At 43.7% G+C, this 142,718-nt stretch overlaps 4 protein-coding genes across 5 annotated transcripts; 2 read left to right on the top strand and 2 right to left on the bottom strand.

Annotated features, from left to right (window-relative positions):
- Positions 1–27,626: 27,626 nt before the first annotated feature.
- On the top strand, positions 27,627–31,967 carry LOC111152947 (haptoglobin). The gene is made up of 5 exons (XM_022511694.1): positions 27,627–27,690; positions 28,823–28,905; positions 29,209–29,310; positions 30,015–30,089; positions 31,055–31,967. Exons 1-5 carry the CDS (start codon positions 27,686–27,688, stop codon positions 31,831–31,833), a joined length of 1,044 nt encoding a protein of 347 aa, XP_022367402.1. The 5' UTR covers positions 27,627–27,685; the 3' UTR covers positions 31,834–31,967.
- Positions 31,968–33,974: 2,007 nt separating this feature from the next.
- Positions 33,975–42,545, bottom strand: LOC111152914 (thioredoxin like 4B). Its single transcript, XM_022511652.1, has 4 exons — positions 42,213–42,545; positions 38,967–39,134; positions 37,512–37,663; positions 33,975–35,562 (listed from the first exon to the last, which is right to left on the bottom strand). The coding sequence occupies exons 2-4, from the start codon at positions 39,096–39,098 to the stop codon at positions 35,397–35,399; spliced, it is 450 nt and encodes a 149-aa protein (XP_022367360.1). The 5' UTR covers positions 39,099–39,134; positions 42,213–42,545; the 3' UTR covers positions 33,975–35,396.
- Positions 42,546–42,678: 133 nt separating this feature from the next.
- On the top strand, positions 42,679–60,768 carry LOC111152842 (DEAH-box helicase 38). Of its 2 annotated transcripts, none has more exons than XM_022511515.1 (27): positions 42,679–42,866; positions 44,895–45,234; positions 45,581–45,768; positions 46,479–46,583; positions 47,115–47,262; positions 47,419–47,537; positions 47,699–47,775; positions 48,218–48,373; positions 48,876–49,037; positions 49,227–49,334; positions 49,705–49,817; positions 51,309–51,446; positions 51,843–52,029; positions 52,165–52,350; positions 52,710–52,850; positions 53,033–53,143; positions 53,233–53,349; positions 53,531–53,638; positions 54,037–54,149; positions 54,858–55,066; positions 55,156–55,310; positions 55,740–55,895; positions 55,995–56,129; positions 56,323–56,448; positions 56,966–57,061; positions 58,740–58,861; positions 60,290–60,768. In XM_022511515.1, exons 2-27 carry the CDS (start codon positions 44,912–44,914, stop codon positions 60,372–60,374), a joined length of 3,684 nt encoding a protein of 1,227 aa, XP_022367223.1. In that variant the 5' UTR covers positions 42,679–42,866; positions 44,895–44,911; the 3' UTR covers positions 60,375–60,768. The 2 variants fall into 2 exon arrangements, with proteins under 2 accessions (XP_022367223.1, XP_022367224.1); XM_022511516.1 differs by having other exon boundaries at positions 42,680–42,866; positions 46,482–46,583.
- A 3,950-nt stretch (positions 60,769–64,718) lies between these two features.
- Positions 64,719–110,137, bottom strand: LOC111152843 (polyamine modulated factor 1 binding protein 1). Its single transcript, XM_022511517.1, has 22 exons — positions 110,051–110,137; positions 109,200–109,271; positions 103,713–103,868; positions 94,719–94,961; positions 91,429–91,650; positions 85,047–85,217; positions 83,955–84,065; positions 80,398–80,524; positions 80,139–80,296; positions 78,454–78,694; positions 76,395–76,584; positions 76,079–76,232; positions 74,869–75,036; positions 74,462–74,599; positions 70,408–70,572; positions 69,693–69,860; positions 69,199–69,366; positions 68,259–68,362; positions 67,633–67,707; positions 65,189–65,427; positions 64,942–64,960; positions 64,719–64,746 (listed from the first exon to the last, which is right to left on the bottom strand). Exons 2-22 carry the CDS (start codon positions 109,248–109,250, stop codon positions 64,719–64,721), a joined length of 3,096 nt encoding a protein of 1,031 aa, XP_022367225.1. The 5' UTR covers positions 109,251–109,271; positions 110,051–110,137.
- Between the last annotated feature and the right edge of the window lie 32,581 nt (positions 110,138–142,718).

Here is a 142,718-nt window from a genome sequence, read left to right as displayed (position 1 = left end):
TCTCCCTCTCCCTCTGCCTCTCCCCCTGCTTGTGCTCTGTCTCTTTCTCTCTCAAGTAAATAAAATCTTAAAAAAAATCAAGATCTACATGGGGGCAGTGCTTGTCACTGGGAGCGGGGGTTGCTGCTCCCAGGCCCTCTCAGTGGACAGTTAGGGAATACACACGTGTGTCAGCATGTACACACTCACACACACACACAGACACACACACACACAGATTTTTATATATTGAAAACCATGAGTTCAGACTGATGCCTTCAATTCCAATCCCAAATCACAACGTTCATTCTAGCTTCTTCCCTCCCTATACTTGTGACTCCCGTCTGACAATGGAAACGCTGGCTCTCTTAATACTCTGTTTTCTTAGTTGGCCCATCCTCTCATGTATATCTTATTCCCGGTTTCTACGCTCTGCAGAGTGTGGGCATCCTTTTCCCTGCTTGGGGCCAGGCACCCTCTCCCACCACCGCCCCCCGCCCCGCCCTGGCCCTCCTAACGCCCTGCGGCTCTGACACCTGCTCCAGGCTGCTCCCACAGCAGACATCCTCCATACACTACTGAAGCTCTGATCCCTGTGTTGGCCTGTCGACTCTGTGTTCACTTTCCTGGTTGGCAGGGACCCTGAGGCTCCTCACCGCGTGGCCCCTCCACTGCCTTTGTGGCGTGCCCCCTCATTCTGCGTGGGCTCCCACGCTCTGTGCCGCCTGCTTGTCTTTTGCCCCATGGCGGGCACCTGCCTTGCTCTGTGCCACCTGATGGCTCTATGACTAGCTGCTTGGGAAAGGGAAGGGATCAGGAAGAGCTACCCTTTGGAAGGTTCTCGGTTGGAGACAGACATTCTGTCTCTTAGCACAGTTGCACAGGTGGCTGTTTCTCCCTTGAGTAAGGAGTTGGCTTGCGCTCAGGGGCCATGTGAGAGAAGGAGTACGGATTCTTCTTGATTCTCAGAATGTTGCTCAGAGCCCAGAGAAGCCCACTGTGCTAGGAGACATAGACTGACGATGCCCAGGTAGCCCTTCGGGGCCCGGGATCATTGAGCGGAATGGTGCTCCGAGTTTCTAATACCATTTGCTAATACATTGTTCACTCTTATATTTTATGTTTTGTGCATACTTGGCCTGGTCAACTTCACATTAGTTAAATATAAGCAGTTAGTAAGTTAAAGCTTATTCTGTCATGGAATTTTTCAGTGTTCTTTAAGATCTACCATGCATTTTCCAACAGAACTCTGGTTTTCCACAGGGTAGACACACCAATGATTACTGATGGCGTGTGTAGGCTGTCCTCACTGTTCCCATCACAGACAGTGCTGTAGTGAGTGTCTTGGTTTATGTATCTTTTGTTCTTCTAGTAGAATTTCTGTAAAATAGACTCCCAGAAGTGTTACCGCTTGGGCGAAGGTTAGAGGCACTTACATTGTTGATGGTTAACTGCTAAGTTGCCATTAGGAGAGGTTTGCCAAGTTTTACTTTCCTCTCCAGCTTTGTAAGGGAGGGGACCCTTTCCTCTTATGTTGCCCCACATGTGACTTTCCAACTGTGGGTCGGGAATAAGCTGTTCTTCCTTCTCTACTTTCTCCCTGGGAATAGCTTACATTATGTCTCTTCCTTGTGGACAAAGAAAACAGGAACTGTGGGTTTAGCAAGCCACCTTCGGCTGCAGCGAGACTGACTGCCACATCCGTTGCTGTGTGTGTGTGTGAGAGAGGAGAGAGAGGCTTCCATTAAGTCAGACCACAGGGAAGGAAAACAGAAGGGGAATGGTTTTCTCTGGGTTCTCATTCTTACCTGTTCAGGTCAGCCTCCGGCTGGTGGGGCCTACGAGAGGGCACAATGCTATATCAGAAGGGGCTGGGGTTCCTTCCGGCAGTGGTTTCCCTCAAAGGGGAAGGTCCATCAAGTCACACACACATCCAGTGTTTTTAAAAATAGCCCTTCTCTGCCGACCTTCCAACGGGCTGCTCTGGCTCAGGTTCCTTAGCCAGTACCTTTCGTCCAGTTATCCATGAGGACGGGAGCAGGAAAACATCCCATCAGAAAGGTGTTCTCGAGGTCAAGCAGGAGACTTGAGACCCATAGTTGAGATGATTTGCTCGTCTTCATCTCAGGGCCAGAGGTGTGACTCGGATAGCTCAGGAGGTTGCTGGTGGCATTCAATCAGTGCCCCTTGGCAGGAAGAGCGAGTGTGCAGGACATTGGGGGCCCTTCAGCTCTGCTCTCAGGTGTAGGCGGGAGGGCACAGGCCCCATCTTGAAGAGACTGTACTCTTTTGTTCCAGCTGGCTGGCTACCCAGGAGGGCCAGCCAGCATCTCATTGACTCAGAGAAGGCAGAAATCTGCCTGTTTAAAATCTGAGCTGATGCTGTACCAGTCCATGAAAACTGGGTTGTGGACCAGATATGAATGAAGGTCTCTGATTCAGGTGTCTGGCCCATTCCATCCTGTGGCAGTAATTAGGAGCTCCCATGAACCAGGAGCACCTGCTGGGGGACAGTTGCGGGGCTGGGAATAATACCAAGGGGAGGACCACCCCAGGGAGTGCTGTTCACTCCATGACTTACTGTGGTTGGGGGAAGAGCACAGACTTCAGAGCTTGACCTCAGGAGACTCACTATTCCTGCTGATGCCCCATCTTTTCACCTGGAAAAACAATGGTTTGGAGGATTAAATGATATCCTTACGCAGCTTTTACAAAGATGTGTACTGTGTCTCTGGCATGTTAGGTACTTATTTGCTGTGGGCAGTCATATTAATGTTGTGTGCCTCAGTTTCCCAAATGTAAAAGGAAAAGAAGGACATTGTCTATCTTAAAGGGCTGAACAAAGTGAAGTAGTGCTTATCACTTCCTACCTACCTCATGAAGATTATTTTAAATATTTCTCATCATCACAAAAGTCCTGCAAATGGGTATTATTATGCTTGTATTTAACAAACAAACACAGGGATTGAGAGATTAAGTAACTTCCCCAAACCAGGCAGCCAGCGATCAGCAGAATTGGGCCTCAGGGCCAAAGTATCTCCTTCTGATGCAGGTAAAGGACCTCATAGGACCTCAGAAAAGCATTACTAGTCCTCTTTCCCTTTGTTTTGCCTTCAAAAAAGTTCATCTTCTTTTGGGGCTCCTGGTTGGCTCGGTTGGTGGAGCATATGACTCTTGATCTCAGGGTTGTGAGTTCAAGCCCCATGTTGGGCATGGAGCCTACTTAAAAAAAAAAAATGTTCATCTTCTTTTAATGGATAGACTTCCCCCTGTGTAGAATTAATTTTTTAAAAGCCGTCAGAGATACTTGTCCTGGGCACTTGATCGGTCTGAAATATGGTGGTAGAATGGAGTTTGGTGATCAAAGCTCAGAACCTAGGAAAGGTGGGGAACCTTCTGTAGACACCTCCGTGCCAGCCAGGGCTGAGCCTGAAACTCCAAAATGGAGCAGCTTGAAACACCACTGATTTCTCATCCCACACAGCGTCTCTGGGTCAGGAATTCAGGAGCAGCTCAGTAGGGTGGATCTGGCTCAGCCTCTCTCATGAGACTGCAGCCAGGACACTGGGGGGGCTTCAGTCAGCGGAGGCTTAGCTGGGGCCGGAGGATCCCCTTCCAGATGGTTCGCTCCTGTGGCTCAGGAGGAGGCGCTGGCTGTTGGCTGGATGAGTCAGTAGATCTCTCCATACGACTGCCCAAGGATCCTCAAACCATGGCATCTGGCTTCCCCAGAGTGAGTCATGCAAGAGAGGAATGCAAGGTGGAAGCTGCAATGCCTTTCATGATACAGTGTTGGAGTCATAAACTGTTACTTAAGCCGCTTCATTCTGGTCATTAGAACAGGGCTGCTGGTTCTAGCAAAACTAACAAACACAAGCAACAGAATGCCCAGTTTAATTTGAATTCCAGATAATCGATGAATAAACTTTTAGTATAAGTATATCCCATGCAATGTTTGGGACATACTTACGCTAAAAATTATTTGTCACTTATGGGAAATCCAAATTTAATTGGGTATCATTTATTTTATCTGGCAACCCTATGTCAGAAGCAGGTCACTTAGTCCAGCCTACACTCAAAGGGAGGGGGAAAATGGTTACATTTTTGAAGGAGGAAAACCAAAGAATTTGTGGAGATACTTCTAAACCACTACAAGCAGAATTTTGAAAAATTTCATTTGGTTATGGTGTCTGTGGATGATTGCATGGGAGTCTCATGGGATGAAGAAGTTCTGGATAATAATCTTGTACATTTGTAAGTTTATAGAAAACTACACACAATATCTCCTTTGGCCCTTGGACAGCCCTGTGAGGCAGGGGAAGCGGTGGTCATGATCTTTATTTTATAGATGAGGAGGCAGAAATGCTCCACAGATGTTATGAGTACAAATGGTGGAGGGAGGACAGATTTTTCTGGTTTCAAGTCTAGTGTCTGTTGTACTCTACCCAGCAGTGACTTCATACACCACTGATGCCTTCACATTATATGATGATGATTTTATGTAGTGGATTCATTTTCTACCTCCTGTCATGTTGTTATCTCAAGTGGGTGATGGCATTTGTGGATGCTTGTTTCTATGCTTTATCCTGGGTAATGGGGGGAGGCCCTTGGAGAAGCTAAGGGCCAAGATATAGTCCTCTCTCTCCACACTCACAGGCTCTGGAATCCACCCTGGCTGACTGTGGGGGGCCAACCCACTAGCAGACCCTCTGAACAGAGTGACTCAAGAGTGTCCAAAGGAACATCATTCCCTTTTGCCAGGAGGCAGCTAATCTCATGCGAGGCTGTGCCAAACCAAATGGGGAGTTGCTCTCACCTAATTTTTATCACAAGGAATTTAGACATAATTTAAACATTGAAAGAATAGTGTAATAAATATCCATACCCCCTACACTTAGGCTCAGTAATTCTTACTATCTTTTCCATGTTTTCTCTATTGATATTTTTACCTATTGATATATTGTATTTTGATGTACCATTTTGAGGGAAGTGGTACATGTGAGGACATTTCATTCCTAAGTACTTCATAGCCTGCAGCTTCTAAAAATAAGGACATGTTCCTATGAAACAGTAATTCTATCATCACAACTAAGGAAATTAGCCATGATTCTCAAATATTTTCTGACATTCAGTCCATATGCCAGTTTTCCCTATTGTCTTCAAAATACCTTCCACAGTCAATCAAAATACCTGCCACAGTAACACAGACACCTATGTGTCTCTTTAGTCTTTTTAAAAATTAGAACAGTAAACCTAACCAAAGAGGCAAAGAATCTATACTCAGAAAACTATAAAGTACTCATGAAAGAAACTGAGGAAGACACAAAGAAATGGAAAAATGTTCCATGCTCATGGATTGGAAGAACAAATATTTTGAAAATGTCTATGCTACCTAAAGCAATCTACACGTTTAATGCAATCCCTATCAAACTACCATCCATTTTTTTCAAAGAAATGGAACAAATAATCCTAAAATTTATATGGAACCAGAAAAGACCTCAAATAGCCAGAGGAATATTGAAAAAAGAAAGCCAAAGTTGGTGGCATCACAATTCCAGACTTCAAGCTCTATTAAAAAGCTATTAAAAAAAAGTCATCATCAAGACAGTATGGTACTGGCACAAAAACAGACACATAAATTAATGGAGCAGAATAGAGAGCCCAGAAATAGACCCTCAACTCTATGGTCAACTAATCTTCGACAAAGCAGGAAAAGAACATCCAATGGAAAAAAGATACTCTTCAACAAATAGTGTTGGGAAAATTGGACAGCCACGTGCAGAAAAATGAAACTAGACCATTTCCTTACACCACATATGAAAATAGACTCAAAATGGATGAAGGACCTCAATGTGAGACAGGAATCCATCCAAATCCTTGAGGAGAACACAGGCAGCAACCTCTTCGACCTCAGCCGCAGCAACTGCTTCCTAGGAACATTGCCAAAGGCAAGGGAAGCAAGGGCAAAAATGAACTATTGGGACTTGATAAAGATCAAAAGCTTTTGCAAAGCAAAGGAAACAGTTAACAAAACCAAAAGGTAACTGACAGAATGGGAGAAGATATTTGCAAAGGACGTATCAGATAAAGGGCTAGTATCCAAAATCTATAAAGAACTTCTCAAACTCAACACCCAAAGAACAAATAATCCAATCAAGAAATGGGCAGAGGATATGAACAGACATTTCTGCAAAGAAGACATCCAGATGGCCAACAGACACATGAAAAAGTGCTCCACATCACTCGGCATCAGGGAAATACAAATAAAAACCTCAATGAGATACCACCTCACACCAGTCAGAATAGCTAAAATTAATGCTGGCAAGGATGTGGAGAAAGGGGAACCCTCCTACACTGTTGGTGGGAATGCAAGCTGGTGCAACTGCTCTGGAAAACAGAATGGAGGTTCCTCAGAAAGTTGAAAATACAGCTACCCTATGACCCAGCAATTGCACTACTGGGTATTTACCCTAAAGATATAAACATGGTGATCCGAAGGGGCATGTGCACTCAAATGTTTTTAGCAGCAATGTCCACAATAGCCAAACTATGGAAAGAACCTAGATGTCCATCAACAGATGAATGGATAAAGAAGATGTGGTATATATACACAATGGAATACTATGCAGCCATCAAAAGACATGAAATCTTGCCATTCGCTATGTCGTGGATAGAACTAGAGGGTATTATGCTTAGCGAAATAAGTCAATCAGAGAAAAGACAATTATCATATGATCTCCCTGATAAGAGGAATTTGAGAGGCAACATGGGGGGATTGGGGGGTAAGGAAGGAAAAAATCAAACAAGATGGGATCAGGAGGGAGACAAGCCATAAGAGACTCTTAATCTCACAAAACAAACTGAGGGTTGCTGGTGGGAGGGGAATAGGGAGAGGGTGGTGAGGTTATGGACATGGGGGAGGGTATGTGCTATGGTGAGTGCTGTGAAGTATGTAAACCTGGTGATTCGCAGACCTGTACCCCTGGGGCTAATAATATATATGCTAATAAAAAATAAAAAATTATTTTTAAAATCTAGAACTATAACCTCTGAGGATATCAGGTCAGTTGGCTTGTAAACAGGTCTACATTCTACATTTATTCCCAAAATAAAGGTTATATTTTAGCTTTTGAGCTGCATTGCATCTGGGTGTGGATATGTGATCACATCCTACTGAAAGAGATATAAATGGAAGTATTATGTATAACTTCTGGGAAGTATTCTGTTGCCTGGAACATGGGTATGATAACTGGAGCTCTGGCAGCCACCTTACAACGGAAAATCAGGGTCATTACAGAGGCAAAACTGGAAAGAGCTTCTTTGAATTTCCAATACCAGCTTTGTAAGTTTACTTGCCCACTTCTTTTGAGAAAATAAAACCTTGTGTGCTTAAGTCTCTGTTATTGGGGTTTTCTTTCATAGGTTGCCAAATTTAATCCCAGCTAAGGCCGGATGAAAGCCTACTGTAATGTTGTATTTGCCTGTGAGATATGTTATCTGCTTTCTACTTGGCTAAGACATATTTCAAGATTTCTCTTTCCTGGGGCGCCTGGGTGGCTCAGCCCTTAAGCATCTGCCTTTGGCTCAGATCATGATCCCAGGGTCCTGGGATTGAGCCCTGCATGGAGCTCCTTGCTCATTGGGAAGCCTGCATCTCTCTCTCCCACTCTCCCTACTTGTGTTCCCTCTCTCCCTGTGTCTCTGTCAAATAAACAAATAAAATCTTTAAAAAAAAAAAAATCTCCTTCCTGCAGATGTCGGTTGCTGGTGCCAGACCATCATGTTACCTAACCTCTAGTGTTGACTGAATTTTGGCAGCAAAATGTTTTTAAGAGCCTTGTGGTTATAAATGTGAGAAGTGAAGTCAGTGTGGCTTCCGTGTAGGAGAATGGCAGGGGACACGTGCGTGTGCGGGAGCAGAGCAGGGAAGACCTGGAACCGGCGCGCCGCAGGCTTGTGAAACACAAACCCGAGCAGCGACTCAGGGCCAAGGCTCCAAAGGGCAGGGCCTTTAGGAGAGGAGATGCGGTAAGCATGCCAACTCTGCATTCCTGCCAGCCCAGGAGAGGCTTCCTGGGGCTCAAACACTCCATTTGGGAAGTGTCCCATGGGAAACACAAGGAGTCACAGCATGTGGAGGCCGTCTGGTCGCGCCACTTGATTCCCATTACTCGCTAGGGCTGACTGGGTGGGTCCAGGAACAAAGCTGTGCCTGGACGGTCCGAAAGTTTCCCGGCAGTGGCAAGAACTCCCCCAGCCCCTCCCCAGGCATGGGGAAGACTCTTAACCTTGGTGTTGCCATTTCGGTCTTGGTTATTTGAGAAATCGGCCAGCATTTTGAGCTTTGACCACTCTGTTGGGTGTTGAATTTACAGTCCTCTAATGAATGCAGTCACATCTTCCTACCTTAACAAAGCAAAAAGTGTGGATCCCAAGTCTGGGGACCCAAATGCAATCATTTTGGTTAGGGCAGAATTTCAACTATATTTGAGACTCTGGTAGAACCAATGAAAGAACGAGTGCATGAGAGACAGACAGACAGAGAAAGACAGAGATGGAGAGACAGAGAGAGAAGAAGTCTGACCCACATTCATTTGCTCTATCACTTTCTCATTCTCCCAACAATCATTTCCCGAGATTCTGCTTCCTGCCCGGGGCTGTGCTGCATGATGGGGATGAAGACCACTGAGTTTTCTTACCATCTCGCCTGGTCTCAGAAGAGACAAATGCGAACACAACCGACAAGAATCCAGTGGTGATGAGGGAGCAGGAGGCTGACTGAGGACAAAGCAAAAGCTGGCACCTTGCACCCCTCTCCATCCGCTCCCCTCAGTAATATGTGTAGCATTCCTCAGGCACCCCTGACCGCCATAAACGAGAAACAAATAGTGAACTTGCAGAGATCACAATCCTGCAAGATAGGAATCCTCCAACTATCTTGCTGTTAATAGCTTGCTAAAAGACAACATTGATCAAGCCGGGAGACCTCTCGTGTCCCGGCACCTTGTAGGCTCTCTTCAGCATATGAAAGCTCCGTTGAAACCTCCCTTTCCCTCACCTTCCCCTAGCCGCAGGGTACATAACCTGCCATCCCTCACAATCCCGGGCAGCAGCCTTCCTGCCCATGGGTCCTGTCCCCGTGCTTTAATAAACCACCATTTTGCACCAAAGATGTCTCAAGAATTCTTTCTTGGTCATCGGCTCCGGACCTCAGCCCACCGAACCTCACCTAGGTTCTAGAACTTCATCAGTGAGACACACTCTGCAGCAGTGGAAGGAGCCCAGTGCCTCCCTAGAGGAGAGGAGTAACCTGGGGGCAGAGCCTCAGGCAGCTAGGACTAATTTCAGACAATTTCCTGGGGCCATAATTATACCAATCCCTAATTTCTTTTTTATTTTTTATTATTTTTATTATTTTTAAAAGATTTTATTTATTCATTTGACAGACAGAGATCACAAGTAGGCAGAGAGGCAAGCAGAGAGAGAGGAAGGGAAGCAGGCTCCCTGCTGAGCAGAGAGCCCGACACGGGGCTCGATCCCAGGACCCTGGGATCATGACCTGAGCAGAAAGCAGAGGCCCTAACCCACTGAGCCACCCAGGTGCCCCCCAATCCCTAATTTCTTGCCGAGTTTTAACACCACTCCTTCTGGAGAGATCTGTCATGGGACCAGGAGGGATGGCTCAACTCTTCCCGGAATCTGGCTGGCACTCTGGGGACATAGTTCCCAAATGCTTCGCTAGGCAGTTTCCGTGGTGTGTTTGCTAATGCATTTTGCAGCCATGACCCACGTGGTCTTTGGCTGCTTCCTGGAGGTGATGCCCCCAGGGCCTGGCAGGGTGGGGTGGGGGTACCAGAGCGGGGGAGGGCGTGGGCTGGTGACTGCTCTGCTCAGAAGAAGCCCCCACTTTGCTGCCACAGGCTTCCCCTGCTTTGACTATCAATACTTCAGGGTCTTCCCTAAAAAACAGATGTGGAGGGGCGCCTGGGTGGCTCAGTGGGTTAATGCCTCTGCCTTCGGCTCAGGTCATGATCCCAGGGTCCTGGAATGGAGCCCCACATCGGGCTCTCTGCTCAGTGGGGAGCCTACTTCCCACTCCCCCACCCCGCAACCTGCTCCTGCCTCTCTGCCTACTTGTGATCTCTGTCTGTCAAATAGATGGATGAAGTCTTTAAAAAAAAAAAAACCCCAAAACAAAAAAAAAATCCCAAAACAACAACAACAAAAAACAGATGTGGAGCCTGTGAACCCCCTTTGGAGTTGAGTCTCCTTCGCCCTGTTTGCACGGGCCCGCGAGTTCCTCTCTATGCGGGCTCCACTCTCTTTGCTTCAGGCTTCTGATCTCCTTGGCTTTCCAAGATGCAGTCAGTCTAGACTTACTGGAGGCGCTAACGCAGTGCCAGTCCTCAGCTCTCGGTTCAGCTTGCGGCTCTGTGTTGAAATCCTGTCCACAGTCCGCACTTACTGGGGCTTGCTGGTTCGGTCCTTGCCCCAGTTCCAGTCTGCTGTCCCCATAAATGGGTGTGCTGACTTAGTCCGTGCTGGCAATTTCTGGAGGTGCATACAAGGGGATTATTATGATTATAATAATGTTAAAAAAAGAAAAACAAGCCCCAAATGGAGTCACCCCCCCATCCCCCACAACAGCAAACCAAAGCTTAACTACAGTTTCAACCTTTTCCAGGAATGTGACCTTTTAACAGTCAGTCTGAAATTTCCTGATCAGCACTGGCGAGATCATCTGCGTGATGAAAACCCTGCCTGCTCCCTTCCCCCCTTAAAGAAGATGTCCTGGCCAGAAACAATCCCTCCCTCCCTCCCTTCCTTCTTAGTCTTTCCTTGTTTCTTTGTGCTAATAACTTCCTTGCTCCCCTTTCTCCTATAAAAACCCTTGTTTTGTACAACTCCTCAGAGCATGGTTTTCTACTTGCTAGATGGGATGCTGCCTGATTCATGAATCACATAATAAAGCTAATTTGATCCTCAAATTTACTTGGATGAACTGTGTTCTTGGACAATATCCTCACACCTTTGACCTCTGACCAATTTCATACTGGCAGATTATATTTGAAGTTTCGACAGACTCTGTGGGTTTACCAGCTCTGCTTGGCTTACTGATAGGAAGCTGGTTTGAGGATAATATTTGATTTAAAATCTTGGAACTTAGCAGTTCCTCATTTATAGGAGTCAGGATAGATGCTTTTTTTGGGGGGGAGGAGGGGGTTGATGCTCCTTTTGAGAACCTTTTTAAAAAGCTCAGAACGTCAGTATGCATGCCTGTCAGTGATGCAATTTTCAGAGGAGAATTGGTGACACAAAGGAAGCAATGCCCGTGTTCCAGGCACAGTGGGATCTCATCATTCCTGGGCCCTGGTGGCTGAGGGGAAGTGAGATAACCGAGATAAACGAGAAAGAGGAGGGATAGTGGGAACATGTTTGTTTAATTTTCTTATCGAGACAAACTGAAATTTTGAACATGTGCTGTTCCGAATTCAGCACTCACTAAGGTCATGCACACTCCCGGGAGAATTTGGTGGTTCTCATTCCATGGCTGCTCATGGCACTTGTGTTCACAGGATTCCATCAATTCTGAAATGTTGATTATTTTGCCACTTTTAACATCTCTGAAATTGACATGCATCTTAAATTGATGGCATCTTAAGCATTTTGTCCCAGTTTAATTGGCAGGGTTTCCTCCGGCTTATAATTCATAGCATATTAAATTTGATGAAATGTGGCCGTGGTTCCCGGTGTGGGGCGGTCGAGGGCAATGGTCAAGAATTCTTGAGATGTTTTATGGCACAAAAGCTGCTTTTATGATAGAACAGGGACAGGACCAGTGGGCAGAAAGAGCTGCACTTGGTGATTGTGAGGAGTGACTGATGATGTATTTAAAGTTTGTGGAGGAAGGGTGGGTAGAGATAACGTAAATTTCTAAGGAATTTCTGTACAGGGCAGGGAGGAGGGTGTCCACAGAGCTTTGGAAGTCTGGCTTTTGTCAAGATAATGTCGCTTTTAGTCTGTAGTGATGAAGGCAGCATGAGATCCTTGAACAATGTCAGGCTCCGCACATCTCACGTGTTTATCAGTGGGTTGCAAGTTGTAAAGAGATTTAATTTTACCTACACTTCTCTTGTCTTTGTTCTCCTCACCAGTTTCTCCACTTTGGCTATCTTTAAAAAAAAAAAAAAATCCTAATGACTGGCACACACCGGCATGCATTTTTACATAATAGGGATGGGGTTTGACCTGGGCATCGGGATTTTTCAGAAACTCCCAAGAGATTTTAAAGTACTGCAAGGTTTGAGAACTGTTAAAGTACAGTATATCTGCCTTATTCAAGCCTTTTCCCAACTCCTAGGTCTCATGGACAGCATCCTCACAGATTCTACTTATAGTATATGGTGCACTCCTCTGTCTCAATTCATGATGTCCTTCCAACTCCATCCACTAATCATTATTTTCTTACTAGAATGTCAGCTCCAGGAGGGCAGGAATTTTGTTTGATTTGCTCTCTTACATCCTCAGCACCTAAAACACCTAGACACATTGTAGATGTTTGATAAAGATTTAACGAATGAATGAATAGTTCTTCTTTTATATTCAGTGCCCTGATAAACTCATTTCTCACACAATTTCCAGTAAATGTGGTATTATATTTAGATGACTTCCCATTTGGTCATGCTTCCAGTGGTCATCTTTTAGGCCTCGATTTCACATAAAATTCATTTTAAAACTTGAGCTCAGTGTTTTATCTTCCCACCCAAACCCTAGCATCCCAGTCCCAACCAGTCCATATGTATCCATCAGTTTCTTCCCTGAGTCTCAAGTTTAACATCTTGAGTCATTTTCTTTTCTTCTTCTTTTTTTAAAAAATATTTTATTTATTTCTTTGACAGGCAGAGATCACAAGTAGGCAGAGAGGCAGGTGGGGGTGGGTGGGTAGGGGGAAGCAGACTCCCCGCTGAGCGGAGAGCCTGATGCGGGGCTTGATCCCAGGACCCTGAGATCATGACCTGAGCAGAAGGCAGAGGCTTAACCCACTGAGCCACCCAGGCATCCCCTGAGTCATTTTCAAGCCTTGTCTTCCCCATACTTAATTACTGAGTTTTGCAATTTGCTTCTCTGAAAATTCTCTTGAATTTGTCCCTTTGTTTAAATTTCCACAACACTGAATTTGTCTTCTTAGCTTCTATTTATTCACATTTCAAATGGCCTCGCATCTACCTGCCAGCAACTGTTTTAATTAAATGCTTATGAGGATTATAATATACAGGTGTAAAATATATGACAAAAATAACATAAAGGATGGGAGAAGATAAAGAGAATTAAATTGTTGTAAAGTTCTTATATTGTTTGGGAAGTGGCAAAGGCACTAACTTAAAGTAGATTATAATTAAAGGATGCATATCTTGATATCTTTGGGATAACCATGAGAAAAATAATACAAGAATATATAACAAAATAATAGGGAGAAAAAAATGTAAAAACTGAGTAATACAAAAAAGGCAGGAAACAAGAAACAAAAGATTATGGGTTAAATATAAAACAAATAGTACAATGGTAGACTTGAAACCAGCTCTATTAGGAATTACATTAAATATAAATAAACTAATAAACATTCCAATTAAAAGGCAAGGATCATCAGAATTGATAAAAAAAATCAGTATGGAAAGGAACATTCATAAGACAGATGTCAAGGAGCCTGCTGTCTATGTTTCTTCTAGAAGTTTTACTGTTTCAGGTCTTACACATTCAAGTGTTTAATCCATTTTGAGTTAATTGGTGTATATGGTGTAAGAAAATGGTCCAGTTTCATTCTTTTGCATTTAGCTTGCAGTTTCCCCAATGCCATTTATTGAAGAGACTGTCTTCAGACAAGACAGTATATTCTTGCCTCCTTTGTTGTATATTTTCTAACTGTATATGCATGGGTTTATTTATGGGCTATCTAATTTGTTTCATTTTATCTATGTATCTGTTTTTATGACAGTACTATACTGTTTTGATTACTACAGCTTTGTAGTACAGTTTGAAATTAGGGACCATGATACTTCCAGCTTTGTTCTTCTTAAGATTATTTTGTCTTTTAGGGGTCTTTTGAGGTTCCATACAAATTTTAGAATTATTTGTTGTAGTTCTGTGAAAAATGCCATTGGAATTTTGAGATGTATTGCATTCAATCTGTAGATCATTTGGGTACTATGGACATTTTAACAATATTAATTCTTCCAGTCCATGAATATGGAATATCTTTCCATTTATTTGTGTCTTCTTCAATTTCTTTCAACAATGTCTTTAAAAAAAAGATTTTATTTAGTTGAAAGAGAGAGAGAGAGCATAAGCACAAAGGGAGAGGGAGAAGCAGACCCCCGCTGAGCAGGGAGACTGATGTGGGGCTTGATCCGAGGATGCTGCAATCATGACATGAGGAGAAGACAGATGCCTAACCAACTGAGTCACCCAGGCACCCCCATCAATGTCTTTTTATAAAAAAGGTTTCCCTTCCTTCCCTACTTCCCTTTCTTTTTTGACTATAGGTGATGCACAATGTTACATTAGTTTCAGGTGTACAATATAGTGATTTGACAGGTTTATACATTATGCTATGTTCATCACAATTGTAGCTACCATCTGTCATCACACATCACAATTGTAATATCATTGACTATACTCCTTTATGCTGTGCTTTTTATATCTGTGACTTATTCATTCTATAACTGGAAGCCTATATCTCCCACTCCCCTTCACCCATTTTCCCATTCCCCCATACCTCCCCTCTGGCAACCATTAGTTTTTTCTCTGTGTTTATAGGTCTGATTCTGCCTTTTTTTTGGTTTATTCCTTTTTTCTTAGAGCCACATGACTGAAATCATATGATATTTGTCTTTCTCACTCTGACTTATTTCACTTAGCATAATACCCTCTAGATCTTTCCATGTTGTCTCAAATAGCATGATCTCATCCTTTTTATGGTTGCATAATATTCCCTTGCATATAAATACACCACATCTTCCTTATCCATTTGTCTATCAATGGACACTTAGGTTGCTTTCATATCTTGGCTATTGTAAACGATGCTGTATGGGGTGCATATATCTTTTCAAACTCATGTTTTTGTGTTTTAGGGGTAAGTACCCAATAGTAGAATTATTAGATCAAATGTTATTTCTATTTTTAATACCTCCATACTCTTTTCCATAGAGGCTATATCAGTTTACATTCCCATCAATACTGTATAAGTGCTCCTTTTTTCCCACATCTTCATCATCACTTGTTATTTCTTATAATTTTGATTTTAGCCATTCTGACAGGTATAACATGTCTCCTTTCATTTCTTATTTTATTTATTTCAGCCATCTTTTTTTTTCTTGGTCTTGGTCTTCTAGTTAAAGGTTTGTTGATTTTCTTTTTGAAGAACCAGCTCTTAGTTTCATTGATCTTTTCTTTTTAGTCTTTTTGGTCTCTATTTCATTTCTTTCTGTGCTGGTTTATTATTTTCTTCCTTCTACTAACTTTGGGCTTCATTAATTTTTTTAGTCACTTTGGGTGTAAAGTTAAATTGTTTATTTGATATTTCTTTTATTTCTTGATGTAGACCTGTATTGGTGTGAGCTTCCCTCTTAGAACTGCTTTGCTGCTCCTCATAGATCAGCCAAAAAGATGATCTATCAAGGAGAATGTTCTGTGTGCACTTGAGAAGAACGTGTATTCTGCTGCTCTTTTTTTCTTTTAAAGTGATCTCTATGTCCAGTGTGGGGCTAAAATTCATGGCCCCAAGATCAAGACTCACATGCTCTACTGACTGAGGACCCCAGGAACCTTTATTCTGCTGCTTTTGGATGGAATATTCTGTATATATCTTTACATTATTTAAGGCTGAAGTTTCCTTATTGTTTTCTGTCTGGGTGATCAATCCATTGACATAAGTGGGGTGTTAAAATCCCTTCTGTTACTGCACTGCTGTCAGTTTCTCCCTTTAGGTCTGTTAATGTTGGCTTTACATATTTTGGTGCTCCTATATTGGGTGCATATGAGTTTATATGTGTTATATTTTCTTATAGGATTGTCCCCTTCATCATTATGTAGTGCCCCTCTTTGTTTTCCATTAGTCTTTGTTTTAAATTCTATTTTGTCTGATAACAAGTATAGCTGCATCAGCTTTCCTTTTGTTGTCATTGTATGGGATATTTTTTCCATCCCTTCACTTTCAATTTTTGCATGTCTTTACTTCTGAAGTGAGTCTCTTTTATGTAGTATATAGATATGTCTTTTTTAAAAATCCTTTCATACACTTCATATCTTTTGATTGGAGCATTTAGTTCATTTACATTTAAAGTAATTATGGATAGATATGTATTTATTGCCATTTTGTTAATTGTTTTCTAGCTGTTTTGTAGTTCCTCCCTTCTCTTGTAGTTTGATGATCTTCTTTTAGTGTTGTGTTTAGATTCCTTCTCATTTTCTTTTGTGTATTTACTTTGTGGATACTGTGAGGTTCACATATCTTATCCTATGTTTATAACAGTCTATTTTAAGTTAATAGCAACTTAAATTTGAACACATCCCAAAGCTCTACATTTCTACTCCCCCTGATGTTTTATGTTTTTCATATCACTTTTTATCTTTTAATTTTATGTATCCCTTAACTAATTATTGTTTTAGTTAATTTTACTATTTTTGTCTTTCAACTTTCTTAATAGCTTTACAGGTTATTAATCCAACCCTTACTACATAGTTACTTTTTCCAGTGAGATTTTTACTTTCACGTGTTTTTTTCTTACTAGTTAGCGCCATTTCTTTTCAGCTTAAATACATCCCTTTAATATTTTGTGAAAGGCTGGTTTAGTGGTAACAAACTCCTTCAGCTCTTGTTTGTCTGGAAAACTTCTCTCTCATTCAAATATGAATGATAATCTTGCTGGATAGAGTATTCGTTGGAAGCTTTTTCCTTTCAGCACTTTGAATATGTCATGCCACTCCCTTTTGGCTTGAAAAATTTCTGCTGAGAAATCTGCTGATAGCTTTATGGGGTTTCCCTTGTATATAACAATTTGTTTTTCTCTTGCTGTTTTTAAGAGTTTCTTTTTAACTGTTTTTTTTTAAGATTTTATTTATTTATTTGACACAGAGAGAGAGGTCACAAGTAGGCAGAGAGGCAGGCAGAGAGAGATGAGGAAGCAGGCTCCCCGCCGAGCAGAGAACCCGATGCAGGGCTCGATCCCAAGACTCTGAGATCATGACCCAAGCCAAAGGCAGAGGACCAACCCACTGGGCTACCCAGGCACCCCTAATTTTAACTTTTAACTTTTTAATTACAATGTATCTTTGTGTAGTTCTCTTTGGGGTCATCATTTTTGGAACTCTGTGGACTCCTGGACCTAGACTGTTTCCCTCTCTAAGTTAGGGAAGTTTTCAGCTACTATATCTTCAAAGAAGTTTTCTGACACTTTCTCTCATTCCTCTCCTTCTGGGACCCCTATAATGCAAATGGTATTTTGCTTGATGTTGCCCCATTGGTCACTTAACTTACCTTTGTTTTTTAAATTATATTTTCTTTTTGCTACTCTGTCTGGGTGAGTTTCATGCTTTATCTTCCAGGTTGCTAATTCATTCTTTTGCTTTATCCAGTCTGCTGTTAAACCCCTCTAATGTATTTTTCATTCAGTTTTGTATTCTTCAGCTCTGTGACTTCTACATGGTACTCTTATGTTTTCTTTTTCTTTTCTTTTCTTCCTCTCCTTCTTCTTCCTTTTCTTCTTCTTTGGTACTTCCAAAGTTTTCATTTTCCACCTGAGCTTGGTGAGTTTCTTTATGATCATTACTTTGAATTCCTCATCAGGTAGATTACTTATCTGTATACCATTAAGGTCTTTTTCCAAGGTTTCATCTTATTCTTTCATTTGGAACATATTTCTCTTCTTCCTCATTTTGCTTGATTCTTTGTATTTGTGTGTATGTATTAGGCAAAACATCTACCTCTTTGTCTTGAAGGAGTGGCCTTGTTTAGGTGATTATCCTTCTCATTCAACCTTGCCCTAAATCTTGGTTTTCTCATGAATCTTTGTCTAAACTGCCTGATTTATTCTTCATATGACCCCATTATAGAGGGTGTGCCAAGACTTGTCAGAGACCCAAGAGGAGGAATTTCACTTAGTACCTAGTTTCAGGTTGATTGGCAGCCAGATCCTAAGGAAGCAGTTTTTAAATCATTCATATATACACAGACCAGTGGGGTTGCAATTGTAATCTCTGCTGCCTTCCAGACCGGGAGATCTGGAGGTGTCCTCTGGGTGACAATTGCAAAAAATCAGGGCTCCAGATGAGCGTATTAGCTTTCTGGAAGTCTTGTTGAACTGTAGCAAGGCCAAGGGAGTACAGAAGGATGGTTTCTCCCTGCTTACATTCCCTGGGAGTGCTTCTTTAGCCGCTAGATTCATGGGAAACCTGATGCAGGTCCCTCAAGCTGAAGTTCTAGGTTGAGGAAATAGGCTTCTTCACAAGAAGACTGGGATTATGTTCCAGTCTGCCATCTGAGCAGTGCTCTGGGGGTTGTGGCCTGCCAAGAGCTGTTTTTCTGATTGTTACAGTCCCATTGAGCTCTGGAACACAAGTCCTCTTGGCCACCAGAGCCAGGCAATCAGGGGTGTCCCTGTATGGGCTGAATGTGCCTGTTGGTTTTGGCAAGGCTGCTGGAGAGTGTTGGGGCTGGGGCACACTAGTAGCTTCAGAGAGGCAGCACTAAAATATCTTGACTTTGCTCACCCATGAGCTTTAGCAATGCAGTAGGATAGTGCCTTGTCTTTGCACAGATCCTGGCTTTAGACTGAAAGCAGGAGATGCCATGACCTCTTGCACTTGCCAGCTTAAGCCAGGGGCAGCAGAGTGTCACAACCACCTGTTGGAAGACTTTAGCTATGCAGTGGGAGGTGCTGCCTCTGAGCTCATCTGCCTGTGCTAGTAGGCCACGCGGAGAGAGTGCAAACAATGGTGTCCTCCCCGACCTCCATCTCCAGAGAGCATTTCAACTGTCCCCTGCCCCTGCAGGCAATGTCCCCAGATCAGCAAATAAATTTCCCTCACGTATGGTGTAGGTGCTTTTCAAACTGCTGTTTTTTGCTGGGTCTTTGCTGTTTTTTTCTGTGTGAGAGAGACTTCCAAGAGGGGAATCTCAATTTTCTAAAGCACTTTGGGACCTCCAGATGTCAGCCCCATGGGTTTTCCCAGTCCTACATTCTAGGTCTTGTATTTCTAGAGCAGATATCAGAGGCTGGAGTGTATGATATAGAGCATCAACCTCTTGCTCCTCTGAGAGAATTATCTGCCTGGTGCAGTCCCTCCCTATTGTGTTTGTGGGCTAGGGGTGGGCTTTTTTGGTGAGACTGTGTCTCTGCCTCTCTTACCCATCTTGATGTGGTCCTTTAATCTTTTGTTTTGGAGAGTTCACTTAGTTTTCAAAGGGAAATTATCCATATGTAGCTGTAGATTTGGTATGTCTGTGGGAGGATGTGAGTTCAGGATCTTCCTGTGTCACCACCTTGGATCCTCCCAATTCTGCCCCCTCCAATTTAAAGTCCTTCAATAAGAGAACCACAGGCCTATATGGCATCATTGGAAAATTCCTCCCGACAATTGAGAAAAATAATATCAATCTTGGGGCTCCTGGGTGGTTCGGTGGGTTAAAGCCTCTACCTTCTACTCAGGTCATGATCTCAGGGTCCTGGGATCGAGCCCCGCATCGGGCTCTCTGCTCAAGCGGGGAGCCTACTTCCTCCTCTCTCTCTCTCTCTGCCTGCCTCTCTGCCTACTTGTGATCTCTGTCTGTCAAATAAATAAATAAATAAATCTTTATTTACACAAACACTTTCATGTAATAGAAACATAGGGAACACTCCCCATCTTGCATTAAGAGATTAACATCAACTTAATATTAAATCCTGATAAGGATATTACAAAAAAGGAAAATTATAGACCAATATTTCTTATGAAGTCAGATGGAAAAATCCTTAAAAATAATCAACCAATCAAACCCAGCAATATTTGAAAATTATACTACATCATGAGAAATTGAAGTTTATTCCAGAAGCGCAAGGTTGGTTTAGCATTCAAAAATGGAGCAATGCAATTCATTACATTAACAAAATAGATAATCTTAATGAATAAAGAAAAACATTTGACACCTCTTTATGTTTAAAAAAAAAAAAAAACTCCATGAACTAGGAATAGAAAGGAACTTCCTTACAGGCACCTGCGTGGCTCAGTTGGTTAGGTCTGCCTTTGGGGTCTGGTCATGATCTCAGGGTGGTCCTGGGATTGAGCCCCACATCGGGCTCCCTGCTCAGCAGGGAGCCGGCTTCTCCCTCTCCCCTCCTCTCTCTCCTCATGGTCTCTCTCTCAAATAAATAAAATCTTTTTTTTTTTTCAAAAGGGAACTTCCTTAATCTGATAAAGAATATCTACAAAAACAAACAAAAAAACAACAAACAAAACAAAAAAGCACTTAAGAGTGAAATTTTGAATGTCTTTTCCCTCCCTGAGTTTTGGAGTTGACAAGAATGCCTGTTCCCCATTTCTATTTAACACTGTAACAAAAATCCTAGTTAGTGCAATAAGGTAAGAAAAAGAAGTAAAAGGTATAAACATTAGAAAAGATGAGGTATAAGAGCCATTATTTGCAGATGACATGACTATGTACCTAAAAAATTTAGATTAATGAAATTATTAGATTTAATTAGTGCATCTACCAAGTTGCTAGATATAATTTCAATATACAAAAATCAAGTGTACTTTTCTATGTTCATTATAAACAATTAGGAAATTAGATGAAAATATCATTTATAATAGCCATATGAATTGAACACTTAGGAGTAAAGCTAATGAAAGAGGTGCAAGACATCGACCCTAAAATGTACAAGGCACTGAAATTAGTGACAACTTAAATAAATGAGGGCATATACCTTGTTAATGGATTGTAATATTCAATATTGTTAAGATGTCAATTCTCCCCAAGTTGACCTAGAGATTTCATGTACTCTCAATCAAAATCCCAGCAGGACTTTCTGTGAAAATTGAAAGCTGATTTCAGAACTTCTAGGAAATGCAAAGGACTTAGAATATAGAATAGTCCATCAAGACAATCTTGAGGAAAAAGAATAAAGTTGCAACACTCATAATACTGGAGAGAAAGATTTACAATAAAGTTCCTTATGAAGACAGAGTTGCATTGACTCAGGACAAGATAAATCGGCTAATGGAAGAGAATAAAGAACACAGAATACAGAAAGAGACCAGCACATATGGTCGCCTAATTTCTAACAAAGGTGCCACTGTAATTTAGGGGCAAAGGATGATGCTTTACATGGAAAAAGATGAACTTGAACTTTCATCTCGCATCATATACAAACATTACTTCCACATGGATTATAGAGCTAAATGAGAAAGGTAAAACAAACTTCTCGAATAAAATTTGGGAGAATTTTCAGGCAAAGAATTCTTAATCAGGACACAAAAAATTACTAACCATAAATTTAAAAACTAAATAAGCTAGGACTTATTAAAAATAAGAACTTCTATACTTCTGTTCATTTAAAATGCATGATTTTTATTTTTATTTTTATTTTTTTTAGAGAGAGTGCCTGAGTCGGCACAAGCAGGGAGCAAAGGGAATCCAAAGCAGGTTCCATGCCCATCTTGGAGCCCAATGCAGAGCTCAATCTTTCAACCCCAATACTGACCCAAAATCAAGAGTTGGATGCTTAATCGACTGAGCCATCCAGATGCCCCTGAAATATTCTGTATCTTGATCTGAGTGTGGATTATGCAGTTATTATACATACATATTCATTGAGCTGAACACTTAAGAGTTGATGTTTATAGGAAATGATGCTGGATCAACTGTCTACCCATACGGAATAAAATTAGCCTGGTTTTGGGGCGCCTGGGTGGCTCAGTGGGTTAAAGCCTCTGCCTTCGGCTCGGGTCGTATCCCGGGGTCCTAGGATCGAGCCCCACATCGGGCTCTCTGCTCAGCAGGGAGCCTGCTTCCCTCTCTCTCTCTGCCTGCCTCTCTGCCTACTTGTGATCTCTGTCTGTCAAATAAATAAAATCTTAAAAAAAAATTAGCCTGGTTTCCTACCTCTCTTTCCTGAATTTATGGAAGATATTTATAACAAATTAGAATCATCCTAAAGTTCCAACAATGAGGGAATATTTAAAGTATATAAGAGGGACGCCTAGATGGCTCAGTTGGTTAAACTCAAGACTTGATTTCAGCTTAGGTTATGATCTCAGGGTTGTGAGATCAAGCCCCGCATAGTGCTCTGTGCTGGGCATGGAGACAGCTTAAGATTCTCTCCCTCCCTCTCCCTCTGTCCCCTGTCCCCATGCTCGCTCTCTCTCTCTCTCTTAAAAAATAAATAAATAAGAAATAAAGTATATATGACATATCCTTAAGTTAGGAATATGATGTGGCATTAAAAGTGTTTGCTACAGCATGGAAAACACCTATTACACTGGGTAAAAAAGGCAGACCACAAAAAATCTGTATAAAGAATTATCAAAACTATGTAGCAATATGTACAGTCTGGAAGGAAGTGACACCAAAGTGTTGGTAGTGGTTATTTGTCTTGGGGTGACAAAATAATGGGAAGAATTTTTCTTATTTGCACTTTTCTGTAGCAAGCAAAATTTCAAGACTTCAATAATGGCAAAATAAACTTTTAACAACTATCCTTCCAAAATCAAAAGTCTGCTCTTCACGTTTCTTTGTCAACTGCTGTCCTGCTTTATTAATCCTTCAAGCTTTTCTGCTTTCTGCTCTCATCACAAAATGTGTTCACTACTTCCTGCACCCGGCTACACTGTGGCTTCTCAGCTGCCACCTCCTCATCTTGTCCCACCCAAACTCCCGATTAAGACAGAAGGCCTTTGGTCTGGATACTCTCGGTTGTCCAGTTATTAAAGAATGCCCAAGGAAGAGAGGCTGTGAACTCTCCCAGGTTGCCCAACAAAAGAGACATCTGTAATAGAGTTTAGGTTTTGTTCACAGGCAAATGCAAATTTTCATGCACCTCGTGGGTAAGCATTTGTTCTCCAGTGGTGGTGAGAAATGTTTTCTTTCTAGAAGGGGCCCTTACAGCCCCAAGGGAAAATCTCTCCCTCCACTTCATAGGATCACAGAGCTGCAGTCATGTCACAGCAGATATGCAGGGATGGGAGAAGTTATGGCCACTTACAATGAAGATTCTCAGACTCTGCTCAGACTCATTGGAGCACATCTCTGGAAGGAGGGGCCTGGGCTTTGCCTCTTGATGTCTGTCAGGTGATTCCCCCACCCCCTTCATTTTTTTAAACATCATTTGGTACATAGATATGTATTTTAATAAAGTACAATTATAAAATGTACATATATGAACCTATCACCCAGCCCAAAGCTGGATCATTAACATAATTTATCTGTATGATTCTCTCTTATGCCTTCCTCTTGCCTCCCTATGAGAAGTAACACTACATTTTGTGTTTTCCATTCTACTAAAATATTTAAAAAATACAGTTTTTGTCTCCTTGGCATCTATGCTTGCTTTTTTTTTTTTTTTTTAAGATTTTGGCCTCAAGAGAAAGAACTTTATTTTTTTCATGAATTTTTTTATTGAGATAAAGTATATACAATTTTTCTCTTTTTACCAATTCTAAAGTATACAATTCAATGGCATTGATTACATTTATAATGTTGTGTAACCAACACCACTATTTCCAAAACTTTTTCATCACTGCAAACAGAAACTCTGTACCCATTAAGCAATAATACCCTATTCTCCCCTCCCCCAATCCTTGGTAACCTCTCATCTGCTTTGTGTCTGTAAATTTGCCTCTCTTAGATATTTCACATAAGTGGAATCATACAATTTTTGTCTTTTCGTGTCTGGTCTCTTTCAGTGAGCATATTTTCCAAGTTTGTTCATGTTGTAGCATGTGTCAAAAATTACACTTTATCAGGGTGCCTGGGTGGCTCTGTGGGTTAAAGCCTCTGCCTTTGACTCAGGTCATGATCCCAGGGTCCTGGGATCGAGCCCCACATCGGGCTCTCTGCTCAGCGGGGAGCCTGCTTCCCTCTCTCTCTCTGCCTGCCTCTCTGCCTGCTTGTGATCTCCGTCTGTCAAAAACAACAACAACAACAACAACAAAAAAACCCACTACACTTTATCGGGACGCCTGGGTGGCTCAGCGGGTTAAAGCCTTTGCCTTTGGCTCAGGTCATGATCCCAGGTTCCTGGGATCGAGTCCCGCGTGGGGCTCCTTGCTCAGCCGGGACCCTGCTTCTCTCTCTGCCTCTGCCTGCTTGTGCTTTCTCTCTCTCTCTCTGACAAATAAATACATAAAATCTTAAAAAAGTTACACTTTATCTATTCATCTATTGAAGGGCATTTGGATTGCTTCTACCTTTGGGCTATTGTGAGTAATGCTGCAATGAGCATTGGTGTACAAGTAGCTGTTAGAGTCCCTATTTTCAATTAGTTTGGGTATATACCTGGAAGTGGAATTGCCGGGTCAATGTTTAGCTTTCTGAGGAACCATGATACTGTCTTCTACAGAGACTACACCATTCTACATTCCTTCCAGCAATTCTCCAAACTCTCGCCAACACCTGTTTTATATACACATTTTATGTAATTTTAATTTTAAAATTTTAAAGCAAACTCTACACCCAACATGGGGCTCAAACCCACAACAATTGAGATCAAGAGCCACACGCTCCACAGAATGAGCCAGCCAGTGCCCCTTATGTGTGTGTGTGTGTGTGTGTGTGTGTGTGTTTAGTTATAGCGTCCTAGCAGGTGTGAGGCGGCATCCAGTGGTTTTGGGCTTGCATTTCCCTCCTGACTTTTCCAGTGACGTTGAACACCTTTTCACGTGCTTACTGGCCATTTGTATATCTTCTTTGAGAAAATGTCTATTCAAATCATTTGCCTGTGTTTTAATTAGATTGTTTATTGTTGTTGTAGGAATTCTTTATATATTCTGGATATTGTTATCAGAGTTATGATTTATAGATATTTTCTCCCATTCACAGATTGTCTTTTCACTTTCTTGATATTGTCTTTTTTTTTTTTTAAAGATTTTATTCATCCACTTGACAGACAGAGATCACAAGTAGGCAGAGAGGCAGAGAGAGAGAGGAGGAAGCAGGCTCCCCGCTGAGCAGAGAGCCTGATGCGGGGCTCGATCCCAGGACCCTGGGATCATGACCTGAGCCGAAGGCAGAGGCTTTAACCCACTGAGCCACCCAGGTGCCCCTTGATATTGTCTTTTGATGCACAGAAATTTTAAATTTTGATGGAGCCCAATTTATCTATTTTGGTTGTTGTTGTTACTTGTGATTTTGGTGTTATACAGAAGAATCCATTTCCAAGTATGTTTGGGTTTGAACTCTAAAGTGGTATCATTTTTTAAAAAGATTTTATTTATTTATTTGACAGAGAGATAGCACAAGTAAGCGGAGCAGCAGGCAGAGGAAGAGAGAGAAGCAGGCTCTCTGCTGAGCAGGGAGCCTGATGCTGGGCTCAATCCCAGGGCCCTGAAATTATGACCTGAGCTGAAGGCAGCCCCTTAACCAACTGAGCCACCCAGGCACCCTGGTATTTTTAAAAAATATTTTATTTACTCATCGGAGAGACAGAGCATGCCAGAGAGCACAAGCCATGGGGAGGACCAGAGGGAGAAGGAAAAGGAGGTTCCCTGCTGAGCAGGGAGCTTGATCCCAGGACCCCGGGATTATGACTTGAGCTGAAGGCAGACACTTAACTGACTGAGCCACCCAGGCGCCCCAAAGTGATATCATTCTTACTACAACCTCCTGAAACTTGCCATTTTCTTTCCAAATTATGATTATCCACATTCTTTCACAGTTCATTCATTCTCTTAGTTGTATAATACAGATGGTCCCTGACTGAGGAGAGTTTAACTCGTGAGTTTTTTTCCTCCTTTTAAAAAAATCTTTTTTACTTTATATTTAATTTATATTTAATTTTTTAATTAAAGTATAGTTGACATACAACATTATATTAGTTTCAAGTATATAACATAATGATTCAACATTTATATACATTATAAAATGCTCATCATGATAAGTGTAGGTACCATCTGTCCAACACAAAGCTACTCCAGTATTATTGTGTATATTCCCTCTGCTGTACATACATCCTACGACTTATTAATTTTATAACTGGAAGTTTGTACCTCTTAATCCCATCACCTATTTCACCCATCTCCTCGCCCCTGACTTCTGATTTTTTGACTTTATGATGGTGTGAAAGCAATACACATTCAGTGGAAACTGTGCTCTGAATTTTGATCTTTTTCCAGGCTAGTGACATGCGGGATGACATTCTCTTGTGATGATGGCAGCTACAGGTGGCCACAGCTCCCAGTCAGTGACATGATCATGATGGTAAAAAAAATCAATGCACTCAACCACCATTCTTTACCCACATAACCATTTTATTTTTAATTTTGAGTACAGTATTCAATAAATTACATGAGACACTCAGCACTTCATTATAAAATAGACTTCGTATGAGATGATTTTGCCCAACTGTAGGCTAATGTAATTGTTCTGGGCACATTTACGGTAGGCCAGGGTAAGCTATGACGTTTGGCAGGAGAAGCGTATTAAATGAATTTTTGACTTACAATATTTTCATCTTCAGCTGGTTTATCAGGACGCAGCCACATTATAAGCTGAGGAAGATCTGTATTCCATTATACAAATACACCATGTTATTTGGCCATTCCCCTATTAAAAAAATTTTTTTTGAGTGTAGTTGACACACAATGTTACATTAGTTTCAGGTGCACAACACAGCGATTCAACATCTCTACATGCCACGCTGTGCTCACGGCGAGTGTAGCTACCATCTGTCCCCATACGATGCTCGTACAGTATCCCTGACTTCATTCCTTATGCCGTGCCTTTTATTTCCATGACTTATTGTCTCTTACCAGAAATTGTATCTCCTTCTCCTCTTCACCCATTTTGCCCTCCCCCCTCAGATAAGTAAATAAATCTTATAAAAAATAATTACAGGATTATAATAACAGGAGAAACACTGCCATGTAGCATGGTTTGTGCCAGCCTACACTAGAGCTTTAATCATTTTCTGTGATTTCTTGCAGAGAGCTATCAGAGAAGGCACAATAAATACATTTTACTGATTTCAGCGTTGGAGAAATTTTATGCAATAGGGAGATGTCAACACTGGTGGGGGAAATGATTGTGAAAAGGAAATGTTTTCTTTAGAGCCCTGTCTCAGCCAGGTTGCAGGAGTGTCTATAATGGGTTTAAAATAACTCACAGAAGGGCTTTGTTTCTCAGCACTGAAAATGCTCCAAAACAAAGAGACACAGATTGACGCTTCCTCCCCGCAGTCCTGCACACAGTGGCTGATTTTGGGAAACCCTTTGGCAGCCACATGGGGTCAGAGTGTGGCCAGGCTTCTTTGGGGTTTGTTAAAAAACTGGGGAAACTCAAGTGTGAAGCAAGAGCTCCACTCTGAACCGGGATGTTGTTTGTGGCTCTGTTAACAAGGTCAAAGTTGTGTAGACACAGGAATTACAACATCGAGAAGGGGTGGAGTGAGATACTGGGGGCATAAAAGCATCGGCAGGGGCCCCCACAGCACTGCTCTGCCAGAGGCAGGACAAACCGAGGATGAGGTGAGTCCGCAGCTCTGCCACTCCCCCCACTTTCTCTAGCTGACTGCTTCCTTCTCTGTGTACAGCCTTTACCTCCAGGACAGTCCAGGTATAGGAGAAACCAAAGGGGAGATGCAAAACAGACCCAAAGAAATAGGGCAGATGCGTTAAATTAGAGCAACTTAAGAGGCTTCGTGTGTTCAATCTTCTGCTTTTCTGCATCCGTGAGAACGCGACTTACTCTAATGGATAGCTCTTTCCTCGAGGTTACAAAGTTTTCACCTTTGCAGGGGATGCCTGCCAGCAGTTCCCATCGTAGGCTTTCTGGCAATTTAAATATATTTATTAGCAGATTTTCTCATTTTTTAAAAATGTATAGGACCAAAGGTAACACATTTAAATGACCCAATGAAGGCACTGAGATTTTATCAAAATAACAGAAGAATTTTTTTTTCGAAATGTTGAAGACACACGACTACAAACTTCACATAGCCAAGCGTTCTCCATAGAGCTGGCTTCGGTCAGCAAGATGGGGAACTGGTGAGTGCGGCCCGGGGCACTGGGGCCCACAGTCCGGCTCTCAGGAAGCCAGTTATCTGCCGGGAACCCTTTTTGGCATTTTGAGGTTTCCTGAAGGGAAATTATCATTAGTAGGAAAACCATGCAAGTGTTTTAAATTTTGTATATTTAAAACATCTTGGAAATGGAAAATTTTTAAAAGTAAAGAGAATAGCATAAGAAAACCATTTTCCATCTTCCGGTTATCCATATTTTATTAGCAGCACCCTGTGGCCCAGGACCTCAGGGGTGCAGTGAGGGAGGCTTCTTTTTGCGGGGGAGTTCACGTGTTACTGGCAATTCAACGTTTCCTAAATGCCGCCAGAAACCGAGGCCCACAGATCTCCATGCCTTCCTACCTTGGCGGTCCCTCTCGGAAGCCCATGCAGGATTCCCGGCGGGGTAGAGCACGCTGGAACCCGGGCATACTGTGCAGCTGCCCGAGTGTGTGTGGATGGGGGTGGCGGCCGCTTCTTGGTGCCAGCACTTCCGTACAGCTGCTTCTCCGGCAGCCCAGCGGGAGGGGTGTGGGTATCCGGGGGTGCGGGTGTGAGGCTGGGAGACCAGGTGCTCACTCCTTGTCTTCTCTCGGCAGAGCCCTGGGAGCGGTCATTGCCCTCCTGCTCTGCGGGCAGCTTTGCGCAGCGGACACTGGCAGTGAGGCCACAGACCACGCAGGTAGGTGTTTGGGTTCGGGTGGGAGCCTCACGTCTCAGCACTGCCGTGCCTCCTTGCGACCCTGTCGGATCTGCACCCTCTCTTCGGGAAGAGCCAGTTCCTCCGTCTCGTCCTGATGTCTGGTGTTTCAGTCCAGTGGAGAACTCTGGGGAGCCGGGATAGAGGGGGGAAGGCCTTCCCTTTGGCTTCCATTTGAGCTGGAGGGTGGCTGATGTGCACAGCAGCCTTTCTCAACGGACTTCTCGGTCCCTGGGATTGGTTTCCGAGTCTCGCCCTCCTCCTCCAATGACTTTCTCTTTGCAGAGGTCAGTGTCCCAAAGCCCCCGGAGATTGAAAATGGCTACGTGGAGCACTTGGTTCGCTACCAGTGTAAGCCCCTCTACAGACTGCGCACTGAAGGAGACGGTAAGACTTGGACAAGTGTCCTCGCACCCTCCTCTGCCCCGGCCTTTCTGTGATGAGCAGGGCCAGGGGCAGTGGGCCAGAACGCTGACATGTTCTCCTTGGAACCAGAAGAGGTAGATCCTAATAAGGGTTTTGTCACCAGTAACTGTGGCCTCTTGGGAAAATGAACTCAGCCTCGAGTTTGCCCCTTTGTGAAGGGGAGGCGATTCCATGTAGCCTGCCCACCCCAGAGGGACATCTACATCTCCCAAAGGAGATGTGGTCAAAGAAACAAGGGTGGCACCAGTGAAGATGGCAGGTGGCCCTGACCTAGCACTGTGCTCTGCGTGCAAAGTGCTTCACATGTATTTACTCATGGAGTTTTCATGACATCTGCCCCCACCCAGGAAGCCAGTTACTATTCTCATTGTGCTGATGAGGCACAGTGAGGTTGAGTAACTTGCTCAAGATCAGGTGGCCTGGAAGAGGGAGAGGTCAGGATCTGAACCCACTGCTGGTCTGTATGGCATCGCTGCCGCCACACATCTGTCTTGCAGAGCGTCACCGGGCCCCCAGCCCCTGGCTTCTAGCACAGCGCTCCTTCCTTCCTCCTCTTCCCTCCCCTTCCTTCTCCTCTTTTTCTAATTCTCTTTAAACACCTTCCCTCCTCATGCTCAGTCTAGACTCAATTTCTCTTTTGATTCATTTCTTTCCTTTTGTTTCAGGAGTGTACGCCTTGAACAGTGAGAAGCATTGGACAAACAAGGTCACTGGAGAGAAGCTGCCTGAATGCGAAGCAGGTAGGAAGCCAGGAGCCCTGGGAAGCTGACCGAGGGTGGGTGTTGAGAGTCTCCTGCACGGGCAGGCATCTTGATTGAAAGGTCCCAAAGGTGCATCCTTCCTGACTGGTTTCCTTCAAGCACATGAGAGCCAAGATGCGGGACCGGGGAGAACCACAAGTGGTCAGGCTGATAAGCGAACTTTTAGGTGAGGACACTCCCCAGCAAAGTTCACTAAGGATCTTGCTCATTTGGACCTTCAGGATATTGGCTGAATCCACTGTCTACCCTGGCCTCTAGGGTCAGGAGGCCCTCTATGTTCACATGGGCTGTTCAGGTTGCCCAGAGTCAAGTGTAAATCAGGAAGAACGAGTTGTGGGAGGACCAACACAAGCCAAATCCACAGAAGGGGTTAGGACTTTTGTTTCCTGTTATTAGGAAGAGATGTTGCTCTTTCCATGTCCCTCCTGGGACCAGAGGATTCTGCCTGCCCTCTTCTGCTACTACTAACTACACTAAGTTCTAGTGGAGAACTACTAACCTGTCTTGTATTAGCTGCAATATCGAAAATCTGAGCTCCAGCCAGTGCTGTAACACATCACTCTTTATGCAGAGGATGAATCATTATAGCTTCTCATCCTTACAACGAATTTCAGGGAGTTGCGGACGTGTCTTTTTGTGATAAATGATTTAAATATACATACAGTTCATCAGCCAGCATTTGAAAATCTCAGCATTCCTTTTTTCTTTTTTTTTTTTTTGTGAGTTAGAAAAACACTTAGTGTCTCAGTGATGTACACAAGAACCACTTTAAACTGTTAACTGTGGAAATGAGAGCAGCAGGTGGTAAAGGCAAGGCATGTTGATATTTCTGTGTAGAAATCAACACGACAGTTTTGACAGCAGCACCTGGCCCCGCCGTCCCCCTCTCTCCCACACCGGGAGACTCACACTCCCGCTCCTGACTTTCTTGCTCTCCCTGACAGTATGCGGGAAGCCCAAGAACCCGGTGGACCAGGTGCAGCGCATCATGGGCGGATCCGTGGATGCCAAAGGCAGCTTTCCCTGGCAGGCCAAGATGGTCTCGCACCATAATCTAACCTCCGGGGCCACGCTGATCAACGAGCAATGGCTGCTGACCACAGCTAAAAATCTCTTCCTGGGCCATACGGATGATGCGAAAGAAAAAGACATCGCCCCTACTTTAACACTCTATGTGGGGAAAAACCAGCTTGTGGAGGTTGAAAAGGTGGTTCTCCACCCTGACTACTCCAAGGTAGATATCGGGCTCATCAAACTCAAGCAGAAGGTGCCCATTGATGACAGGGTAATGCCCATCTGTCTGCCTTCCAAAGATTATGCACAAGTCGGGCGTGTGGGCTATGTGTCTGGCTGGGGGCGAAATTCCAACTTTAAGTATACTGAGCTACTCAAGTACGTCATGCTGCCTGTGGCCGATCAAAATAACTGTGTCCAGCACTACGAAGGCAGCACAGTGCCCGAAAAGAAGTCATCCAAGAGCCCCGTGGGGGTGCAGCCCATACTGAATGAGCACACTTTCTGCGCTGGCATGTCCAAGTTTCAGGAAGACACCTGCTATGGGGATGCGGGCAGCGCCTTTGCTGTGCACGACCAGGATGAGGACACCTGGTATGCGGCCGGAATCCTGAGCTTTGATAAGAGCTGTACTGTGGCCGAGTACGGCGTGTACGTGAAGGTGCCCTCCATTCTGGCCTGGGTTCAGGAAACCATCGCTGGCAACTAATGCTGACTGTTGGCAGCCCTTGCCCAAGGGCAAGAACTTACTCTGGAAGAGGGGAAAGTGGAGGGGAGTGGAGGGGAGAAAACACGGTGTGAAACGGTGCGGAGTCAATCAATAAAGAGCTTTCTTTTGAGTCATTTCTGTGGGTTTTTAGCCCAGGCCCTTCCATTAGTTATCGTGCAGCAACAGCTAAGCAGTGCTATATACGGGGGCGTGGCAGAAACCACCCCAAGCCAACCACAAACCCCTAAGGTGGCACAGAACTGTCCTGTGCTGGGGTCACCCTCAGTGACCACATGCCGACCAGACAGCAGGCCTCAGAAAGGTCACGGTTACCCTTGTTTCAGAGACAAGGAAACAGACTTGGAGAAGGCAAGTGATCTGCTTACGGCTACACGGCCGGTAAGCAGGGGGCCGGTGAGCAGGGCGGCTGAGGTCACCCACCTCAAACCCAGGCCCGTCTGAATCCGAACCTCAGCTCTCTGCCCCGCACTCTCTTGCTTCTGGGCAGTGAGCAAGGGGGAGCGTGCGGGCTGAAGAGGAAGACGCTAGCTCACCGTGGGACAAAGACGAGGGACAAAGATGAGGGTTCTGACCCAGGCGGAATCTTACTATATGTGCTCCCCACACAGCGGCACTTCAGAAAACAAAGTAAGATGCGGTAAAGGCAGGAGTGGTTCTGGACTTGCTGGGTCCAGATCGCAGTGCGGCCGTACATCTGCCAAGGGCCTTCAGTCCCTGCTTTCCTTTCTGATCGGCTCGAACCAGATCATCTCTAATGTCCCTACCAACATTCTGGAACTTGGTAAAGAGGTACAGGGATCTTCCTCAGTAGGGTAGGCTTTCCCAGGGTGGAAGAAACCCAGCCTTTACCAGGAGCCAAATGCAAACCACCTGAGTCTTCCCTTTCACGAAGACAGGCTCTTGCTATTAAGGGTCTCCCAGAAGAATGGTTTCAGAACCCTTGTAAGCAGGAAGCTCTTCTAACTTCTTCCACTCTTCCTGGCTATTTAAGCCCTTAGGACACTGACCTTTCATCACGATAACCTCTTGTCACATGAAAATAGGGCCTCTCTTTCTCACTGGTGTAAAATGCCCCGAGGTCCTTGTTCTCACACCAGGGCCCACCCTGCCCTGCAAAGCTGTCCTCACACGCACATCCGGACATCCCTCAGTATTTTTCAACCCCTTAGAGCTAGTGGACCAGTGGAGATCTTACACCTCTATTCCAAAACCTGTGAAAGAGAGAAGAGCCAGAAGCGGAAACACACTGCACACACATGAACAGAATGCCTCTCACAGTTATGCCTTTTCCTTCTGGTACTATCTTTAGCACTAACTTTTCTTGAAAAAAAAAAAAAAAAAAAAATCTTTTTTTTAAAGAATTATTTGGTTGCATTAAGTGGCTTCTGGCCACTGTTCAGGAGGAAGCCTTTGGCATTTTCTCCATTCACTTGTCTTCACTGGCTTCCTCCCCAGCAGTACCTCCTGCCCTCCTGGGCTAGCCCCTGAGTTTCAGGGACTCTGAATTCCGTGCAGCTCTCTGAACATGCTCTGCTGTCTCCAGCATCGGGTCTTCTTGCTCCTGGCGCCCTCTCCTGAAATGCTCCCCCTCTTCCACACAAGCACCTCCTTCCCTCCGGGAGGGGCAAGCCTCGTCTCCTCTGCGAAGCAGGAGTCGTTTGTATTTAGGGAGCATCGGGCACAGGGCAGGGCACTCAGTATGAACTCAATCGGTACTTGCAGAATGGAAAGCAACTAAGGTAGGAACAAGGACACAAATTGGGACTTCAGAGAAACATTCCCTGAACACCTCGGGAGGAGAGGAGACAGGGTAATTTTACATTGCAAATTGTGAGTTCTTTTTTTTTAAAGATTTATTTATTTATTTGACAGACAGAGATCACAAGTAGGCAGAAAGACAGGCAGAGAGAGAGGAAGAAGCAGGCTCCCTGCTGAGCAGAGAGCCCGATGCAGGGCTCGATCCCAGGACCCTGAGATCATGACCTGAGCTGAAGGCAGAGGCTTTAACCCACCGAGCCACCCAGGCGCCCTGCAAATTGTGTGTTTTTGCTGGTATCTGTGCACTTACTCCACGTCAAATACTGTGTGACTTAGGCTCTGAAAGAAAGTCCAACGAACAGTGAGAGGCAATGAAGACGTTTTATTCTTTCACAGGGGTCTGGAGGGAGGTAGGTCTAGTATTTACTCACAGGCTCAAAACCTCAATAGGGACCCAGAGTTTTATTGTTCTCCGCACATTCACTTTTCATGCTGGTCCTCATGGTCCTAGGATGGCTGCTGCAGTCCCACGGATCAGGAAAACCAGCGCAGGGAGAGGGGGAGAACACAGAGGTGGCGGCGGCTCCCTCCTTTCATCAGCGAAGGACACCAAAGCCCCCAGCAGCCTTCCTTCTGTGCCCTGTCATTGGCCACCTCTTCCTGCAGACGAGGCTTGGAAGGGTAGCAGCTGATGAAGGGGGAACGTACTTGCAGCGACAGTGCTGGCCCGCACAGAACCAGGCTTCTGCTGGCCAGGAGGCCCGCAACTGGCTGATCCTGCCTGGTCCCTGGCCCTCCGGCTCTGCACCTCTTCTCTTGTTCTAGAAAGTCAGGATCCAGAGGCTCTATGAGGTTTTGAGAGAAGCAGTGACTTGCCCAAGTGGTTAGGGAAGGTCATGCTGGGGATGCCAGAAGAGCAAGAATTCTTCATCAAGTTATTAAAAGGGGCAAATACCATAAAGATGTTATTTCTTCTAACAACTCTGGCATCTCTTTCCAGTCTTGAGTCCTTGGAGTGAAATTCTCTGCCCCAGAGAGAGGCAGAACTCTGGCTTCTGGGAGAAACCTGCTCCTACTAACTACAGGTAGTTCATTTTTTTGCTTAGCTCAAACTGGGTGCTGGATGGTAAAGGTTCAAGGTCTCATTTCTTGGGCAATTTTGTAACATAAAAACTAGTAAAATGAGCAAACCAGGATCCTATTTTAAAAGTCTAAGCTAGAAGGTTTCCAAAATAAAACAAATTTGCCCACTATCAGCAGAGAATCACTTATCCAAGAGAAACAGGGATAACGGGGACTGGAGATGGGAGAGCACGCAGTCACGCAGTAAATACCTGAGTGGAGTAATGGGCGAGGGGGAGCCTGTGTGTGTACACTTAGGGTACAAAAGAAGTATTTCTCTTCCTGTGCAAACAGATTTTCTGTTTTCCTTGTGTATCCCATAAACGTAATTAAACACTAGTAGGTAATGTTGAAAAGGATTCTATATTATCTTAAGGAATAAAGAGAAGTACAATATAAACTTAAAAAATCACGCTGGGAAAACGGACCACGGTTGTCTTGACCGCTCAGAGGTTTGCAGCGAGTAGACACTTCAGCATCGCTGCTCATCACGGGACCAGCATGGCCTTCTATTTGGGGGCGGGGGATTTTCTGTCTGAGTCAGACCTCTTCTCCGCTGGGATGCTGAGCACCTTTCTGAAGGACTCCAGGAAGACAGCATAGCCGGATTCAGGTACTGCTTCAACATGTGCCTTTGTCTTCAACTTTGAGTAGTGAATGTGCTAAATGTCTTGATAGAGAAGGTCGTATTTGGGAATATTCTTGGGATCAATAGGACTTTGGACAATAAGTTTCCCCCTCATTGCTCCTCGATAAATTACTTCAATCAAATCTATGAAGTCCTGCTTGGTTTTGAAACTTCCCACAAACTTAGTGTGATCTGGAGACCTAGAGAGCACGGGAGAAAAACAAGCTCGCTCAGAACTTCTGGCAATTACTCGTGGCAGACCTTCAGGATAAACAAAATGAATCGTTGCTCTGTTACTTTCTTCTCATCGGGGACACTTAAGACATGAAGCCTGACATTGATTCCTGTTTGCAGTTACGGGGCCCATGTGATACAGGACTAAAACCAGTGCCATCAGCCACTGGGGTGGCATGTGAGCCCTATCACGTGAAGAGCCTCCGCTTCAAAATCTCTTTTAATCACTTCTTAGCTCCTTCTCCAGTAGAACTCCCTGGACGCTGGCCTGGGCATAGTTTGTGGCTGCTGCTGTCAGCTTCACCATGGAAAGCCCATTAACTGGTCATCGTCTTGGAGTTCCCCTCATGGCTACTTTTGAATGGTGAGTATGAAATCTTTATTTATTTATTTATTTATTTTTACTAGTTCAAACTTCAAGTATGTTGTTAATTGTAGAAATTTTTTAGAAAAAAAAAAAAAAATTACTAGTGAGGCCAGAGGCTGCATTTCAGTACATCCTTCCAATGTGTGTGTGTGCGCGCGCGTGTGCACAGATGCATTTCTTTTTCAAAATCATGGCAATTATATCATGCAAACTATCTTGTAATGTGCTTTCCCAACTAACATATAACCTATTTCTTTCAAAGTCATTAAACTTACATCCACAACATTATATGAAACTAATATCCAGTGTCCCTCTGTGGACATTTATGTTCTTTTTTTATTTTTATAAAGATTTTTATTTATTTATTTGACAGACAGAGATCACAAGTAGGCAGAGAGGCAGGCAGAGAGAGAGATGGAGAAGCAGGCTCCCTGGCGAGCAGAGAGCCCGATGTGGGGCTCGATCCCAGCACCCTGGGATCACAACCCGAGCTGAAGGCAGAGGCTTTGATCCACTGAGCCACCCAGGCGCCCCGACATCTACGTTCTTTCTATGTATTTTGTTTTCTAAATAATAGTGGGATGAATATCCACACAGCCAATTTTGCCCACTTTCATGATTATTTTTCCTTCAGAGAAATTCCTGGAAATACAATTGCTGGTTTTTTTATTCTTTTTTTTTGGGAGAAAGTGCATGAGTTGGGGGCAGGGAGGGAAAGGGTCTCAGGCAGACTCTGGGCTCCCCGCCTGACACAGGGCTCGATCCCATGATGCCGAGACCATCAACTGGGCTGAAATCAAGAGTCTGGCCCCAAATTTTACAGACTTTTAAGATGGGAAATAGTGTCATAAATCACCCTTGAAAAAGACTGCACCAAAATAATACTTAACTGTATCCTAGGAGAATAAACAGCTTTAAAATACTTAAAACAAGTAATATTTAACATACGCTCAGAGAGAGAATGGCAAAACAGGAACATAGATCTAGAAAAGCAAACACCTCACCCACAGCAGGAAATGATAACAACCACAGACGGGCTGAAAATACATGCTAAGTATTAGGACACTGACTGGATGCAGTGGAAGGTGTTAAAGATTTCATAGTGCTTATTCTTGACAGAATTGGTTGAAGAATGTTTTCGAAACCTTTTGAGTGGCAGAAGACGGGACAGTTGGGCAGAGAAGCATGTCTTAGTCTGCTGGAACATTTCTTTCCAAATGTAGCCAACCAGTCTCAGATGTTTAAATACAACGGCTTATTTTGTTTTAAATGAAATTCCTGGGAAACTTTTAAAAAAGCTGTTCTGCATTTTCTACACTGAAGGATGGTTAGTGCTTCCCAAATCGTACAATTCTTTCATGCTTCAGCAAGAGGTTAAAATCTGCCAGTCACACTGGAAACACTCTTTTTTGCACCCGCGCTTCACATAGCAAATGAGTGGCCCAGCTGAGGAAACAGCAGCAGCTCAGGCAGGCAGGTGAGTTACGGCAACTACTTGGGTAAAAGCAACTCCCACCACTATAGTAACTGCAAGTCAATCAGACTTACCCATAATCCACTTTCATATGTTGCCCATTGAAGAAAAACACAGTAGATGGAATATAACTGATGTCAAAATAGTGCGTGTAAACGGGAGTTTGGTCCACATCTACCAGATAAATAGCAGCCATTTTACTCAGGTCAGAAGAAGTTTTAGAAAGCTGCAAAGAGAGAGAGACATATACGTCATAATACGAGAGGCAATTAAGGTTTCTTCTGTGAAAACTTCTTACTCGAATATTCTGTTTGAACGAAATTCCTGAGGCGAGAATCTCTCCTGAGTTCCACAGCAGACACAGTATAACCTTATCATTCAGTCTGAGTTACCTTTGGTAGACTTGTGAGAGGGCCCTGGGTAAAATGAACTCATCCCCCCCTTTTTTTTAAGAAAAAATCTGTTTTTGGTTGTAAAAAGTTTTTATAAACTTTTGGTGAATTTATAAAATCCACGTTCACTTAAACAAAAACAACTCAGAACTATGTACTGTACATTGAAATTCCCTCAAATCTCTTCCCTTCCAATCCCCCCATGAATGATAATTGTAATAAAATAGTGAAGACTTGCATGGCTGTTATTATGTGCTAAGTGTCCGAAGTGCTTTACACTTGTTAACTCACTTAATCCGTGCAACATTCCTATGAGGTTTTTATAGTCTCCATTTCTTAGATGAAGAAACTGAGGTAACCTGCCTCTAGTCCCATAGCTAGTAAGCAGTACAGCTGGGACTTGAACTCGGGCAGCCTGGCTCAGTGATATTCTGTCCCCTCTACAGCTGAGGGTATAATCCTCTGGCCCCTTTCCCCCTCATGTTAACACATTATTTTTGTTAACACACCCATGTTAACACACTCATTTTTAATCACAATACTAAATATCCTTATACGGGATTCACACTGTGGGTGGCAGCAACAGAGATGCTGGGAAGAGATCTCAGTTCTGCGGTAAGTCTCTCTCCATAATAAACACAGACAGGAATAAACCTATTCTGTCTCATAACCCCCTCTCTCCTCATCAGAGTATGTAGATGTGTTATGAAACAAGAGATCATCAGACACACACTGGAGGCAACACACTAGGAAAGCTTATCTGCAGGCAGAGAGAACGAAGTTCAAACCCCAGCTCTTCAGGTGGAGCACTTACCCCCCACCAGGGGAGCAGTAATTTTCCCACTGTTGTGGGGACCGAGTAAAATAATGTTCACAGGTGCTTGTTAATAGTGTTTCTGGTTCTCCACTGCCTTGTTGGTGAAACTGAACTTGGATGGCTGGTGTTGCAGAAGGACATCTAGGACAGACTCAGCATAGTTAGAGCTTTGTGGGCTCAGCTCAGGCCAGTGAAAGCGTGCCAACAAGTGAAAAGTTGTGTCCCTGGGCCTGGCTGCTCCCTTCCATGTACTTTATAGATATTGAAGTGAGAATACATAGATTTTTAATAAAAGCCATTTATTTAAAAAATTCACTTACTATATCATCTAGCTGCAGACAGACAGGATCCTCGTCTCTCCCAAACCTGAGGACCAACACCTTCTCTGCGGTACTTTGTATTGCTTGGTCTACTTCTTTTTTGCTCGTTAGCTTGGGCAATAGGAAGCTCATGTTGAGAAATCCTAATAGTAATCTTCACTGTCAGTCCTGAAATACAGTTGCAATATTTAAAGACCGATTAAGTGCACATGTCCTAATTTTTTAAAAAAAACTTTATTTTTGGAGTAGGTTATATGTATATTTTATTCCCAGAGGAAAAAATGGTTTCATACAACACAGTATCAAAAAAGTAAAAGGAAAACACCAAACGCACAAACTGGTGGCAAGTCCATCAGCTTAAAAAGAAACAATGTAGAAATGTACGCTGTGAAAAATCTCCCTCCCGCTGTCTGCCCTTGACTGGCCCCATTCCTACTAGCCTATCTTTCCCCACACACCACATAGCTACTTTCATTAGGTTCTCATGTATCTTCCAGTTTTGTTATGCATTTACAGGAAAATACAAATATGCATTCCTCTGTTTTTTCCCTCTTTTACCTCAAGAATAGCCTATTCTATCTGCCAGCGTGCCAGCAGGAAAAAGATGGCATTCTCAAATTTGGTCATTTAAAGAGGTTTTCATGAAGGCAGTGTATAGGAAAATAACAGAGTACAGTGCTGTACTTCGGCTGGTAGTGCAGGGTGCTGTTCCTACCCCTAGGCCTGAAGGGGCCACGGGAGGGAGAAGTGTGTGGTGGGGATCATGGGGTGCAGAAGGTCCTTGTATAGGAGGTCAGCCTGCAGTGAAGGGATGCAGCCACTCTTCTCCCTCCCTCTGATCTCCTGCTAATGTGCCCACTGGCTGACTCAAACTGGAACCAGATGGCAGTGGAGATGAAGAAGGCAGCCCAGTCTCCCGATCCCAGTTTAGAGAAAGAGGAAGAGTGCAGCTGGAGTGGCAAATGACAGATGTCCAGCACACATACTTTACCCACTTTTCTGCACTCTGGAGTGTTTCACCTAACATGGGAAGACCTTTCTATATCTCTACACATGTTGTTACAACAACATACTATTTCGTGCATGGACCATACATTTAGAAAAAATTTTTAAACATTTTATTTATTTAGTTGAGAGAGAGCGAGAGCATGAGCACAGGGATGGGGCAGAGGAAGAGGTAGAAGTAGACTCCCCTGCTGAGCAGGGAGCCTGACAAGAGGCTCAATCCCGGGGCACCTGGGTGGCTCAGTGGGTTAAAGCCTCTGCCTTCGGCTCAGGTCATGATCCCAGGGTCCTGGGATCGAGCCCCGCATTGGACTCTCTGCTCAGCGGGGAGACTGCTTCCTCCTCTCTCTCTGCCTGCCTCTCTGCCTACTTGTGATTTCTGTCTGTCAAATAAATTAAAAAAAAAAAAAAAAAAAGAGGCTCAATCCCAGGATCCTGGGAAGATGACCTGAGCCGAAGGCAGACGCTTAACTGAGCCACCCAGGCGCCCCACTATGCATGCACCATACTTTTTAAGTCTTTTATTGATGGGAGTCTTATCGTAAGTCCTGGCTTCAAGATTCTTGGTGCATGCCTTACTAGACGTACCTCACCACATGGCAAACAAATCAATTAAGAAGGGTGTGTGGGGGGCGCCTGGGTGGCTCAGTGGGTTAAGCCACTGCCTTCGGCTCAGGTCATAATCTCAGGGTCCTGGGATCGAGTCCCGCATCGGGCTCTCTCATCAGCAGGGAGCCTGCTTCCCTCTCTCTCTCTCTGCCTGCCTCTCTGCCTACTTGTGATCTCTCTGTCAAATAAATAAATAATCTTTAAAAAAAAAAAAAAAAAAGAAGGGTGTGTGGGACAACCCCACACAAAAAAGGAACAAGTCATAAAACACCGAGATAGAAGGGATCCAATCCAATTCCCTCATTTTATAGACTTGTTTACTTACAGTTTTGATTCTAGCTAAAACAAGGACTAGAATCCAAGTCACCAAATTTCTAGTGCAGTGTTCCCTCTGCTATAATCAGTACCTATTTTTATGGTTAAGAAAGGAACTTTATTTTTGAGTCCATCCATAAGAAACTCCATTGAGAACCTGACATTTTCAATCTGGTCCCAAAGTAGGTTAATGCTATGAAAAGGGAGGATTTCTTTATGTGTGTGTGCATGTGTGTGCGTGTGTGTGTGTGAGAGAGAGAGAGAGAGAGAGAGACAAGTCACATTTTAAGATATTAACTAATAAAATTCATATAGGAAATGAAATTATTCCCATAATAAGTCATTCTTTAAACAGGCAAGTTGATTGCCAGAAGGGACCTCATCAAATGTCAGTAGCAGAACAAATTACTTACGAAGGGGAAAGTCAAAGAAAGGATGGACCTATTCCACAAGAATTCAAATAGCACCCCCACTATGATACTGACAAAGAGAAGGAAGTGAGGGGAAGGCAAAGCTGTTCAGCGGGGTGAGGGGACCGTATAAATGTTGGAAGGAAGAGAGGAAAACTGATGCCACACCTAAGAATATGTTCATAGCAAAGAATACCAACAGAAACTTCACTAAAAGAAGCACAAATGCACAAAAATATTTGAAAAGTTAAGCTTTAATAGTAAACAAAAGCAAATTAGAAGATTATTTGACAAAGCCACTAAGTTGGTAAAGCGAAACAATAATGCAAGAGCGTGAACAGACACACATTTCATGGTGCCCGCTGTAATCCAGAGGAGCAAAACTTTTCTAGGAAGAAAACAATCTGAGGAACACTTCCATCTCGGAAACTTAATTCGACACGTTCACAAAAATTTATGCAGAAAAAAATATTCTCATAATCTTAGTGATGAAAAACTGGAAACACCCTAGATGGCCTAAAATAAAGGGGCTGGAAAAATAAACGATAGTACAGTCCTGCAACATACTATTACACGACCACTGAATATTGTGATACAAATGAAAATGTCAGATACCGAAAAGTTCTCATGGTAAAGAAGTTATAAAACAGTATACGAAGTGTGATTCCACTGCTGTACAAAACCTAATTGTAATACAAATGTATACATCTGCATAGAAAAACAACTGGAAATAAATTTCCCCAAACACCATCAGTGGTTATGCCTGCGAGTGGACAGGTGGATTTTATTTTCATCGGAGAGAGCGTCTTTCTTTTTCCAAAATATTCGACATAAATATACATATATTTAACGAAACCTGTGGCTAGGCTACTCCTGGCCCATAACTGCTACGAAAAACGATACTTACTTTATTTGTACAATCACCTCCCTCTCTTCCACTTCAGGACTGTCCACAACCGTCTTCAAACAAACTGGGACGCCGGCGACACCTTCTCTGCCAGCGTTAACCCACAGCAACCCAGCCACTACTGCTTAGCAACTCTCCGCGTACCGCTCGAGAAAACGGAAACGGAAAAAAAAAAACGCACAGGCGCAGTAGGTAAACTTGCTGTCGCTCCCAAAAGTCCAACAAGCGGAAGTGGTTATTCTAGTCTCGCCCACTTTGCCCGGCTTCGGCCGGAAGCTGTAGAGTCACTTCCGCCCTTACTAAACATGACCGACCTCCTTCCCTCACCCTCCTTCTCCTCTCGCCTCTCAAACTAATTGTGATTGGTCGCAACGAGACTCGGCAGTGTCTCTGTTCAAAGTCCCAGAGGAGGACACTCTAGCCTTGAGTGCTCGGTCGCTTTCTGTCTCACACTTGGAGGAAAGAGCAGGCGTTTTCCGGGCTGCACTCGATGGTATCTTTGGACGGATAGAAGGGATCGCGCAAGGTATTATGGGACAATAATGGCCGCGTTCAAGATCGGTGTCTGGATCTGTAAGGCCTTCTGAGTGAGGGGTGGTGGTGCCGGCGCCCCAGAATCTGGGACAGAAGGTCCCGAGAGTCGAGCTTGGTGAGGTGAGTGTCCCTTCTTCCTTCCTGACCTGCCCTTCCCTAATCATGGCAGCTCCTGGCAGCGGATATCGGTCCTTCGCTCAGGTTCCTGCCCGGGTTTGCAAAGTCTCGTCCCTGTCACCCAACTTGCCTTTCTCACCTTAGGGATGCTGCGCCGGTCAGCCCTGCCCCATCCTTTCTCGTTGATCTGGTCAGATCCTGCTGCTTGGCGCGGCCTCATGGAGGTGCAGGGATGCTGTCCAGGGGTCACCCTGCACCCTTCCTCAGGCTTCTGCTTTAGCCCCCTCCCAGGCCGAGTCCGAGCACGAGTAGGGATCCTGTGTCTTCCTTTTCTCTGTCATAGTTATATCTTTATTAGGTGATCTCCTGGGCTAGAGGGCGAGGATTTTTGTCTGTTCGTTCTCTCTTCTATTCCTATTGCCCAGAACAGCAACTGGCTCACAGAAGGAAGTCAATGAAAAATTGTTGAATGAGTAAATCTAGTTTTTCGAAATTGTTTTTTTGTATCCTGTGTGGCTTCTCTGTCATTAATCATTCTCCAGAATCCAGCCCCTTAACTCCTTATTTGTTCTCAGCAGCTAATTAAGTCTTGTCAGATGCCTTGTCCTGGGCTGTTGGTATGTACCTTTGCTGTCTCTAGAAATGTTTGGTTTCCCGTTCTCCATTACTCTGTTTAAATTCATTCATCCATTTATTCAGCAAACATTTATTTTGCTAGGCACTGGGACAGCAACAGCAAGACAGACGAGGTTCCCTTTTTTCCCATTATAGGAGTGTATTTTCTAGTTCAGACTACTGCTGACAAAACATGTATGTATTTACCTTCCTATTTAGATATCCTCTCATGCACACAGATGTCACCAATATGCAGCTTTCCCTTTTCTCTTGTGCCTGATGGCATTTTTCAAAATACACCTCTTCTGTGTATGTCCATGTTATGTGTTCAGTCTGTTTGGCTTTATTTCTCTATAGAGCCATGCGTGTTAATTATTGCTGGGCAAAACATTCTGGATTCCGGTGGTACCCTACACCTTGACAGTTACTTTGCTTCACTGACTTGTTGAAAGGGGAATTACCCAAGCACGCAGGAATCAGTGTATGTTTATAAATGGATGGTGCGTAATGGGAGGTAAAGAGGAATTTGTTACAAGTTGAGTGCCAGAAAATCTTACAGTCACCTTAATACTTTCCATGAATACCGTTTCATAACCTAGTGTTTCTCATCAATATTTTTGGAGAAGGTGGATTGTTATTAAACAGATTTCAACTGCTGTGAGGTAATTCTTTTCTACACAACACAACTGGTGCCAAAAAAGCCATTAGTGTATGGATCACATGGATGGCAGCTTTATACACCAATGTGCCTACTCTACTGTGTCTGTAGTTTAAAGGGAGGGAGAGGTAGAACAACTCAGGTGGAAAATTTTGAGCCCCAGCTGGTATATGGGAGCACAGTAAATAAAATAATATAACACATTTATGTAATGCTGTATATTTACAGAGAGCTTTCACATACACTCTAGTATTTAATTCTCACAGTAACTCCATGGATTAGATAAAGCAAAAAGTATTTCTGTTTTACAGATACAGAAATTATGGCTAACCAAATATTAAGTTATCTGCTTACAATCATACAAGTAGAAAATGTCAAAATTTGCATTCTAGCTGAGGATTCGGACTTAAAATCTAGTGGTGTTTCCCCTATAGTCCCTTTCTAGATGCTATTATGTTCTGGCAAGTGTCCCTTAGTAAGGTCTGTTCTTGCCTGAATGATACCCCTTGGATCCTGGTGTTTGGTGGGTGTGCAAGTGTGTGTGTGTTTCTGATGTGTGTTGGGGTGGGAGTCAGAGGATCTTTTGAGATTGTCAGTGACTTAATGGAAAGGTCTTGGCAAGAGATAGCTAAACAAAGCCTGGTCTTGATGGGGAGGTTAATCCCCTGAATATACTTCTAACTTCAGTTATCCTGGGTTATAGCAGAGTTGAACCTTCTCTTACATCCAGTACAAAATGGGTTGTCTTTCTTCCACAGACATCCCAGAGCCTGTCATGGAGGATACCAGCGAGGATGCCTCAATTCATCGATTGGAAGGAACTGATATGGACTCTCAGGTTGGCGGTCTTATTTGTAAGACCAAAAGTGCAGCCAGTGAGCAGCATGTTTTCAAGGCCCCCGCCCCCCGCCCTTCATTGCTGGGACTGGACTTGTTAGCTTCCCTGAAACGAAGGGAGCGAGAGGAGAAGGATGATGGGGAGGACAAGAAGAAGTCCAGAATCTCTTCCTACAAGGACTGGGAGGAGAGCAAGGATGACCAGAGGGATGCTGAGGAGGAGGGCAGTGACCAAGCTGGCCGACACAGCCGAAAAGACAGGTAAAAGCTGTAGGTTGGGTTGACCCAAAGGGAACGAGAATGGAGGCCAGGAAATAGCATCTCATGTTTATGTCTGTTTTCTAATTGGATGTGTAGATCTTCATGATTTTATTATGATTCTGTAGTATGGAAGGTAGACAGGAATTGGTGTTTTCTTCAGATTTGTGGGGAACATTCAAAGGCGACTAAAGAAGAGAGGATGGAGGTTAGAAGTGCTTTGGGTGGTTGCCATAAGTAAGCCTGCAGGGAGATAAAGTGGAAAAGGACAGGTCAGCCAGCCAGGGGTCTGGGGGCAAGGTTTTTCTCCCATGGAAGGGCCTTTTACCGGTTGCCCTCCCTGTTTCAGACATTATCGGTCTGCTCGGGTAGAGACTCCATCCCATCCTGGTGGTGTGAGTGAAGAGTTTTGGGAACGCAGTCGGCAGAGAGAGCGGGAGCGGCGGGAGCATGGTGTCTATGCCTCGTCCAAAGAAGAAAAGGATCGGAAGAAAGAGAGATCACGGGATCGAGACTGTGACCGCAAGAGAGACAGAGGTAACTGGTCGGCATCATTCATATAGTTCTGAGCAGAGCCATCAATAGTCCAGTCGTGATTGGGATAGGTGATACTCTGGGCAGAGCAGCCCGGTTAAACATTTGAATTAACATGTCAGCCTCTTTCCTGTTGCAGGAGTTTTTCTAATGCCCAATAATTAGGGAGCCCTGTTGGTTTTGATTGTGTCAGGGTTAGGAATAGCAGGCGGCTTAAGAACTATTACTTGCAACAAAGCTGCTTTGCTTGAGTGTGTGCTCCTCATTTTATTATAGTTGGTGATACAGGTGATGACAGGTAATATGTACAAGAAGCCAGAATTTACTACAGTGCTGGTGACAGAGAAAGGACAGTGCTGTGGAGCAAAGCTAGACATAAAATCCAACGCTGGCTTTGCTTAGTGTTGTTTTAAGTTTTACAGCTTATACACTTGTAACTATTAAACAGCTATTCACTGTAGACTTGTAACTATTGTTTTTTGAATTCTTGCAGGAAAATAACTGTTACTGTGAGTTTGAAACTTTCTAGCCAGTAACTATTTTTTCCCCTTGAGAGAATGGGGATATGTGAGTTTCAGGAGCCCATGGATCGCATTAGAACAGTGCAGGTTGCACCTGTGAGTGAGTGGGAAGGCCTGTCCTTTCTCTAGGGTGAAGACGGGTGGAAATTAGGATGGGACACATATATCCTAAGCTCTGTGTGTGGCTCTCAGCAGATGAGCGGGATAGAAGCAGACACAGCAGCAGATCCGAGCGAGATGGAGGGTCAGAGCGCAGCAGAAGAAATGAACCGGAGAGCCCGAGACACCGACCAAAAGGTAGACTGAGCCATCGCTTGTGACTTGTGAGGGGTCGAGTGTATAGAAGGCGAGGCGAGTGACTCCTGTCCTCAGTTGATTTGCTGTGGGCAGAGTCAGAATTGCTGATTTCACTATGAACCTCTAGGAATACTTGGTTCTGAGTCAGGGGACGCCCTGGACCTGGCGAGACGGATCTGGTCCTTTAAGCTGATAGGCCAGTTGGCTGAATGGCAGGAAAGAATAGGGAGCTGGAGAAGAGGATTTATTAAAAATAATTATTTATATCCATGAGGAGTATGTTTGCTGAGAGAAATTGGCTGTTCTTTCAAATAAACATACTTTAAAAAAGAGAAAAATGTTATAAACCCGTGAAAACTGGACCATTAAAATCCAGGTATATTTAAAAACTGTCCAAACCATCTTACCTGTTACAAATAGATATAAAGTTTACGCATAGCAGAAGAAAGAAATTTGGGGAATTGACTTTTGGCTAATAGCTCTAGAACCTAAGTTGGATGTTTCCTGTGGTTGTGTTCTTTGTGGCCTCAGACGCAGCTACTCCTTCAAGGTCTGCCTGGGAGGAAGAGGACAGTGGCTATGGCTTCTCAAGGCGCTCGCAGTGGGAATCCCCGTCTCCAGCACCTTCTTACCGGGATTCTGAGCGGAGCCATCGACAGTCTAGTCGTGATCGGGATAGGTGATGTTCTGGGCAGAGCAGCCCAGTTTCTCTGGGTGGGTGGCAAAGGGTGGACGTGAGGAGGGCAAAGGGGCCTGGGTTGGGAAAGCAGATGGCCACTGGGGAACACGCTCAGCCTAGTGACTGCTCAGTGTTGCTGCTTCTACTGCTGCCCAGGTCCGTGCGGAGCAGGTATTCAGACGACACACCTCTGCCGACCCCATCCTACAAATACAACGAGTGGGCCGATGACAGAAGACACCTGGGCTCCACGCCCCGTCTGTCCAGGGGCCGAGGTAAGGCGGGGAGGGAGGAGGAGGCAGGAAAGCAGGATGACTCGTCCCAGTGAGGTCGAGCATAGCTGGACTCGGGAGCAGTGTGGCTCTGCAGGGCTGTAGGCATCCGCTGGGGATAAACTGGGGTCCCTGGGACTGACCTGCTACGTGTCCTCCTTCAGGGAGACGTGAGGATGGTGAAGAGGGAATTTCGTTCGACACAGAAGAGGAACGGCAGCAGTGGGAGGATGACCAGAGGGTAAAAACTTGACATCTTTGAGGGACTGCACGAGGGCTAATGGCCCTGCGTAGGGAGTGGGCCGTGAGTGAAGTCCAGTGGAACTGGACTTTGGTGAGGGAGCTTAACACGGGGCATGCTCGGGAGCTGAGCCCTATTCAGTCCTGAGGCCCTGGAATCGGTTCACGGAGACACAGGCTCCTGCACCAGCTCCTTCACCAGACGCAGGGCCGACCCGAGTTTTTAGTTGAGTGCTGGTGCCACCATGTGGTAAATGCAGGAAGTGCCGTCACGAGTCCACACCCGGAGTTCTCCTCTAGATGGCTCATCTCCTAGTAGGGCGGCCTTTGCCTCGCCCCGTCATCCCACCAGTGACTTTTTCCCAGACATCTCTTCTCTGGCCTTGTCATCACGTACACTCCATCTGTCCCTTGTTCTCATTGCCTTGTCCCCTGTGTTGTAGCAAGCGGACCGGGATTGGTACATGATGGATGAGGGATACGACGAGTTCCACAACCCCCTGGCCTACTCCTCCGAGGATTACGTGAGAAGGCGGGAGCAGCACCTGCATAAACAGAAGCAGAAGCGCATTTCGGCTCAGCGGAGGCAGATCAATGAGGTGGGCAGCCCGCGGTAGTCGGAGCCGACTCCGCTGGAGCCGGGGGCACGCCGTGGTGGCACGGCTCACCTCCCAGTCACTGATGTACCTGGTGCCGCTGTACCTCTGGAGGCAGAGGAGGGGGGGGCTTCAGATAACTTCTAGCTGCTAACTTCCTTCTTCTGCAGTCCTTCCTCGAGGGCTGCCGTGGATGGGAACTGATAGGGTGGGTTCTGGCTCTGTGTTCTTGGTGTCTCCGACTGGGGCTGGGGACGCTCGCCGTGTGTCCGTCTGCATAGAGGCTCTGACTTAGACATAAAGGGCCGCTGCTTAGAAAGAATACTGCTGGTGATTTGGGATCAGCAACTCTGCTTTCTAAGGAGCTGCAGGGTACAGAGGCCCGGGACATCTCTCTGGCAACCCCTGGCCCTTCTGTCAGGACTTGATGAGTGGACTTGCCAGTGACCTTTCAGGATGCCTGTTGGTTGCAGTGTGAGCGTGGCCTCCTGTTGTGTTGTCACAGGATAACGAGCGCTGGGAGACCAACCGCATGCTCACCAGCGGGGTGGTCCATCGGCTGGAGGTGGACGAGGACTTCGAGGAGGACAGTGCGGCCAAAGTGCATTTGATGGTGCACAACCTGGTTCCTCCCTTTCTTGATGGGCGCATCGTCTTCACCAAGCAGGTGAGGCTCCCGGGGCCCGAGAGAAGCCAGCTCAGGTAGAACTGAAGTGAAAAAAGAAGAGAGGAGAAAAAAGGCCCCTTGCCCGATTGGGTAGCAGTCTGTTCCATTTCCCGGGGCTGCTATGCAGTGGACCTTCCTGTTGAGTTAACCATTAGTGGGGAATTTCTCTTTTTCCTCAACCTTTTGCAGCCAGAGCCGGTGATTCCAGTCAAGGATGCCACTTCCGACTTGGCCATCATTGCTCGAAAAGGCAGTCAGACAGTGCGGAAGCACAGGGAACAGAAGGAACGGAAAAAGGTTGGTTTCTTGTCATTGGGGATTGGGCTGTCTCTTGTGGGTGTGGGTTTTTTTGTTTTCTTTTGGTCTTTTCTCTTTTTAGAAAAATCGTATTAGCTCTCCCAGGTAGGGGTCTTATTGGAAGTACGATGCCCCTCCCAGAGCAAGAGCAAGCCGTTGGAGGAGGGCGCTGTGTTCTTCCGCCACGGCCTTAGTGAAGACAACCGCAGGGCCTGATGCTCGGGGAGCTTGAGGCTGAAATGGGGAAGCGGGCTCAGTACCACTGCCGCCTTCTGGGGATTCACCACTTGCTGGGTGCGGCGTCTTGTCAAGTGGGATTAATTTTCCATCGACCGAAATCGTGTTACATGATGTTTGGTATTTTTTTCAGGCTCAACACAAACACTGGGAGCTGGCTGGAACCAAGCTAGGAGACATCATGGGTGTCAAAAAAGAGGAAGAGCCAGATAAAGCTCTGACAGAAGACGGTAAAGTGGACTATAGGTAGGAGTCCTGGTCAGCAACAGGCTGTATCCAACGAAGACACTTGCTGGGGAATGGATAGAATTTGTGTTTTCTGCATAGGAAAATCATGTCACTTCGGGTCTTGTGGTCCCTTCTGGTCCCTTCCTCCTGGTCTTTCTCTTCTACCATCTGCGGGTTTTCCTAGATAGTCTTCCTCTTGCCTCCACTGCTACTGCTATAGGCACCACCCCTGCCTGCCGGCCTTGAACACCTCACACATACTCACGCCCAGAGGTCTCATGCCAGTCCCATGGGGTAGGTGCTGTCCTTCCCGTGTCCTGTGTGCAGCAGATGAGCTCCAGGGAGGTTAACTGGTTTGAGGTCACCCGGCTGATAAATGGTGGTTTGATGATGATCCCTGGACAGTGGGACTTGGAGCCCAGTATCTTAGCTACTCTGCTTCACTGTGTTTCAGATGTTCAGTATGGGAGGGTGGGGTTTGCCCCCTTAGATTTCAGTTTAATGGAAAGAGGAATTTTAATAGTGGTTTGAACATTGAAAGGATTGTCTTGTCAGAGAGAGACATCCCCGTTCATAGAGATTTTTAAACAGATGGTAAAGAGCTGCTTATTGGGGTTCCCACCTTGGGTAGGTGACTGGACTCAAATGTCCCTGGTGAGTCTTGTTCTCTGAACATTCTAAGGTCTTGCCGAAGCGGCATCCGAGTGAATAGTCCTCTGTACCCCTATGAGAAATGACCCAAGTGAGAAGTCGGTACGACCGATCAGCCCTTGTTAGCCTGTAGTTCATGTAGTCCCGTAGGCGTTGACTGTTAGCTGACCAGGAGTGATGGTGAAGTTAGAAATACCCATGGGGTGGGCCTGCCAGGGGTCCATTCTCTCGGGGGAGGGCGAGTGGCAGAGGCACGGACTTCGGCAACACTGAACCGCTCTCTCTTTGCTGTGCAGTCTGGGGAGACTCACAAAGTACTTTTGAGTCTAGGCCTGTGTGCATGTGTGAGATACTTGCGTGCTTTCAATGAAAGCTGTTGGTCAGGACTCAGTGGGTGTGTTTGTTCTCACAATTCTTTGAAAATGAAGCTGCTCAGACTGTGCTGTCCTGCCCAGAGGAGAGAGAAGAGGTCTGAGCCGGGTCCAGACACTGTGGCCTCGTGTCCTCCTTTCAGCCCTTTGCGCATCGTGCCAAAACCGCCCCTGGTGTTCTGTACGAGATCCCGAGCTGGAGGGCAAGCTCTTTAGGGCTGAGATTTGGCCCGTTTGCTAATCTGAGCTCCTGCATGTCCTACTGAGCCCTGTACCTGAGGGTGTCGTGTATGTTGTGGCTTCTCAGGCAGCAGTGCCAGTCCCTGAGGCAGAGGACAGGAGCAGTGTTTCAGGTTGCCTGGCTGCGCGGGTGTCTCAGAGCCTTCTTATGTCTTGTTGAGGTAGTTCTCGTTCTGGGGTGCCTGCCCAGTCAGGAAGAACAGCGTGGGAAATTGTGCCGGGTGATGGGGCTCCTTTGTGTTCTCAGGACAGAGCAGAAGTTTGCAGATCACATGAAGAAAAAGAGCGAAGCCAGCAGCGAGTTTGCCAAGAAGAAGTCCATTCTGGAGCAGCGACAGTATCTGCCCATCTTTGCTGTGCAGCAGGAACTTCTGACTATCATCAGGTGATTCCTTCCCGGGCCTGGGACGGCCACTGTTGAGTCGGGTTCCCCTTTGTCCCTTGAATTTACTCAGTAGCTCTTCTGATTTGGGGCATTGCATCTGATGGAGAACACGAAGAATTTCTTCTTACCTGATACGGGTGCTCTTGGCTTCTTTGGCCAAAGCAGGCAAGACAGCATTGCTTTGTTACAGTTCACTTGTTTAACCCCCCCCACAGTCTTCTAGACTTTCTAGGAGGCGTCTCGGTTCTGGGCTGTTATTCCAGGGAAATCCACCTTTCCAAGCGGGCATGCTCCTTGGATAGTGATGTGGGCATAGGAGGTGGCCCCATCTTCTCAGAGGCTCCCCGGTGGCCTTCCACTCAGCACGACTTGCCCTTCATCTTCTCTCCCTTGTAGAGATAACAGCATCGTGATCGTGGTTGGAGAGACAGGGAGTGGTAAGACCACTCAGCTGACGCAGTACTTGCATGAAGACGGTTACACAGACTACGGGATGATCGGGTGCACCCAGCCTCGCCGTGTGGCTGCCATGTCTGTGGCCAAGAGAGTCAGTGAAGAAATGGGGGGAAGCCTTGGTGAGGAGGTGAGTGGGCGTGAGGGCTGAGCCGTGTGGCTTCCACCTGGTTGAGCTGATCTGCTAAGGCCTGGACCCAGCACAGGGTGTGCCAGCCGTGACCTGGGGCCCAGGGCTTTTGAGCCCTTTCTCTCTGACCTTCAGGTGGGTTACGCGATCCGCTTCGAAGACTGCACGTCAGAAAACACCTTGATCAAATACATGACGGACGGGATCCTGCTCCGGGAGTCGCTCCGGGAAGCGGACCTGGATCACTACAGTGCCATCATCATGGACGAGGCCCACGAGCGCTCCCTCAACACTGATGTGCTCTTTGGGCTGCTCCGGGAGGTGAGGGCTTTGGGGTACACTCCGTCTGCGCCCTTGGGGCTTTGAGCAGCGCGCTGTTGGTAGTGACCCAGGTGGGCCTGGGCTCTCGCCTGGGAGGCTGAGGGGTCTCTGATAGGCCAGAGTGTCCCCCGAGGCCTCCAGGTTGCCGGGCTCAGGCCTGGTGTTGTAGTTCGCTCTGTTCTTGCTCAGCTGAGTACTCGTGGCTCTCTTGGCTCTGGCTTCCTGGCTTCAGGCTTCAGGCTTCTTAAGAGTCTAATGTGCCAGTCCGTTAGCTTCGGCCTCTGTTTCATTTGGGGGTAGTGTTGGGCGCCGAGGGTTTTGAATCTCTGGGGAAGCCTCACACTGACCTTTTCTCTTAGGTGGTGGCTCGGCGCTCAGACCTGAAGCTCATCGTCACGTCAGCCACTATGGATGCAGAGAAATTTGCTGCCTTTTTTGGGAATGTTCCCATCTTCCACATCCCTGGCCGTACTTTCCCTGTTGACATTCTCTTCAGCAAGGTACTGAGGTTTCCTTTTTGAACCAGTCCTGATCTCTGATGAGAACCCAGCCCCGTCTATAGCCCTGAACATACCCCACTCTCTGGCCCCGCACCAGTGACTGGCCACCGGTTCCCAGAGGGGTGCCAGCCTGCATTTCCCTTGGTAACTGCCTCTGACTGTGCCCCTGGCTGGTGTTGCAGACCCCGCAGGAGGACTATGTGGAGGCCGCAGTGAAGCAGTCCTTACAGGTGCACCTGTCAGGGGCCCCTGGGGACATCCTTATCTTCATGCCTGGCCAAGAGGACATTGAGGTGTGTGCCTTGGTCATGACTGTGATGAACGGGTAGTGCCCTGCCTGTGAGGGGCTCTGGTGTCTCATGGCTCCTCCCTCTGCCGTCAGGTGACCTCAGACCAGATTGTGGAACATCTGGAGGAACTGGAAAATGCACCTGCCTTGGCTGTGCTGCCCATCTACTCCCAGCTACCGTCCGACCTCCAGGCTAAAATCTTCCAGAAGGTGCAATAGCAAGAAAGTCTGTCCTGGGTCCCCACCTTTGGGTCTCCCTGGATTCTCCCCAGGACGGCCGAGAGAGAGAGGGTGTTACTTTTCTGGCAGGGGTGGGGGTGTTCTTTCCCCTGTAGTCTTTCCTACCTGCGGGCTTACAGCCTGTCCTCCTGTACATCCTGCCCGGCTCTAGGCTCCAGATGGAGTTCGGAAGTGTATCGTTGCCACCAACATTGCTGAGACGTCTTTGACTGTCGATGGCATCATGTTTGTTATTGACTCTGGTTATTGCAAATTAAAGGTAAGGATGACACGGGCCCTGGGGCCCTGGAACGTTACCGTAACTCAGTTGGGGGAGGGCGGGCCCTGGGTCCTCGGCCCATAGAGGCAGGATGGACTCAGAAGCGCTGGTACTATTTGAGAGGCTAACATTTGAGTGCTGATTTTGCCATGCACTTGACCGATTGAATCCTAGTGATAACACCACGAAGTAGATGATTTAGTAACTCAGTGGAGATTACAGAGCTGGTCTTTGTGGGGGAGATTTCTTAAGTTTCCTGGCTTCAAAAGATGGCCGCCGGCATTGCTCAAACACCATGGTCTGTGATTGTAGCAGACTGGGCTGTCTTTGTCTCAGAGCTGCCTCTCCTTTGCCCTTGCTCTCTCCTTGATCAGCCCTTTACTGTCTCCCCTCCCAAGGTCTTCAACCCCAGGATTGGCATGGATGCTCTACAGATCTACCCCATCAGCCAGGCCAATGCCAACCAGAGGTCGGGGCGCGCTGGCCGGACGGGCCCAGGTCAGTGTTTCAGGTAGGAGCCCTGTGCTAGCCTGCTTTCTGGGGCAGTACTGGGATTGCGGAGTGTGGAGCTGGGGCAGTGGGTGCTGGACTGTGATCCCGCACAGGGATGCCGGCCCCAGGATCCCTGAGGCTGGGCACTGGTGGCAGGACTGCCACCTGTTGGTCTTCTCATCATCCCCTGCCGAGCGGAAGCAGCAGCCTTCCCAGGCACTTGTGAGGTGTGAGCGGCTTTGGGTTCCAGGCAGCCCCGAGTGGCAGTGGAGCCCAGGGCACTTCCCTTCAAGGGTAGATACGAACAGATTTATGGGGTTCTGCAGGAGTTTTCTTTTTCATTGCTTCTAATTTTTAGAAATACTCACTACAGAAGTCCAGAAAGTACAGAAAACTGTAAAGAAAACAAAAGCAAGCCATGATTCTAGTCCCAGGCTCATGGGTTCCAGACATAAAACACATGTGTAGGCTCATTGGTTCCAGAAATAAAACACGTGTAGGAGACTCCAGCAGAAACGTGAGCTGGCGGGACTGAATTTTGAATGGGTGGAAATTCGGGATGAGAGGGGAAGTTGGCCTCCATCCCCGTGGCTTGCAGCTCTTCCAGCCTTTCCGGGGCATGGGCACTGGGGAGAGTTGAGCAGCACGGCTCACCCTCCGGGGGGGATGCCCGCGCAGGCATTGGGCCTGTTGGAGACTCAGCAGGGCCTGTTCTCCTCCCCGGCAGGCTCTACACCCAGAGCGCCTACAAGAACGAGCTGCTGACCACCACGGTGCCTGAGATCCAGAGGACCAACCTGGCCAACGTGGTGCTGCTGCTCAAGTCCCTCGGTGTGCAGGACCTGCTGCAGTTCCACTTCATGGACCCGCCGCCTGAGGACAACATGCTCAACTCCATGTATCAGCTCTGGATCCTCGGGGCCCTGGACAACACCGGTGCGCGGGCCCCGGCGGCTGGGAGAGAGATAGGGTTCTCTCTTGACCTCACTGCGTCCCCTCAATGTCCGGATTTGCCCCTCTCCCAGGTGGTCTGACCTCGACGGGTCGGCTCATGGTGGAGTTCCCCCTGGACCCGGCGCTGTCCAAGATGCTGATTGTGTCCTGTGACATGGGCTGCAGCTCGGAGATCCTGCTCATCGTGTCCATGCTCTCCGTGCCGGCCATCTTCTACAGGCCCAAGGTGGGGACGTGGTGTCCCGTGCTTCTACCCCAGCGGCCGCAGCGCAAGTCATGGGGCTTGAGGAAGGACTAGAGGGAACTGGTTTCTTCTTGTATTATTAACATGGGATGGAGGGACAGGAGTCAGAACTTTCAAAGAATAATCTTGCTGTCTTCTGGTAAGCAGTTTGGGGTGAGGGAAAGCCTGGGCTACACGAGGGGTTCTCAGAGAGTGATTTGGGAATTGGCAAGAGCGTTTTTTAGCTTCCAGTGTCGTTGTGTCTCGGCCCTCGTGTTTTAGACTAAATATTTTGTTATAAGGTATGTTATTTTCCATGTTGTCAGGGTCACATATCGACGTGTTTGAAGTTGTGTATGCGGGCAGGCGCAGGGTCTTCTCAGAGGGCCTGGACTGCCTGTGCTCAGAGTAACGGTCCTTTTTCCTTTCTAGGGCCGAGAGGAGGAGAGCGATCAGATCCGGGAGAAGTTTGCTGTCCCCGAGAGTGATCATTTGACCTACCTGAATGTCTACCTGCAGTGGAAGAATAATAATTACTCCACCATCTGGTGTAACGATCATTTTATCCATGCCAAGGCCATGCGGAAGGTAGGGGCAGTAGCCCAGATGAGCAGGATGTTGGGGTGAGGGGTGGTAGGGAGCAAGAGGGGAGGGCTCGCTCCTTCTCTGCTCTGTGTCCTGCTCTAGGTCCGGGAGGTACGGGCTCAGCTCAAGGACATCATGGTGCAGCAGCGGATGAGCCTGGCCTCGTGTGGCACTGACTGGGACATCGTCAGGAAGTGTATCTGTGCAGCCTATTTCCACCAGGCGGCTAAGCTCAAGGTGAGCCAGGGGAAGTCTGGTTGTGGCCCCTCTCTGGCATGGTAATTGTTGCAGAGCAAAGTTTTTTCTCATTGTCCAGTCCTGCAGATCTGGGCTTTCCCCACCAAGGCCCTGTGTCAAGACAAGGGATGCAGTGGCTGCCCACATGAGGTGTGATTTCTTGCTGTGGTTACCTGTTCTGTCTCTTCCCTAGGGAATTGGGGAGTATGTGAATATCCGGACAGGGATGCCCTGCCACCTGCACCCCACCAGCTCTCTCTTTGGAATGGGCTATACCCCAGACTACATAGTATATCACGAGCTGGTCATGACCACCAAGGTGAGTCTTTTCTGACACAGCTTGCGTGACGTAGGCTTACCTGGCTGGGCCAGGCCTCTGTAACCCTTCCTTGCCTTCCAGTATGTGCTTTGAGCTTGGGAGACTTGAGGCCACATGAGTTGCTTTGAGGGGAGTTGAGAGACTGGTTTTCAGTTGGGTTTGGGGGAGACTTATGTAGAATTAATCTTTAGGTGACAGTCGCCTCAGCTGCGCCAGTGGATTGTTTCCTGCTTCCTGCCTGGGTTAAGCAACCCCTCTTGGTGTCATGAGAAGGGCTTTCCGAGGGTCTAGGCCTTTTCTCTTGGATACAGAGGGCATGTTTTCAAGCATGGAGACATTTCCATGGGAGAAAGGATTAAAATTCTGGTGTCTAGGGCTTATGTCTGCCTTTTTCAGCCTCAGAGGGCTGGGGGTAGTCCCTTCCCACATAGGCCCTAATTGTGGAACAGTTGTGGAAAGCACAACCCAAAGTATTGGCCCTTCTGTGGCAACCATTCTGTGATCCTTCCGCTTGCAGGAGTACATGCAGTGTGTGACTGCCGTGGATGGAGAGTGGCTGGCGGAGCTGGGCCCCATGTTCTACAGTGTGAAACAGGCGGGAAAGTCTCGGCAGGTAAGGGCCCTGCGGGTTCCATGGAGGTTTTGTTTGCCTCCATGGGTGGGACCCATTTTTTTGCTTAGGCTGGTATTGAAGACATGTCATCCTCTGACTCCTGCCTTCCTTACGTCTTTCTCAAACACTATAATAATAAAAATCAAACAATATAATAAGCTGGGATCAAGCCAGATTGGTCTGTTAGATTTGCTCCATCTGCTCCAGTTGCTTGCTTGGCTGAGCTTTTTATTTTTTATTTTTTCCTTTTTATGATTTTATTTACTTATTCTGAGGGAGTAGGGACAGGGAGAGAATCTCAGGCAGACTCTGCCTTGAGCTCGGAGCCCAATGCTGGACTCGATTCCGTGACACTGAGACCATGACCTGAGCTGAAATCGAGAGTTCGATGCTTAACCAACGGGGCTACCCAGGCCTTTAAAAAAAAAACACAACTTATTATTAGAAAGTCCAGATATTCATAAAAGCATAAAAAACAGTATAGGAAGCCATCATAAATTCATCACCTGCTTGCCATAATGATCAACATTGGTCAGTCTTGTTTGGCTTATTCCTACCCTCCTCCGCACACTCATTCTTTTTCCTGGAAAAATTTTAAAGTGCATTTCAGACACATTATTTCACCAACATAAACTTGAGTAAGCATCTTGTTTAAAACTTGTTTTTAAAATGTCACTTTGTTTTTAAAATGTAACTTTTGTGCCATTACCGTTTAACAGAATTAATCCTTAATGTTATCTAAGTTTCCAGTTTCTATTCATATTTCTCCTTTCATCCCAAAGATAACTTTTTATGATTGATCTGCTTGGATTAGGATCTGAACACGACAATTAGTTGTTACATGTGTTAAGTCTTTTATTCTAGAGCATGCTCTGCCCCCATTCTTTATAATGGCATTGATTTATTGGAGAAACCAGGTCACTTCTAGAATGTTCCATGTTCTGTATTTGGTTAGTTGCTTTCTCATGATGGTGTTTAACTTGTGGTGCCTCTATTCCATGTTAATTTTATAAACCAGAAATTAATCTCAAGGCATGATAGAATTCAGGTTTATCTGTTTTGGGCAAAGATGCGTAAATGCATGTGGTGGTGTGAACGTCCTTCTAGATCTTGTCAGGAAGCACGTCAGGTCTGGTGGTCCCACTTTTGAGGATGCTAAGCTTGATCAGTGGTTCTCCCCAATCCCGCTAGCAGAAGTTCTCTAGCTGCTGCTCTGTCTCCCCGTGGTCTTACTGTCCATGGACAGCGACTGCCTAGAGCTGGGATTCAGGGCTATGGAAGGTGGCAGGGCTCCTGCTTCTACTCTTGTCAGTACTGTCTGCGTTGGGCTGGCGCACTTCTTCCTTATGCGTATTTTTCCCAGTTGGGGTCATGTCTCCCTAGTTTCCTGTACCTCCTGGCATCACTGTGCACTTGGTAAGAGAGTGAAAGTACTTACTGAATTGAGTGGAGTGCTGAGGCATGACAGGGTTCGGACTGAATTGTGCAGTGTCTGGCTTGACTCAGTGAGGAGAATAGGCTTCAGCCTCAAAAGACAAGGCAGCCTTAGTGTTGGGGCACAGAGCCATATGGCCCCAGCTCTGGAAGCTGACCCAGCGGACACAGCACCTGGCTTGTGGCAGAGTGTGGATGAGGCCTCTTCACCTGCCGGTCCCCGGTCCATCTCTCACTTTTCTAGGAGAACCGCCGACGGGCCAAAGAGGAGGCCTCTGCCATGGAGGAGGAGATGGCCCTGGCAGAGGAGCAGCTGCGAGCCCGGCGGCAAGAGCAGGAGAAGCGCAGCCCCCTGGGCAGTGTCCGGTGAGCTTCGGCCTCGGAACCCTGGCTGGGATGGAGCCCGTCTGTGGGAGGCTCTGGGGACCAGCCTGAGAGACCGAGCAGGTCCCGACGCAGGGTTGCGATCTAAGACAAGTTGAGTGTAGGGCTGAATGGTGACAGAAGTTGACTGGTCCCTCATGGAGGCATGGGAGGAGTTCCAGACACACTGTCTCCGGTGGTGATATGTCTGCAACTCCTGGTCCCTGTCATGTTGTTCTATGGCCTGTGGTTGGCTGGAGAAGTTCCAGCTTCACTGACAAGCGAGGACTTGGAAATCACGGTGGGGACGGGAGGGGAGCCTGGGAGCCTGGGAGCCTTGGAGCCTTGGAGCCTTGGAGCCTTGGTTTCTGTGTCTCTGCTGGCCCGGAGTTGGCTCAGACTTCACAGGTGAAGGGCACAGTTCTCCGCAAGACTGCCTTCACTTCAGACCCCAGCTGCAAGTTGGGGGGTTGCCAAAGGTCACTCTTACTTCTGACCAATTTGCTACAAATTTGGGGGTCCCCGAGGACTCTCCCACGTTCGATAATTTTCTAAAATAACTCATAGAATTCAGGAAGGTACTGTGTTTATGATTACAGTTTTATTATAGCCAAAGGATACAAATCAGAACCAGCCCAATGGAGGGACGCAGAGAATGAGGTCTGTGACAGTCCCGCATGTGAAGCTTCCATTGTCCTCAGGGCCCCACAACCCTCCTGGCATGCTGGGGTGTGATAGTAAGCACAGAAGCACTGCTGGCCAGGGAAGCTGCCATGTCCAGAGCTTCAGTGTCAAGCATTTTATTGGGGTCATTCATGGGCGTGAATGGTTGAGTAAACATCCATGTGGTTGACTCACTCCCCAGCCGCCTCCTTTCCACAGAGGCTGGGCTGATACCACAAGGTCACATTACAGCCCTGAATCATCTTGTTAGGAGAAATTATTATGTGGTCTGAGGGCCCACTGGGAGTAACAGTAACATTCAATCCCACGGGTTTAGAGATGACCTCCCAGGACCCGGGGACAGATGCATGGGTGGTTCATTGGTAGAATTGGTAGAATTCTCGCTTGCCAGAACCTGGGGACAAAGGCCAGTTAGATTCTTTATTAGACAGATGGAGTGGCAGCCTGGTGAGGTGACTGGAAGGCTGCTTCCACAGCTCACCTAGGAGGTATGAAAGGAATTATTAAAAGAGCTACCTCCCAACAGTCCTTGGTGGATATCAGAATGAGGTGATATTTTATTCTGTTCCCCATTACAAATGAGAAAGGCAGCGGGGGTGGAAATGTGCTGGAGGAGAAGACCTTTCAGTCCCAAAGCCTGCTTACACACCACTTAGAAACAGTAAGGCCTTGGGCTTCTCATCCTCCTGGGCATCCTGGTTGGAGTGAGCAGCAGCGTGATTCCTCCCCCTCCTTCTGTGTCTCCAGGTCTACAAAGATCTACACTCCAGGTCGGAAGGAGCAAGGCGAACCCATGACCCCTCGCCGCACACCAGCCCGCTTTGGGCTCTGAGCTGAGGCTTTGTCTGCAGAGGATGCAGCCATGTATGGAGTCCTGAGCCCCATGGCTAGAGCACCTGGGGCCCGCCACCAAACCCCTTCATCTGCGCGCTTTCATCTGTACGTCATGGCCCCTGGGGGAGGCTGTGGCAGGGGCCAGCTCTGCAACGGGGAGGAGGAGTTCCTCAGTGCAGGCCTGGGTGCAGAGCAGCAGAGAGCGGCCAGGGCCGTGAGAGGGGGCCGGACCCATTGTATCCAAATAAACCATTCCCGGGATGTTTGGTGTATAAATGACGTGGCTGTGACTATGGTTTTTTAAATTCTGTGTAAAGCAGCAAAATAGAGCTAGAGGGAATTGTAATTTGGTTATAATTCAGGATTTGGAAATAAATTTATTGTTTGTAAAATGTTATTGCATTTCAGACTGTTCCTTTTTCCCTCACTGCCCTAAATCACATAATAGGTAAGAAGATGGGCAGGACTCGGACTTGACTTTCCTTGAGTGGATCCTTCTAAAACCTCGGCTCGCCTTATTTCTATTCTCTGGGTGTGCCTCTTTGAGGCGGTTGGCAGATGGGACGTGGCTACAGGGAAGCATAATGGCCTGGGGCCCTGGACAGGTTGAACTCTGGGGGTGCCTTGCTCTTCCCGAGGCTGGTGGCAAGGCAAGGCTGGCCAGGGGCCAGGCGGGAAGTTGATGAGCAGCCGTGTGCCCAGTGCCCCCCAGGGGAGGGTTCGCGGCTCTATTGCTCAGAATGGCAGAAGTTCCTGCTCTGCATGTGGAAGGATGATGTATTGGCAAAAATAGTATAAGACATCACTTACTGATTTTCACATAAAAGATGATCCTTGCTGTATCATCTAGTCCTTTCTCTTATGAAGCAGCCTTGATCTGCTGAGGTGGCTTTTTGGGTATTTGGCCTTTTGTATCACCCATGGCCCTTATTTTCTGATCACCTGGGATGGGGCTTCTGCCAGGCATGCTGGTTACAGGGTTCTGTGCTGGGGCTGAAGAGCTGCTAACTGATGGGCTTGGCCTGGGGCTCAGAAGCACCTTGAACGCAGGCCAGCCGCACTCAGCTCCAGCCTTTTGGGTCGTGCTGCTCACTATTACTTCTATTCCTTTTCTCACATTGTCCCTGGGATGTAGATTTAAAATTTAAGTCAGTTTTATGGATGAGTTTGGAAGCCTGGCTTCGCCAGCCAGCACCAGCCACCACCTCTACTTCCATTCTTTTTACCTCTAACTGCTTTTATTGGGAATTCAGGTAGAAACTGACTTTTCATGGCTCTGGACTGGAGAGGGCTTCTGGCTGCTCCTCTGGGAAGGCTTCTAATCTTGGCATCGGGAGGGCTAGCAGAACGTGTCTACCTGCTCTGTGGAAAGAAGCAAGCTGGGTATGTGATCTCATTACAGACTTGGGCTAGGGATGCAACAGAACAGGGCAAAAACTGAGGTTCCAGTGAATATGGCTTTGTTAGTAACAGGCTGTGACCTTGGCCATGAGCTTACCTTCAAGTTCCTAGGTCACAAAAATGAAGCCAGAGGTTATGAAAACCATGGGTCAACCCAGCCTTCTCATTTAAAAACAAGGAATACATACAGGTGCCACAGGCTGTTTGGGGAGTGTCCTTGCCTCCGAGCAGCACTTCCTGAATCTTCTTTGGCGTTGGGACTTCTGCACAAGAGTCTCTCTGGACTTCTGTCTCTAATGTTTTCTTTAATTTATGGACCTTTTCCATTCAGATCCACCTTAAAATTCCTTCCAGCTTTATACTCTGATTCTTACCACTCTTCCTCAGATAATAACCAATTTTTGCCCCCAGAGAAAAAAAAGCATGTCTGTGACAACAGCCCTGAAGTGGGCTCTGGAGACTGGCCTTCAGGCTTCCTGGTGTGAGGGAACAGTGAGGCCGCTGAACTGGACATCTTTATGGGGGCCTCCTCTTGCTCTCAGTCATGTGCATCTCTCTCTAAATGTCTAGTGGATGGTAATGGCACTTTAGACACATTAAAGATGTCAGCATTTGAGGGTTTCAGGCTGATATGGGGGCTCATTCTAGGGACCCCAGAGCTTGCTTGCCAGGTCCTATCTATGGCAGGAAGCCTCCTCCTCAGCTGGGCTGTGTAGAGAAGCCTCAGAAGCCAAGTGCTTATGGGGCACCGTGGTGGTTGCAGAGAGCTCCTCCTTCTCTTTAGGCAGGTTGCAGTGTCTGATGTCTGCTCTGGGTTTCTTGAGCCTGGGGGAGGAAGTTATACTCCGGTGGGCAGAAGAGGATCTGCTGCAAAGGATTCTCTGGGCCCCAGGTATCAGAATCTGAGTGACATCTTCCCACTGGGTGGCCAAAGCACGCACTTTACTGACAATCCCCTTGGCTAAAGTTAGTCCTAGCTTTGTAACTCTTTCTTTCCTTCCTTTGGTTACTTCTTAGAGCAGTTGTAGGTGCACAGCAGAGTTGAGCAGGAAGTACTGAGACGTCCCATTTACCCCCTACCCCCAACCTGCCACAAGCACAGCCTCCCCACTAACAACATCCTCTACCTGACCGGTTCATTTGTCACACTCGATGAAGCTACATTGACACATTATCCCACAGACCCCAGACTTTACGTGAGGGTTCACTCCTAATGTTACATACTCCATGGGTTTGGGAAATGTATAATGACATGAAACCAGCACTACTGTATCATACAGAGACCATTTCTATTATTAGCTATTCATACTACTTTTTAGAAACCCCTTTGGTTATTATTATTATTTTTTAAAGAGTTACGGTTAGCTTTTCTGGCCTTTGCCTTATCTTTAGAGGAACTACATTTCCCTAAGTTCAACCCCTCTACCCCATCAGATCTCCCCGGCTGGGCTTGCAAGGCCAGAGGGCTAGGTGACATGTCCATGTTTTTCTAGCTCTGCTGCTCCTTTGCTCCCTATAGCTCACTACCTGCCCTGCTCTGGTGGAATGACCCCACAAGAAGTGAAAGATAACTTTGAAAAAATGTACCACATTCAAAGTATCCAGCTACTACTGTCCAGCCAGTAAATATGATACATTTTCATAAATATAGGGACAAAATGCTTTTTTTTCCCAGTAGACTGTATTGGGGATTTTAATGACGTTGAAATTTTGTTTGAATAAATGGGCCACAGGCTAGAAGCAGGACATCATTTCATTAGTACCAGGTTCTTCACTTTTTGTTTCCTCTGGAAAATATATCCTTACTCTAAACCTGATGGGGATACACAGTCAAAAATAAGCACAAGCAATCAGACAACAACTGTCGCAGCAGAGACTACCAGAGATGCCCATCATTCCTGCCCTCACGCTGCACTTTCCTTATTTACCCTTGCCAAGTACTGGCAGGGAAATGCTATGTAATGTCTTGGCTTTTGTCTGGCTGGGGAGGGAGGCAAGAATATTTAAGAATCTTTACCAGCTAGTGGGTTTCTTCACTTCCCCCGTGCCCCCCACCCCCAGACACAAACTCTTTCATTTCTTTCTCTTACTTTACCTTAGTAGCTAATTTCCTACAGACCAAGAATATAAATTCCAGACATGTATTCAGTTTAACAAAATCCTACCACAATAAAATAGTTTAGCTGTCCTTGGAGTTTGTTGTAATGGAATTGTATTGAGCTGGCTGGGGAGAAAAATAAAATTGTTAAAGGAGAAATGCAATATGGCAGAAAGAAAGCGGACAGCTATGTCCCTCCTCCGTTCAGAAAATGCATCACTCCTGTCTCTGCCTTTCTTTTGGGTCTTGGGATTACTTTCCTTTTTGAGGTTTTTAAGGGTTTTTTCTTGCATTCCAGGCACATAGGAAAAATAAAGGGGGAGCTAATTATCTATTGTTGGTTTAAAAATTAATCCAAATAATCCAGAAACTTGCTTTGAGAATTATGGCTTTCCTGTATATATGAAAGACACTATGTCTTTTAGAATCCAGAGAAAACAGGGATGAACATGTTGCTGTGGGCTGGAGGGGGCAGAGATGTCTGCAAGACGCCAAGAGCTCACAGAGACTGCTATGCTCATGTCTTTATTTTAGAATTTGGGTCTGGAGATGGTAGTATGGTTCCAGTGCTCACTCCACTGCAGAAAGTGGACAAAACTCAATAAAATGTTAGCATCTTGCAAAATAGGCAGGGACCTTGATGCATTCCTGTAAGAGCTGATCCAGGTCCAGAGAGAGGGGTGGAAAATCACTGTCCTCTGAAAAACGTACGTGGAAATGATGCCCAGGGCAAGGTGCTGATTCTAGCAATATGAGGAACCTGAGGGAACAGGGAGGAAATGACAATCTTGATTTGAGGAGAAATTAATGAGATGATTCCTCAAGGACTGGCCTCACGGCTGGTCAGCTCAGTTGTGGGGTGACTTCTTCCCTTGGGGTAACATGGGGTCTATAGGTGACAGAAAAGGTAGTTATGGATCCAGGCTATACAGGGGATCAGGGTGTTGTTGGGTTTTCAGAACACATTATAGGAGGAAGATGTTTATTCTGGCTGTTTCCCTCTTGTCCCCACACTTCCCAAAAGGGACTGGGTCAGGGGAAGGGATAGGTCTGAGATATGAGGCACTTGGCTATCATCAAAGAGTCTTAGATCAGAACGAGCCTTAATTCACTCACCTCTTCCCTCAACAAATGAGGAAAGAGTGATCTCTGGTTCAGAGTAGCTAGAAGTTCTGTCCCCCAGTTCCTACTTTGAATTCCCAATCTAATGATCTCTTCTTAAGAAATAATATCAGGCTGTTGCTATTTTTTTGAACCATGGGACTAAGAAAGGCACTATCATGTAAGTAGCAAAAGACAAATGGCAGACATACCTGAGCAGTGGGGTATCCCAACAAACTTGGTGACATCCATTCTTTGGCTCATGTCCTGGGTCGTACCCCTCCAGCCCAAGGTGGCACACACTTTTCCCTTCTGTATGGGTTCTGTCTTGCTTGGGCCCAGGGCTTTGGTGTATAGCCTTGGGTGCCCGGTTTTCAGCTTCTTCTCCTCTATCTCAGTCTTCAGTTTCTTGTTTTCCTGCTGCAGATGGACCATTACATTGTGGAGGTGGCTGGGGAAGGAGGGAAGGACAGGAGTTGTTTTGTCTGCTGCAGCATCTTTGTCCCCCACTTTATCAAGGGCGGATAAAGGTGCCACAGGAAGGAGGGCCAGTGACATCCAAGTCCTTTCAGAGCTGGTGCTCTCATGTTCCATAGAGATGGAGGCCTATGTGTATCCCCTGGAAGAAGCCCAGGCGCAGGGTCAGGGTGGGCCCAAAACCAGTACTTCTGAGCCACTGCGTCATGTCAGCTCACGGCTGGTTTTCATATCTGTCAGATGGGGACAGTTGAGTCTGATCTGCCTTCTATGCTTCATATAAAGCTCCAGTTTGACAAATGATGGAAATTTGATTTGAAGAGCTGGAAGGCTGTCATGAAAAATCCCATGTGCCTGGCCCAGCTGTGCCTGGGAAACACTCTCATCCAGTTCTGATGCCAAAGCAAGTTCTTTCCCCTCCCTTTGCTAGAAGGTTAAGAGCCCAGGGAATCCCAGCTCTGTTGAGAGCTTGGGTAAGTAACTTGTTCCCATCTATGGATGAAGAAATGGTGGCAGTGATGTAGGCAAGGTGAAAGAATTTAGCATATCTCTTGGGGCTCCATAACTGGTCATATTTCTCCAAACCAATGTCGAGGGCAGTGGGTGACCATGGGCTCTGGAACCAGACACCCCAAGTTGGAATTCTGGCTCTGCCATTTACTATTCATGAGGCCAAGGGCAAGTTATTTAGCCTCTGGGTTCCTCTCTTTCTTCATCCATAAATGGGAATTTTAATGGTACTGAACTCATGAATTCTTATAAAGATTAAATAAATTAATACATATAAAGCACTCAGAACAGTGCCTCGCACATGTAACAGATAAATATTACTTGTGTCATTATTATTATTAAAAGATGGCTTTTCTTCCAATAGGTTCAAACTCAGGAATGAGTTCTTTGTGAAACAGAACTTCCTCGAACTTGGCATACTATAAGAAAAAGTTCTGTTTTTCTAAAATGCTCTGTTACCTGCAGATTTTTTACAATTTCTTTTTTTAGCTAATCCCTTCCAGAAAATGCTTTTGTCCAAGTGAAAAATTTCATGGTCTATTCTAGAGGGAAATCAAAGAATTCATTCTGAACTTCCATGGGCCTGTGCTTTGCCCTCTTGCTCTCTATAAACCTGGCCAGTGTTTGAGACACCCCTGGAGCCCCTCATGTCACTGCCACACTCCATATGCCACTGGGCCTGGAGGTGGGGTCCTCACCATGCCCTCATTCCCTGGCTCTCTGCCACTCTCTCTGGTCCACTCCTGTCAGCATTACCGCAACAGCAACATCCTGTACATTCTATCCAAGCCTTGCAGTTCCTTGACTTCTGTATTCCAATGATCTTGTCCTCTCCTTAAATTCTGCCACCATCTTATGGTCACAGCTCAGAACAGAGCTTTCCACCTGAGGCTGATGAGTGGGTTCCAGGTGTGCTGAGATGTGGACACCCTCAGCTCTTGGGGCAGCCACTGGTTGGTCAACTTGTCTCAAACAACATATCCCAAATTCTTCCACTGTGCCAAACAAATGTGGTTATTTTCTAAGCGTTCCCTGACAGAGGGTTGGGAGCCACTTCCCTAAAGCTTGTCATTATCTGTGACTATACCATCTCCGAAATCATGATTTTAGACATCCATACTTTCCTCTCTGTCCCCAAACTTCCAGCACTCCTCCTACACTACCATTTGATTAGCCACCTTTGACCATAAGGATGAAGCATGGCCACAGGAGAAGGTGGAGCAACAAGTAGAAGAAACTTCAGTCCCCAAATGACAGAGGAACCCCACCAACCCGGACTGTTCACTTCCTAGGGAAGGTTCTTCCATGTTCTATGTTCCTCATTTGGAGATCTCTTTGTTACAGCACCTTAGCCTCTACCCTGCCTTTCAGTTCCTGTTTCCTTCTTAGCATTTTGGTCCTCTGAGAATTACAGCAGGTGACAGTGGGAAGGGGCATGGCATAGAGATTAGTAACCCCTTTCCATATTGTTGACGAGGGAAGACCCAAAGAGGTGAAGTGATGTGCCAATGGTCACATAAATGCAGACTCATGACTCAGAATCTTTCCATAGTATCAGCACTTTCCTGAGGTCAGATGCATGTATCTAAGGATAAACCCAGCCCTGGCTTGTGGCTGACCCTTCTCCTTAGGGCCCAAGCAGCAGCCTGGGTGGTGTGGGATGACTTACTCCTTTTCACCAGTCAGCTTGGCAATATATTTGACTTGCTCACGGAGCTTGTTTCCTAGTTTCTCATTGGCGATCCTGTAATAAAATCCATAAAAGAAATTTCCCACACCCTCATGAGGAAGAACACAAGCTGGCTGGCTGGGAGGCTGGCGTTCTCAGCAGGGTGTCTGCTGAGCCCCAGACCCCAGCTCATCACCCACTCCCAGAGCTAGAGCCTCCCTAGCACCTGGCAGTTGAGGGAACCTTCCATTCTCAATTACTAGGCAAAATCACCGTGATCTCAGGTGAGTTCAAGGGATCTAGGCAGGGAAGCCAGATTCCAGGTTTGGAAGAGGAAATTTGACCTGCAGCAAAGCATCTTCTTTATTATGGAGCTGCTCTGTTTCTAAGTCAGTAGGTCTTCCCGATTCTGCCTGAAAAGTTGAGGCCCCTCCATCTTATTCCCAGCTCCTGAATGTGGGCTATCACTGAATTCATTTTCCTAGAAGGCAGTGTGTGTGTGTGTGTGTGTGTGTGTGCGTGTGTGTGTGTGTGTGTGAATGTGACACTATTCTTTGGCATATGTGCAGTTTCTCAGCTCAGCCCAAGCCTTGGAACCCTGCCTTTCTTTTTAATTCCTTACTTACTTCTGCTCTTTTGCCCATTGCTCCATGTTGGACATAATCTGATCATTCTCTCGGCGTAGCCTACAGGTGTCTTTAGTCACAGACCTCTGGGGCACACTAGAGGGCTTTGGTACGAGAAGAAAATGAGATGGTTAGGGGGTGGGGTGGGAAGCACAGCCTGTCACCTCCCTGCTCCCAAATCAGGTTTCTTCTTTCTTTCTGGAAGAAGAAACATTGGTTCTGCTGTCTAACCCCTAGGCCAGAGTTGGACCTGCCGCAGCAGGATCTCACCTCCAATAGTGCATGCACACAAAGGTGACATTACTGAGCAGGGCACTGTTTATAGTAGAGACAAAGTAGATGTGTATACTTACAATAATGATTTTTGGGCAAAGGCATTAAAACATCTTGCTTTTAAAAAAGCAATATGTTAAGCCAATTTTTTAACAGATGGAAGAAAAATATCTTGAGGAATGGATGCCTTTTTTTTCTAATGCAAGCAAAGGCCTTGTGGCTAAACCAAGATATCCTGTGGCCACCCGCCGTGAACTTCACTGCTCCGGGACAGGGGCATAAGGCATGCTCAAAGATCTCTTAGCAGATTCTACTGCAGAGTAAGTGAAAATGTCAGGATGGGTTCCAGAGGAGGACTGCCCTGGGGGTTATCTAAGTCAGGGACAGCTGGTATACCTGACCTGGAGATGGCACTCTTCTCTGGAATGGGCCTTTGTTCTGCTCGCTATCTCTATCAGTGAAGGCACAGGAAGACAGTTGGGTTGAGACAACTGCTGTGGGCCTTAGAGCACCCAAACCCTACCTTGTACTGAATAGAGTGGGCTGGAGTTATCATTTCCTTGCTCTTAGGCACTCCCACCCCCACCAAGGTTGGTCTAGTATCCAGGTGGTTGTGGATGGGCTGGGAGGTCTGGGAGGAAGTGACCAGAAGCTGAGGAGTGCCCACCTCCTTCTCATCTGCCAGGAGGTTCTCTTTCAGGGCGGCCATTTCCTCCTGGAAAGCCCGGAGCTGCTCTTCTTTAGCTGCTAGCATCTTGAGGTCACTCTGGTGCTGCTTCTGCCACTGCAACACTTGGTTGCTCATCTCCTCCAGCTTCTTGTCGAAGGCTTGAACCTGCTCAGGGGCACAAAGTGAGGAGGGAGACCCCAGCTGGCGGGCTGCCCGCCCTGAGCCCAGAGCCTCTGTGACAAGGCAGGAGAGGAGCTTTCTTGACTTGGGGAGACTCCTAAGGGGGGGGGGGCACTTTACTTCCAGTACCAGCAGAGGGCGCCCCTGCTCTGACTGTTACCGCCTTTGCCTGAAGCTCCCTGAGCCTGCAAGTGGAGGGGAACCCTTCAGTCAACGGGAATGGCTCTGCACTAAGGACTTTCCGGGCAAGAGGAGAGAAACCCTGGGGACCTGGAACAGGAAGACAGCCTAAGCTCCTGGCTGCTCCTCACCTCTAGCTCACTCTGCTGTTGGAAGCCCTGCAGTTTTTTTAGTTCCATGTTGAGCTTTTTCATCCTCTCCTCGTAAGCAAGGATTTCATCTTCCAGCTGAGCTTTCCTCTCTTGGGCCTGTGCCAAGCTTCGGTGCAGGCTCTTGGTCTCTGAGGTCGTATGATTGAGCTTCCATAAAGACAAAGGGGATAAGAATGGCTGTCACAGTTCTTTGGCCCATTCTATTGAGTGCTGAATGGAGAAGGGTTCCAGTCCATCCACATCCCTTGTTCAGGGTAGCAGAGACACCTGGTCACTTGCCTAGTGTCCCAGAGAGGGGTGGGAAGTGACAGTGGTTGATTTGCTACACCCTCATTCCCCTACCCCATGTCCTCTTTTTCCATTTCTCTGAACTGATCAGCTAGGCACAATCAGCACTGGGTGGAGCACAAATTGCCCAGAAAACCTAGGTTTTGGGAAAACTTTGCCCCTGGGTCATCTGTGGGCAGAAAGAGTTGTTCGATTTGGCCTCATTCTTTGCGTTCCCTTTCTCCCCCCAAAAGAAGCCTCACTACAAGGAGGCAGGCCTTCCCTGGAAGGACATCCTAGCTCAGGCAAGAGTTTGCAGAGGTCCTGGTGACAGCCAGTTGTGCGGGGAATTGACTCTTGCACTTTCCATGCTACTCGGACATTTCTTTGCCCCAAACAGCCCTGGAGAAGAGAGGGTGTGGCTTACCTTCTCGAGAGTTTGTGTCAGGTCATCTTGGCACGCGACTGACTTTCGGGACAGTTCCTCATAGGCTTCTTTGGTGACCATGGTCTGCAGATATTGCTTCTCCTTGTGCACAGCCTTCTCCAGCTGGACCTGCAGACTCTCTAGGGCATCCTTCTGAAGGACTAGCTTTAGGAGGGAGAACATCACTATCAAGGTTCATGCCTACAGAGGAATTCTCTGTGTCTACAGGAAATGGACAAGAGCGAGGCTCTCTTCTCTCTGCACTAACATGCAGAGCAGTCTGTGATAAGGCCCCCACCCCTCCCTCACTGTTATAAAAAGAACAGCTGCCTTTCCAGGCTCTTCAATATGCCTCTCCCCACACGTCCCCTTCTAAGTTAGCAGGTCCCCCCCATACAAGGAGTACTGGCAGTACTGGGCCTTGATGTATTAAGTACATGAATAATCCCTTTCACAGAATCTGTAGCCTTTAATAAGGATCTGGAATGCAGTTCTAGGTCAGGAACCATGATACAATATTTCATTTGTACATTTTATACCTTCCTTAGTTCCTGACCTAGTCCACTATACTTGATGCACCATGAAAACAGGACTGTATGTGCTTCCTTCACTGCTGTATCTCCACTGCCTATAGCTCAGGGCATGTTATATAATATGTGCTCAGTAAATACTAAATAATTGTTTTTGACTGAATGAAATATTTTGTATGGCAATGTTTGGAATTAGGGATGCACTGAACATGTAGTTCTGATAAAATATGTTTAAAAACTGAAGTCAGTGTCTTAAACTTAGTAGTTTAAGTCTGTTCTTTGGTATTTTACCTGTTCTTTGCTATTTTAATACACCCACATCCTCTATGTGGCCATCTACACAGAAACACACTAATTTGGGTTTTCTTCAGTAACTGCTCCAGACTTGAAATTTATTTATTTTTTTACATGGAATTTTGAATATCTTCAACTCTAGGAAATGGTGAGATGAGAAGTGTTAGATTATACTTTTGACTCTATATTTACATGTGCCGGGAAGGAAACCATTTCTAAAGATAAAATAATTTGGTCTTCTGGAAAAAGAAATGCATCTTTTTGGGGAACTTCTGAAAACATGGAGTCACCTGGGTCTGCCCAATAAACCAGAGGAATCACTGAAGAAATTGCAATTCACTGTAAACTCTTGATAATTGGTAGCCACATCAGGAAATGTCATCACAGAGGTGGGATAACATAAAGAAACGTGGTGACATAAATCACAGGGATGTTAAAAGCTAAAACAAAAGCTTAATTATTTGATTTTGCGTTATTTATTTATATGTAATAAGTATATATCATTTATTTGTATTATTTATTTATTGTTTTTATTTTTAAAAATTTCCTGCAAAATATGGGTTTATTTGGGAGTAAAAGTGGACTATAATCTGGGACAAAGAAGCTGTGGCAAAATCATAGGGAAATCTGGGGAAGAAAGGAGCAGTATTTTTTTTAAGGAGAAAAGAGGTAAGTTGGGAAGGCTGTTATGAACAAAAAGTCCATTGGAGTTTGGAGACTTTATTTTAAACTTCTCTAACATCAATGGTTTAGCTTGGAGAAAGATATTAAAAATCTATAATATATAGATATTTGTAAATTATACAATCAAGGAGTTTTAATAAAAGTTCTTATAAAGATGTACTCTCTCTCTTGCCAAAGCATTAGGCCTAGATGGTTTTATGGGTGAGTTTCACTAAGTCATCTTTGATTCCTTGCTTCCTCTCACATTCAGTCCATCATTAGTCTGGTCAATTCCGTTGCCAAAACACATCATGAATTTGCTAACTTCTGTCTTCACTGATGCTATGCTAGCTTGAATGGCTATAACATCCTAACCAGATCCCTCACTTCTATACCTACCCCTCTCTGCAATATATTTCCACACATTAGTCAGAATTATGTTTTGAAAACTTAGCTCAAATCACCTCTCCAGTGCCTTTAAGGAAATACCATCAATGTCTTTTCATTGCTCTTAGAATAAAACCCCAAATTGCTTAACAGAGGCCACAATGCTACCCCTACCTATCTTTCTATTCTCATCCTATGCCCATATCCTCCTTGATTACTGCACTCCAGTCATACTGACCTTTTTTACTTCCTAGAAGGTTCCAAGTATTGTTTTAAAAGAGTAATACATGACGCAATGTCAGGACTCATACTAGGAATGTAAGGATGGGCCAAAATTAGGATCAATTAATTAATTTTATTCACCATATTACAAAGAACACCATACCAAAACAGATGGAGTCCATTAACATTAAAGCAAGGAAAGGATGCTACTGTTGAACACCAAACTGTAGGTACTGTGCAATGCAATAAGGCAAAAAAAAAAAATTACAAAGACTTAGAGAACTGTTGTTGCTTGCAAATGAGATACAATCATCTATTCAGAAAATCCATGAGAAGTAACTGAAAAACTATTACTGCTTAGAAGTGAATTCAATAAGAAGTCCAAATACAGAATAAATATGTAAAATAAATTAGCTTTCTTATTAACAGTAATTAATTATAAAATGTAGTGGAAAAATGTCCTAGAATCAAAGAGATGAAAAAAAATGTCAAGATCTATTGCCTTCAGTTGGTAACTTTAAAAATTGAGATATGGAATATTGATGAAAGAAAATGCATTTTAGAATGCAAAACTAAGCCTCTTTCCAATAACCTGTTTCAACTGATAATTACTATATTTGAGGTAGGCTTTTAAAAAGTTGAACATGCTTATACACACCAAAAAATCCCTGCGGTCTCCTGATTTCCTTCAAAGGAATTCTGAAATGATTGCTTTTCCTTCCATCTTTACACAGCTATCTTTCTTTTGGCAAACATGATAATATGCCCATATTAAATACTGAGGTATAATATCCCTTATATTCAGGGAGGTTCCTTGGGAGGGGTCTCAGTGACTCAGACCTCAGCACTGGACCACAGCAAATGAGAGATTTATATCTCTAGAGGACAAAACTCCAGAAATGTCAGTTTCTGTGCTATCTAATATGATAGATACTAGCCACATGAGGCTATTTACCTTTAAATAAAACTAAAATTAGTTAATATTAAAATTAAAAACTCAGTTCCTTCGTTATACAAAGCCATATACCAAGCAGTCAGCAGCCGCATATGGCTAGTAGATACTGTATATTAGAAAGCTCTCATATAGAACTTCTCCATCATCATAGAAAGTCCCATTCGTAGTGCTGTTCTTCTACTTTGCATAGTCCATACTATTTTAAGATTAACATATTTTCTTCTTAAATTATAAAGGAATCAGAGCTGCTTTCATTTGTAACACAGAATCCAGCTATCAAGATGCTATATTTGTTTCCTGCAGAAAGATTAAATCTATGCAGTTAGGGAAAGTATTGCCATTCATGATGAAGGGGAAAGAGGTTAGGTGTTTGAGCTAGATGATCCAGGTTCAAACGCTAGTCCCTCATCGCTTATTCATCGGTTACCTTGAGCCCCAGCCTTTATTTCCTCTACAAAATGAGGATCAGGGTAATGTCTATCTTTTTGGAAGTCAAGCAGATGGAAGACATGTGAAGGGCATAAGCAGACCGTCAATAAATGATGACTGACTTCAAGCATGGTGCCTTGTATATGTCAGATGCCATTTACACTTTTCTGTCATTTTTATTTGTGTAATGACAAATAGCTGTCTCCCTTTCTATGCCCTTTCTGTGCTTTGGCACTATTTTTGGCAGTGTTCCCTAGCAAATTGCCCCCAACAATGGACTCACTCAACTCTGGTCTGAAATGTTGTTGTGGAATATCGCTGCCAAAGCCCAGATAGTTTGGGAGATCCAGCAGATATCAAATAAGACCTTCCACATATATTTCTTTGGCTGAGCAAATGGTTGTGGAAGGGTTACCCCCACTTCAAGGAGAAAAGTGGAGCTAAAGGCACCACAAGATACACGTGGGCTGAGCATTTAGCTGCATTTCCGTGGTGGAGGAGAGGTCAGTGCTTATTTCAGGTCAAGGGTCACAGGACTCACATTTGCACTCCCTCAGGGTTTCTGTCAACTCACCTCATTGTTTAGCTCTTGGATGACTTGCTGGGAGGCGTTTTGTTTGCTCAGAGAGGATTCCAGTTGTGCGGAACATTGCATTAACTGTGCTTTGACATTCTCATTTTCCTCCTCCAACATCTGCAAATTTTCCTTTGTCTGCTCCCCCATTAGAGAACAAAACCCAGAAAAGAGGTGTTACCTCAGACTCCCAGAGCAGCCTGCTCCTCCTTCCCACACCCACAGCTCCATTCTGCAGCCTGTGGTGTCTTGGGTCTTCTCTCTCCTTCTACCTTGCCTTTCTCACCTTCCCTCCCTTCTCTTCTGAGGTTTGAGCACCCATCGCCTCTATATCCTGCCAGGCTCAGTGGCGCTCAAGTCTTGCCCTGGATTCATGAACTCAGCTCTTCCTGGACTCTCCTTCTCACCATTTTTTCTTTCCTTTTTTCCTCCTGTCGGAATGTCTCAAGCTCTTGCTCCAGCAACTTCTCCTGTTCTTTGCTCTTTTTCAACTGCTCCCGTTTCTCCTCCAGTAATCTTGTCACCTCCTGAAGCTCCTCGGTTAGACTGGTTTTGGCAGAGCCTTGCTCCCTGTGCTGAGAAATAAAGACTAGCCTGAAAGAGGGCACCTGGGTGGCTCAGTTGGTTAAGCATCTGCCTTTGGCTTAGGTCATGATCCTGGAGTCCCGGGATTGAGTCTTGCATCAGGCTCCCTGCTTGCTCTCTCAAATAAATAAAGAAATCCTGCCTTTTTTTGGTTTTGTTTAAAAAGACTGGCCTGAAAGACAGTCTTAGGCTGTATATTTTTGAAAAAACAAAACAACACACCCCTCCCCAGACAAAGAGAATGGCTGAGATAAATATGAGGGCAACCTGTTGGTTATTTAGCATGGATAATAAAAAAGTTTCCTCAGATGTCCAGCAATATTTTTTTGGTTCAATTAGATATACCAACTTATTTTATTTATAGATCTAGTTCCCACAGCATCAACCTTCTCTCCCACTTACCAAATCTTTCCCCATAAAAAGGAATAACATGGAGGACATTAGGAGAAGGAAAGGAAAAGTGAATGGGGGAAGAAAACCGGAGGGGGAGATGAACCATGAGAGACTGTGGACTCCAAGAATCAAATTGAGAGTTTTAGAGGGGATGGGCGTTGGGGGATGGGTGAGCCCGGTAATGGGTAGTAAGGAGGACATGTATTGCGTGGAGCACTGGGTGTTGTATGCAAACAATGAATCTTGGAACAGTGCATCAAAAACTAATGATGTACTGTATGGTGACTAACATAACACAATAAAAAAAAAACCCTCTTTGAATAAAGTTAAAAAAATCTTAGAAAAGCACAAAAAGAATAATTCAGAGATTGAGGACTTTAAAATGACTGACAAGGATGGTTCTGAATCTTATTTAAAAAAAAACGAACATTGTCCTCTGACTGTTTTTAAGCTTAGCCCTTGAGAATGCTTATTATGGGTAGTGGGAACTAGAGCTAATAGGCTGGCTTAGCCTTCTAACACAAATGCTGGAAAATTAGTTTGAATGGATTGGTGGTAGCATCTTCCCCAATAAAGACCAATATATTTAATTTCAAGCAGAGCAGATGCTTGGGCTGGCAGCCTACTTGCCCGTTATACCTGGTGTTGAAGGAGTTTTAGATGGTCTAGCAGTTCATTCAGCTTCATTTCCTGCTCAGTCGTGGTCTTCTGGAACTGCCTCTTTTCCTTTTCTGAATTTTCAAGCTTCTTCCGGGTCTCAGAGAGTTCCAATGTCAGCTCCTCTATCCGCTTCCTAAAGCAAAATGGCGACAAGAGGAAGACAGACTCCAGGGTCTGCGTTAGCAGATTGTGAGCCGGCTGCCTGGGGCTTGCTGTCTCAGTTCCAGGCAGCTCTGCCGTGTCCAGACCGGCTCACCAGAGACAGAGCCTCTCCCTGGAGGTGAGACAGTGGTACCTGTTGGGGGCGAGTTCCTCTCCAGCCATCAAGGAATCCTTCTGCAGCTTCTGAAGTTCTCTCTGCAGCTCCTGGATGGTCTCTGTCTTCTGCTTCTCCAGGAAAAGGTAGCTTTGCAGTTTCCTCTGCGCATCCTCCAGGTTATTCTTTGCCAGAAGGGTCTCTTCTTTGTACTGGGAGGCTTGCTGAGCTACAGAACCCAGCAGACAAGCCAGACACATGTGCGTAGGAGAAGGGATGCATGTGTGAAGATCTGACTCTCAGATAAGACCAGTTAAAAAGACTGTTCCTTCAATTTGTGACCTACTTCAATTTACAACCTGTCCTTGTTTCTCTCCATCTCATTATCACTCCTAAGGAGCTCTGTTAAGTCATCTGTCTTCAGCTATCCCCCAGCCCGTAGACTGCTTCTGGACTAAAGTTAAACAAATCAATATAAATTGCTCAGTATCTCTTATGTGGCTCATCCTGTCGTTAAGGACAAATCCTGACCCTAATGGAGTTTAGAGTCTCGTGAGGGAGACATAACCAGCCCACATGACCTAGAAAACCCAGTCATGTCAAGTGTGCACTCACCGTGAACTCCTGTGAAACAAGATCAGTGTGGGTGAGAACAGTTGGGGATGGACTTATGGAGGAACAGAGATGCTGCTGGGCCTGAGAATAAGGAGGAGGAAGGGAATTCCAGATGGGGGAAACATTAGAGCAAATGCACAGGAATGGTATGGGGGAGGCAGGTGGGAAGAGGATGGGAAGAGACTGGTTTGACTGGATGGAAAGTGGCAAGGAGTGCTGGAAGACTGCTGAGTGAGTACATGGACAGGAGGGGGCTTTGGAGGATTCTGAAAGCCAGAGAGATATGTTTAGAGTTAATTTACTGGGTTCTTGAGCAGAGACCTGGCAAAAAGATTATTTTAGGAAAATTGAAATGTATTAAAAGGAGAAGGACTTCCTAAAGTTTTTATTATTGTTTCTGTTTAAACATCACCTTTGTCTCCATTTTTCAGCCTGGGATACTGGACGAAAGATGGTGTCAATACAGGAATAATGATATACCTTGGAAGAAGGAGGAGGAATTTCTTTTCTAAGCAGAGAAGAGAAAGTTCAGTTTGGGGAATGCTGGGTTAGAGGGGAAGGTGGATTGCCCAGGTGGAGCTACTCTCTAGAGACAAGAGTGACCACAGGTGCCAAGTAAGGGTTGGGGCTCTAGGTTTTGGAGTTGTCCCAAGAATGAGACTAGAAGGGGGAAGGCAGAGTTTAAGGGATGGATGACTACTGTCAGAGAAGGAGGGAATGAGATTTGTGAAAGAAGAAGGGACTTGTTTGATCTCCAAAGATGGGAAACAACTGTTGAGTGGGGGAGGCCAAGAGCACACTCAGACACACACAGTTACAGGAGGGTGGGGAAGGAGGCCACACTATGGACCTTTCCCCCCCAAAATTGATATGTCACTCACATAACATAACATTAAACACTTTAAAGCATACAGGTCAGTGGTTTCTGCAATCCTCACAAAGATGTGCAACCATCACCAGTACCTAATTTCTGATTGTTTTCATCCCCCCAAGGGCAAGTCCATGCCCAGGGAAAGAAGTCATTAATGACCTCTGAGAAAGCAGTTTCAGCAGAGCAGCAAGGACATGATCCGTAGCGCAGGCTATACAGGAGAGAATGTGTTGGGAGGCAATAAAGGGGAGAGAAGGTGTCTAAAGGAAGGGAAGAATAAATTGTGTGATGGAGGTCCTGGAGAAGTTGGGGAGGAATGCAAAGTTCCGAGCCCTGTCCTCCCTGTGATGGCGAAAGGGGAACTTCAGAGGACGGTGCTGGGAGAACAGCAGGCGTGAGTGTTCAGCAGTTCACCTTCCCAGTTAAGGGCGGTGAAGGAGCTCGGGAGGGCGCTGTGATCCCTGTGAGATGTGCCATGAGATCATGACAAGGTCTGCAGTGAGGAGGGGGGAAAGGAGCAGGAAGTGGCCTTTCGGAGAAAGAGGGGGGACTGCCCTAGCCCCGAGTGAGGGTTTGAAGTGTGGTGGGGACCCCGTCTGCTGGGGGCCTCACCGGCCAGCTTCTGTTGCTGTTGGGCGTCTTCGAGACTGTCCTTCAGCTTCTGGATCTCAGCTCGCAGGGCCCCACACTCTGCCCTGGACTTATCCTGCTTCACCTCCTGGATGGTGCTTTCAAGTTCTGCTGTCATTCGTTGCTGCTTCTCCAACTCCATCTCCTTTTTCATGAGGCTGTTCTGAACCTGTGACAGTTCTTTCTCGAGCTCATGCAGCATTTCATCTTTCTCTTGGAGGAGCTGAGGAAAGCAAAGGGTGACCACTGATAGAGGCCTGAGCAGCTACCCATGGAAGTCAGGTACAGATTATCTTGAGCCCTCTCCAGCCACCGTCTTCTCTGGCCTGGATATCACACAATCTCCAACCTCCGCTTCCTGCCTTAAGTCAGTCCATTCCCAACGCAGCAGTCAGAGGGGGCCCTTTGAAAGCTGAAGTCCGATCTTGTTCTGCCTCTCCTCAAAGCCCTCTGCTGGCTCCATGTATTTGGAAAAAGGCCACTATCCTTCCAGCAACCTCCTGGGATGCTCATGGTCTGGTTTGACCTCACCTCCAGCCACCCCTAACTCTCTTGGTTTGAGCTTGTCTTCTAGAATATTCTAAGCAGATTCCCACCTGAGGACTCTCGCCCTTGCTTACTCCCTCTGCTTGGAATATTTTTCCTGAAGACCTCTGCCTGGGTGGCTCCCTCACTTCATTCAAATCTCTGCCAAAATGTCACCCTATCACAGAGGCCTTCCCTGACCACCCTGTGTGAAACAGGAACTTATCAATACCTGGCATTACATTATATATTAGTTTTGTGATTTGTTTATTGTCTGTCTTTCTGTACTAGAATGTAAGCTCCAGAGGAATAAGGATGTTGTATGTGTTATTATATTCTTAATGCCTCGAGTGGTGTTTGGCATATCACAGGAGCTCAAAAATACAGGTTGAATGAATATATGAATGACTCAGAATTGTTTACCCAGACTCCTGGCTGCATGTGGTCATCTTTCCAGACACTTCCATTTTGACTAATGGATCCCCCCTGAACTTTCAAATAGGGAGACTGAATGGCCAGCCAGTCAAGCAGTTGGATGATTTCTGCTATCTCTGATAGAAGTGTAGAGTTGGAAGTGCGCTGACTGTATAAGCTTGCATTGGTTTTACAACATTTCTGTCCTTACTTCTATTCCTAGGCTTTTCCAGGACGTTGACTTATACTAAGAACTACAGATATTTTAGGGCATAGTTCCATTGATATTTTCAAACTGCCTGTATGCAAATTCATAAGGTATTTGTAATTTTATACACTGAAATTCACTTGAAGTTCCTAATAAGAACTACACAATATTTCAAGCACTTCTTTCCACGATCAAGCATAAACAAAAACATAAAAGAACAATGCAAGTGTGTCCCAAACTCTCTACCTTGCAGGCTGGGAAAGTACCTCTTGTAGAGTCAACATCTCTATGAAGGTCCCTGGATAATGGTTTTAATTTATTTATTATGTGCTATGAGAGGTCCCAAAGAAGTGCTCAGAACTGCCTCTGGGCCTAAAGCACCTGCAGTCTCATTGCTCATGTGTTGATGTTCCCCCAGGCAATCCCACTGGGTGCAGAGCTCCAGGACCCGCCCTGGACCAGGTCTGGCCTCACACCTGTCCTGTTGGCCGTTCTAACCAGAGAGCTCCTCTTGCCTTACCTTGTCTTTCTTCAAGCCCAGCTTCTGGGTCTCTGTGAACTGCATCTGTAGCTCCTGCAGCCGCCTTTGCAGGATGGAAACCTCCTTATCCTTCCTCTCCATATGGGCAGATGTCTCCTCCCGCAACCCGTGCAAGTCCAGCTCCAGCTTCATCATGTCTATGGCGGGAAGGGACAGAGTGCTCCTTACTCAGAGGAGGGCTCCAGCTTCCTTCTGCCTCTCCCTGCTGCCCCCCACACCCCACCCACTCCGGGTTTACCCTTCATGATGTTTTTCTTCTGCTCTGACACAGCCTCTAGCTCCATGCGCAAGTCCTTCACTAGGTTCTGATACTCCTCCACGTGTAGGCACTGGCTGTCTTTCTGCTCCTGCAAGTGCTTCAGTATCTGGGCAGGTAAGATAGGAACAGGGCAGGATGAGCACATGGGGCAAGAATGCTTTCTAAAATGCCACCTGTCCAGATTTGGCAAATCCAGAGAGACAGAGAGGGGAGAAGTAGGTGCCAGGGACTGAAGGAGGGAGGGGGGGAATGACTGCTCATGCATACAGGGTTTCTTTTCAGAGTAGTAAAAATATTATGGAATTAGTGGGGATGGTTGCCCAACCTTGTGACTGTTTTAAAACCAATGAACTGTATACTTTACATAGTGAATTTTAGGGTATGTCAATTGTATCTCAATTAAACAAATTAAATTAATTTTAAAAAGGATACGTCAGACTTATCACCCTCATGCAGAATGTGTACAAAAGCCACCATTCCTTCTGCCCTACAACAATTGACATTGATGGAACACCTATTATGTGCCAGGCACTGCCCTAGGTGCTGGGGGCCGTAGAATAAGAAACACAGAAACAAATGTTTGACCCCATGGAACTGACTTCATAGTGGGGTGAGACAGATAAAGAGCATAAGTGGTCACCTGTAGAAAATGTTAACAGTTGATACGTGTTATAGAAGAAACAGAACAGCAAAAGGAGAATAGAGGTGTATGGGGGGAGAGGGTTGCGTTTAGAAACAGAATGGAGAGTTTGGCCCCACTGAGAAGGTGCCTCTGAGCAGGGGCTTGCTGGAGGTGAGGGACTGAGCCATGTCATAGTGTTGTAGTATCTGTAGGTATCTGCAGACAGGGGAGCTAGCCAGTGGCCAAACTCTAGAGAGAAAACATGGTCGGGGGGCATGTGGTTAGAGGGGTGAGTGATGGAAAGAGTAGGGGACATGAGGTGAGAAGTTAGTGGGTGATCATATCTTGGGGGCCTTGTAGTCCTTGGGAAAGGACTTTGGCTTCTACTCTGAAGGTGAGAGGAATGGGCTCTAACTAAGAGAAGGTAGAACACGTGGCTGAGGAGCAGTCAGTCATCTGGGCATCAGGGGATAGTTATGGGAATTCAGAGTTGTCAATAAGGGAGGATTGCAGCATGAAGGCTGGGTGGGGGAAGCTAGAGAAATACAGGGCAGTCTCCATATGACCCAGGTGTGGGCACTATAGGGGCTCAAAGTCTCACTCTATGCCAGGCCAGCTGAATTCTGGCATTAACTGTGACCTGGATAGTTCCATTCTTAATAGAATATCCAGGTTCCGCAGAAGCTTTGGATAGGACACATAAAATGGCAGGGAAAAGTGTATGCTGTTTCTTGGGGAAGTCTGCATCATTTTAAAAAAAGGAATGGTAAAGAGGCATTAGTGTTTGGTCAATATAGAGTCTCAGTTTTGCAAGATGAAAAAGTTCTAGAGATCTGTTGCACAACAGTGGAAATATGACCCATCATGACTGAAATGTACACTTAAACGTGATTAAGATGACAAATTTAACGCTATGTGTTTTTAGCCACTACACAAAAAATAAAAGAGTATGGGAGAAATAAAGACATTTTTCAGACAAAAAAATAGGAGTGTTAGGAGATCTTGCTGTAGGTGAGGACGTGAATAACATGGTACTGACCTTTAAAATAAATATTGACAGATGTCCAAGGAGGAACTCCAAAATTCAATATTGATTCCTCATTCATTCAAACTTTTTGCATCAGAAAGTCCTGGAAAGAGGAGTCTGTGTCCCTGCACTAAAGGACCCTTGAAGAAACCATACCCCCTTTGCTGCTATTTCAGGATTAGCAAGCCTATGCACAGTATGGCCTCAGGTGGCTGGCTTTGCCTTGGACTTCAGGTTCAGGTATGACTGACTTAATATAAGATCTCACCTAAGAAATGCAAACTGGTGCAGCCACTGTGGAAAACTCTATGGAGTTTCCTCAAAAACTTAAACATAGAACTAACTTATGAGCCAGCAATCTCACTACTGGATATTTACCCAAAGAATACAATAACACGAATTCAAAGGGAAACATGCACCTCAATGTTTATTGCAGCATTATTTACAATAGCTAAGTTATGAAAGCAGCTTACAGGTCCATCACCTGATGAATGGGTAAAGAAGATGTGATAAATACGTATATATATGTGTGTTTGTATATATATATATACATATATATATAAAACAGAATATTATTCAGCCTCAAAAAAGAATGAAATCTTGCCATTTGCAACGATGTGGATAGAGTTAAAAAGCATTATCCCAAGTGAAATAAATCAGTCAGAGAAAGACAAGTACCATATGATTTCACTCATATGTGGAATTTAAGAAACAAATGAGCAAAGGGGGGAAAGAAAGAGAGACAAATCAAGAAACAGATCTTAATTATAGAGAACAAATTGAAGGTTATTAAAGGGGCAGTGGGGGGGCGCCTGGGTGGCTCAGTTGGTTGGGCAACTGCCTTCAGCTCGGGTCATGATTCTGGAGTCCCGGGATCGAGTCCCACGTCGGGCTCCCTGCTCAGCAGGGAGTCTGCTTCTCCCACTGACCTCTCTCCTCTCATGCTCTCTCTCTCTCTCTCAAATAATTAAAAAAAAAAAACAAAATAAAGGGGCAGTGGGTGGAGAGATGGGTTAAATAGGTGATGGAGATAAAGGAGTGCACTTATCATGATGAGCATTAGGTGATTTATGGAATTTTGAATCATTATATTGTACACTTGAAACTAATATAACACTGTATGTGAACTGAAATAAAAACAAAAATTTTTTAAAAAAGATCTCACCTAGGAGAGCACTGAGCCGAGTTTTGACTATTGGTTGGTCAAATCTTGCTATTTGTTTACATGGTTTAGATGCTTATTCACTATTAGAATCAACTTTTTTTTTTTTACCTTTTTTTTTTTTTTTTTTTTTTATTTTTTAGAGAGTGCGAGTGGGCACAGGCAGACAGAGTGGCAGGCAGAGGCAGAGGGAGAAGCAGGCTCCCCACAGAACAAGGAGCCTGATGTGGGACTCGATCCCAGGACGCTGGGATCATGACCTGAGCCGAAGGCAGCTGCTTAACCAACTGAGCCACCCAGGCGTCCCTAGAATCAACTTTTGAGATGGCTTTGAATTTTGAAAATATCGAGTTTTCTAAGGACTGAATTTGAATAAATAGCCTTCCCTAAATTTGGTGCTTTTCAATTCCAATTAGAAACTAGAAAGCTGGATGGTCCTTTTGAACCTAGCAAACCAATCAGAGCCTGTGTCTTGTTTGGACATACTGTTGAGAGGGGGTTAAGAAGCAGGTGCAGTTCCAAACTTGGGCTGTAAAACTGAATACTGCCAGACACATTCACTGGGACTTGGCATATATTACATACAGGATGCTTGTAGCAGGGCCAATCAAGTTCACACAAATATAAACATGTGATATAAAAATAAAAAATAAGCAAGAAAACCCAGAATCAAACCCAACTCAACTTGACACCCCCCAGGCACAAATAAGCAAAAGCTCTCTCACCTTTTTAATGTCTTCACAATCTTCTGAGGAACTAGGAGGATGTCTGTGGGTGGCTGTATAGGAAGCAAAGTCTGCTTGTAATTTTATCAAAGCCTCTTCACGCTCTAGAACCTGCAAATGAGTGTGGGTTAGTTATGCTGAATGATCAATGTAATGTGATTATTACTAGTACTATTTTGGCAGGGTGTTCCTTTTTTCAGCCTAAGTTTGTTATAATATTAAGTAATTCATCACAAACTTCCTGTGGGGTTGCAACAGAGAAAGAAGTAGGTTCTCAATCTTACATCAAGTCTCAGTAAGGCATAGACAGTGGTTTGTCTGAGTCTGCCAGTGGCCACATTTTGGACTCCTTCCTGAACCTCTGTGTGTTCCAGCTTATGAGGTAGAACGTTCTTTAAAAGCTGTGATGGAAAGACATCTAATCTATCAGAGGATGGGATTCAAAATTCAAGTATTAAAGAAGGAAGTTTTAATGGAATGCATGGATGTGTATGTACTTAAAAAAATTAAAAATTATGAAATTTTTGTTCTTGGTTTAAAATAATTCAAACAAAACCCAAGCATCAAAAAAATAAGTGAAATCGCTCCACTTACTCTCCACTCTCATTTCTAGTAGGGGGTGGTGAGCACTATAGGCAATTTATGGTATGTACTTCTATATTATAATCAAAGACTTTAAAAAATGAAAGTGGAATTGATCTATACATAGGATTTTGCAACCTTTTCTCAACAATAGCTCACAACCCCATTTAATTCTTACAGTCTGCTGAATCCTTTTTCTTGGCTGCATATCATTCTACAATATGGCTGTTTCTTTAACAATTTTTTTAAAAAAAATCTATTCAACCATTTCTCTATTGATGAGCACTTAAGTTGTTGTGATAGATTTTAAGTCTCTTTAGAATCTCAAACTTAGTGTGGGTTGGGGGCATGTAACCATGGAGATGATGAACAAAAGGTAGGGGCAGGTCTCTATAAGACATTTGAGCAATCTTGCTGACAGAAATAACTTTAGGTGACTCTTTTTCCCACCTTTCTTCCTTCATGGGTTTATTTTTGGTCTCTCAGAAAAATATTCTAGAAGTCACTTACCAAAGCATTGCTGCAGGCTAATTTATTTCGAAGTTCCTGGATTAGATCATCCTGTTCAGAGACCTTTTGCCAGACTTCAGACAGTCGTTTCAGGGTCTCCTGATGCTCTTGAATCATGCAGGAAGACGTGTATATACGCACTTTTGAATGATCACCCTTATTCTCAGTCTCCTGGGATATTTGGAAATAATGAGTTGGTTTTGTTCATACTATTTGAGTGAACTTCAGAATGCCATATGCATGGAAAATCTCTTAGATCTACATTCTGAAAGTTCATGTTCACATATGTGAATCACAGCTTTCTTAAAAAAAGAAAAAATTAACAAGTGCGTACGCATGGTTAAAAGTTCAAACAGTTCACAAGAGAATATACTGTAAAGTTAGTCTTCCTCCCTCTTGACCCTGCATGACTCAAGTCCTCTCCTCCATGACAGTCTATGTTACCATTTCGGGGGGTATCCTTCCAAAGATATTTTATGCATCTTTGTATACGCATATATGCATATGTATATAACCCTCTATTTTTTTCTCCTACACAAATTAAACTCTTCCAAAACACTATTCTAACATTATGTTTGCACTTGACAATTTATTTAGGATATTTTCCATATTGTTACTTGTATATTTATCTGATTTTTCTTTTAAAATTAATATAAAATTGCACAAGTAATATATATATGATCTATCTAAAACAGTATAACATTGTGGGCAAGTCTAAATTTCTCTTTGACTGTACTACCTTTAATCCCATACTTGCTGTATTTTCCAGAGATGACAATTTGTGCATATACTTCTAGAACTTTATCTATACACTTACATACATAATAAGGAATCTGTAGAATACAGATGATATTATGTTGGCCTTTTAAAATATAAAAATAGATTTTTTTCACTCAAAAAGATGTCTTAGAAATATATCCAGGTTAGTATATGTACTTCTAGCTATTTTAAATTGCTTTTCAGTGGGTTTATCTAATTTCCTATTGATGGGAATATCAGTTGTTTCCAAGTTTTTTTCTAAAATGAAGTTGAAATGAATATTTTTGCACATAAGTCTTTGAGTACTTATTCTGGTATATGTTTGGATTAAATTCTTGAAGTAGGGGGGTGCCTGGGAGGCTCAGTGGGTTAAAGCTGCTGCCTTCGGCTCAGGTTGTGGTCCCAGGGTCCTGGGATTGAGCCCCGCATCGGGCTCTCTGCTCAGCAGGGAGCCTGCTTCCCCCTGCCCCACGTCTGCCTCTCTGCCTACTTATGATTTCTCTCTATCAAATAAATAAATAAAATCTTTAAAAAAATTCATGAAGTAGGACTGCTAAGACATATTTAAAATTTTGGTAGATATCACACCATTATCCTTCAAGAAATTATACCAATTGACACTCCCATTAGCATGAGTATGCCCGTTTTCCTAGAACCATTTAAAAAAATTTCTTCCTCAAAAAAAAAAAAATGTCTTTCCCAGGAGAAAAACCATGAGAGACTCTTAATCTCACAAAAGAAACTGAGGGTTGCTGGGGGGAGGGGGGTAGGGAGAGGGTAGTTGGGTTATGGACATTGGGGAAGGTATGTGCTATGGTGAGTGCTGTCAAGTGTGTAAACCTGGCGATTCACAGACCTGTATCCCTGGGGCTAATAACACATTATATGTTTTTTTTTTTTTTAAGATTTTATTTATTTATTTGACAGAGAGAAATCACAAGTAGACGGAGAGGCAGGCAGAGAGAGAGAGAGAGGAGGAAGCAGGCTGCCTGCTGAGCAGAGAGCCCGATGTGGGACTCGATCCCAGGACCCTGAGATCACGACCTGAGCTGAAGGCAGCGGCTTAACCCACTGAGCCACCCAGGCGCCCAACACATTATATGTTAATAAAAAAATTTAAAAAATGTCTTTCTCTAGGTCATCTGAAATCATGTATGAGGGTTACTACATGCACATGGGTCTGCACCAACAATGGAGTGAACTGATTTAGATAGCCAGAAAAGAGGAAAGAGTTACAGTTTGGAGAGTAGATCTTTCCCATTAAACTTGTTTCCTTAATTGGGCTTTTCCAGGCAAAGTTAGAAATAGTTTATGTTCACTAAGCATGAAAGCTACCCATGAGCAAGCTGTAGAAGGGTCAGAGAGAAATCTAAAACTGACCATAAATAATATTCTTATAAGTAAGTTAGTGTGTTAATGGGCAAAAGAATGGAAAACGACAGAAAAGTTAAGGAACAAGAAGATGATATCTAGCGGTCCAATGTCTTTTTTAAAAAGATTTTATTTATTTATTTGATATAGAGATTGGAAGAGAGAGCACAAGTAAGCAGAGGAAGAGGGAGAAGAGGGCTCCCTGCTGAGCAGAGAGCCCAATGCTGGGCTCAATCCCACGACCCCAGGGATCATGACCTGAGCTGAAGGCAGATGCTTAACCAACTGAGCCACCCAGGTGCCCTTACAGGTCCAATGTTTTAATACCACAGGATGAAAAATAGAAATTAATTTTAAAGTAATAGAAGAAAAATTCCCTGGGTTGAAGAAATTATCGATCTTCAGATTAAAAGGGTCAGTTAAATGTTGAGAGGCTTAATGAAAAATAAACTAAGAAACCTTGAGTCTAAAACCCTTCAGAATTCCAAGAAATAAAACTGGCAACTTACAAAAATGAGAAACATCAAAATCTAACAATTCCTCTTTAATACTGGATGGTACAAGACAATGTAGCAATAACTTCAAAGAGATAAAGGAAGGTGTTCCTGAAAGTTTATATACCCAGCCAAACTAGCAATTAGGAATGAAGACGAAGTGATCTTTTTCAGACATGTAAATACTGAGAAACCTAGCCACTCACAATTGTTCCTGGAAGAATTAACAAGCAAAAGTCCAAGAATTTAGAAGAGTTGGAGTATATTGCTTAAGTAATGATTAAAAATTGGTTTTATTTGTAATCTTAAAGAAATGCATACTTGATATGTTATATAAACAGATTCAGAGATTAAAAGAGAAATAAAAACCTTCTAACTCATTTATCTTAGGGTAGCATAATCCAGAAACCAATATGAGATGAGAGCACAAAGATTTGAGTAAGCAAACTAATCTCATTTCTGAAAATAGATACAAAAAATAAAACTTTAAGCAATTTAGTATTACAGTTTATTGTAATATAATGATATATTGTTATTATTAAAACAAAGCAAAATAATAAATAATATAAAATAATATATCACAATCAAGTAAAGTTAATTTCAGGAACATAGAGATTGTCCTATAAATGAAAATCTATTAATATAATTCACTTCATTAAAGCGAAAAACCTCTATGATAACCTTGATAGCTGCTAACAAAAACATCTGATGAATTTGGACATTCATTCCTGACAAAAATTCTCAATAAACTACATATAGACAGTCACGCTTCCACTTGAAAGAGAATATTAACAAGCAGCCAAGAACAAACGTATTTATTAGTGAAATAATAGAACCATTTCCTTTAAAATGAGAAACAAGGCAAGGATGTTATAATTCAGCATTGTTCTGGGGTGTCCTGGTCAATGCAGTAAGATGCAAAATAAGTTGTATGAATATTGAGAAGGAAAGCAATTTAGAAATACCAAGCAGTCCACTGAAAATCTGCTCAGAGAGTTTAATAAGGTGATAGAACAAGAGTTTTCCTATACATCAGAAGTAGTTAATAAAATTAAATGTATACAATCTCATTCACAAAATCAGTAACAACTATAACATATCTAGGAGTAAACTTAGCAAGAAATATGTGAAATCTATAAAGGAAGGTGTAAAATCCTATTGAAGAGTGCCTAAGAAAACTGAAATAAAAGTAGAAGCATGTCATGTCCCATAGAATATGCTAATTCCCCCAAATTAATATATAACTTGAAAGTAAATGAACATAAATCTAAATTTCACCAAGAAAAGATGTACAAAAGTGGCCAAGAAATATTTGGAAGTCAAGAACAGGGAAGGAGGACCTAGTTTGAAGGAGCTATCAAAACATATCAGTTAAAGTCACTAAAAACTGTGATCTTGGTGCAAAAACTGGCAAATAGATCAAAAGAAGAGAGTTCAGAAAGAACCACATGTACATGGGGATCAGCATATATACTGAGTTGGCAATTCAAATCAGTGGGGAAAGTGTTCAACAAATAGAAGTGGGACAGCTGGAGACACCTTTTGGTAAACATAAAATTATGTGTATCTATAGCTATATATCTACGTATATATATAGGTTATCTATCATCTATCATCTGACTATCTAATTGATCTATTCATCCATATCAATTCCAAATGGACTAAAGATAAAAATGTAGAAATGCAAAAATATAAAATGCTAAAAAAATGAGGTAAACTTTTGTAATCTTGAGGGGTAGAGGCGGCCTTCCTAAGCAAGAAATAAAACCTAAGGGCACCTGGGTGGTTCAGTCGGTTGGCTGTCTGACTCTTGATATTGGCTTGGGTCATGATCTTGGGGTCATGAGATCCAGCTGTCAGGCTCCGTGCTTGGTGCGGAGTCTGATTGGAATTCTCTCCCTCTCCCTTTGCCCCTCTCCTGCTCTCTTTCTCTCTCAAATACATAAATCAATCTTAAAAAAAAAAAAAAGGAAAAAACCCCCAGAATCTATAAAGGAGGACTGAAAGACTCAACTCCATAAAAATTAAAAAACTTCTGTATGGTGACAAATACCATTAATAAAGTAAAATGAAAAGTTACAAACTGGGAGAAGATATCTATAACATATGTAGTAAAGCATTATTACCTATAATATATTAAGACGCTCCTATAAGTCAATACAAAAAAACACTAGATACCCAATATAAAACTGGTTAAGGATTTAAACAAGTAATTCATCAAGCAGAAATCCACCTGACTGATACACTCATGAACAGTGCTCAATACTTTGTTAGTGTGGTGGGCACTGTGATGTGTCCCCTTCAGCAATGAAAGACTTACTCCCCCAGCTGCTGGGAGTGCTTCCCAAGACAACCCTTAGCTCTCAGCCCTTTCTGGGTATTGCCTGGGCTGAAGAAAACTGCTCTGCTCCAAGTCATGCCTCTCCCTAGGGGCAGATCACATCCATAACTGATCAACATGGAGGAAGAAGGCCAGCTCCCTTCTCCCTAATTTGGGACCCCTTTGTATGTTCATCCAGCCCCAGAGCTTCCACAAGATTGGCTGAGGCCTTTGTTGGGACTGCATTACAGCTGAATTTCTCCCTCTGCTCCCTGCTTCCTTCTCCTTCTTTTCACAGGTGTTGATACCAAGGGCTCTCTCTAAAAAAATGTACTGCATGTCAATCTGTGTCAGAGTCTGCTTCCTGGGGGAACCCAACCCACAACTGTTAGAATGAAAGGAAATGAAAACTGTAACGAGGAAACTTGTTTTTTTTGTGTGTTTTTTGTTTTTTTCCCCATGCATCAGTTTAGCACAACTTAAAATGACTAAAAACATATCATGTGAGTGTGGGGAAGCAAGTTCCCTTAATTATTACTGGTAAAAGTGTAAACTGGTAGAATTTTTCTGGCATTCAATTTAGAAGTATCTTTTGACATTAAAAATAAGCGTATTCCTTGACCCAGCAATCCCACTTCAGGAAATTATCCCGTAGGAATAAGGATGTCCATTACATCTTGTTTGTAATAGACAAAATAGGTCAGTAGATGGTATAGTCATACCATAGAATACAAGGTAGTTACTAAAATTGTCAAGATATACATTTAAAAAAGCAAAGTATAGAACCACATTTATAAAATGACCCATTTATGTAATAAGAAAACCCTAACTATTTATATATGTAACTGTATAACAAAAAACTGAGGAAGATTCCCAACAGATTATTCAAATGATTATCTAAAGGGAAGAGAGTAGGGTAGAGGAGGCTGAAAGCAGACTTTTACATTTAATTTCTGTGATTCTGTCTAGGGAACCTACATTGTTATATTACTTCTGTAATTAAAAAAAGCAATTAAAAGAAAAAGAAAGATTCAGGCATTTTTGCTCTTCTTTGTTATCTTTCATGGACTTTACCTCCTGTTTGATCCTGAAGTCACGGTTTGCATGAGTCCTGTGACCGAGAAGAGCCCCCCCAGCCAGAACCTCATGAGAACATGGAAGATTTGGGAGCCCATTTGGTATTTTGATTTTTGCCTTATTTGAAGTGGTAGCACTTTATATTAATTAAGGAGCCTCAAAATTCTTAGGGAGGAATCTTAAAGGAGATGTGAAGGCTGGTAGTTGAAAGCTGGGGGCTACAAAGTTCAAGGGAAGGAATGACATCTGGTTGGAGGTTTGGGTTTCCCTCAGAGAAAGCAGGGACTGTTACCCGGTGATCACCTGGGAGCATGTCCACTTGCTGGAGCTCCTAGGCAGAGTGGCCTGGTGTGAGACCTACCTGACTGACGATCCCGCTGAGCTCCCCCTCCAACATCTTCACTTGGCACTCCAGTAACTCGATGTTGCTCAGGGAAGTCTGGTATTTATCCCTGTAGAGGCTTAAACTCCTTTCTAGGGAGACGATCTTGTCCCCGGCCAAAGCAAGTTGCTCCTGGGCCAAATGGAGCTTCTCGCCTGTGTTCTCATTATGATTTCCCATTTCCTCCTCATAGAGAATCACCTGTTGGCAAAGGAATGAAACCGCATTGAACTCATGGAAACATCTAATGAGGAAAGGGTATGGCTATAAGGACCCCACGCAGAGGAGTCTTATGTCTTCACTAGAAACTTAGAAGTACAGAATAGGCCCAGCACAGATTTAAAAGCTACAATATATAATATCAGAATGTTAATGATTAGAGATTAAAACAAAAAGACTGTCCTATTTGGATGGTAAGCTTCTCGAAGGCGGGGACCATCTAATTTAGAAAATGTGGAGCCCCTCATGCACACAGCAAAGTTCCTAAGAGATTGAGGGGGAACAACCCCAAGTTCCTCTGGGACTTGGACAGTTCTTATTTAGCTTGCATTCTCTTCCTAATCTTCAGCTAATCGATTGATTAGTTGACCAACAGACAGATATTTATTGAGTGCTCTTAAACAATGTCTTGGGTGCTGGGGGATATATACCTATTAGACGTAGGCTCCTCCCTCAAAGAGTTTATAAACTCTTTAATTTGGGGAAGGTATGATTTATAACTGGCAAATAACTATATATAGCTGACTATGGTCAACCGAATGGCCAGATTTACATGTACTGAAGGAGTTAAGAGCAGGAGGGTCATCAGGGAAGGTTTCATTTTGGTTCAAATAATTCAGCGTAGAATTTGGATAGAACTCATTCTGTCGGTCTAAGCTAATTATGCCTGCTGCCTGCCATTTGAAGTTCCTCGTAGGAAGAGGTCACTTAGTTTGAGGTGCTGATCAGAAAAGGGGAAGACAGAAAGAATATTTTTTTTTAAAGATTTTATTTATTTATTTGACAGACAGAGATCACAAGTAGACAGAGAGGCAGGCGGAGAGAGAGAGAGAGGAGGAAGCAGGCTCCCTGCAGAGCAGAGAGCCCGATGCGGGACTCGATCCCAGGACCCTGAGATCATGACCTGAGCCAAAGGCAGCGGCTTAACCCACTGAGCCACCCAGGCGCCCCAGAAAGAATATTTTATATTCAAATGTTTATAACAGAAGCTATCAGTGACTCTCTCACATTCCGGAGGCATTCACCGTTCCTTTGAATGCTAAACCCATTCCAACCACAAGCATCTTCAACTCTTTCCTGAGGGATGCTCTGGCCTCAGGAGCCCACTCCCGCAGAGGAGCAAGACAAGGCAGGTTACAAGTATGGGGGAGTTAATATACCCAGGAGCAGCCTTCAAGCAATGACTGGGTGGTGAGTTGGGATCACTGTGAGGCATGCTGTACAGTACCTCCTCCAGTTCTCCAGAGGGGCTGAATCCGAGGTGCCCATGGTAGTGCTCTTAATACTGATTTTCCTTATAGGGTTCCTGTCTTTCTTTGACTCACTTCTCCACTCTCCCTCTGGGATCACCTCTTGAATTGACTACTTTACATTCATCTCCTTGTCTTAGGCTCTGCTGTTGGGAAATCCAGCCTTACACAGAAGCCTGATGCTACTGTGCAACAAAGTATTGGGGAAAATTGGCAGAATGCCTAGAGTAATTTTTCCAATGTTTTCCCAGCTTGAGATCATTTTCAGTGACTGCTATTTACCAGATCCCACATCAATTATCCCCCTCCTCCTTAGTAGTTGAGACTTTACTTCATTTGGGACAGCAGTACATGTCACTGAAATACATTTCCTTGGCTTCCTAAGAACTAGCTGTAAGCCACGTGACTAACTCTGGCCAACGATACATAAATGAAAGTGTTGTGTGGGACTTCTGAAAAGTGTCCTTAAAAGAGAAGAGCGTGTCTTCCCCCCCACCCCCACCCCCGCATCTCCTTCCCTGCCCTATCCTGCTTGGAACAAGGAAGTGATGGCTGGAGCTCTAGCAGCCACCTTAGGAGATCTAGAAAATGGAAGTTTTGAGCTGATGATGGTAGACCCAAAAGGGAGGACCCTAGGTACTTGATGACACATGCAATTCCTGTAACATTTCTAGACCATCTATCTCCAGCCTTCTTCTATATGTCAGAGAAATAAACTATCTAAAGTCACTATTACCTTGGGGTTTTCTGTTACATGCAACCAAATAGAATCCCAGCTAATTCAGGGTTGCTCTATCCAAGCTGGACTCTTGTTTAAGAACTGGTCAGTTTTAGCCCAACCCTGCTTTAGTTTTATTAAACTATGGTTTATGTTCATAGGCTTTGCCCTCAATTATACTTCATAGGATAGCTTCTTTTCTCTGTTTCTTTCCCTTCCAATCCTTTTTAGCAAATTCTCATAACATTCCCTTTTAAAAAATTCTACATTCTGTAGGTCCTCATAAAGCCTCTGGAATTACTCGTTAAGCAACAGCACCATCTTAGACAGTCCTTGGAATTTTATCTCTGAAGGCAAAGAAGAAAATGCTCGGGGAGGCTGTCTGTCTCACTACTTAGAACCCATAGTTCTACTGCTGCTAGTGCTACCATTGCTCAACTGGTTTAAATTCTATAGTTTTGGTCTTTGGAATTTACTCAGGAATCCACAAGGATGCTCTTTCTGGTTTAAAAAAAACACTATCTTGGGACATGAATGAAAATGAATGTTCAGAATATACTTGAGTCTATATGATCTAAAACTCCAGCCTGAAAAAAATGACCGATCTGGTACTCTCAGTGATTGACTCAGACTTAATGTCTGGTTATCTTATCCGCTATCCAAATGCTAGGAATTTTTATATTATCAAAATCTGGTTTTTCTAAAAATGGTTCATTTAATAGATTTTATACCTTTTTTATAACCCTCAGAGACCTAGACTCTTTTGCATTTAAATTGCAATGATAACAGGATGGAAATGATGGACCTATAAGCATTACCCCCCCAACACACACACACACACATCACATCACATGTCCCATGTACACTGATACTGGAGCTCTCACCCAATTATGCCATTCTCTTTAGTTTTCTCTGTTCAGCTTCAAAAAGATTAAGAGTTAAAGAGGGGAAGTTGATAAAACCTGCTCAAGATGTTGAGAAGCTCTCTTTTGTAAGGCCAGTGTCTGCTTTCTAGTAGGTGTGGCCTGATTTCAGGGGGTACCTGGGCTTAGGAGACATTTCCATAGTTATTCTATCTATACCTCATCTTCTTTCAGTTTGCAGTGATGGTGGAGAAGAACCAGGTCAGAAGTCTGCTTCTCTAGGACAGACTGATACTGCAGGAGGGAACAGTAAGAAGTCTGCAACTCCTCTGTGCGAAACTCCAGTTCTTGCTGAAGGGCTAGCAATTTTTTCTTGAGTTGTTGGAGTTGTCTCAGATGGCACTGTTTACTGGGCTCAAACTCCATCCGTGACTCCTGGAATGCTAATGCTTGTTTCTTATTCTGCAATTGAGATAGAATATATGGGGAAAAATACCTTTAGGTTGTCATTAAGAATGCATTCATTCTTTGATTTTTTTCCATTTGTTCAACCATTGACATCCATCTCTCCATCCTTTCATCCACAGGCATTTAGTAAACCTTTCACTCTATCTACGTTGAAACATCATTTTGTATTTCCATCCTGTAAGGAGGATTTGAAAGAAGGAAAAAATCCTACTTCTTTCCTACTAGTTAGATCTACCACTCATATTACTCAGGCCAGAAGAAAAAACATACACCTAAAGGACCTAGAAAGTAACATAAAGATACACACAATAATGTGATTTTTTTTTTTTTTTGTCTTCACATTTAAAGATAACCCAATTGATCTAGAACACAATGGAATTCTGGTCAGTTTTTGGCTAAAATTGATTTACACTTAGGTAAAAGGGCAAACTCTTGGGTGGGCTCTTGGGGAAACAGCTTTCTGGAGTGCTGGCCAATGGGAGGCAGAGATTATTCAGGCACATTGACTCTGTTGTCTCCTCCTGAAGGAAGATGTGACCTTGTAGATGCTGAGTGTGTGTGTGTGTGTGTGTGTGTGTGTGTGTGTGTGTGAGAGAGAGAGAGAGAGAGAGAGAGAGAGAGAGAGAGAGAGAAACAGGGAGATCTCTTCCTGCCAATCCACAATCAAGTTGAAATGCTGCTAGACCCATCCTATATTTTCATTCATTCACTCAATAAACATATGTTGAGCACGTACTTTGTATCAGGTACGCTGCTGGTAGGATACATCCCTGAGTTGTTTATTTCAGTACAGGTGAGGTCTTTGCACTGAAGTTCCTATATTTTCTTGCCCAATAATCTCTGATGACATGTGAAAGAGAGGTGGATGAAGAGGGTGGCCCACGGGCATTCCTTAACTCCCTTCTCTGTTTATTATCCTCCTACTTATTATGTAAAATCCTGTCCAATTTTTGCTCTCCTTCCTCTTTTCCCTGCAAAGCCATCTTTGCACCAATACCATAGACTTTATTGGCATGTCTTTACTACAGCATTTCACATTCTGCTTTGCATTGCAATGACCTCTGTATATCTTATCTTCTATTAGATTATAAGCCCCTGGAGGGCAGGGGCCATGTCTGCTTCTATAGGACCTAGACTAAAGGTTTATACACAGTTAGGTATTGAAGGAAAATAGGAAATTAAATAGAGACTAGGCAATCTCACTGGTTCCCCAAAATTTGAACTTGTGGCCTTGGCCTCATTAACAGAGTACTTTCAAACTTTCTAAAAATTAACTTTTTTTTTACAGTTTTAGTGAAGTAAATTTGTATATCACAAAATTTAACCACTCTAAGTATATAGTTCAACGATTTCTAGAAAATTTATGGAGTTGTGCAACCATTGTTAGAATCTGGTTTTAGAACTTTTCCATAACCTCAAAAAATTCCATCTTGCCCATTTGTCACTCTTGTTCCTACCCCAGCTCCAGGCAACCACTAATCTCTCAGAGCCTTTCTGCCTCTATGGATTTGCCCTTTCCAGACACATCATATAAATGGAGTTGTATAATATGTCATCTTTTGCGTCTGGCTTCTTTCACTTAGCATAATGTTTTAAGGTTCATCCAAGCTATAGCAAGAATCAGTATTTTCTTCTTTTTTATTGTTGAATAGTATGAATATACCATATTTTGTTTATCTGTTCACCAGCTGATGAACACTTGGATTGTTTCAGTTTTTGGCTATCATGAATATTGCTGCTATGAGCATTAACATAGTAGCCAAGTATGGATGGGATATTTTCCTTTATTTTTTTTTAATTAGTTTATTTGACAGAGAGAGATCACAAGTAGGCAGAGAGGCAGGCAGAGAGAGAGAGGAGGAAGCAGGCTCCCTGCGGAGCAGAGAGCCCAATGGGGGGCTCGATCCCAAGACCCTGGAATCATGACCTCAGCCGAAGGCAGAGGCTTTAACCCACTGAGCCACCCAGGGGCCCCTGGGATATTTTCCTTTAATTAATTTGTTTAGCAAATACTATATTGCTCCTAGTATGTGTCAAGCACTGTAGTAGGTAATGGGGATATAGAAGTATATAAAACAGACAGAATCCCTGCCTTCATGAGTTTGTATCTATGGAGAGGGGGGAGGCAGCAAGTTAAATAAGTGAATTATGTAGTATATTAAAAGGAAAAAGTGCTATGGAGGAGAGTAAAGCAGGGGAAAGAGATGAAGAATGCTTGCATGGAGGCAGCTGTAATACTGAATTAAGTATTTTCATGAGACCACATTGAGAAGATTCGAGCAAAGACTTGAAGGAGGCAGGGAAGGAGCCTGGTGGGGATCCATAGCAGGAACATTCCCGGGAGAAATAACAGCAAGTGCTAGGACTTGGGGGGTGGGAGGTGCCTGGTCTTGTCTGAGGAACCACTTTATTCTGGCTGGAGCGGAGAGAGTAAAGGAGAGAGTGGTACCAGATGAGGTGAGAACAGAAAGGGAGGTAAACTCCTTTAGGGCCATGTAGGCCATTCTAAAGAATTTAACTTTTCCTTTCAGTGAGGTAAAAGGACATTGGAGGGTAGTGAACGGACAAGTGAAATGATGTCCTTTAGGTGTTACAAAGTACACACTGGCTATTCTACTGAAAGTCAGCTGTAGGGGGCAAAGATGAAAGCAGAAAGACCAGCAAGGAGGCTGCTGCAAGAATCCAGGCATGAAGTGATGGTGGCATGGACCAAGTTGGAAGTTGGGAGAAATGGTTGGATCATGGATATATTTTGAAAGCAGATCTCATGGGATTGGCTGCTGTTAGATGTGGGATGGTAGGGAATGATGGTCATCCAAGGCAGGATGACTCCAAAATTTTGGTCTGAGTAAATGAAGATACAGTCTTTTTTTTTTTTTTTTAATTTGACAGACAGAGATCACAAGTAGGCAGAGAGAGAGAAAGGAGGAAGCAGGCTCCCTGCAGAGCAGAGAGCCTGATGCGGGGCTCGATCCCAGGACTCTGGGATCATGACCTGAGCTGAAGGCAGAGGCTTTAACCCACTGAGCCACCCAGGCGCCCCTGAAGATACAGTCTTAATGAGAGTAATTCTGTCAGGGCTTGGACTGAAAAGAGGGAAAATCTCTGGTGAGATAGAGTGGGAGTGGCTCACTTAAGATAAGGGAGGCTCAGCCGAGCTCAGAACAAGAAAGACAACAGCTGATTGTGTCAGTTCATTCTGAATGAGAAGACTAAAAATGGACCACTATGGTCACCAACAAGAAATCCTAGGCAAAGAGAAGCTGAACTCTTGGCCTGAATATCTGGTGTATGTGGCTGGAGGGAAGTTTTTTTTTTTTTTTAAACATATAATATATTATTTGTTTCAGGAGTAGAGGTCTGTGATTCATCAGTCTTACACAATTCACGGCACTCACCATAGCACACACCCTCCCCAATATCCATCACCCCCCCAACCCCCGCCCCCCGCTCCACTCCAGCAACCCTCAGTTTGTTTCCTGAGATTAAGAATCTCTTACAGTTTGTCTCCCTCTCTGGTTTCATCTTGTTTCATTTTTCCCTCCCTTCCCCTGTGGTCCTCTGTCTTGTTTCTCAAATTCCTCATATCAGTAAGATCATACAATAATTGTCTTTCTCTGATTGATGGAAGCTAATGATATTTCTTTCTTAAACAATGCTTATTTTTGTATTTACTCTGTGTAGCTGTAATTGCCAACATTTATATTACATGTTTTTAGTTAAATGTTCTCGTTCTTTTCAAGATAAGAGTGTTGTTATTCTCACAACTCATCCGTGAAGGGACTTGGGAGTGGCGTTTGTGTGGGTGTTCATGCACACAGTTGTGTATAGGGGATGTTCTTAACAGCTCAAGTCTTCTGACTATACAGGTAAGCTGGGAGGTGGGAAAAGACTATTAGGAAAAAAACATGGTCAAGAATAAATACCTAATGTGGCTCGGACTAAAGCAAAGGAGTGAACATCATGGGGTAGGGCTAATTCAGAGGACTTATTTTAGTAAAACAGATACCCAATAAAATCCTTACCAAATTATGCTTAAATTCTGTTTTTCTTGGGTTTGTGGAAATTGACTTGATCTCTGACAATTAAGAAACTGGATTCTTGGTCCCTCAAGGACTTGTGTGTGACTGATGATTTGGACCTGCCTCTCCACTGATGGATAGTGATGGCTCAGTTGAAAACTAAATGTGGTCTCTTCATTGTTCATTCTTTCTTAGCTTCACCTTATTTTCATATCCCTGTTTTCTCTTCATATACAAAAGGATGAAAGAAGAGCTTTTTTTTTTTTTTGAAAACCCCCTTCTTTAGGGCTTCCCCTTCTAGTATGTGGTACATCATCTGTTCTTAGGTGTGTTTGTAATTGTTCTTTGCTTAAAAGGCACATGTCTTTTCCTATGTGTATAAAGCTTAGTGACCTGTCAGTGAGACTGGTGAACTGCTTGTAACTTCTCTTCCCCAGAGGTCATGATGAATATTTTGGGTTTAATTTTGGTTTGAGGAAACATGATAGACCAGCCAGATGATGAGAGTTCATCCAAATCTTCCAGTACAGGGCAAACACAGCACCTGACCAAATCTGTCTGGTTATAAAGATCCAAGAAGTGCTCACATATGCAGAGAATCTAGAGTTTCCTTGGATGAGAATTTTAAACATTTGTGCACTATAGATACCTGTGAGTTTAGAGAAACCAAGTTTCAAAGTCTTGGAGAAATGCCTAGACTTATTTGAGACCTATTAATTTCTACTTATTTATTGCTAAGTACTCAAAAGATTATTTTTCTTAGTTGTAAATGAATAGAAAATGACATGCTATGGATTAAACCTACATTTCACTCATATATATATGCCAGAGAGCACTGTGATAAAGGCATCAGTACATTTCCTATTATTTCTTTGTCTCCCTTTTTTAAAAGTTTTCTTTCCAGGGAAGACAGACATTTTATTAGATTCTACTTTGACCTTTAAACTGAGATTTGGAGAAAATGAGCAAGTTGGAAGTAATCTTCCAGAAGTGAGGTTAGTTCTTGAAGTTACCATCTAGAGTTGGACTTGATTCTGGAGGCTGGCCCATCTTGTTTCTCAGATAAATTTCTATCCAGGCCTGAACTGTCTTAAAGGATGGAGAGCACTGGCCACAAGTAGGAACTTGTTCTCATATTTAGTCAATTTTTTGGCCATACTTATGGTCAAAGAGATTATAGCTATTGCTCTTTCCTTGCCTATGTGGCTACTTGATCACAGAAGGAAATTAATTGGCCTGGCATGATTTGCCTTTTGAGAAGTCACTTTGGTTTCTACCCAATACTTTGTGCTTTTCAAGTTGACGCTAATTGATTGATGTTAAGTTCTATATTTTCCCTGATATTGAAGTTAAGCTGACAGGTCTATAATTACCAGGATTGTCCTTTTTCCCTTTTTAAAAAGATGAGCACTTCATTTACCCTTTTTCAGTCCACAGGGACTTTCTTTATCCTCTTGAGTTCTCAAAAATAATCGCTAGCAGCTATGTAATAACACCTGCCAATTCCTTAAGTACTCTTCAAAGTATGTCATCAGGTCCTGCTGATTTGCCTAAACCCGGCTTTTCAAAATACTTTTTAACCATTTTATTCCCTATTCTAGTTTGTGCTAACTCTCTTCTGTCTCAGATTGGCATTGCTCTGGTAACTGGATCCCTGCTGATTTTTCCCCTTCATTTAAGAACTGAAAGTCTCATCTTTCCCCAGTCATTGTCATGAACTTTTTTCCCTATCTTTGAGGTGTTAGGTGAGATATTTTCCCTGTAACCCTGGTTTAGCCTTTTACCCTAGATAGGTTTATCAGTTACTTTTTACATTCTCTGCCAAGTACTTTCTTATATTGGTAGAGTGTAGAACTAGGTGTTTAAGCGATGTGCATTTCTTTTGGATACATCTTCATCACTTAGACATTTTTCTCATTTGTGATCTCTGCTTACCAGAGAGTCCCTTTAAGGGGCGGGGAAAGCTCTTCATTTTGGAATAATTTTAGATTTACAGAAAAATTGCGAAGTAGTAGATAGAGTTTCCATATACTCTTCACCTACCTTTCCCTAAGGTTAATATTTTATGTAATCATGGTACATTTGTCCTACTAGGAAATTAACATTGGCAGGTTACTATTACCTAAAGTACACCTTCATTTGGATTTTATCAGTTTTTCCACTAATGTTTGTTTGTTTGTTTCTGTTCTAGGATCCAATCCCGGATCTGACATTGCATTTAGCAGTTCCATTAAAAATTTTTTTTTCATTCCTAATAACTCAAAGTGATATTTCTGTGTCATAATTTCCATCAAGGATATATTAACCCATATTTGACCAGTGACTTTTATCTTCAGAAATCAAACTTCTTTACATAGTGTAATGCTAAGAATAGTGTCCTTCATCCACTTCAAAGATGAGTTTGACAATCTGGGCTGTACTAAATATCAGAGTATTCTCTCCAGGCCACCACCAGGGCCAAAGTTGTCTGGTCAATTGCTCAGAGAGACCCTTCTTTTTCTAATTTGCTCATTCTTATATTATGATATCTCTGTTGTTCTTTTCTCCTTTCACTTTAATTGAGGCACTCTTTGGTTCCTGGGCAGGGCCAGGACTACCGTGGGACATGTGATATGCAATTTTTAAGGAGACATTCCGCCTCAAGGTGGGGCAAGCTCAGGGCTGGCACGTGAGGGGGGAGTGCCCTGTAAAAGCTGAACCCTAGTACTTCATTTGCTTCACCCTCATCTTATCTCTGTTTCTGGGTTTTGGAGCATAACATATTCTTGGTTTACAAGGTTACCCACCCCCTGCCTGCCATCCCTGTACTTACACATAACATCTGATGTAGTATTTTAATTTTCTCTCCTAACTGTAGTTCTGAACTATGACCTCTGCCTCATTTCTCCAGATCCTTGTTAGATATTAGTCAAAAATTTCAGAAAGTCTTGGGTTTCCCCTCTGTTCCCACATTACATTTCCTTGTAGAGGGCAGATCTTGCAGGGATTTTCTGAGTGGATGAGTATAAGTCTACATCTAATTGTGTATTTGTATGCATAGTCTGCAATTTAAATTCTGCACTAAGTGCCAGGAAAAAAAGAGCCTGTTTTAAAGCTTATTTCAAGCTGTTAGACCTTCTTCTGGGCAATTAGAATAATAAAATGCGATTTAATGCCTTTCTCCTTCCAAGTTGCTAGGTACATTTATAAGCCACATGGCTTTCCCTGACTGGGGGAATAAATAAACTTGGACAGCAATGGTGAAAATATCTTAAAATGTTAATATTTAGAAAGAAGTAAATTATGATAATATTCTTCCTGAGATCCATTTAGGAAAACAGATGGATTTTTCTATGTTTGTGACCTCCTGGGGGAAAGGACAAAAAAGCTCAGTAGGATAAGGTGGAATTGCTTTGTTGGTGGCATTTTCAGGGCATTGCAGAAGACCAATCTGTGGTTTCTATAAGGAGGTGGTAAGTCCTGGAAGAACTCTAACAGACACAATTAAGAGAGACCAGATCCTTGACCACAAATGTGGAAGACGGTGGAATCTTACACAGCAGCTAAGGCTAACTTGGGGGTCTGGTGACAGAGCTGTGCAACTGGTTCCTGCTTCATGTTTGCCAAAGACTCAAGTCCCTAAAAGGAAATGAAGGCTGCAAGTAAGGCATTCTTTCAAACTCAAAGATTTAGAGAACTACGGGAAAATATTTCCCGGTTGTCTCCCCAGCTTATGGGGATACATTTAGTGACTGGTTTAAAGACCCTAGCACTAGAATTTCCAAAGAGAGAAAACCTCCGGCTGACATGAAGTTGCCCCAGCTGATGAACTCCCTAGCCTACAGTTAAGTATTAATCAAAAAAGATGATCGTGCTACTGTTTACACATGCGCAGGGCAAGTGTTACTGAGTATCTGGGCTCCCACACCTCTGGAAGGAAGCCCTGTGACAAGGGACGGAGTGTCAAGTAGGAGTTTGCATGGGAAGTGATCTCGGGAAACTCAGGAAGGCCCATGGAGAAACGAGACAAGGAAAGGAAGGGAGCCTCAGAAGGGCACGTTATCAAGCTAGTTCCCACGGTGGGCAGCTGACGTAGGATCCTGTTGAGGAACACCAGGAAAGAGCATGTCTGGGGTGTTCCATGACTGAGGGGCAAGAGTGATAGGTTCTTTAACCACCTCCCCATCAGTCATTGGTAGAGGACTGCTTTTGCGGGCGTTAGTCATTCTGCATTTGAGCTTGACTTGTGACAGGGTTCCTGCATCCAAAAGGAAAGCTTGTAGGCTGAGAGCTGCCGACGGGGCAACCATCATGTCAACTGATGAGCAGTGACACCTCTGAGCAAGTGGGACAGTTGTGATTTTCATGGTTGACTTAGAAGTTTGTCTAAAATCCATTAGGAGAACTATTCTCCTTACATAACTATGATTTGGTATTTTCAGGGCCATGGGCCTCAGGAGCTGCAAATCCAGGTGTGAAAGGCCAGATAACGAAAAGACAGGGCCTCAGATGTAGATGACCTTAGAGATAGCTAAATGGAAAAATCTTGAGGGCAGGAATGGGGTTTTTGTGTGTGTATGTGTGTGTGTGTTGTAGTGTAAGTGTGTTTAATTCTCTCTCATTGCTTGGTCAGTCAATGCTCTTGAATGACTAGTGGAAGAATTTTCTATTATTGTTCCTGCCTAAGGGAACAGAGGTGAAAGTTGAGGGAGCAGAAGTGAGTAGCAGCTGCTGAATCCCTTACGTGGTTGCCGCTCATCATCGCCTCCTCCACGCAGAGCTGATTCTCCTGCAAGGTCTTCCCCTGTCTCTTGCAAACATCATGCAGATTTTTGATGTCAACTTGCAGGCTCAAGAGCTTGTTGTTCAGGCTGCTCACTTCTCTGTCTCTCTCCCCAGCCTGGGCAGTCAGAAAAACAAAAGCATCAATTATAAACTATCAAGAAAATGCTTACTTTCGTTCACTTAACTGGTTGACAGAGAATTTAAATTTGCTGGAAATTTGTCCGTCAACTCTTAGCTGTTATTACTCACCCAGTATAACATTTACACAGTATCCATTTGCGAGGTGTCTGAGCGTTCTGCATTATTCAGACAATTACTTATTTACATTAATTAATCTTCACCCACTGCTGTGGGGACATCACAGACACTTCCCCTGTTTTTCAAGAGGAAGTCAGTGCCTAGAATAATTCCAGGCACCTAGCAGACTGTCTATAAATATTAATGGCTCTGCCACCGATGAAATGAACATAGTGAGATGTCAAATGAACTTGTCAGGACTATAGTGAATCAGTGATGGAGTTGATGTCGATTCTTAAGTGTCTTAACTTTCTCTTCTTACCCACTAAACCAAAAGACCTCCCTTCCCTGTAAACCTAGTGCTTGCTTTTCTGTGGAGATGTACACGAAGGAAAATACAAGCAAAATCACTGATTGCATAAGATAATTTGCCTTTGATTACAAGTGAAAAGATTAGCTATTACAGGTAGGTCAGAATGGAAATTAATGATCAAGATCAAAATAGAGTGTGTGGCGCACAGCAATTTGGGTGAGCTGTGGTAAGAAAGTGGATTCCCCATCACAGAAGGATGCCACCTTCCACTCCCAGTGTTCTGGGTGCTAACGGTATGAAAAGAAATTATGAAGAAGCCCTTTGTGAACCTGTCCAGTGCTTTAGTCCTATCACTGTGCAGACGCTTCATGACACTCAAGAGGGCAGGTCCTACCACCTCTGAGTTTTAGATGCTGGAGCTGAGGCAGCTGCTTTTATGGTAGATGCTTGCCTTGTATTAGATTAGCCAAAGCAGGCTCTTTGGTGAAGATTCCTGGCATCTATTAAAGAAACACTCCCAAGAGAAATCAACAAGGAAGTGGAGGAAAGCAGGACAGGAAAGAGGGAGAAAGCAGTGAAGGGCATGATTTCAGACAAAGTCCTGCAGACCGTAGCTTCAGCCTGATCCCAGAGGGAATTCTGGGGTGAAAGTTACACCTCAGAGTTTGTCTTGATTAGTTGCAAGAGCTGGGCTATCAGACTCATCATCAGTCAGTCAGTGGCTAAGGGCTGCCTCGTGGGATGTAAGCTCCCAAGGATTCCCAGCTCTCTGCTCTTATGAGGAAAGTGACCCCACTAGCCCAAAGGCAATTCTTCTAAGGGAGTTTCAGGTGCAAAAGTACACAGAAGCCATGGGTGCACAGAAATGGTAAAGTGATCCAAACGACAGTGCCCAAGGTCCCCTAGCTGGTTAGCAGCAGAATGAGGAGAGTTCTGCTCTTCTGACCCTATAGCCAATGATCTGCCACCATATCCCACTGATTGCTTTGGCTTCTGAAATATACGAGCTACATAACTCTCATTCCCAGGGGAGCTGGAGACCTGATATGGACATCGTAAATCAAGCCTTACTGGACAGGTCAGTTTAAGAGACCTCTGCACAAGGCCGAGGGGGCCAGAGGATAACCACGAGAATCGGACACCACAATGTCAGAGTATTCGGAATTCAGAAGGTTTCCCAGAAGTGCCGCTGTCTCAGCTGATTTATTTCTTCATTTCCATTTAGTACCTGGATTTTTTTTTTTTTTTTTACCACTTTACAGTTTAATTAGGTTAACGGCATGGCTCTGTCATTAAAAGGATTTCATTATCTCAAAACTCTCTCTCTTCCTCTCTTGCTCCCGTCCCTTGTTCCTCACTTTCAGAAAAATAACAGTGGATGTCAACTGCCCCAAGCATGTAATTACCATTACTACAATTTACCAGGGACTCTCTTAAGAGAATGTGTGTAGAATAGCTTTAAAAAATGGTGTATGGACACTGTTTTCTTTTCTTTTTTTAAGATTTTATTTATTTGACAGAGAGAGAGAGATCACAAGTAGGCAGAGAGGCAGGCAGAGAGAGAGAGGGGAGGAAGCAGGTTCCCTGCGGAGCAGAGAGCCCGACGCGGGGCTCGATCCCAGGACCCCGGGATCATGACCTGAGCCGAAGGCAGAGGCGTTAACCCCCTGAGCCATCCAGGCGCCCCTGGACACTGTTTTCTAACTAGAAAACAAAATCCTTGACCTGACAAGGAGCAGCAGCTTGATCCTAGCGCTTTAAATCCCTTTTCTCATTGCTGCCACACTGGGAATAGGGAATAGAGGCTCTCTGGGGGTTGGGACTCTAGGGATCTCTTTCCTTCTCGCCCCAGGACACTTCGGCATCTATGAGCAGATTAGGTGACAATACAATGCCTGTTCTATGGAGGTGTCAAATGTTCTATACTCTTGCCTTACTGCTGAATATATGCATTTTAAAGTGAGGACCATGTCACTAGATTGTTCCATATGGAGCCTGACACACTGTGGACTCATTAACAAAGTAGCAATGATATACAACTTGAGCCTCTCCAACTTAAAAGCTAAATGCCCTCTCTCTGTCAGGCCAATAAAAAGCCCTTCTCCCTTCAGTTTTAGATGTCTTCTGAGCAGAAGCCTGCTTGGCCCCATTCTAATGTACCAACAGGACTTCAGAATTGGATCTTTAATGTAGATGATCTCATCTAATTTGGACATTAGCATTGACTCAGAGTCTCTGAGGCAATTTCTTCATTCAGAAAACAAGAGGCGTGGAATAAATAATTCTTTCTTTGAGGATTCTGTAAACTAATTGAATAACAAATGTGTTTTGTTGGATGTCAAATGAAATTTGCTTTTGAAATCAAAGCCTAACCATTCATTCTGAAAGTCCAAATCATAAAGGGTTTTTTAAAAAATTTATCAGAACAGGTGTGAAAATGTTAGGAGAACAATGAAGTGACTTCCATGCAAAACAAAGTATTTTTTACTGCTGGTAGTTTTAAGAAGAGGATGCGCTCACCTCAGAACTCCAGAGTGGTCTGGAGGCAAGTGTTTCTGAGGTTCCAGTAAACCTAATTTCTTGCTAATATCTTGCACAGAGGTCACTGTACACTATTTCTAATCCTATCTATTTTATGAAGGCTAAATTCCAGGCAGATGCCTTTTGAGTATCAATATGCGGCAGGAATTGATTTAATCTGACATTTCATCAGTCAAAGCTCTGTAACCAGTATTGGGGCATGAGAGGAGCTGAGAGTCATAATACTGACCCTCAGGCACCATCTGATCCTGTCCTAGATCTGAAGTCATTAATGATGGCTGAAATCACAAGCCTCTGCTTCTAGGTGAGTTTTCACTTATGCAAGCGATGCTCTTAGATACCCCAGTTTTGCTTAGATGAGGTTGGGACCTGGTTACTGCTTAAAGGCATGTGACATCAGCAACAGCCACCAAGTGCTGGCAAAGTGGTGAGTGCTCGGACTGTGGTTGCAATCATGATAGTTATTGGAAAATAGATTGTTTACTGAAGCAAATTTTCTGTATTGATTCAACGGGTCTTTTTCAAAGAGCATGCCTTCTCGAGCATACATGTCCAAGGATAGGAAGAAATTTTGCTCTAGACTTCAAAGTATTGACACATAGTCTCGTGCTTCCTCTTGGAGGAAGCTGATGTTAAATTGAGGCTTGTGACTCACAAGCACTCTCAGAAGTCAAGAGCATTACAAATTTTTAAGATGGCAGCAGTCCCTCAGGATTTGGTACCTGAACAAGAAAGCTTGGGTGGCGGTTTCCAGGAGTCAACCAACGACACCATAAAAGTCATCATCTGTGGGAAATTATCTTTTTTTTTTTTTTAATCTGAGGATAAAGGCAAATCTTTAACAAACAATGGAAAACTACTTTTAACCACTACTACCATCCATTCAGAATGTATCAATTTCTCGCGAGAGGTATGTTTTAAAAAGCATAAAACCTTGGGGGCGCCTGGGTGGCTCAGTGGGTTGAGCCTCTGCCTTCGGCTCAGGTCATGATCTCAGGGTCCTGGGATCGAGCCCCACATCGGCCTTTCTGCTCAGCGGAAGGCCTGCTTCCCCCTCGCTCTCTGACTGCCTTCCTGCCTACTTGTGATCTCTGTCTGTCAAATAAGTAAATAAAATCTTTAAAAAAAAAAAGCATAAAACCTTAAAAATCATCATTGCTTCAGGAATCTTTACATTTTACTTATGTAATAAGAGTTTACAGTTATCTATAGTAATTTCAAGCACTGTTATCAATATTACTAACTTGATTTTTGAGTTTATTTTATCATTGATAGTAACACAGCAGTTTTTGATTATTTATAATGGGAGTTAATGGGCACTTATACAAAGTTTTGCCTGTGAGCAAAAATTTTGGAACCAATTTTGTTCATCTAGTGAAGAACGAGTATATTTTATTGTGTTCTAAATTCTTTAAAAATTGGCACACTACCTAAATATATGGGTTAGGATACACATGGCATGTGGCAGTGGTCTGCCACCTCTGGAATACAGGCTGATTTTTATTGGCATTTGGGCAGTTGCTACATACTTTTCTCTATCATATCCTTAGGAGAAATTATTTTACCAGAAAGTAAGCTCCACGAGAACATGGATCTTTCTCTCTTTTGTTCACTGCTTTATCCTCAGCCTCTAGAACAATGCCTGGCACATTGAAGGTGGTCCAAAGATATCAACTGAATGAAGAAAATGCCCTTCTAGAAAATCCATACCAAATCCTTGTTCCCTGCAGAACATGCAGCAAATCCTGTACAGCTCCCTCCAGTAATCCAGCAGGAAAGGAGCTGAAACATCTCTTTTAGAAAGTATTCATCTCTTGATAGGGGGTCTGTTGAAAGCATAGGTCATGTGGGACAATCCTATATTACCCTAAACATGCCCCTTAAATGCTTTCCAGAACAAGTCAGGGAATAGGTAAACATGGTTTGACCAAAATATTAGACTAATTAGAACACTCCATTTCCATATCATTCCAGTTAAAGAGACAATGCTTGCAACAATAGTCACTATCTTTTAAATGCTTCCTACATCACAAGAACTAGTGTTTTACATATGGTATCTTATTTAATCCTCACAGCAAACCTTTGAGATGGGTGTTAATTATTCATATTTTCTACATAAGGGAAAGGAAGCTCCCAAAGGATAAGTAACATGCCTAATATTATACTACTATTAGATATGGACCCCAACCCATCCTAGCTCACGTCTGGGCTTTTAAACACTATTATCTGCTGCCCACCTCTGATTGTGATATTCTGGGATTGTTATTCTTAGAATTTTGAATCATGAAACTTGAAAAAGAAGTTCACTGTAACACAGGTTCAATTCCATGTGTGTAGGAGAGTTAGGAGCCTTACCTCATCTTTCATTTCCTTGGCACCTCTCAATTCTCCTTTAAGCTTTAGCATTTTCTGAGCTTTGTTATAAACCTGCAAAAGTCCAAGAATTTAAGATGGTAAAAGTAGAAATGAGTCTGGACTTTTAAAGATTTTCCCATCTGGATCCATGCTCTCAGCAGGAAGCTTGGAAAAATTTCCCGAACTGTTAGCAATACCTACTTGTCTGTCCATCTGTGTTTTCAAAAGTGTGTTAACACCTTCACCAGACAGACAGAACTAAGGGTTTAACATCTTTTCCCAAAACCAACACTTGGTGGACTAAATCATTTCTGAATTCACAGTTTCTTGGAAAGCAAAAGTTCTGAGATGATCTTACTTTCTGTTATAAGTATTCAATGGCGCAAATATAGTTAACATTATGTACTAATTATGAATCAGACAGAACGTGCACAACCCACCTTCTTTCTCAAGATAACCCTGGGAAGTAGTTATTATTAAGATACTTGTTTAAGGAGGAAACTAGTGCAGAGAGGCTAAGTGACTTACCCAAGGTCACATGAGCTGTATTACTACTTCTTGAGAAGCTGTCATTAATTTGTAACTGTTACTTTGGAGATACCTGATGATGTGGTGTTTTTCAAAGCATCAGTTTACTGTAATGTGGTGCTTGTAAAGTTATGAAACTTGTAGAGTGCTGAGAATTATCCATATAAAAAGTCTCAAGGAAAACCAAAGTTTTTTGCACATGTATGTGTGTACTTAGGTACATGATGATGCTTTTCAGGTCATAATGCTCTTACTTATTAAAGTAATCTAATTTATTATGTTTTTCACTCTACAACTAGAAGAAATTTCCAATAGGCACTTACCTGCAGAATAGTTCCAAGAATGAGAAGCTATCAAAATACTCATTCTTTGTAATGAACCACATCCTCCACCCCTAATATAAGCCAAGAGGAAGAAAGAATGCTGGTGAGACATGGAATTTGGAATGTTTTGTGGGGTTGTGTTCTGGTGTATTGCATTGTTTACTCTCTTTAGTCTTTGTGCACAGAGATGCATCATGGGAGTGGGGATTTAGCTCAGGCCTACTCAGTTGGGAGAGGCTGGGTGATGTTTCAGGAACAAACATCCCCCAAATCTCAGTGACTTAAAACCATGAAAGTTCCTTTCTCACTGTGCTACATGTCCTTTATGACTCAGCTGGGGCTGCTCTTCATTCTCCTCAGCTGGTAGAACCTCCTCTAGTATGTTGCCTGTTGCCACGGCAGCAGAGAGAGAACACACAGGTTCTTAAAGCGGAAGCTGACACACTCCACTTCTGCTTATAGTTCATTGGCCAAAACAAGTCACATGGCTATGCCTGACTTCTTCCTTTATGCCTTAAAGGAAATAATGGTGAATGTCACAGATGATGTCAACATTGGGTGTCTTAGCCGGTCGTACTGCTATAACAAAATATCACAAACTGGGTAGCTTCTAAACAACAGAAATTTCTCACAGTTCTGGAAACTGAGAAATCCTTGACCAATTTGCTAGAAGATTAAGTATTTGGTGAAGACCCACTTCAAAGACAGCTGTTTTTTGTTTGTTTGTTTGTTTGTTTTTATTTGTTCTGTTTTGTTTTTGCTGTGACTTTATAGGGCTGAAAGGGCAAGGGAGTGATCTGTAGTCTCTTTATAAGGGAACTAATCCCATTCATGAGAGTTCCCATCTCTTGACCTAATCACTATTCCAAGTCCCCATTTCCTAATACCATCATTTTGGGGATTAGAATTTCAACACATGAATTGGGGGGGCACAAACATTTAATCTACAGCACTAAACAAATGAGAAGATTAAAAATGGTGTGGTTTAAAAACAGGAAACGGGACACTAGCCCACCAAACTTCTAAACCTTGTTCAGCACCTAAGTTAAGAAGGAGCCTTTGGAAAGAAAAGCACTCATCTCTCCAAGGCTTTGTTTCTGGCTCTATAAACTGGGTGGTGGGTGCAAGTGTTGTATTAAATGACCATTGACTTTTCTAGCACTAAGGCTCACTGATTCAACCTTCTACCTTGATGCACATCTTTCTTTAGTCGGAACCATGAATTCAGCCCAAGCATCATACAAAAGTTGGAATGGAACAAATATATCCTTGAGAATAATATTCCTCTACAGGAAGACCTACAGGATGGTCAAGAGATGACTCTTAAACCAGGTGAAATCTATCCCAAGACAGAAAAATGACTGTCTAGATTGTGATGATAACATCAGCTACGGAGTTACATAGCTATGGTTGCAAAGGCCTAAAGTATCTGGAAGGAAAAATGGAAGCAGAGGCTCTCTTATTTGCATGAAAAGACATTGGGCTTTACTAAGTAAAGTAAGTTAGAAGAAAAAAAAGAGGGAACTAAGTTGTGTTCCATGAAGGAGACGTGGGAATCCTGTGAGTCATTAACAACAGCAGTGGGCAATTTGGAAGTGCTTATGATGAATAAAATGGAAGGGTTATATGATAAATTTTCAATGCATTTGACAGTATGGTTTGCCAGATGGACAAGGAAGCGTGCTCTGAGGGAGCTTCAAATGTTTTATAAAATGGTCATGTGAGCCTTCACAACATTCTCTGAGGGGTGTGGCAGGACGGATATTTTGTGGAGGAGAGAACTCGTTACAGAGGGAGGGGCTCCCTACCTGATCTGTGGATTCTGATCTCTGGGTCTAGGACTTGAATGTCTTCTCTCTTCTCAAACCCTTATTCTGTGTCTTCTGTGGTGCTATCTCCTGCATCTCTTTTGAGACCTTCACTTCCTCATGCCTCTTCTCTTCTACTGGCATATCCAATTCTGCCGCATCTGCCCAGGGAACTGCTTTCTTGTATTCAAAAGTTCAGCTCCTTTTATCCTTCCAGCAGACCTTCCCTTGGTGACAGCTGTGATCAGAAAAACAACAACAACAACAACAAAACTGGTTGTAGCGAAAACAGAAACTTGGTCAGAGCATCTCAGAGATGTTTGTGCCTCCGGGTAGGCTTCAGCCCACACTCAGAGCACCTTATAGATTCCCAAGAAACACCTAGCACTGTACCTTACATGAGGGACTAGTTTAGCAGGTATGAACTCAAGTGTGCAAAGAAAAAGCAACCATTTTTCTATTGTTCAACCCGGTTACTGAACTCCATTTTCTTCGAATGTCAGAAAGCAGAATCTTAGTTATTTCTGAGAAAGTGCCATTGTTTTCAGGTTGAAAATAATCAGTTCATGATTCCTTCCACCTTTTTAAGGTCTCTTCAGAGACACTTAAATTCCGGGGTCCTAGGTTGGATTCTGGCATTGGAGGTGGCTCTAGTCCATGGTCATATTCCAGCTCTCCCAGCTGGAGTACGCTGAGATGTCTGTGTCTTGGTCAACATGCTGCATGTACTGCATCTTCCTCGTACTGTGGGCTTTGGGGCTGCTGACCCTCTTTTATTCTCCAAGGATGCTTCCAATGCAGAGAGACACACACACATACACACGGCAGATTGGTCTCTGGCCTCTCTTCTTAGGCCCGCCTTAACATTTCTGCATTTTGCCTAGAAAGGCATTGAGAGAAAGGGTATAGGATCCTAATTAAGATCTTGCTCACTTTTGGGGCGCCTGGGTGGCTCAGTGGGTTGAGCCGCTGCCTTCGGCTCAGGTCGTGATCTCGGAGTCCTGGGATCGAGCCCCGCATCGGGCTCTCTGCTTTCTAGGGGAGCCTGCTTCCTCCTCTCTCTCTGCCTGCCTCTCTGCCTGCTTGTGATCTCTCTGTCAAATAAATAAATAAAATCTTAAAAAAAAAAAAAAAAAGATCTTGCTCACTTTTCTGTCCCCCATTCCTGGTATTGATCAAAAGTATCTTTTGCCCCTGGTTTGCTAAGCCTATCTGGGATTCTATTGTTTTCCTGACTCTTGCCCTCCTAATCAATCTCACCAGGGTCTAATTCTCTTGCTTATGCTCAAATTCCCCTCTCCTTCCCTTTTCCTAACTCAGAAAGGCTTTGTTTAGTTTTTGGGAGAGGAAAGAAAAAGAGTACAAGTGAATGAATTTGATGAAGTGCAGGTTGAGTGGGCAGGATGGGAAACACGTGTTAGTGTTTCATACACCATTTACCTACATGAGGTTACACTAATGCCATAACCACAGACTGCTGATGCTGGTTCTCTTCCCAAGGAACTGGTAACCAACTGCCTGGGTGTAGGGATGGACTACTAGCCTTAGAAAAATGAGCTAATGGTTATAAGAGAAATTAGAACTGGGGATGGAATGTACAACATGATGATTATAGTTATCACTGTTTTAGTCTATTTGAAAGTTGAGAGTAAATCCTAAGAGTTTTCATCACAAGGAAAAAAAGCATTTTTTTGATATCTATATGAAATGTTAACTATGCTTATTATGATAATCATTTCACAATATATGTAAATCAAGTCATTATGCTGTACACATTAAGCTTATACAGTGCTGTTTGTCAATTATATCTCAGTAACACTGGAAAAAAATTTAGGAGATAAAATTAAAATTATCCCTGGGGGTTAATCAAAACCAGTAGGTTTACCTACACTCAGCCATAAGTTGTTCCTTTATAAGTTATTATTGGGTTTTAGATTTTTCTCCAATGTTCCACCCCCTACCAATGAAAAAAGTGTGATCAATTCCAGGGCTCTTAATTCTTAAAATAATGAGAGAATGTTCAATGCTCCCTCTATTTTAAAAATATATGAGGGGCGCCTGGGTGGCTCAGTGGGTTAAGCCTCTGCCTTCGGCTCAGGTCATGATCCCAGGGTCCTGGGATCGGGCCCGCATTGGGCTCTCTGCTTGGCGGAGAGCCTGCTTTCCCCCCGCCCCCCACCTGCCCCTCTGCCCACTTGTGATCTCTGTCAAATAAATAAATAAATAAATAAATAAATAATATTTAAAAAAATATGTGAGCACCATGAATTTATAGGGATGTTCCTTGTATAATAAATTATTCCTACCAAGAATGCATGGATGGAGCCATATTGTGCAGAAGCTTAGCATGAACAGGGTCTATTCTTTGGATCCAAACTCAGTTCTTTTTTTTTTTTAAGATTTTATTTATTTATTTGACAGAGAGAAAGATCACAAGTAGGCAGAGAGGCAGCAGAGAGAGAGGGGGAAGTAGGCTCCCTGCTGAGCAGAGAGCCTGATGCGGGGCTCGATCCCAGGACCCTGAGATCATGACCTGAGCCGAAGGCAGAGGCTTAACCCACTGAGCCACCCAGGCGCCCTCCAAACTCAGTTCTAAAAGAGAAATTCCTTAATCATGTAGGGCATATCTGATAGGGGAAGGTGGTAGGGGGAGATGACACTAGAGATGATTTTGCCAGGGTCTGGGGTTCTGGACTATAACTTAATGAATAGGAACTTGACACCAAGGTCTCTGAACGGGTCATAGTCCAACCCCAGGACCAAGGCTTTTCTTGAGGAAGCATGGCTAGTTGGGTCTTCCCAGAAGGAGACTTTGTAATGGTGGAAGAAATGAGGGTCCAGGAGGAACAAGAGCAGTGTTTCCAGGATTTATCAGCCTCACTGTCAGAGGTGAAATTCTCTCCCCATGACTATCTTCTTTGATACTTTTCACAGAGGCTATCAATCACCTATTCCAGCAACCGTACTCCTTATCTTCCTTCATTACAGAGCCTTAATTTTATTGGGGTGTCCATGTGCTCATCTAAAAGGCTATGAAATGAACAAAGGGGGGAAAAAAAGAGACAAACCGAAACACAGACTTGTATCTATAGAGAACAAACAGATGGTTGCTAGAGGAGAGGTGGGTGGAGGGATGGGTGAAATTGGTGAAGGGGTACCTGGGTGGCTTAGTTGGTTGAGCAACTGACTTTTGGTTTTAGCTCAGGTCATGATCTCATGGGTTCTGGGATAGGGCCCTGCTTGGGGCTGCTGCCTCTACCCCACATCAGGCCCCATGGGGCTTCCTGTTCAGTAGGGTGTTGGCTTGAAAGATGGTCTCTCTCTACCCCTCCCCTCACTCTCATGCACATGCTCTCCCTCTCAAATAAATAAATAAATCTTAAAAAAAAAAAGAGTACACTTACCTTGATGAGCACTGAGTAATATATGGAGTTGTTGAGTCACTATATTATACACCTGAAACTAATATAACACTGTATGTTTACTACACTGGAATTAAAATAAAATAAAAATAAATAAATAGAAGACTACCTACCTCAGCCTCTCCTGTAGCTAGCTTGTTATGGCTGCACATCTAAGTTTTGGTCACTGAGATGTATAAGGAAATACTGTGAGAACTTTCTGGAAAATCTTCTTAGTTAGTAGTAGTGTACAGCTCTTCATTCTTTCCTCCTTCCTGATGGTTTAGAACGCTGATTTAACCCAACAACCATTTGGAACCGGAGAAGATGCTCATAGAGACAAAACAGAAAGAGCCTAAGCCCCCGAATGCTGTGGAACCACTATTCAGAGAGCAATTTCTATCTTAAGTCTCTGTTATTTTTTTGTTTCATGCAGCTGAATCTAATGCAAATAAATGGACAAAGTATCCTTATGTTCTTCTCAGAGAGACCTTTCAACAACTCCCCATTTTTAGCACCTCAACAAGCTGCTTCTACCATACATTTTAGAACCCCTGTTCCATTGTGAACAGATATTTTTCTCAAATGCCTCTTCCTTTCCTTGACACTTGACTTGGGTTTCTCTTGATACATCAACTCTCTGCTTTCACTCTTTCTCTTTCTCCAATTGCTATATGGAGCAGGGAGATCCAGAGCGGAGATCTGCCTACTGACACCAGCAATATTCCCATGCCATTTAGTAAAATTTTCTCTGTTGAAGCACACACTCCTCTAATCTTGGTTGCCACTATAACTGACTGACATGGCAAGCACTCTCCCACCTGATTGTTCAGTATCTTTCCTTTTAAATGTGAAATCTTTCTGCCTGTCCAAAAATCACACACCTTCAAGACTCAACTCAACTGCCATTTCTGTCATCTTCCCTCCAGCCACATGTACTATGAACATTTGTATGGCAACTACTATATGTCAGGCACAGTTATAGACATAAAATAACAGAATTAATCCTCATACCAGCCTTGCCAGGTAGGTAACTCCTCATATGCTTACAGCACTTTATCTACAATTCTTTTAACACACCACCACCTTCCTTTATTATGGTTATTTGTGATTTGCTTTGTCTCCCCACATAGCTAACAGCAGTCTACTCTCGTGAAAAACTGGGAACATACAAACCTATCTGAAATAATTTTAGATTTCCAGAAAAGCTGCAAAAATAGTCTAGAGATCCTATATACCCTTCCTCCAACTTTCCAATGTTAGCATCAATATGACATAATGTTAGTATGTCTTGTTATTGATGATGTTAACACTGGTCATTTGTTTATGCTACTGTTTATTGAGTTTATCCACTATGCAGTTATACTGTTTTCTCCATTATAATTAATAACGTCTTAAGATGGGAGGGAGATACTTTGAGGGCATATAAATATCCTGGTTTTTTTTTTTCCTGAAACTCTCACCTACTATTTTTAGCAAGGTGCATCCTGCTTGCAACAATTACTGCTGCAGTGTCCTAATGGGGATTTTTAAATTTCCTTTACTCCTTCTACATTTATTCACTGGAATTCTTCATTAGGAAGAGCTGCCCCTTCTCTCCCATTTAATTATTTATTTATTTACAGCAGTATGAACTCATGGCTATCTATTTTATTCCATGGGTTATAATTTAATATCATCGTTTATTTTGTTGCTCAAATGTTCCAACTTTGGCCACTGGGAGCTCTTTCAGTTTGGTTCCTATATATATATTTTTCCTTTTTAAGGACTTATTTATTTGAGAGAGAGAGAGAGAGAACGCACATGGGGTGGGGGAGGGGAAGGAGGTGCAGAGGGAGAGGGGGAGAGGGGATCTTAGGCAGACTCCCTGCTGAGATGGAACCAGACTTAGGTTTCCATTCTAGGACCCTGAGATCATGATCTGAGCCAAAATTAACAATTGGCTGCTTAATCGACTGAGCCACCCAGGTGCCCCCTGGGTCATTTCAACAAGCCCCCAACCTTTCTTGAGTACTTCCTTACTTTTTGGCCCTTCAAGATGCTCCAGACTCATCTTTTTGCTTCCTTGCCCCAGCCTATTTATGGAGTCACGGTTCACATTTTGACTCCAGTTATGTGAGCTTGGGCAAGTTACCTTTTCTGAGTCTCAGTTTTCTCACTTGGAAAAAACTGGAGTAACAGTACTTACCCTATAGGGTTGTTGTGGGGATTTAAAAAGTTATACATATATAACAGGGGTAATATTTAAAAAAAAAAAAAGTAATGCTCTGTTCTCCTTTGCCCTTTCTAGCATTGAATCTGCTTTTTGAGTTGTCCTAGTCTGTCTTATTCCTGGTACTATGCAACCAGATTCTTGCCTTGAGAAAGGATTTTCTAAATTCCTTACCTTCTCTCCTCCCATGTTAGCCCCCTATACCTTCTCCCAGATTTCAAAGTGTACAATGAAGAAACCAAGACCTTTTGGAAGCAATGATTTTAGCTGGCATTTGCTTGGATGCCTTCTTTCCAGCAGGAGAGGGGTTAAATAGTTTGGGATAACTTCAGCATGGAACTGCCAAGTCTCCTAGGTTCAGCTCAGCAATCAAACTGCATAACCTAATAGAGCCCCTGGTGCTACGGGAAACACAAGACACTGATTTATATTTTAATATCAGTAATTTCCACAAGAGCAACATTTCTGAGTGTCATTTTACAATTTCTGTCAAATGCCAGCTCAGTTTTTCTTAATTCTGTTTATTGTGTCTGAATTTGCAACCTCATCCGCAATGCAGATTCTTGGCTCCCAGGAGAAAAGAGCATTTTCAACTTTCTCTGGAATGGGAGGGATGGGGATAGAAGCAGAAACAGGCCTATAAAATAATTAGAACTGTAAATGAAGTACTGTTTATTAAGAACGGTTATGAAGTACTTTTAGTTAAAAAGAAGCAGGGTGTGTTGGGGGGCAAACAGTATGGAACAAAATGAAAAAAAAAAAAAAGACACGCAAAAGTTGGTGTTTGAGATCCAAACTGGAATTGTTCGTTCGAGAATGGAGGACTGTTCTGTACCCTGCAAAATTGAGAAGAGGGAACCAATATGGGGAATATTTGACCACATTTACTGTAAGTAAGGTGCTTGCTATGACCATTAGCACTGCAGCAGTTCATAAAGTGCTTTGGGATGCTTAAGGATCAAAGGTGTGTGGCTACATAAATGCCAGATGTTGCCATTAGGACAAAGGAGCCTGGTTCTCTCCTGTGTTCTTTGAACATCTCATAAAAGTAAGAACAAAGCTGGTGCCGTTGGCACCAAACCACATGTACTCAGTGTGCTGACGGGGTGGGAGTGCTTCCTGAGGCTCCGGGCTGCAGATGTGTGCCCTTGAACACCCAGCGTCGTCCACCTGATCCCTGCAGGCCTGCAGCTCCGGTTTCTACATCAGTCCTTTTCCAGACGGTAATGAGCAACCTCCTGTAAGAGCGCGACACGATGCTCCTCTTTGAGGCCTGAAATTCAGCTTTGGCTGGAGAGGATCTCTCCTTTTCTTGTTACAGAAAGCCAGCCAAGGGTCTGAAGCAGGCACCGGTTAACCGTGAAGCTTCGTGAGGCCACTCAGGGCCTTTCCCAAACAGGAATGTTGTTGTCTCTATAAACCTTTTCTCCGAAGCCACAGCTCCCTTGAGGTCCAAGCAAGTCCCAGACCGTTGGCTAAGACCTCGTGCTTTTCGCCAGCATCCTTCAGTTTCATACACTCCAAATCCAACATCATGTCTCATTGCCAAACCTCTGGCAGAAGCCGTGTTGAGTTTCTCTGTGGAGCTATCGACCACATTGACTGAAGCGGCAGCAACGTGTTTCTCCCCGTCCGAAAGGGTAAAAATAACAGGAACAAGTTGTCGGAAATGAAATTTCAATTCATCCACGCCCTTTCTACACTTCTGCTGCGACTCCCAAGCAGGGATCAATAGTGTTTAGACAGCCAAGGAGATTTTTTCCCCTCTTAAAACACCAGATCAATAGTGGAAAAAAAAAAAAAGGAAGAAGAAAAAAAAAAAGAAAAAAAAATCCTCCAGCCCTCTGTCTGTGTTGTAGTAAATGTGAACAAATCAGAGGCCTTTTGCTAAACGGATTGACTGAAGGCAGGAGCACTCCATCGCTTTGTAACTGAGAGTACATCAACCGCACAAGGGGCAAGGAGGGAGGAAAGCCGTGAGGCTCGGGTGAACCCCAGCGCTCCCATGGTTCCGGGAACAAGGAGGATGTAAAGGGAATTTCTGTCTCCAAAACAAAGGGAAGGCATGAAACTTTGATGGGTGCGTTGTAGCATGTGCACATGACTTTTTAAAACATTGGAAATACCCAGTTGGGACCATTTATGGAAGTGCATTTTGTGGGAAGACATCTTGGGCCATGAAGTACTCCCCACTTCTCCACTTTATCTTTTGCTTTTTGCTTTACTTTTTAATATCTTACTTAATTATTTTTTACAGGGGGGAAGGGGCAGAGGGAGAGGTAGAGAGAGAATCCTAAGCAGTCTCCATGCCCAGAACCAGCCTGGATGCAGGGGTTGAACTCACACCCCTGAGATCATGACCTGAGTGGAAATCAAGAGTCTGATGCTTAACCAACTGAGCCATCTAGGCCCCCCATCTTTTGCTTTTTAAATGTTTATTTATTTTTTAAATTAAAATGCTCAGCTATGTATGGCTTTTTCTTGTTACTTCATGAGGTGTTTTTTTTTTTTTCCCCCAAAAGCTGTCCAGCTCTCAGACATGTCCACCTGGAAAGATCCTGAAGGCTCAATTTCTGCTAGAGGTCATTTCTTCCACTCACCTGGTTGCCTCCTTTGTCCTCAGTGATCTCTGAGGCCTATTCTAGCTCATCCTCTTAATCCCATTATTCATGAGAGAGAGAAACTGGGTCAAAGCTCAGTTCTGATTTTCCTCAAATGATTTACCCACGAGCAACTTCTCCTCCCACTATGACAGTTTCTGTATTTTATGACATCCCTTTTTCCCCCACCAGAGACAATACAGTGTGAAGATATTCACGTGGATAGTTTAGTTGTAAGAGTGACTTCCAAATCTGGTTCTTCTGCTTCAAGAAGCAGGTAACCAGTGGATTGCTGCTGTAATTATGGTATGAGAAGCTGAAGACTGCTGAAGTGGGTTGTCACAAAGCAGTTCCTTAATTTTACCTGGAAAAGCCAAGCGAAGGACTCAAAGCCTGCCACATATCTGGTGCTACTTTGTGGAATTAAAAATTATTCATGTTGTAAAACCCAAAGATGAACTGTTATGAACATGTGTACATCAGCCTTTGTTACAAAAGACTTACTATTCTTATGATTATTGCATTAATTTCTGCAATGAATTAAGATTCCCCTTGAAACAAAGCATTGGTTAAAGCTGGTATAGAGGCATACAAAAGCCATAGCAAGTCAACCTGTACTAGTTCAGATAATATAGTCTTTTGTAGTAGGTTTAGTTAAATAAATGTCTATAATCATAGATAAAAGAAATGATTCTTACCGATTATGTTATAAACAGAAGCTTCTCTGGAGTCACTTGCTGTCTTTTGTGAGCCCATATTTTAAACCAGACCTGTTCTGGTTACAGGTACATTCACTGGCATATCTCAAAGGTATCCTAGGAGAGAGAGATACACCTCAGTCACTTCACATAGGCAAAAGGTCAGGTGATAGTAGAAAAAGTTCCTCTCAATGGATATTTCTAAGAGAAATAGAGACTATAAATATTAATTTATTCAGTAATTAAAAAGTGCAAAGAACCCAGTATGCATTAGGTGAAGCAGAAATGAACAATGACAAATGTAACTACAAGAGTACTGGAACCATAAAATAGCCCCCTTCCCTCCCGTAGGGGCTTCACGCAGTGAGGGGCCCAGTGACTGCAACCTCTCCCTTTCTAATGATTCTTCTTATTAGCATTTTAAAAGTTTAAGCATTTGAATATATAATGTAGTCAAGCGGTTCCAAAGTGTGAAAAGGGATTGGTCTGGGTTTCCATTTGCCCCTTACTACTACTACTACTACTACTACTACTACTACTACTACTACTACTTCTTCTTCTTCTTCTTCCTCTTTCTCCTTTTCCCTTCCTTCCCCCTCCTCCTCCTCTCTTTCTTCTCCTTCTCATTCTCCTTCTCCTTCTTCTTCTTCGAAGGGAGTGGGAGAGGGACAAAGAGAGAGTCTTAAGCAGGCTTCCATGCCCAGTGCAGAGCCTCATCTCACAACCCTGAGATCATGGCCTGGAGTGAAGTCAAGAATCAGATGCTTAACCTACTGAGACACCCAGGCACCCCTGCCCCTTCTAGACTCTACCTCTTCTGCTTTGGCCCAGTGAGGTGCACCTGTGGGCCTATCAAGCTGCTCACTTGCCCTCTGGCCTCTGGTTGGTTTGGTGGATATGGAGCACCAGCAAGGGGATCAGAGGGAGGGAGGGCTATGCCATATTTGCACATATGACCTCAGATCTGGCCCTGGTAGCTCCCCAGCAGTGACTGAGTCTGGGGTCACACTTCTGTCAGGGTCCTTCTAAACAGCTGCTCCGTTGCCCATTCCAGTTTAGGTTTGCTCCATCCTTGGCCCTTGAGGTCTGGGAATGGTCAAGGCCCGCTCTTACTCTGCCTGGGCATTGCATGATAACATGTAGCTTCCTTATACCCTGTCCATGCCTTTATATACGGTTCCCTGATAAAACATTCCACTAATTACTCAACTTGAGCATGCCATCTGCTTCTTGCTGGGACCCTGATTAATTAGGTAAACAGTGGAATATCCCATTAGCTGGAGACTTAGTCGTATTAATTTCCTAGGGTTGGTGTAACAAAGTACTAGAAAATAGGTGGTTAATAGTAGAAATTAATTGTCTCATAGTTCTGAAGGCTGGGAGTCTGAGATCAAGGTGGGGGCACAGTTGGTTCCTTCTGAGAAAGACTGGGAGGGAGAATCTGTTCTGTGTCTCTCACTTAGCTTCTGGAGGTTTGCCTACACCCCTCCCATCTCAGACTTCATTTTCATATGGTGCTCTCTCTGTGTGCATGTCCGTCTCCAAATTCCCCTTTTATAAGAACACCAGTCATATTGGATTAGGGGCCCATCCTACTCCAGTACGACCTCATCTTAACTAATTACATCTGCAATGACCCTATTTCCAAATAAGGTCACATTATCAGATACTGGGGCTTAGGACTTCAACATATGAATTTTGGGGGACACAATTCAACCCATAACAGCATTTAAATATGCTCAAGTATCTTCTATTATGCTAAAAAAAAAAAAAAACAACAAAAACCAAAAACCAACAACCCTCTCCTGACCTCCACCTATTGTCTGCTCTCTCCTCCCCCCACTACTCCCCACTCCCTACGATGAATAAATTGTTTGCATTTGCTATCTCTTTATTTTTCCTCCACCCCCTTCTCCTACCTCCATCCCCACCTAGTGGCAGCAACTCTGACTGGCTGAGGTCAAACTTTTGTCAGATCCAATGGGCTTTTTTTGGGTCTTAATTGTATTTGACAAACTTGACACCAGTGGCTACTTCCAGCTTCTAGAAACACTTTCTGTCCTTGGTTTCTGAGAACCTCTTAGTTTTCTGAGAACTGCTTTTCTGACTGCTCCTCAATTTTTTTCGCAAGTAAAGTACTTCTTATGCCCTGAAATTGTCCTCAAGACTCTCCCTTGTCTTGTCCTTCTCGTTCTCATATCCTCTCTGATCTGTTCTCTCCTTTGTCCTGATATCAGTTACTGTTTATATGAAATTGCTCCCAGAAAAAAATCTCTAGCACAGATCTCCATTTGGAGCTCCAGACCTATATATGCAACTGCTGTCTAGAGAGCTATTCTTGATTATTCCACAGATTTCCACAGTTCAACATCTCCAAAACTAAGCTTATAATCCTCTACTCCAAACCCGTTACTCCTCCCGTGTCACCTATTTTATTTACTTAACAAACATATAAGGCGTTTATTATGTGCCAGCACTATTCTGAGCACATTACCATTAACTCAGGTAATCTGCATGATGACTCTATGGATAGGTATTCTGGTTATCTTCATTATAGATAAGAAAATGAGGCACAGAGAGACTAAGTAACTTACCCAAGGCTACACAGAAGTAAGGGGTAAAGCAGGGATTCAAACCCAGGTAGTCCAACTCTGCAGTACCTGGAGTCTGTGCTCTGAACCACTGTTATAAGTTGCCTCAGTGAAAGGTACCACAACTCATTCCATCTGTTCAAGCCCAGAAATGCAAGCACCATCTTGAATCTTCTCTCTCTCCTTCCCTCCCTTCCCCCCCCTCTCTCTTACCAACTCCCAGTTCTCTCATCCCACCACTCACCAAGTCCTACCTGTTGTATCTTTTAAATAAATCTTTTAATTGGCCCTCTTCTCTTCATCCCCAATGACCCTGCCTATTCCCCAGCAATTAGAGATATGATCATGTCATTTACTTGCCTAAAACCTTTCAATAATTCTCCACTGTTCTCATGATAGGAAGATTCTTAAAATGGTTTATAAGGCCCTCCTTGACCTGTGTCCTGCTTTCCTGACCCTCCCTGCCCTTCTTTGTATTCCCCACTGTAGCTTTGTTGACCTATGCTTAGTTTCTCAGACATACCCTGAATCTTTTGCCCATCTGCTTGAGTTATATGTATCATTATATTTCTCTCCTTCCATCATCTTTGGGCTAACTTCAGCTGGTGCCTCAAGACTCGGGGTAAATATAATTTTATCTACAAAGCCTTCTCTGGTTCCCAAAGGTGTTTTCTCCAAGCATGTGGTCCCACTCTTAGCCCCTGAACATCCCTAACAAGGCAGCCATTACACAATATTAGAATTGTAAGTGTACTTGTCTGTATTTCCTTCTATACTATAAACTCCAACGGTCAAGAGACTGTATTTTTCTTGTTTACCATGTTTTTTTTTTTTTAGATTTATTTATTTATTTATTTATTTGTCAGAGAGAGAGAGAGAGAGGGAGAGAGAGCAAGCACAGGCAGACAGAATGGCAGGCAGAGGCAGAGGGAGAAGCAGGCTCCCTGATGAGCAAGGAGCCCGATGCGGGACTCGATCCCAGGACGCTGGGATCATGACCCGAGCCGAAGGCAGCTGCTCAACCAACTGAGCCACCCAGGCGTCCCTCTTGTTTACCATCTTAACTCAAGTGAGTAGACAAATATCTGGCACAGAGTAGATGCTCAGTAATATTTACTGAAAGAATAAAGAGCCAACTAACTACTTTATAGTGAGAACTCACTATCATGGGAGCTGGAGCACTTGCAGTCCATACATGTATGGACATACATACATACCCTCTCTGACTAACATCAGAAACATCAGAAACCAAATAGGTTTGGGGTGACAGAATCAGAACTAAGGACACTTCAAGAGTATAGTGTTGAATGGCAACTGGCCAGAACAACATCATGTAAACGTCTCAGATAGCAAAGACGGATAGTAACTATCTCCAGTACCAATGGGACTGGTACTGTCAATCTGTTGACCTAAGTTCCCTATGTCCTAGACATCCCTCCTAAACATCTGGAGGGGTCCAGACATCATTCCCTCTGGGACTATGTTTTTCTCCCCCTTCTGCATCATGAGATTGATAACTCTTTCCTTAAGTAGGATACTCTGGTACAGTCAGGTCATCAGAACTAATCTGTTCCTCTAAGGCGACTCTGGGTATGGTTCAAGCTCTTTTAGAACAATCTTTCTCTCATTTACAAGTTCCAGGGGAAGCCCCCTTGTAATCCACTATGAATTGGCAGACTATCCCAAAGGGTTACTGTAATTCAGAGGTGTACTTGATCACTTTCCTTTGGAACAATCCAAAAAGACTTTCTGGAGGTGGTATGTTTGGTCTTACCTTTAACTCTGATAAGGGCAGATGGGCTGTATTCTGGGATACCGGGGAGAAATGAGAACTTCTAACTAGAGCTAGAAAAGCGGGAGGGCAGTGTTGTGAAAAGCTTCAGATGCTAGAATGCAGTCTGGAATTTATTTAGAAACAATGGGGAGGCAACAGGGAGCAACAGGGAGCAACAGGGAGGCAATTTTGAGTAGGGGAGTAACATCTCTAGAATTGCTTCAGGCAGATTAGCCTGGCCTCTGTGTACAGGAGACAGGGTGGACAAAGGTATGAAGAAGAGAAGGCCCAGAGAGCTAGACAAGAATCAGGAGATGACTATTCTCAAATAAAAAGAGCCAGCTGAACAGAGGTGATAGGTACGAAATCTGTTTCTGTAATTTGTCACTACAATAGTATAATATTATACCCAAATATATAAACACATCATACTGGAGTTTATTAAACACCAATAAAAGCAAACAAATAAAAGAACTTCATTTCTAAAGAAATATTTACTAAATGAAGCCTGGCCAAGGGTGAGATTTAAAATTGCACCATTGGGACAATACTGTATTTCTTGAGTGGTTTATTTTTTTCAGTCACTGGGTGAGTCTACAGATTAGATCTGCTTATAGTGGGCTCCAAGAACTGTCCACACTCTACTAGGTTAGGTTAAAGTAGTTTGAGATACTAGTTAAGTAATGGAGAGTTGGATAACTTTTCGATCTACACAACTTCTGTTGTAGTGGGATCCATCCTGTACCCTGTAGGATTATTTGCCCAACATTTCACTTATAACCCTAAAGGGTTGAAGTGAGGTGAAGGTAGGGCTGATTTTGGATGGGGGGGAGTAGGGAGTGGGCAGGTAGACTACTTGTATCAAACCCATTTGTATTTTGGTCTTTTTCCTGTAGCCATTCTCCCGAAATCCAGTTGTGGAGGGAAGGGAGAGTGAGGTGGTTACATATGGGCGCTGCTATTGTTATGTTGGAAAATACTTTTTGATGAACAGTCATTTCCTTCCACTGCCAGAGGGTGTTGATAATGAGCAAATTACCTTTTACTCCCTCTGGTGTGGATGTGAAATTGGCTGTTAATAGAGTTGCTAATGCTACCAGGTTAGCATGTGATTGTTCTATTTTAAGCCATTTTACGGTATATTTGGGGAGTAGCCAATCAGACATCTTGCTAAGAATATGGGCCCAACTGCAGCATTTAATATCAAGAAACCTGCCTCACCCACAGATGTGGCTGTGAGCGGAATGTGCTGAACATGCTGTCATTAACATGAAATGTTTTAATACAATGTCTTTTTTTCCTTTGTAGGTACAAGAATGGTCTCATTAGGCAAATACCAAATGTTTGCAACATAGGATGGGACCCATTTCAAACCCCAATAATATAGAATGCTATCAGCCAATGATGTACTTTGTTTAATCTAACAATGGGTTAATATCGGTCATTTCATTACTGCTTGTTATGCAGTGAAAGCTTACTAGAAAATGAAATGTTCAGAAATTAGTTGAAAGGAACAGAAGAGGTGAGAGATTTTTACCGAGTTATATGCTCGATTGGGCTAATTAAAGGCACAGATGCATTAGTAGGTTATGGGAACATCTTTGATTTCTAAAGATGCTTGCCTAGAGGGGGATGGTGTATTCTATCTTACATGGCATTGTGAGCCTCAAGGGAAGGGAGCACAGCTTTTCTCTCTTACATTCTCGCTGACCCTCCCCCTACAGCACCCAGCACCACCTGGCCCCTGGGGGCTGAACTGAGTGTATTACTTGGGGGAATTTTCTTGATTAAATAGGATATTCTTGAACAAAGCACTGTTGATTTGTGATTTTTGTGTTTTATTGGATTTTCTTGTTTTAAATGTAAAGTTCATTAACTACACACAAAGGAGGAAACAGGTATGAAGGATGGAAAATAAAACTCAACTGATGTGATACAGAAAAGTACTGTGTGTGCCATTCTGGTTTGGATTAATCGGGCTTGGCACTACTATGCCTCACCTGATCAGTTTATAGGGCTGAAGAAACTGAGGGAATGGAAAGTGCTCGTGCCTAATAATACCCCACCCTCACCCCTGCCAAAATTCCTCCCAAGGAAATTCTAGGCTCATGATATCTGAGTTGCTATAAAGATCGGTAGCTGTGGAAAACTCATCGTTTCTGATCTTCCGCTTATTCAACAAATATTTGCTGAGAGCTGCCTTGTGCTAGGCTGGAATCCAAAAGTGACTGGGACAGGGTCCCTGACCAAGGGAGCTCAGAGTATAAGGAGACACTTATCTAAAAACAATATATAGTGATAAGTAGACTGGTAAGGGGTGATTAAAGGCTTCAGCATTTGGAAAATATTTTTAGAGTTGACTTTTCTTCTCCAAACACACATGGTACTATGTTTCACGCACTGCTCTAAAGACTTTAAAAATATTAACTCATTGGTGCACCTGGGTGGCTCAGTTGATTAAGCGTCTGACTCTTGATTTGAGCTCAGGTTATGATCTCAGGGTGGTAGGAGGGAGCACAGCATTGGGCTCTGCGCCCAGCGGGGGAGCCTGTTTAGTTTCTCTCATTCCCTCTCCCTCTACCTGTGTGCTCTCTCTCTCTTTCAAATAAATGAATAAATCTTTAAAAAAATTAATTCATTAATTCTCATAATAATTTTTGGATGCAGCTACTATTATCTTATGCTATAGTTGAGGAAGTTAAGGAGTAACTTGCCCAAGGTTGCATGGCTCATCAGTGCAGAGTCAAGATTTGAACCCCCATCGTCTGGCTCCAGATTCCATGCCCTCCATCACTACATGTTGCCTTCCTTTTAAGCCTAGACCCTGGAAGATGAGTGGGATTTAGGAAGATGAGAGGGGGGAATGTGTGATATAAGTATTCTAGGGTCAGCATTCCAGACAAAGGGAAAAGCTTGTCCAAGATCCTCTCTGTCTGATTCCATGTGGCACATGAGAAGAACTTCCAGGGGTTAGGATAGCAGGGTAAGTGGGGGTGCTGTTTGGGGTGTAAGTGCCAACACTCAAGGGATGGGAAGAGAAGGGAACTGGCTAGGAGGGCTCAGAAGGGTCTTGCAGAAAGAAAGCCAGTAAAAAGATCTCTCTAAAGGGGAGAAGGCAGAGAAATGACAGTGGGGTCCATGGTGTAGCTAGCTGCTACAGAAGTTGAAGTAAGATGAGAAAATCAGGCCATTATTTTGGAGACGAGGAGGCCATTGCTGACCTTTGTCACCTTGTGGCTAGAATTAAGGACTGAAATTGCCCACAGCTGACCAGAGGTTTCTAGGAGGAGAGAGTGGTGTGAATGTTTTTCTACAAGTTTTATAGTAAAGGAAAGAGGGGAGGGAGAGAAGAAAGGGAACAGAAGGGAAGCCAGCGAGCTTAGCTAAGGATCAGAGAATGGAAAAGCAGAGAGTGAGGGGTGAGAGGGAGGTGGGGTAGGAGAAGCATGGGGGATGAGTAAGTTTGAGGTTTGGAATTTCTCCCCCCAAACCTAAACCTGAAATTGTCGCTGGAGAACAACTTATTCTATTATTATTTTAATTAATTATTATTATTAATTGCTACTTTATTATTATGATGATGATTTTTCAGGCAGTGGAACATAACATATAGAGGGTCAGATGCGATTTAACACAGGGGGCTTTATAAAACATCCTAAGCTACAAGGACTTTGAGAGAAGACTTTCGTGTCCCCAGCAGAGTGCCAGGCAGAGAGCCGGTTCTCAGAATGTGTTTGTTGAATGAATAAATGGGTTTTATTTACATTTTTATTGTGAATATTATTGAAAAAGAATATGGCACTGATTTTAAAACACTCGGAAACACAGTCATAAAAACTAACATTTTATGGACTGCAAGTCATTTTATGGAGATGTTGCAAATACATATATTCATCCTGCCTGAGGCCTTGCAGTGATAGGACCATTATAGGATTTCTCATTGGGTCATCAAAAAAGTTTCTGATCTCATATTCCTGCTACTTTACAGACAGAATATGTATTTTAATAAAGGTAGGAAAAATAAATTGTTCTTGAAGCATAGGGAATAGTTAAAGGTGTTAAGAAAATGTAAAACAATTTTACTGGTGTCTTGACTACTAATTTGGATAAATGTTTATTCTCAAAATGTTCCAGCATTGTCTTTCTTTTTCCCGAAAGGTCAGGCATGTGCCACTAAAAATACATTTACTACATTTGAGAATATTTTTCAAGTGATTTATTGGGGTAATGTATGGACTATTTATTTAAATATATCTCTTATTTCCAGTAATGCCACAACCTCATTAGAAGCGACTTGGCTCATTGCTTAAGCAAAATGATATTGCTATTTAGGACATCTCCTTTAAAAATAGGCTATTTTCCTCTCACCATTTACCAGAATTCGGGATCTATTTTTAGAAAAGATGGGTAAGGTCATAGCCCTAAGCCTTAGGGAATTCCTCTAGAAGTTGTGTCCATTGTACATTCTGGTTCATTTTTCTCCCTTCCTGATTCTCCAGAATGGAGGGAATTTTCCTTTTGAGGTGGGAGGACACATCCCCTTCTCTGGGGGATGGTGGAATCCTCAGGAGAGGCTCTGTTCTGTATTTTCAGTGGCAGGCACCCAGCCAGTAAAGTATGGGGCCCGGTTTTAGCAGTGAGAAATTGCTTGTGCTCTTTGGGGACATCAGAGGACTATTTGACATATTAGCTAATAAAATTTGCTAATGAGTAAGTGTGCAATGCATAATCACCTCTCTGTGCTTGACACATTTGATGCTTAGTACACCTATGCAAGTTATGAAACAGAACAATCAAGTGCTATACGTGATCCCATCGGGATCTGAAACATTTCCAGTGTGGCATCCAAGAGTTGCCTCTGTTTTGTTCTTCTGACCCCGCCTTCCCCCCTCAGAGATAACCACTCCCCTAAACTTCATGATTATTATTTATCTGGTAAAAAAAATGCTTTTATCATATATGTAGGTGCCCCCCAGCAATATGTTATTTAAGTTTATTGGCTTTTGAGCTTTATAAAAATTTGATCATACTGTGTTGAACCTTTTGCAACTGGCTCTTTTCACTCAAAGTTGCTTGCCAGATTCATTCGTGTGGTTGTATTTAGCTGTGGTTCATACATTTCACTGCCCTATGACAGTCTATCATGGGACTGTGGCACAGTTTATTTATCCTTGTTGCTGGAGATGTATAGTTAGTTGTTGTTGGGTCCTTAGTTACCGCGGAGCTGGGCTGCTGTGTGCATTCTTGGGCATTCTCCGGTGCTTATGCAAGTGTTTCTCCAATGTAAATGCTTGGTTCATGGGCTTGTGAAAATTTAACTTGATAAGATAGTGTTGTGCTGTTATTCTCAATAGTTTGAATTTCTTACCCAACTTTATGAAAAATGTGTCAATGCAGGTATGATTCAAAAAGAAAGGGAGTCACAGGTGGGCAGGCAGGCAGGAGGAAAGAAGAGAAGGGGAGAGAAAAGAGAATTCCTCCAAACTTAAACCCTGTTTAAGGCCAGGATAGAAAATATACACATTTCCTCAGGTGTTTTTTTTCTATCTAATGATCCAAATTAAACTATTATAAGATGTTTAAAATGTTATTGAATTGAAAGATTAAAATATTTGTTAAATCCTGTTGGTGTGCACACTGGGGAAACTGGCATTTTCACTTATTGTTTGTGGAGTGTTAACTGCCTTCTTTCTTGAAGGTAATTTAGCAATATGGAACAAAAGTCCTAAAAAAAAGGACAATTGACTTGGCAATTCCCCTTATGGGATTTTATTCTAACAGAAGAAAAGAGTACATATATGAAGATGTTTGCTTAAGGATGTTAACTGCAGAGTTACTGATAGCAAAGAGAAAGGAGAAATAATCTAAATGTCCAGAAGTTGTTGGTTAAACAACTATGCAGCAATTTGAGATAATGGAAGCATGTGTATATTATAGTGTGTGGGAAAAAACCCAATTATATTTTATTTATATAGGCCATCCTACATACATGACCCATTCAGTTTTTATAAAAATAACTTCTATATTGGGATGCCTGGGTGGCTCAACTGGTTGAGTGTTTGACTCTTGACTTTGGCTCATGCCATGATCTCAGGGTCATGATCTCAGAGCCCTGCGTTGGGCTCTGCACTGAGTATGGAGCCTGCTTGGGATTCTCTCTTTATCCCTTCCGCACCCCCTACTCCTCCCTTCCTCACATGATCTCTCTCTCTCTAAAAAACAAAATAAAAAAAATAACTTTTATATTTATTTCTACGGGAAAAATTATGGATGCAAATACATCCAACTTAGAGCAGTGGCAGGATTTGAGGTGATTATTATTATTGCTTATCTATTGTTTTCTTCTACAAGAATAATGTATTAATTATTTTGATTAAATTAAAGAATAATGTGTTGCAGTCTATTTATTAAAGAGAAAGTGTGGAGACTTTTGATACTGCCTGTACTCCATTATCCATCTATTTATTTACTTATTTGAAAGAGAGGGAGAGAGAGAATGAGCACAAGCAGGGCGAGTGGGAGAGGGAGAAGCAGGGAGCCTGAGGCGGGACTTGATCCCAGGACCCCCGGATCATGACCTGAGCAAAAGACTGATGCTCAACAGACTGAGCCACCCAGGCTCCCCTCCTTAGAGATTTTTGCATCATAGATGGGCCACTAGCATGAAGGCTTTCTTTCTCTTTTTCTCTGGAGATGTAAACTGATTTTATACCAGCTTTAAAAAACAAAAATATAGTCATACAACCCCCATATGCATTCCATGAACAAAAGGTCAAATATCTGTATTGTACTTGATCATATGTCCCGGCTCCCGTCCATCAGCCTGGATCATAAAACTAATACCGGCTACCCCCACTTCCCCCAGGTTCTCCTCCGGGTAGTTTAATATTTCTAATCCCATTTGCCATTACAACATCCTCATAAGGTGGGGAGAGTATACAGCAACAGGTATAATAATTATCAAGGCCTCTACTCTTGAAAACATTATACTATATACTAACTAGAATTTAAATAAAAATTTGAAAAAAAATGATCAAAGCTGCCTATTTTTTTTTTTTTAAATTTGGTATAAGACTGGTCAGATATTTTCATTTTAAAATCCCTGGTCTCTTGGAATCTTTGAAAATAATGGCCAGTAGTTCAGCAAGTTCATTAACTAATTCCCTTAAGACTGGGGAATGTGTGTTATCTGGACCTGCTGATTTACATATTGTACCATGATTCCAAGTATTCCCTTACCTGGTTTATTTCAACATCCATATTTAAAGTCTTCATTACTTCCTAATTATCTATGCTCCCTTCCTTTATTTTTCTTTTTAAAGACCAATTTAATAGAGCAGCTTGGTATCTCTGCCACTCACAGTCATCATTAATTTCACTCGCCTTCTCATTCATTAGTCCAGCCACTTCATTGCCCACACTTTTCCCTTCCTAGCCCGTTTTCCTTGCCTTTAACCTCTTTGGTGGTATTAACTCATTCTGCCTTCTCTGCTGCTCTTACCTTTCTTTTTTTGACAGTCCTTAGAAAGTTTGTGCATTCACTTTTTTTTTTTTTTTTTTTGGCTCTTCTTCATCCTTTCTCTATTTCCACAGTGGGCATTCTTCCGACCTTAGATCTTTTCAAGGTTCTTTGTCAAGGGGCTCCTTGCATTTTTTATTCAAGGCATCCTGGCCCTTTGTGGCTTAACTGTGATTTGAAAACTTTGTGCCCTTGCCTGTAGTGCTATCTGGATTTCCTAATTCACCCAAATTGGATTTCTGAAAAACCTTGAACTTGAACAAGTTCCTTAATGTTTTTAAATACAGAAATCAGGTCATATCGCCAGGGCAGTGGTGTCTCACGGTCAACATCATCAAAGACCATTGACAGGAGGGAGAGAGTCAGCACGGATGTGAGGTCATTGTTCATGCCTTGGGCAGGATATAGACATTTTCAGACCCAAATCCATCCTCAACAAAGAAGCTAAAGTGCTGTTTGTATTCCAGGTTGTTGACATTGATCTTGGTTTCCTGGGCAGAGAACACACCATGGATGGCAGGCAGCTTGCTGTTCAGAAAGGCAAGATTAATAAATGCTGCTAAGAGTTTCTCTTTCTAGTTTACATTTGTTAATGCGATGAGAACAATTGTTGATTTTTACACTCATCAATTTAGATGCACCACTCCACAGCGTTCCTTCATTCCGTTTTCGATAGTGTCCATGTGTAGACATGGGGATCTGCTGGCAAATATCTGATTTTGAGACAGTTTCCCTTTGAGTTTGTAGCAGCCATAGAGTCATGCTGCTCAGGTCTCCTTTCAAGAGAGAACCTGCCATAAGGAATGCAGCGAGCTGACAGCCTCTATCTGTGAGCATCTCCAGGGAAGCTCCTGGCCAGGGACCAGGCACAGTGGCCAGCCCACCTTTTCTGGCCAGTACAGGACTCCTTGCAGATAATCTTTGCACCAGATTGCCCTGTTGGGCTGGCCAAGCCCTTCTCCAGCAGCACAGCACTCTGAAGATCTTCCTATCCCATCTTCTTTCCTTCCCCTTCTTTCCACAGATGTCTGACCTGCATTGTGGCCTGAAGTCTCTCCCTGCCTACTCCCACTCCCTTTCCCCTTTATCTTTCACGGATGGTAACCGCACTAAGTGTCTTGTTTCTAACTTTATTTCAGCATCTGCTTCTTGGAGACCTGAACTGATACAAGGACCCAGCCCCCTTTAACCTTGCTAACCCCTCTTCCTCCTCCACCCAGCTGGCCTGGCAGGAGCTTAGTCATCCTCTTTTTTATGTTACTTGATGGAAAACCCAAGTGCTACACAACCACAGAATGCATGTCAGGCTAAACAAATACAGAATGGGGGGCGGTCATCAACCAGTCAGGGATTATATATACTATGATTCTCACTCATTAATACGGGTAATTGATCTCTTTATAGTTGGATCAAGTTGGACAATTCCCAGGGAAAGAGCTTGTACTTAAACCACAGGATCACTAGGTGACGCTGCTACCTTACACAAAGGCCACAGCCTGAGCTAGGCTTGGCCAGAACCATTCTGGGCTCTGGGTCCTGCCGTTTACTTGGCTGAAAGGGGGCCTACAGGTCTGTAATTCACTACGGAATCTGAAAAAGTGATTTCTGGATCCAAGAAACCAGGCTCCAGAAGAGCATGTTAAATCTCCCTCTGTCTCTTTCTCTCAGAGCTTACAGAATCTGGTGTATGTGTGTGTGAAGGAGCTCTCTGGAACTCTTGACTTGATTCAGCAACTAACCATGGCTCCTCTAATTTCTCCAAGTGCCCACCTTCAGATTTAACCGCTCACCCTTTGGATCAACAGATCAACTGAAAGTTCTTCAATCCCTGCCTCCAGATCTGGGAGAACCCTCAATCTGAGTGGTGTTGACACCAACGTCTTTACCTAGAGTTCCTCAACAGAGTTGCACATCGAGGCACCACTCACTTCTGCTAGGAGTAGGGGGCTCAGGGGCCACATCTATGCTTGGTGCCTTCTTTGCTGAATGTAGCACACATGCCTGGCTGGTTAGCATTCTGGCTTCCGTGCTGCCATCTTTTATGCTGCCTCCCCCCTACCTCTTTATGTGCACAGTCAGCAATCTGTAAACATCACACCTGCCTTGTAAATCCTCATAGACAAAGCTGCTGAGTGGGACAAATATTTAACCCTTTTATTTGCCTCCATCCCAGCCCTGAACATTTTCATCTGTTTTTCAGGCACAATCCTACTTTCTTAGAGCTGCTGGGTTGGCGCATTAGTGAAGCTGAGTTTTAAGAAGTTATTTTCTTATACATGGGATGACTATTTCATTGCATAGAAAACACTTTCATATTTAGAGGACTGAATTCATCCATGTTTTCATTGGGGAGTCTCCAGAACAACAGCCATCAATCCATTCTTTATGTTTCTCTAATATTGCCCAATCTTTTTTTTTTTTTTTTTTGTCACATTTGACATCAGTAATGGTTAAGAATTTCCCAGAAGACTTCTGGCTCTGTGCCTTATATAGAGACATTAGGAGTATGTCAGTGGGATAATTTTTGAAAAATAGCCCTAATACTGTTAATAGGTTCACAGTCCAAGTACAGTGCCACTCAAGTTTGCTTGATTGTAAGAACACAGATTCCCAGGCCCATTTCCTGGAGATTCTGACTGAGTAGGTCTGGGGAATACCCTTGAGAATATGTATTTTAAACAAGTAACCCAGTGATTCTTATGATCAGGAAAATTCAGAAAACCATGCCCCACTGACAAAGTGGGTTCTAGCTATGAATCATGATTCAATTCCAATCACACACAGAAGAAGCCACAATGTAAGAAAAAAAAATCTAGAGATTTTAATAGCTCGAGAGAGAACCATCTGTGAGTCATGGGATGCCCTCACCAGGTAATTGGGCACCTAGGGTCATCACAGCCACCTGGAAACTTCTGATAGTAAAAGCACTAGGGAATCTTTTATTAACATATTTAATGTGCTTGACTAAGGGGAAAAAGTAGAGGAAGCCAGGAGGGCTTGTTAGCAACCTCTCCCCACATAGTGGCATGGCAAAGGAACAATGCTTGCTTTCTCAGGAAGTGTTTAGTTTAACCCTTGACTGTCTTTCTCTGGGGAGAAGCCAGGGGACGTACACAAGCTAAAACAGCCTTCATGAAAGGGCTGGGGGTCCCTGCGGGCCCGTGGGCAGTGCCTGGGAGGTATACACAGAAATCGTCACAGATCTCCGTCAGGGAACACGGTTATGGCTTCTATGAGAGAGCAGTCTGCTATGGTATGTCCCAGGCTGCCCTCTCCTCTCCTGGGGTCAGCTTGAGAATATCTGGGCCCCCCAGAATATGACCCACTCAATGAAGAGAGCTCCTTACCCCTTCCTCACGGCTGAGGGGTGAGTGCAGCTTTTTCCCCAGCTGAGGGTTGACTAAGATAAAGCAGTGCAAACCTTAGTGGGAAGCTGCAGCTGGAACCATGAGCCTCAGAGAAGTGGAAACTTTGATTCTTAGACTCTTTTGCTTTGCACTCAGACATCACACCTGCACACAAACCACAGTAGGTAAGATTCCAACTTGCCCCCTCCGCAACTAAGTTGGCCACCCCATGTGGAGTTTTTTGTTTGGTGGCAACAGCTAAGTGAAAATGTAATAATCTCTTTCCATCTGCAGATAAATCATTCTGCATTGGGGTCTACCATTTTGTTTTCTATCCCTGAAAAGAGTCTGGGGGGTGGCTTTTTTTTTTTGTCTTTTTCATAAATAAATATTTTAACTGGAAATTTCCAAGCATATGACAGGCCTAGAATGTGAACTTGAATGTACTGTAATAGAAATCATCAGTTGCCATGGCGACGTGTTCCAAGAGCAGATTGCTCGGAGTCACATGGGTAGAGCGCGCTCAGTAACACTAACACATCAGAGAGCAAGGCCACTTAACCTCAATCGCTTCCAGCTATTGTGCAGAATGCAATTGAATTTATTCCTAATTTCTGCCAGTGCTAAGGAACAAAATTTCCCTGCAGATTTTAATCTTACTCAGGCAGCCCCAGCCAGTGCTCAGACACTGTTCCGCACCAATATTCAGCCCGGCTACTCGCCCACTTTACAGCTCTATTTTCTTATTCTTATTTTTAATGATAGCTTCCCTCTCCCTGCTGGATCCTGAGCGTCCCCCTGCCCTGGGGAGAACTCCCCTCCTCCTTTCTGAATGGCTGCACGGTTTCTCTGACTCCATTCTGCTAATACAAGGAGCACAGGTTCATAATAATACTGGTGAAAAAAAATGACCGGGCTCCACTCTCAGGAATAGCTTCCCCCCCAACCCCAAACCCGTTCTGAAATAGAATTCCCACCGGCTCTGGGCTGCACCTTGGAATGGCACAATGAACAGCCCCATCGTAAGAGGGCAAACTGGTGGATCAGTGAATAATAGAATCAAAGTGGGTATTTTCTGTCCCTGTCACAGTCCCCTCCCCCTCCACACATACACCTTACCCACCCCCACAACCAGGAGAACAACACAGATTAGCAGGAGGTTCAACGGCCGATCACAGAACACTCATTTCAGAGCTTATCCGCTCTTATGAAGGTTGATAAATCAGAGTCTCTCATATACGGTCTCAAGTTAGCAGCGTCATCGATCTCCCCTGCCCCTTTTAAGTTATTTGTCTTATTCGCTTCCAAAGATGATATCAGAGATGCCAAATGAGCCTTTGTTTTCTGTGCTCTTGCTCTTCCCAGGGTGAGTTGCTGTGTTGTTATGGGGAGCTAAGAAGCATGCTTCCGGGGCCCAGTTCTTTGTTTCCAACCCAAGGTCACCTCTCCCTGTCTGTTCAGGTGTTGTCAGCTGTCTGCCTGTGTTCTGAGACACAGGCGGTGTCCTCTCTGGCTGAGAATTTGCATGGTCCTACTCTCCGATGACTGCCCCCTTTTTACGAATGTCACTTTAAAAAAGACATAAAACCTGCTTTAATAGCCAAATGAAGACAAAGCAGAGTCCAGCCCTTAGAAAGCCCAATGCTGAAGGTCAAGCAAAAGGAAACTTAAAACCATAGGGATCATATGAAAAAAAAAAAAAAAAAAGGATGGGGAGATAGTTTCTGCAGTTGCTTCCTTTAAGGGGGTGGTTTACTCTAATAAGGGGTGAAAATGTAATTGGAAATCACTTACTTAGCTAGTAACACTGTTCTAGTGCTGTGCTGCCACAGGAAACTTGCTGAGAAGTTGAGCAGAGAGGGAATGGCAGCATGGAATTAGGACAGCCTGCTGGTGGTCATTGTTGACTCTACGTAGAGGGCTTGCTGGCTATGGGGAATCTTCATGGAGCCTGCAAGAGAAAAATAGCCAGAGAGGAAATGAAGAGAGCTACTGCAATGGATTTTATATCAGCAAGGTGACATTTAGATCTGGAGAGAGAAAACCACATGCCAAGTTGTTGGTCGCACACATGGCTTTATGCCTGTCTTGTTGTGCCGGAGCCTCTAGAAGGTCTTTGCCAAACACCTTCACCCCACACCTGCCTGCCCATAGGGCAAGGGGGTGGGATGTCCTCAGAGAGAGCTAACCCTTTAGCTTTAATCAGGGACTTTACACTAGCCTGAACTCTCCCTGGCTAGGAGGGGAAGCCCTGTCCTTGTAACTGGCAAACTTTGCTGGTATTCACAAAACTGAACATGTTTTCTAATCAAAATGGGTTTGATTTATTCTGGAGCATCACTTCCCCACTTATCAGTTTAAAATATTTGCTGCCTCTCTTGCTAGAGCTATTCGAGCAGTTAGAACCTTGAAAGGTTCCAGGAGGATATCTAATCTGTATCTGAGCAATGTCTCTTTAGGCAGAGTGGCCTTCTGGACCCTCTACCCATACACAGGTATCCTGGGACCAGTGAGCTTCATGGCCTCCTACTGAAGAAAGATGGTGTGAGAACATCAGGAAAACATCCAAGAATTCTATCCTTGATGAATTTCATTAAAGGGAAGGGCAATCTGTGCTATTATGCTAATACTTGCTATAGCAATTTTATTATGTTCGTTAATCTATAGTCAAGGAATAACATTATTATAGCTCTTACAGCTTTTCAAAGTACTTCTATAACTATTAGCTCATTTGAACTGCACAGCAACCCTATGATACAGGTGGGGTATATTTTACGGATAAGAAATTAGGATGTAGAAAAGTTGGGATTAGGACAAAATCATACAGAGTAGGGATAAGATCTAGATCTCAGGATATTTGGTGCAGTGCTCTTTCCACACCATGGACAGGCTCAAGGCAAGAGTGCTGCCTTTTCTGAGGAAAATGGCCCCAAATGCCTCCTTTCTATACAATTTGCTATGGTTGTATCTTAGGAAAGAACTGGCCCATAGATGAATGGATGGGGGTTGGTGTTTGAGCAGAGGATAACCATCTCTAGGTTGAGCATGAAGAGTACAAGTGCCTCTGATTCTATTCACAAGTGTGAATTCTATTCACTAGAATTTTTCAGATCAGACAAAGGCAACCCAACCCAATTCATCTTCTCTCTTGGGAATCGTGGATCCTGGTGGCAAATGAGAAGGTAGGTCTAGTTCCCCTTTGCAGGAAGCCTGCTATACAAATCTTCCTAAGAATCAGTGGGCCTCAGAGTGAAGGTGCCATTTGAGGTTTTGATGTAGTCAAGTTGACTCTTCCAAAATATAAACCATTGCATCTTCAGCTCTCTGGGGTAATGGAAGTACCAGATATCCTTACCCTCTGCTGTGCCTCCCACATCCAGAACCTCTTCCCTACCTTGTCCTTGGTGGTATGGGATGGGGCCAAAAATGGGTTCAGAGTCTGATGGATACATTACTTTGTGATTTAAAAAAAAAAAAAAAAAGCCCCCAGAGTTTTAACATATGTACTGCTCTAAGTTTCTATGGATCCTATGAACATCTATTGCAGAGAGTAACCAGAATGTGGCTGGATACTACTTAAATATATTAATCTATTTTGTCTTTCTTTTCCTCTTTTCCTACAAACAAGTAATTTGATTGGTCATTGCCTTCAGGGAGACATGTCACGAGGCAGGTGAAAGTCTTTCTGGCTTGCATATTACTAAAGCTTAAGTTCTTAGGGAAAATGTTCCAATGGGGGTATTAGCATCCCTAAAAAGGGCTTTGGAAATGCATGTCATGAATTTTATTGGTAGCTTAAATGAATGGAAGGTACTGTCCTCATTTTGTTCTCTAGGGGCTAGAGATGCTAAGTGTCAATAATGAATGGACGGGAAGTGTCCTACACCAAATGCCCATGGTGGTCTGTTGTCAATTTTGGAGAGGGGATTTGGGAGCACAAGCCTAGTGTCTTGAAGAAACATAAAGGCAGAAGGATTCCCAGCACCTAAGAGAGATTTCCCCATAGCTGGGAAGAGTGAAAGGGGAGCAGAGAGAAGAGGAAGGGGAGAAGTAGAGAAATGTCTGTGAGTTCTGACTGAAGAAGGGACTTGCTCCCTGAGACCTGACAATATGTCTACATAAGGGGCAAGACTTCAGAGTGAAGTTCATGCATGGTACATCTAGACCAGGTTTTCTCAACCTTGGCACAGCTGCAATTTTGGGCCAGATAATTCTTTGTTGTGTGGCAGCACAGCAGTTTGTCTTCCATGGAATACCTATGAAGAGTTAATGTACATCTAGAATTTACCATATCTGGTATTCTATTCCCCATCTTTTGCATTGGGAAGGCAAGACATCTGTCCACTAGTGATGGGCTCTGCTGGAAGGAATCAGCACATGTCTTAGTTGGGCATTCTCTTTCAGGCCTTGGGTCATAGCATACTGTCTGAGGAAAAGAGGAGCAGCCTGTGGGTCCCAATTCTGTATGCTGCTGGTGATATACACAGAGACTGTCCTTTGTGGGGTCCCTGGGTGCTTTAGCTGGGTTATGGTTCTCTGTCTGCTAACTATATACTTATTGCTCTTTTATTGTTTCACAGTCTGAATAACTCCTTGTTCCCATCCCACCCATGGGATGGATTTGCAGAGCTCCCCAGATTGCCATAGAATCCTCATTTGTAAGTCCGTCATTGCTTTCCCAGCTCTTTACCCAGCGCGGCTTCTGTACTGGCCTGGAAATGTCTGGTATAAAGCTGACATTTGGCTCTGTTTTCTCAGTTCACAGACTTTACCTTGAGAGGGTGATGAGATACTAATTTGAGATCATAATTTTATGCTGAACAGTTACCCTTAGAACAATGCATTTTGGATTTAAATTTAAATTGGAGTTTGAGAGGTGTGAAAGTTAGAGGAACTATGTCCACATTTTCATTATAGATACTCCTCATTCCCAACAGTTGTTCAAGAGATCTTCAACACTTCCCACTTAACATCTGGTTTCTAATTCTGTTAGAATAGTGTGTGCTTCCTCTGAATATGATAGTTAAGAACAAATAGCGATTGTCAGAAAAATAATCTCCAACATGATAACAAATACTTTTGTGGAATACACAAGGGCCTGGCTCTAAAATAAATAATAATAAAAGATACAAGCAAAGTTGCCAAAACCAGTCCTTTAACAATGAATTCGGTCAACGGATTGTCTTGAATTTTATTTACTTTTTTTTTTTTTTTTTAATTTAAGTTTTATTTTTTTAAAACATATAATATCTTTTTATCCCCAGGGGTACAGGTCTGTGAATCACCAGGTTTACAGAATTTTATTTACTTTTACCTCTGGGGTTATTTCCATCCCAGGAAAGGGCTAATATTATCAATTACCCACTATATGTTTGTATACATTATCTCAATTCATTAAAAAATACTTTTTTTTTAATTTTTAGAATGGGAGAGAGAGCATGAGCATGAACAACGAGGGGCAGAGGGAGAGGAAGAGAAAGAATCCTAAACAGCTTCCATGTCCAGTGTAGAGCCCAAAAAATATTTTCCAAAGCTCATTATTTTTGGTCAGATATAAATTAGACGACTAGATATATTGAAAGGCCACTAACTCTACAAAGTAGGTCATGGCTGAGTGGCAAAATACCCTGGTAGTTCGGAGAGACGGAATCCCAAGATTGAGGCGCTAATGAAGGTTTTCACAGAGCTGGCTTCCTCCAGGAAGGTCTCCCAAATCCTTTTCTTCATTTTCCTCCACCAAACGAAAGTTAATTCTCCTATCCTGGAATTTTCACACCACTTTGTTTCTAGTACTAGATACCCAATACCTAATACAATTTATTCATGTTTTATCTTCCCTTTGGAGAGAAGATCATCTCTTTCACTCATCTTGCTGTGGAAGCCTTGACTAGGCCCTTGTACTTAGGAGATAGAGTAGGCTGAGTAGAGACACTTGAACCAACAAATCAAAAAAGGAACAAATCAGTAAATGAATGAGTTGATATGGGATTTGAGCTGGATCTTGAAGGACGGGCAGTAATAAATAAATAATAAATTGGTCATTATAGATTAGAAACCATCTGGCTAGCATCCAGCTGGAATCCTTACTGAAGTTTTTCACTAGCCATGCTAAGAACCCTGCATTTTTTTTTTCTCCTCTAGGCCCCACCCTGACACTCATTAGAATTGTTTACAAGTAGCATGGACTTTGGTGACATCAAGGCTTCGTTGGGATAGGGAGTTGGCACTTCATTGCGGAGACCCCCATTACTTCCCCGTAGGAGGCTGTCACTTCTCCAAAGTGCACTACCTCTGGTGCCAATCTCTCACTCATGCATTCTCCTCCTGACTGCTGGGAGCACATAGGCATGCTGCATGTCACCTGCTCCTCTGGCTCTTGACAATCTCCTTCCTTTGTTTCCAAATCCTACGCAAATTGCTTGGTTGACAATCAAAGCCTGCTAACATCAAACAGCTGCTATAGACAGGTGTGTTCTACAGTTACCTGCTGTTTGCTTTCCTCAGCGGGGACTGATATGACAAACAAAACCAGGGGCTGGGTGCCAACTTCCACTAGTGTTTTTCAGACTTGGAAATTCACCCTAAAAATAGCCTGCCTCAGTCCTCATCAGTGTGTGGCTGGGTGGGATGCTATACAACCCCACTGATCATTGCAGTGCTTTGCAGAAAGCTGGGAATCTCAATGGCTGCATCCCAGCAAAGAGGCTGCATAGTTCTA

The sequence above is a fragment of the Enhydra lutris genome, unplaced genomic scaffold (genome assembly GCF_002288905.1).
Source record: "Enhydra lutris kenyoni isolate GAN:26980312 unplaced genomic scaffold, ASM228890v2 scaffoldscaffold30, whole genome shotgun sequence".
Taxonomy (NCBI): domain Eukaryota; kingdom Metazoa; phylum Chordata; class Mammalia; order Carnivora; family Mustelidae; genus Enhydra; species Enhydra lutris.
This window is presented reverse-complemented; position numbering and strand designations above follow the sequence as displayed.

Excerpts from the sequence above, each read along its gene's own strand:
- LOC111152947 (XM_022511694.1), top strand. Across the intron at positions 29,311-30,014 it reads ACTGCGCACTGAAGGAGACG|GAGTGTACGCCTTGAACAGT; the intron begins GTAAGACTTGGA and ends CTTTTGTTTCAG. Across the intron at positions 30,090-31,054 it reads GCTGCCTGAATGCGAAGCAG|TATGCGGGAAGCCCAAGAAC; the intron begins GTAGGAAGCCAG and ends TCTCCCTGACAG.
- LOC111152914 (XM_022511652.1), bottom strand. The coding sequence starts at position 39,098 with ATGAGCTTCCTATTGCCCAAGCTAACGAGCAAAAAAGAAGTAGACCAA. Across the intron at positions 37,664-38,966 it reads GTCTGCAGCTAGATGATATA|CTTTCTAAAACTTCTTCTGA; the intron begins GTAAGTGAATTT and ends CTCTCTTTGCAG. Across the intron at positions 35,563-37,511 it reads CATATGAAAGTGGATTATGG|GTCTCCAGATCACACTAAGT; the intron begins GTAAGTCTGATT and ends CGTGCTCTCTAG.
- LOC111152842 (XM_022511515.1), top strand. The coding sequence starts at position 44,912 with ATGGAGGATACCAGCGAGGATGCCTCAATTCATCGATTGGAAGGAACT. Across the intron at positions 49,818-51,308 it reads GACGGTAAAGTGGACTATAG|GACAGAGCAGAAGTTTGCAG; the intron begins GTAGGAGTCCTG and ends TTGTGTTCTCAG. Across the intron at positions 52,851-53,032 it reads TTGACATTCTCTTCAGCAAG|ACCCCGCAGGAGGACTATGT; the intron begins GTACTGAGGTTT and ends CTGGTGTTGCAG.
- LOC111152843 (XM_022511517.1), bottom strand. The coding sequence starts at position 109,250 with ATGCTAAAGCTTAAAGGAGAATTGAGAGGTGCCAAGGAAATGAAAGAT. Across the intron at positions 80,297-80,397 it reads GAAGAAAAACATCATGAAGG|ACATGATGAAGCTGGAGCTG; the intron begins GTAAACCCGGAG and ends TTCCCGCCATAG. Across the intron at positions 74,600-74,868 it reads AAAAAAGGAAAGAAAAAATG|ACAAAGGAAAATTTGCAGAT; the intron begins GTGAGAAGGAGA and ends ATGGGGGAGCAG.